At 41.1% G+C, this 136,519-nt stretch overlaps 2 protein-coding genes across 4 annotated transcripts; both read right to left on the bottom strand.

The window, feature by feature from the left end:
• Window positions 1-5,047: 5,047 nt before the first annotated feature.
• On the bottom strand, window positions 5,048-113,030 carry ncapd3 (non-SMC condensin II complex, subunit D3). 2 transcript variants are annotated; one of them, XM_053410809.1, is made up of 36 exons: window positions 112,802-113,030; window positions 106,744-106,913; window positions 106,052-106,214; window positions 104,582-104,748; window positions 104,112-104,264; window positions 103,901-103,962; window positions 103,725-103,812; window positions 102,610-102,743; window positions 101,718-101,790; window positions 101,390-101,515; window positions 91,595-91,847; window positions 91,310-91,348; window positions 88,930-89,022; window positions 88,771-88,844; window positions 88,479-88,613; window positions 88,065-88,285; window positions 87,734-87,925; window positions 87,531-87,628; window positions 87,339-87,448; window positions 78,624-78,731; window positions 78,295-78,409; window positions 74,697-74,792; window positions 74,331-74,569; window positions 53,201-53,280; window positions 52,092-52,229; window positions 51,775-51,908; window positions 51,411-51,619; window positions 36,112-36,222; window positions 28,382-28,549; window positions 18,663-18,775; window positions 18,235-18,293; window positions 11,092-11,139; window positions 10,404-10,466; window positions 7,005-7,137; window positions 6,871-6,919; window positions 5,048-5,514 (listed from the first exon to the last, which is right to left on the bottom strand). In XM_053410809.1, the coding sequence occupies exons 1-35, from the start codon at window positions 112,851-112,853 to the stop codon at window positions 6,877-6,879; spliced, it is 4,260 nt and encodes a 1,419-aa protein (XP_053266784.1). In that variant the 5' UTR covers window positions 112,854-113,030; the 3' UTR covers window positions 5,048-5,514; window positions 6,871-6,876. The 2 variants fall into 2 exon arrangements, with proteins under 2 accessions (XP_053266784.1, XP_053266785.1); XM_053410810.1 differs by lacking the exon at window positions 7,005-7,137 and having other exon boundaries at window positions 112,802-113,028.
• A 6,747-nt stretch (window positions 113,031-119,777) lies between these two features.
• On the bottom strand, window positions 119,778-124,114 carry calhm3 (calcium homeostasis modulator 3). 2 transcript variants are annotated; one of them, XM_053411575.1, is made up of 5 exons: window positions 124,025-124,114; window positions 123,551-123,839; window positions 121,943-122,070; window positions 121,716-121,843; window positions 119,778-120,811 (listed from the first exon to the last, which is right to left on the bottom strand). In XM_053411575.1, the coding sequence occupies exons 2-5, from the start codon at window positions 123,835-123,837 to the stop codon at window positions 120,341-120,343; spliced, it is 1,014 nt and encodes a 337-aa protein (XP_053267550.1). In that variant the 5' UTR covers window positions 123,838-123,839; window positions 124,025-124,114; the 3' UTR covers window positions 119,778-120,340. The 2 variants fall into 2 exon arrangements, with proteins under 2 accessions (XP_053267550.1, XP_053267549.1); XM_053411574.1 differs by having other exon boundaries at window positions 123,551-123,897.
• Window positions 124,115-136,519: the final 12,405 nt, after the last annotated feature.

Below are 136,519 nucleotides of genomic sequence, written 5' to 3' on the forward strand. Positions count from 1 at the left end.
TAGAGATGGAAGTATGCGATGGAGCACCATCCTGCTGCAAAATCTGACCCCTTTTATGGTTGGGAATGTAAGAGGTAACTAATACTTTTTGATATTTTAGGCTATTGACATTGCCTTCCAACCTGCAAATCTCTCGCACACCCCCATACTGAATGTAACCCCAGACCACGATTTTTCCGCCACCAAAACAAACTGTTTTCTGGGTGAATCTCGGAACCATGCGGGCTCCAGTAGGTCTCCTGCAATATTTGCGGCGGCTGTGATGTAATTCAACCGAAGATTCATCTGAGAAATCCACCTTCTACCACTTTTCCAGCGTCCATCCTTTTAGCAGGCTGTGGGCCTTGGAAAATGCCACACGTTTTTTTAATTGCCTTTTGTTTAGAGCTGGTTTCTGGCCACTGATTCAACCATGGAGGCCATTTCGAGACAGAATTCTACAAACTGTCCTGGTTGACACAGGGACTTGAGGTGACCAGGCCTGGTGGAGCTCTGCTGCAGTGGAAAAGGGGCTGGCCTTGGATTTTCGAGCCAACAAACGGTCCTCCCGTGCAGTTGTCTTGTGGGGTCTGCCGGACCTGGGCTTGTCAAAAACATCTCCGGTCTCTTTGGTCTCAGGGTGAATCTTAGGCATGTTGTCAGGGTCAAGTTGCAGTTGATGTGAAGGTCTGGTGTGCTGGGGTTCTTTTTATACACACCCACTAATTGATTGATCAATTATTGATCACAGGTGAGGCTGTAATCTAGGTTTGGTTGCATCATATGACAGGGCGACAAGAGTTTTGTCTTTGCAAAAACTGACTCAGTGGGCTTTACCAAGCTGTGAACGTTAGAATGCTTTTCAGCAGTTTAGTTTGGCACCAAAACATTATTTCAAAAGCTGATGGGATTGAAATTAGCCATTTCTTGTAAAAAAATATTGATTACAAATATATTTGAGGGGCACTTAAGGTCAACTTGTACCCAAGCGACAAGACTTTTGTCAGGGACTGTATGTGCATCATGCCCAGACGCACAAAACTGCTTCTTGACATTGTTACCAAAATTCAACAGGCCATTTTGGATTGAATATGCATATTGGGCTTGATTTTGGGAGTTTTCACACGTAATACAAAACTTTATGATTTAAAAATTATATTGACTGAGTTTTATTGAGGAAGGCGTGGCCATGGCATGGTGGCAAATTTCGACAATATGCCTGAACACAATAAATGCTCATAACTGTATATTCATCAACACCGATCTAGCTGATAAAGCCCATTCAGTCAGACTAGAGACAGACACCTTGTACTGTACATGCATCCAGACGGTTTACACTGCACTGCACACCTAAACGAGAGAGAAGATAACGCTAGGTTGCATGTTTTGTAATGAACACAGATGTGCTGTTCCTGTAATTCTACCCAAAACAGAAAAAAGTCATCCTCTCAGTTCCTCCACAGATGTTCAGAGGGTGCTTCCTTTTTTTTTTTGAAGGTCCTGGTTCACATCCACATATCTTGCTGTCAGAGCACAGAAATTATAAATGGTAAGATTTGTGAAGAAAATGTGTCAATGCGGACATTTGGGAAACAACATCAGATCCTATTGTTCCTGTTGGGCCGACATTTTTGGCCAAAGCCTGCAACCACATGTTTTCTTAGTTCTGGAGACAAAGGAGGGCCTCCGGAACTCAGTCCCCTGGGTGCTTTAACATCACACCTTGGTGTTAAAACTGCTCCACAATTTCAACCACTATTGGTCACTGTGTGCCCCATGACCCATAAGATCAGCAGGACTATAAAGCCCAGTTCCCCCTCTTTTCTGTCTCTTTCTACTCACTTTCTCCTGGACGAGAGGTAGGTATCTCTTTTCTACTGGATTTTTCGGGGGGATAAGTACATCTGCTGCTCACCCAGCCAGGGAGACATCTCCCTACCAAAGCTCATCCAACTTCCAAGCAGGCTTTTCCTGAAGCAGACTGCTAAAATCTACCAAAAGGCAGCAACGCGAAAGCCAGATCAAGGGACAGTGACTTTTAGGGACTTGTCCGCAGAGAAAAGTTCCTCTCCTCACTGCATGTGACAAAGAGTGAATGCCGATTTTGGACCCACTTACCTCTGTGAAATGACGTTTTCAAAAATGAAAAATGTGGACGTAGCTGGGAGAGCACTTTCCTACACCGGAGGATCAGTCAGTGCAGGTGAGAGCCGTTAGCTGATGGATCCTGAGGTTTAAAAAGGCAGCAGCGGAGCTGCCTCGGCAGACACACTCTGAGAACACTCAGAGACATGCAGGGACAGAGACACTGAGCTGCAAAGCTAGACGTCTATCAGAAACTGCTTGACCACTTTGTGTTAAGTTAAATTTATGTTTGGTCACGTGGGTGATCTTTAAATAAAGAATGCTAAAACCTGAATGGTCAGCGTCTCTGGCTGCGTGGAGCCACCCGTTGGGCACCAGTGTGGCAGTAGGCCATTCCACGGGGCTCTCCCATACACAGCTAGAGAAGGTTTTGTTGCTTTTAAGCATACTTCATTTACACCCCACACAAACGTGAGGTTTGTCCGAGAGTGTCCTTCAGTCCTGTGTGTCTGAGTTCCTGAGTGTCTTGAGAGTGCAGCTCTGCTGCTGGCTTTTAAACCTGACAATCAATCAGTTGATTTGTTTTCCTTTGTTGTCAGCTATGAACAAAAAAAGTTCCTTATACAAAATAGGCCACAGGCCTTTTTTTGGTGTCGGAATGAAATAAAATAATGAAACTTAGAATTCAAAGTGTGTTTTAAAGTTCCTAAAGTAAGACAGGCCAGCTTTATATGCTAGTTACTTTGTTTCATTAATTTGAAAGTTGGATCAAGGCATTTCATGTAATTCAAATACAACTACCTAAATAAAAGTCTGCCAGTTGGAAGTTCAGGCTGGCCATTTTTTTCTTCAAGAGGTAGATCTTGCTTTTCACTAAGGCCAAGGTCAGGGATCTTGAGCTTAAAAAGGATGGTTACCACTGGCTTATTGTATTTATCTGTATAATTGAATGCTGCAAGACAGGTCTCATTGCAAACCTCAATGCCACTGAAGCTGGCAATGTTTGTATTAAGGTGATGGATATAATACCAAACCAAGACTTTAAAGGCCAAAACAATGTCAAATTTGTGATTTTCATTTTAAATAGTGTTATAATTATAATAGGTTATGTCAGATAAATGTTTTCATTTAAAATTTTTGTACAATAATTCATCAGCATTTATCAGAAACATTTTGATATTTATGGATCTTGGAACATAAGGCCTTATCTGCTCTAGCTTCTTCAAGTGAACAGGAGATTTTGGTGGCACGGAGGGAAATTGGGGAAACTAACTTAGTATGACGTAATTAATTTGTAGATACCTGTAGAGAGTATGTGTTGGTAAAGTAAACACGTTCTTGATTCGGTCAAATAACATAAAAATACCTTTATACAGAAGTCTAATGCCAAAAATATCCTCTGGCGCCGTGCATGGCTGCCCACTGCTCTGTGTGTCCTCCTGTCTTCACCAGATGGGTCAAAAGCAGAGGACAAATTTCCCCCCATTTGCATGTCGTGTGTCTGTGCATGATGTGTGTGGGACCAATAACTGTATCTTGTATCTTGTATCTCTGGCAATCCGTGCTTTACAGACGGAGACATTATATGAGATAATCTGACCCTTCAGCTTTTAAGGTCTCATAAAGTAAAGAAGGCAATGTTTCTCTATTTGAGTACTAGTTTCCAAAAATATGTCTAATTGAGTACTAATGAAGGTAATAAAAGAGGCGTAAGTTAAATCTCCAGTGGTATCAATTGGGCCTATAGTTAGGGCAAGCCAATTCCAATATAAAAGAAAATTAGTCATACTAAAATATGACTATACAAGGAAGGAATGTTCTCTCTTAGTCAAGTACAAAAATCACCACGGGTCAGATATCGCAGATAACATTTTGGCACTCTGACGTTTAAGATATGGTAGTCGTTCTATTAGAAGACCTATCCAATAGAGCAGAAATGTCTAACTCAAGGCCCGCGGGCCACTTCCTGCCCGTTGTAAAATTATATCCAGCCCACAATAAAATATCATGTCTATCTTACGGCCTGCACCGTGAACTGAACGAATCAGTTTTCATATGACAATGATATTAACTCCAGCAAGAGCGGTGCGACACTCTGACATGATCCAACACCACTGATTAATAACTAAACACGTGACCGTGAGTTTATCACCTAAATCATGAAAAAATAAAAATGGAACAAATGAAAGTGAAGTAGTTAAATTTACATATGTTTTCATTTCGCACTTTATCCAATATCCGGTCTATCAGGTTTAATAAATGTTGACCCTGTTTGGCCCTCAACAGAGTCCCAGTTTAAAATGTTGTCCCTCTCTGTGATTGAGTTTGACACCACTGCAATAGAGGATAGGATAGATCAGCTGATGAGTTTCTAGTGAGGTATAGATGACAGAAATGTATTCATTAATTGAAAGTCATCCCGGTTTGAGGCGAAAAACCCAGGCAACAATCACAGGTGTGTAAAGGAGTGACAACTGCTTCCCGTTTGTTGGAGAAAATTTCGTCTGGACCTGGTCAACCTACGGAGGGTTATGTCACAATGTAAAACATTTAATTTCTTGTCAACAGTAGCTATGACTATGAAGGTAGTTTAAACTTTGTAGGGCGGGCTATCAAGCCAAATTTGCAAAAGATTCATAACTGAACACCGACCACATCTAATGGTTCCTTTGGACGACCAATAGATATTAGAAATGCTGTATGAATGTGTATATGATTCCATAATCTGTAATATCTAGTCTCTTGGTCAAAAGTTATTTAATTGAATTGAGCAAAGACTTTCAACATTATTTCAAATAGGTTTTCTGTTTAGTTATTTCCTTGCGGTTTCTTAGCTAGAAAGCTAAGGTTGGACATGACGAGAAAGTTTTAATGCCCTTGTTTTTTATCTTGGTCAAAAGTTATTTAATTGAATTGAGCAAAGACTTCAAAGACAAAACATTATTTCAAATAGTTCAAATTTTTCTATAGAATTCAATAGAAATACAATTTGTTGTCACAGTTTAATTGTGTTGTATACAAAATTCGAGAATTAAACAAAATGTAGGTTTAATTGAACTAATAATTTCACAATAAGACTTAAAATGCAGAACAAAAAAAAGGACCTTACAGTAGAAATTCTAATTTTCCCGCTACAGTTCTCGGAAGTATATTATTCATCCATACTGGCAGATTGTGTATCAACAACATTTAGTATTGAATCTGTCCAAAAATGATGTCAAGCAAACATTTATTGCAAAAAACATTAAAAGCTAACAGTAACACAAACACATTCACAAGATAAACATGACAAATGTCAATCAACATCATGCTAATGAAAATAAAGATATAACATCTTCCAAGAGTAGAACATGAAGTTGCATATCAGCTTACTTGGCTAAACTTTAAATCTTTTTTATTTTCTTCTTGCAGAGAGGTGATTGCACGTTCCACTGCCTGAGTCGAGAAGCTCTGAAACAAACAACAGATAGGAAAGAATTGGAATGAACCAATCACAGCCGCCTCACAATGTAATAAACTCAGTATGATATGTCCAATAACTAGTGGTGTGACGGTACATGTATCAAAATCGTTACGGGCCTTTTGGTTAGGGAGGCACATGTAATGAACGAATGTGGCGAGTCAAAGCGGAAATTATTTGTGTCCTTCTGGGATGTGCTGTAGACTCGTGGTCATAGTGATCCCAGACAAACAGGAGTGTGAAGACCTTCTCTCATCATTTAAGTCCACTGTGTGGAAACACTTCAGCTTCCCAGTCACTATGATGACGACGGACAAAGACAAGTGGATCTTACAAAAGTACACACTGAAAGTAATTGATCCCTGTTACGAGGCTCCCTCCCGCCGCAATTCAGCCAGCATGTCATATCAGGGTTGAATAAAAAGAGATGACAAATCGTTGTTTTCTGTTCCTTGTTTCTACTGTACCGAAAAATGTACGAAACCATGACGTCAAAACCGAGGTACGTACTGAATCAGGATCTTTGTGTACCGTTACCCGCTTACCTATAACTAATAGATTCAAAGTAATCTGCATAGATAAATACGACCAATACTGTGTGTGTGTGTGTGTGTGTGTACCACCAATACATATAGTATTGGTGGAAGCTATATCAGTGTTACATTTTTATTCACAAATGCAGAAAAAGCATAAAGCTTGACTGATTTTGACTATTTATTTTAATTGCATTGTTGTAACTGTGCATCCTTTGAAACTTCATGTAAAAAAATGTATCTCAGGGGCAGCATCCTTAGGAGGACTTGGTCTGCCTGGCCCAGGAACACTGCCTCCTTCATGGGCTACGAAGACCAGGAAGGGCAAACCGAAATCAAACGATCCGGTCTAAGGGGTTTTCTGTTTAGTTATTTCCTTGCGGTTTCTTAGCCAGAAAGCTAAGGTTGGACATGACGAGAAAGTTTTAATGCCCTTGTTTTTTATTTTTTTTAATGAATGTACTGTCAGTGGTTGAGCTGAAGTGTGATACAGAAGAATTGGATCAACTTCTCATTGCTTGCTGGCACCATTACCTCTGAAGCGCGGTTAAATTGTATTTTTAAAGCGCCAAATCATAATATACATTATCTCAAGGCACATAGAAGGTCAGAGACCTTAAAACGCCACATTTGAGACTTCATTTGTAAGCCACATATAATAGGAGCCTTCGAAATGGGACAGCCATGTTATATCACTGTGACGCAATTGGTCTTCGAATGCAGCTTCCAAAGGATGAATTCTCTGAATCGAGACTGTGAATGAAAAATAGAAAAAGATTGCGAGGAGCCAAAGAGAGAAAATAGCTCACTTACTGTTGCTCATTTGGTTGCACATGAAGGACATCGGCCTCCCTGACCAGACCTGTCAGGACACAATGGAAACACAGATATTTTGACTGATTGTTTTTGGTTCTGGAGGAGATAATTTGTAGAAAATGCTCATGTACCGAACAGGCCATAAGAAAGGTGGTGAGGGTTCCTGACTGCTGGTAGATCTCATCAGAATGGATAGACGGGCACCATTGATCCTGCTAGCTGTCTTCACAATCCTATTGGTGTTGTTTGTAAACCTTGCCACTACTGGACAAGGAGGTCAGTTTGTAGGTCAGTACGCTTTAAATGGTGCCCCTGACCAGAAATAAATTCAGAGAGTGGTGAAAAGCTTCTTCCCCTCAGCTATCCGACTGCTGACAAAGAAAGCTGTGCTGTCACACACTGACTAGCCCATACTGTCAGTAACTCACTCATGTTATAATGAAAACTGTTATTACTGGTCTTGTATGCCTATATGAACATAGTGTATATACCTCTTAGTGTATTTTTGTATTACTTACAATGTACAAATATAACCTCCCCATATTTAACTGTTCCCCTATCTAACCCATTCTTTCTTACCTGCTCCCATATCTAACCTTCCCATTACTAATCTTCCGATTGCACTTCTGTTTTTTTCTGTTATATGTATCATATACACTCCTGATCAAACTCTTAAGACCAGTTAAAAAATTGCATGAATTTGCATTTTGCACTGTTGGATCTTAGGAAGGTTCTAAGTAGAGCTTCAAAATGCAAAAAGAAGAAATGGGAACAAGAGACCAAAAGTTGTGAGCAGGCAATTTATTGAAAACAACAATTTAACTCAAATAGGCTGTTCATCAGCTGATCAAAAGTTTGAGACCACAGCCTTTAAAAGCCAAAATCTGTGCAAAAATTTGGATTCCATGTCATTTCCTGTCAAGTAATCACACTGTGAAGATCTCTTGATGGCAAAGGCAAAATAGCTCACCGTCTTTGAACGTGGTAGGATTGTTGAACTGCATAAACAAGGCCTCTCACAACGTGCCATCGCTGCTGAGGTTGGACGCAGTAAGACAGTCATTTTGCATTTCTTAAAAGATCCTCAGGGTTATGGAACAAAAAAAAAATCAAGTGGTAGACCCAGAAAAATCTCACCGGCGCTGAGCCGGAGGTTCCGAATGGCTGTCCGTCAAGACACGGGACGACCCTCGTCCCAAATTAAGGCCATTACTGGGGCTGACTGCAGCCCAATAACCATCAGACGGCATCTGCGAAGGAAGGGCTTCAAAAACAAGAAACGTCTTCAAAGGCCACGTCTCCTTCAACGCCACAAAATTGCCTGTTTAGACTTTGCAAGGGAGCACCAAACATGGTAAATTCAAAGGTGGAAGAAAGTTTTATTCTCTGACGAGAAAAAATTTAACCTTGATGGTCCTGATGGCTTCCAACGTTACTGGCATGACAAGGAGATGCCACCTGAGATGTTTTCTACGCGGCACAGTGGAGTGGGCGCCATCATGATCTGGGGTGCTTTTTCCTTCAATGGAACAATGGAGCTCCAGGTTGTGCAGGGGCGTCAAACAGCAGCTGGCTATGTGGAGATGTTGCAGCGGGCATCCCTCATGACTGAGGGCCCTCGTCTGTGTGGTAACGACTGGGTTTTTCAGCAGGACAACGCTCCAATTCACAATGCCCGTCTGACCAAGACTTTTTTCCAGGAGAATAACATCACTCTTTTGGACCATCCTGCGTGTTCCCCTGATCTTAATCCAATTGAGAACATTTGGGGATGGATGGCAAGGGAAGTTTACAAAAATGGACTTCAGTTCCAGACAGTGGATGCCCTTCGTGAAGCCATCTTCACCACTTCGCGCAACATTCGCACTAGCCTTTTGGAAACACTTGCATCAAGCATGCCAAAACGAAGTTTTGAAGTGATCAACAATAATGGTGGAGCTACTCATTACTGAGTCAGCTTTTGACACTTTAATTTCTGTTTTAGGAGTTTTTTTTTTTTTTTTTTGAGCTGTGGTCTTAAACTTTTAATCAGCTGATGAACAGCCTACTTCAGTTAAATTGTTGTTTTCAATAAATTGCCTGCTCACAACTTTTGGGCTCTTGTTCCCATTTCTTCTTTTTGCATTTTGAAACTCTACTTAGAACCTTCCTACGATTCAACAATGCAAAATGCAAATTCATGCAATTTTTTAACTGGTCTTAAGATTTTGATCAGGAGTGTATGTATATAATTGCTGGTTAGTACCATAATTTCGTTGCGTTTGGCCCCTATTGTGTCATGACACTAAAGAAGAAATACCCGACTTTCGTTTGTAGCCGTTTTTGTAGACCATGAAGTGAGTATTTTATTTACAAATAGTTTTCATGTGCATTATTTGACCGGGTTAGATATTTGTTTTGCCTGTATGCTTTTTGTCCACTGCTAAATTATAAATCTTTTGAATTTTCATTTAACAGTATGGACACAAACTATACAAGTTTTTTGTTCTCACTGCCTGTTTATGATTTTATGAGAATAGAATTTATGATCCAAAAATGTATCTTCATAGTTCATTCAGTTATAGATTATTTGCCATTAACGTTATCACACTTTAACATATTATTTACCACCCTCACCTAAATTGTCAGCTTTCAATTCTATTCCTATGAATCAATCATTCATTTTCCTGTCTTATCCTTGAAAATATTCCCTTCCTAGTAGTAAATAAATCTCATATTTTAGTTTTTGTTGCATTGTGTGTCGTTTTAAAGTAGAGCTGGGATCCATTCAATAGAGAATTAATGACTATGACTTAAGACTAATCATTAATTTAATTATATATATCTGCTCTGATAGCTGGTGCAACTTTTCCATAACGAGAGCACATTCATACATTCATAATGCTGAACTTTTCTGTGACTCAATTCCCTCTATATTATTCTCCTTTCTCCTCTCCCTGCTGTGAGTATCTCATTCACAGACACACTGAAATAATACTCACGATATTCATAGATTTGATTGGGCTGAGTGGCATCACATTGATCACGTTGATTTACAAAACATGCAATTGGACTGTTATTTTCCTATACTGCTAAACGTGCTATAATGGCTAGAAAAGCAGACCTGGTTAGCGGTTATAGGTCTGGACTCAGATAAGAGTGCATCTGGGTCCAGATTTGGACCACAGTAAGTGTAGCCTGGCCTAGAGGAAGATACCCAGGATGCCATTTCTACCATTTATGGTTTTCAAGCTGTTTGGTGAAAAGCAAAAGATAAAAAAAACGGTAAACCTGGTGAAGGGATTTCTCTATAAAACAAATGGTTTTCTGTAGGGCTTTGTCTAATACAATTCTGCTAATCTGGCTAGCTTTAATGAGCAATCCTACTGGAATTTGCAAAACAATTTGAAATACTGATTTCCCTTTGTCACAAAATGTTTCAACTAAAAATGTGAAAAGGTTTTTTCACAAATTACACTTTTCATTTGTTTTACCTTTGTCCACACTGTGATTTGTTACATTTCTGTCTTACTGTCATCGGAGTAACTTACTTGTTCCTTGGTCACTGAAGATTGCGCTGACTCCTTCATCAAAAGTTAAATTGACACTGCCACCTGAATGACAAAGGAAGATGGAAAAGTGGGGTTGAGTTGGTAAATCTGCAGCGTGGCAATGAGATAAAGATTTCCGTTTGTATGTGTATGAAAATATATTTTAACATTTTTCAGTATTTTTGGTAAGGATGTCCACACAAAGATTTACTACTTGTGGTTTTCAGTAAAAAAAAACATAAATAGAGCTTTTCATATCTAGCAGGACTATGGTCTTTATTTATATAGCGCTTTTCAAGTGTTGATGACCACTCAAAGTGCTTTACAGTAGTCTTTTTGCCACTTACCCATTCACCCATACATTAAAGGACTCATCGTATGCCCATTTTACCACAAGTTGATATGGTTCCTTGGGGTCTTAATGAAATGTCTGTAACATACTCTTGTCAAAATACCACGAGGATCATTTAAAACAACACCTTTTTACCCTGTCTAAAACAGCCCTCCTCATATCTTTTCTTGTAGATTGCCATCTCAACTAAGGAATGACTACTTGGTGTTGTGTAATCAGTAAAGTACATTAATGGTTGCCCATGTCTGGGTGTTCAAGTGTCACTGGAAGCATCTATAAAAGTAAAGCCCATTTGTGGTGCTGGAGGATTATGTGGATATCAAGTTGAACCTTTACCTTTGGGTGTGCTGATGGCTCTGTCATTTACACCTCCTTGAGGAATCACTGGACACAAAGACATACAAAACAAGTCAACTAGGATAGATTGCTGTCACTGCTCAAGACACAAATGTTGAATGTTGGTCAAACTTTGTTCATCTGATTAAATTTTAGACTATGCAAACTGTGTTTTCCGAGCAGAGAGTAACATATTAGTTATTCCCTATGATGTGAATGAAGTGCACAGTTGCAATGTATATGAAATGTATGTGCATTTAAAACCACTTAACAGTAAAGACCCAGGACAAGATATTTACGGGTAATGCCAGCGACATTCAAAGAATAACTTTTCTTTTAGTGACATAGTAATAAAATATATAAGCTGTTTTGTTTGCTAAAGTACAAAGGTTCTATTTTGAAAAGTAAAACAGAATTAACATAAATTCAGACTTATTTTATGAAACACATCGACTATTAAATCGATGCAAAAAATGAAAAAAGATCGTGTAATTTCTTCATTTGAAAACCAGATAAATACCTTGAATTTGCAGAGAGAAAAAGTAAACCCCTGGCATTAATGTTAAATCAATTTGAACATGTGGCTTCCATAGATTCTATCAAAAATGTTAGTGTATTATGTACAGTTCCATCTGAAATAAACAAAACCTTCACTTCTTTTTATTCTGATTTATACAGTTCTGAAGCCCAGAAGACTGTTAATTCAAAAAATACCTACCTACATACCTACCTACTCTCAGATATGCAGCCCTCCAAACTAGATGTTCCTATTACCTTAAAATAACTTAAAAACATTTTCATAAAGACCAAAAACCTAAACTATTTAACTTCTTAAAAAGGGTAAGAACCCTCAATAATTCTCCAGTTACCCACCATTATCTATCTTGAACTATGATATTAAACTGTATGCAAAAGCCCTTTCTAGAAAACCCGATTCCTGCATAACGTCTTTTATTCACCCAGATCCGACTGGTTTTGTTAAGGGACGTTCTGCCTCTGACAACATACGCCCTTCTTTCATATAATTGAGACTTCCTCAAATGTGCATCCATGTGCAGTCTTGTCGTTAGATGCAGAAAAGGCAATTGATCGTGTGGAATGGAGTTCATGCAGTTCTGTGATGCTTTGGTTTTTTCTTTATAAAAATGGTCTCCACCGTGAACCAAAAATTATGGTCCGCCTTCTACGCTCGGCTGACAGAGAGCTCATTCTACACACTGCACAGAACAATGCAGAACTGATTCAGGATGAAAACCGCATCATGATCTTCCTAGATTTCTCCAAGGCCTCTCAGGTGAAACACCATCAATTTAAGGAATGCAAGAAGGCAAATTCCCCATTGGGGGACTAATAAAGGATTATCTTAAGGTTTTATGGGCTTGTAACGTTAAGCCCTGAGGATCAATGAGAGTGCTTCGACAGTCCAAAAAATGCAATGGAATACATTCTGAAGATTCTGACATGAGGATATCTTTAAAACAAAAGGGCAAAATGGGAGGCATAGCTGCTTTCCATACAGCCCTTATAGGCTTGAGGTGTATAGGTAAAAACCTTTATACATATCCTACAAAATAAATGTATTTTGGTCACCATCAAACATCCTAACACTGGGGGGCGCTAGTGCGCATGCAAAGGATGTAGACGTGTTTAGTTTGCGCTCCTCTCCGCGACTTACAAAATCATCTTTATACCGCGTCTTTTTTACCCATAGACCACAAGTTAGTGTGTGTATATCTCCCTAAGAACTCTATCAAACTGAAAATCCAAAATGCCGAAGCCAAACGTCTCCAGCAAAGCCAAATCCACCTACAATCAAGCTGCCGGAGCTGGAGCTAGGGCCGCCGATAGCTGCAGCCTTGCTGGCGATTCTCCCACCAGGTCGGACATGCCTCCAGATAAAACTTATGAAATGTGTAAGGAGCTGTGCAAAGAGGTATCAGAGTCAGTCCTGCGCTGCATTAATGAACGTTTCGATGCCTTTGAGGCTAAGTTTCAGTCACTCGCAGCCTCGCAGGCCGAACTGCAAGCACGTGTAGCTAGCCAGGAGCAGGCTACTAGCGACCTTGACATTCGCATGCTAGCACTTGAGGCTAAATGCACTGAGCTGACGGGACGCAACACTCAGCTTCACACCAAGGTGCTTGACCTGGAGGCCCGCTCTCGGAGGCACAACATCAAAATTGTGGGGATCCAAGAGGGTGAGGAGGACGGTAGACCCACGGAATTTGTCTCCAGATTAATCCCTAAACTACTCGGCGCCGAACACTTTCCGCATCCAGTAAAAGTTGACCGGGCGCACCGCTCCCTCCAACCGAAGCCGGCTGCCGGCGCCAGACCGCGTACCATCCTAGCGCGCATCCACCACTTTCAGGAGAAGGAGTTGATTCTTCGCCTCGGCAGACAACAGTCCATGGAGTACAAGGGAGACAAGATCCTTGTCTTCCCGGATTACACCAGCGAGGTCATGGCTCAGCGCCGCGCCTTCAGAGAAGTGCAACAGGCTCTCAGCAACGATGGAATAAAACACACTCTGCGATACCCGGCCAAGCTTTATGTTTACCCCCGGGATGGCGGAGCGCCCAAGATCTTTGCGGACCCGAAGGAGGCGGCGAAGTCCTGGAAAAGGAATAATGTACGAGAAGGGGAGTAGATCCATACACTGACATTCTTCATTTAATTCACGGTTGCGCCGAGGTGAGGCGACTATTTGTTCAAAGCAGCTGACCAGATGCTCACAGCATTGGGACTTTTTTGCATATTGTCTTATATACACTATACTGCAACGGTCCACTTTGAACTGCTGCCATGTTTGCACAACTTGAGGTGCTGATACTGTTTATACGTTCACTGCTTTAATTGCTTTATATCGCGGTATCATATAATTAATGTTACTATATTGTCGCGGGGAGGGGGCTAGTGGTAACACATTCTAGTTACTTGCCCAGTAGCTCCCTTTGAGATGAACACGGGATGCTATGTGCCAGGTTCGGGGAGGCACAAGGCGGGGCGGGAGGGGAGGGATGTTACCGTTTGATGTTACTGTTTTTTGTCTTTTACTGTTTTTCATATGGTCAGTGCTTTACTTTACACTATTTGGTCGTAGGGGACACATTTGTCTTATGTAAGGGGCAATATCCCTGTAGAACCATTTGCTATTGATGAACAGGGTGGTGAAATTTGTGAGCTTCAATGTGAATGGGTTAAACGGACCTATTAAACGGAAGAGGGTACTAACACATTTGAAAAAATTGAAAATAGACATTGCCTTTATACAGGAAGCCCATCTGACGCCCCTGGAACATAGAAAATTGAAAAGGGATTGGATAGGGCATGTAATATCATCATCCTTTAACTCTAAAGCCAGGGGAGTGGCTATCTTGATAAATAAGAACACACCTGTAACAATAGGAGAAACCATTGTTGATACATTGGGGAGATATGTTTTAGTGAATTGTCAGATCTACTCAGAACCCTGGACCCTCTTAAATTTTTATGCACCCAATTATGACGATGAGTCATTTGTACAGGATATATTCCTGAAGGTGTCGGCAGGACGGCAAAACATTCTAATAGAGGGTGACTTTAATTTCTGCCTGGATCCTGTTCTAGATAAGTCAGCTCTATCGGTATCCAAATCTAAAGCAGCCAAAATCACAGTAGAATTCATGAAGGAACTAAACTTAACTGATGTGTGGAGACAAATGCACCCTCAAACCCGAGATTATTCTTTTTACTCTGGTCGCCACAACTCTTTTACTCGGATTGATCTTTTCCTGTTGTCGACACAGCTGATCCACAGAGCAGTAGAATCTGAGTACTTGTGTAGAACATTATCAGATCACTCACCTCTGACCCTGTCCATTTATATGCCTGAGAAAACTACTAATATGTATAGGTGGCGTCTGAACCCTACTCTCCTTCAAAAGCCAGATTTCTGCAAATTTATAAGAGATCAGATTGGGCTATTCTGTGAGACAAATTGTGCTTCTTCTCCCAATAGTTTTATATTATGGGACACACTAAAAGCCTTTTTAAGGGGACAAATAATCTCTTACACCAAAGGTATCAAAAAGAAATACATGGCAGAAATAGAAGAATTGGAAGCAGACATTTTGAAACTGGAAAAAGAGTTTCAACAATCAAGATCTAAAGATGTACACCAGTCTTTGGTAAATAAAAAGCTTCGATACAATACTTTGGATACTTACAAAATTGAAAAAAACATTCTAAGAAGCAAGCAGAGATACTATGAATTGGGAGAGAAGGCACACAAAATTCTGTCTTGGCAACTGAAAAAAGAAGAAACCTCTAGGACGATTAATTCAATCCAAACTGAAACAGGTTCTGTATCACATAACCCAACAGAAATTAATGATGCATTCAAACAATTTTACACACATTTATACACATCAGAACCACCAGAGAATCTGAGTAACATTGATACATTTTTGTCCATGATTGAGCTGCCCAAGCTTGGCCAAGAAGATCAAAATAGTCTTGACCTGCCCTTTACACAAAAAGAAATTGAAAAAGCTCTGGGCTCATTACAAGCAAACAAATCGCCAGGGGAAGATGGGTTCCCTCCAGAATTTTACAGGGAATTTAAGGACTTACTCCTCCCACTTCTCATGGATGTCATCAACTTGGCCTCTAAGACTCGAACACTCCCTGAGTCATTCTCTACAGCCATAATTACTGTTATTCACAAAAAAAGTAGAGATCCTTTGAAATGCTCTTCATATCGGCCGATTTCATTGTTAAATACAGATTAGAAATGAATTTCCAAGGCCCTGGCTAACAGACTCGGCCAATACCTGCCACAACTAATAAATCCAGACCAGTGTGGCTTTATTTCAAAGCGTTCCTCAGCTAATAACCTGTGTAGGCTTTTTAATATTATTCACTTAACAAAATCTGAAAAGGAACCCAGTATAGCTGTGGCTTTAGATGCTGAGAAGGCCTTTGATAGGCTAGAGTGGCCATACTTATTTAAAGTGTTGGCCAAGTTTGGGTTCGGTCAATTATTTATTAGCTGGGTTCAAACTCTATATCATAAACCCCAGGCAAAAATCAGCACCAATGGACAGATTTCATCTACATTCCCTTTAAGCAGATCAAGTCGACAGGGATGCCCTTTGTCTCCAGCACTTTTTGTCTTAGCAATTGAGCCTTTGGCTGAAGCAATTAGAGAAGATCCTGATATAAAAGGCTTTCAGGTGGGTCAGGCAGTTCATAAAATTAATTTGTTTGCAGATGATGTTATTCTGTACTTAAAAGACCCTGATAACTCTCTTTCCAAATTACAAACTGTATTAAATACTTATAGTAGTGTTTCAGGCTATAAGGTGAAATTATTCCATTGACAAATTTTGATCACTCCGAACTCCAGCGAACAAGTCAATTTAGATGGCCTATGGATGGTATAAAATACCTTGGTATATTTGTAGACAACAACCTCAAAAACCTGTACAAACTGAACTACCTCCCACTGCTCAGTAGGATTGAAGATGATTTACGTAGATGGATGGGCTTGCCTCTCACTTTGATTGGAAGAGTGAATTGTATTAAAATGAATATACAACCGAGATTGCAATAACTGTTTCAATCCCTACACATTCCATTGCCAAAATTATTCTTCAAAGCTCTCAATAGATACGTCAGGCAATTTTTATGGAATTGTAAAACACCCCGGATATCTATGGAGAAGCTAACATGGGACTATGACTGCCAAGTTTTAAAAACTACTACCTGGCAGCTCAACTGAGGTTCATTTCAGCCTTTTTTGAGGGCAGCGACGCCCCTTCTTGGACACAAATCGGATTGCACCCCCTGAATGAAAAGGTCCGCAGTGACTTCTTTTATAAGCACAATTCTAGAACTGTAAACAACAGGACTGATAACCCTATATTGAGGCATCTGATAAAAATGTGGTATGAGGTTCACAAAGGTCTTGGATTGAGGGTGGGGCTGTCACCTAAAACACCTTTAAAGCAAAATGAACTTATACCCATGACTCTTGATAATACGATTCAGGACAGATGGCACCATAAGGGAATCCAACACTTGGAAGATTGCTTCGACAAAAGACTTTTCATGCCATTTGAACACCTGAAGAGGAAATATAGTTTGCCCAATCAGACCTTTTTCTGTTATCTCCAATTAAGATCCTTTTTGAGGGCTAATTTGGGTCCTGAAATTACTCTGCCTGTTATGAATGATGTTGAAAGATTTCTTTGTGATGGGAACACACATAAATTTATTTCTAAAATGTATCGCCTATTGTTGAATGAAGGCCCAAAACCAGGTGTGCATAAGTCTAGAATGAAGTGGGAGTCAGATCTCAATGTTACAATTGACGAACAACTTTGGACAGAACTATGTCAAAACAGCTTGTCAACTATTATCAATGCCCACTACAGATTGATTAACTATAATATTCTACATCAATTATATTTTACCCCAGAAAAATTACACTCATTCAAATCTAACCTGTCAGAAATGTGCTTTAGATGTGATACTGAAGTTGGTTCCTTTTTGCATTGTACCTGGCTGTGTATGAAAGTTAGGCCTTTGTGGCATGATATCTGCTCCACTTTAACCAGGATCACGGGAGTAAATATTCCAGTGGACCCTGAATTTTGTTTATTGGGGAACTTAACAAGTATTCGCCGTTCTCTAACCAATGCACAACTCAAATTCATTGAAGTTGCTCTATGTGTGGCTAAGAAGTGCATTGCAGTGTCATGGACATCTGACTCCCCTCTTCTTATTGACAGGTGGTCTGTTGAGATGAATAGTTGCATCCCCCTGGAAAAAATCATTTATTGTCTCAGAAAACGATAGAACACCTTTTTGAAAATTTGGCAGCCATATTTAGACCATATTGGTACATCTCTTACACCAAATACTTAATGTAGTTGTTTGTATTGACCTTGAACACTGACCTTTTTTTTTTTTTTTTTTTTTTAAAGGGGGGCGGGGGGCACTTTGTCCTTTGTTGTCCTTTGTTATGTCTCTATACTGTTTGTATACTGATATGTTTGTTTGTACACATTACATATAAAACTGAAAATAAAATATTTCAAAAAAAAAAAACATCCTAACACTTGTAAAATTATAGTTTCAACATCCAGTGTGTCATACCTGTTCCTTCCAGAGTGATCAACTTGACATGCTCCTCCTTCCTGGATCTGTTGGTACATCTGACGCACAGACAAACAGACACACAGACACACGTTTTCTGACTGATAAACTATGCAAAAATAAAGGCAAACCAGAAAAAAACAATTTCACCCTTAATTGACCGCAACAATAGGTAAATTTGACAATTCAACAGATAAAACAGTCCTTGGACATCAGTACCATATAAGTTCAATCAGAAAATACCTTCTCTGGTTTAACAAGTAAAAGACACCAGAAAACGCCCATGGCCTGTGGAAATGTTGCTGGGTGATTTGCCTGACTGCTAATGGAGGCCACAAAATGACCTGAAAATTAGTATTTTAATTTACTTTCCTTCAATTTCCGAGCTAAACATTACAGCAGATAATTTTATTGTGATTGAAACTTACCTGACAGTTTGTGACAGTCTCAGAGACAGATAATTGGGAGGTGGTGGTTGTGGGGTGGCAAAGCTAACTGGGAGAAGGGGCCTGCACCTGATTGGATAGTCCTGAACAGAAACCTGAGAACAAAAAAAACAGAACCATTATGACACCTTGACTGCTAATGGGTAACTCAGAGACACTGTCTGTGTTCATGTTATTAATGTGAAATGCAGAGTGTCACACCTATTTTCCTTTTCTTTTCTCAAATTTTAAGTCACTGACCGGCTGCTTCAAGTTAACGAGCTCTGATCTCACTGTGTGTGACTCTCTGAGCGAGTGTTTATATCTTAGAGACTAATTGTATCCACAATTTAATTACTGCAAGCTAGACTATTATACAGTTGTAGACACAACACAGGGGTCCCTGGGCCTGACAAGGGAAGGAAAGGAGTTAAATGTGGCTATAAGATAGACTATTAAATTAGACTTAAACTAGACTCAAATTAATGAGTTTTCTTCGACTAAAACTAGACTAAAATGTTCTGAGTTTCCGTCGACGAAAACTAGACTAAAACTAAGAAGGATAAAATTGACTAAATGTGACTAAAACTAATATGCATTTTCGTCTAAAGACTAAAACTAAATCTAAAAAAGCTGCCAAAATTAATAACGTTAGTATTGGGTTAGCGAGCTAGACAGTTTAATCAGACCTGATTCAACGAATCAACAGCTATCTTGGAAATAAAAAAAGTATGTCAGTCCGTCCAAATACACCAAAATGCTTAATAACTAAATAAGCTGGCCCAGGAGTACGAATGTTACCTTACTGGCCATCAAGGAGAATGACAACTCTTTCATACATGCAAAGCAGCTCACAGAAATATATCCCAACTTCTGTATTGCTCTGCGGATTAGTGCAACGCTGTCAGTAAGAGTAGCTTCAGCCAAGAGGAGTTTTTCTAAATTAAAACTGTTGAAAACGAGGTGAACCGTGGCTCAAGAACGGCAGAGTGGTTAACCATGAGGTTGGTGGTCAGATTTCATACGATGATGTGATTGATAACTTTGCAGCGAGGAAGGCCAGAAGGATTGCACTGTAACCCTTGAGGTGTGGTGCTAGGGTGTGGAATGTAAATGGTTCTTGAGAAAAATTTGTTTATTTTGCATTTTCTATTTTGATTATTTAATAGGTGTAACATATTTTACAATATATCATTTCAATTGAAACCAAACGTGCATATATTATTTAATTTTTTGCTATTATAATTATTATTGTTTGCTAGCTAAGTTGTCATTAGGGCCCGAGCACCTCCGGAGGGAGGCCCTATTGAAATTGAAATGATTATTATTATTAATAGGGCCTGAGCACCTCTGGTGGGAGGCCCTATTGAAATTGAAATGATTATTATTAGGGCCCGAGCACCAAATGGTGAGAGGCCCTATTGAAATTGAAATGATTATTAGGGCCCGGGCACCGAATGGTGAGAGGCCCTATTGAAATTGAAATGATTAGTATTAATATTAGGGCCCGAGCACCGAAATCGGTGGGAGGCCCTATTGAAATGATTATTAGGGCCCAAGCACCGAAATCGGTGGGAGGCCCTATTGAAATTGAAATGATTATTAGGGCCCGAGCACCGAATGGTGAGAGGCCCTATTGAAATTGAAATGATTCTTATTAGGGCCCGAGCACCTCTGGTGAGAGGCCCTATTGAAATTGAAAGGATTATTATTAGGGCCCGAGCACCGAAATCGGTGAGAGGACCTATTGAAATTGAAATGATTATTATTAGGGCCCGAGCACCGAATGGTGAGATGCCCTATTGAAATTGAAAGGATTATTCTGAGAATTTTTAAACATGCTCAAAAAGTTGTAAAAGTTAGTAGTAAATTAGAAAGTGGTTTAAATTTATGTATTCTGGAGTATTTGGAAATGGGCGTGGCAAAATGGCTCAACAGCGCCACCTACGGAAAAGCCCCTCATTTAGCATTCATCGATCCTCACGAAAATCAAGACAGTTGTGTATCATGACCAGATGCACAAAAAAGCCTCAAGGACCATTATGAAAAAATTAACAGGAAGCCCGCCATTTTGGATTAAGTGGCCATTTTGGTAATATTCCATATTTTTACTTATATGTACTTCTCGTAGAGTTTTCACCATACCAACTTAAAATTTAGACGAGTGTCATCACAACAAAATGGAGATCAAAAGTTATTGAAAGATCAACTTTTCGTCATACCGTCTGACCGTGGCGTAGCGTCAAAGTTAGATGAAACGCCATCAAAACACGAGCTTCTCTATCTCAGACATATTTGGTCCAATCAACTCCAAACTATACATGTAAGACAAGAGTCGCGACCTGAAGACATCAATACAGAAATCGTGACTTAAAATCACAGCGCCTCCTGGTGGCAGCAGGAAATGTCTTGTTTTTGGTACATTTTACACTTGGATGTATTTCTCCTCATCCACTTTGTGAAACCATGTCAAACTGTGTCAAATGGGTCTCAAGACATTGATAATGTAGGCTTACGATTACTGTGACTTTTCATCATGCGGATTATTAAAAGCGTGTCATCAAAGTTCAACTCGCCATGACACACGGAATTGCTGTAACTTCCATGTTCATGGGTCCAGCTCCCTCAAACTACATGTGTGTATCAACAGCCCACCCCTGAAGATATACAGATAGTTTTAAAGAATGGGCGTGTCAAAATAACTGACTAGCGCCTCCTAAAGGGCAGCCCCGGCACTACGATTGGTCTACATCTACAAAAATCGATAGGAACAAGTGTCTTTTCATGACAAAGAAATAAGTCTCTTGGACAGATATGCTAAACCACACAGGAAGCCCGCCATTTTGGATTTGGTAGCCATTTTGGCCATATTCCACACTTTTACTTTGATGTACTTGTTGTAGAGCTTTCATCAGATCAACGTGAAATTTAGTTGAGTGTCATCACAACAAAATGGTGATGAAAAGTTATTAAAAGATATATTTCTTGTCTCGCGGTGTGACCTTGGCATGATGTCAAAGTTTGATTACACGCCATTAAAACATGAGCTTCTGTATCTTAGACATATTTGGTCCAATCCAGTCCAAACCAGACATGTAAGACAAGAGTCGCGAACTGATGACATCTACAAAGACACAATGATTTAAAACAATAGCATCACCTGCTGGCTACAGAAAGTGAGGCGTTTATCCTTGCTGCAGTGCCGAAACGCTTGTAACACAGAGACGAGCGCTTGGTCATCGAACGCTCTTTCTTCAACAACCGCAACAGACTTGAAATCGCCTGTGCTCGGGCCCATTAGTGCTACAACGTAGCCCTAGTTATTAGGGCCCGAGCACCGAAATCGGTGGGAGGCCCTATTGAAATTGAAATTATTATTATTAGGGCCCGAGCACCGAAATCGGTGGGAGGCCCTATTGAAATTGAAATGATTATTATTAGGGCCCGAGCACCGAAATCGGTGAGAGGACCTATTGAAATTGAAATGATTATTAGGGCCCGAGCACCGAAATCGGTGAGAGGACCTATTGAAATTGAAATGATTATTATTAGGGCCCGAGCACAGAAATCGGTGAGAGGACCTATTGAAATTGAAATGATTATTATTATTCTTATTATTATTAGGGCCCGAGCACCGAAATCGGTGAGAGGACCTATTGAAATTGAAATGATTATTATTATTCTTATTCTTATTATTTTGCTGTGTCGTTAATGAATTGGCTTTTTGAGGGCTTTACCATGCTCAAAAAGTTGTAAAAGTTTGCAGTAAGTTAGAAAGTCGTGAAAATTTACGTATTCTGGGGTATTTGGAAATGGGCGTGGCAAAATGGCTCAACAGCGCCACCAACGGAGAGCCCCTCATTTACGGAGATGCACCTCATTTAGCATTCACTGATCCTCACGAAATTGAAGACAGTTGTGTATCATCACCAGATGTACAAAAAAGCCTCTTGGAGCATTATGAAAAATGCAACAGGAAGCCCGCCATTTTTGATTTAGTGACTATTTTGGTCATATTCCATAATTTTTTACTTTAATGCACTTCTCGTAGAGCTTTCATCAGATCAACTTAAAATTTAGACGACTGTCAGCACAACAAAATGAAGATCTAAAGTTATCAAAAAAAAAAAATCTACTTTTCGTCACACCGTCTGACTGTGGCGGGGCGTCAAATCAGCTCGCCATGACACACGAAAACGCTTTAGCTTCTGTGTTAATGGGTCCATCTCCCTCAAACTACATGTGTGTATCAACAGCCCCCCAACATGAAGATATTTAGATGGATTTAAGGAATGGGCGTGGCAAAATACCTGACTAGCGCCCCCTAAAGGGCAGCCCCGGCACTACGATTAGTCTACATCTACAAAAATACATAGGGCCATGTGTCTTTTCATGACAAAGAAATAAGTCTCTTGAACAGATATGCTACACCACACAGGAAGCCCGCCATTTTGAATTTGGAGGCCATTTTGCCCATATTCCACACTTTTACTTTGATGTACTTGTGGTAGGGCTTTCATCAGATCAACTTAAATTTGAGATGAGTGTCATCACAACAAGATGGAGATAAAAAGTTATTAAAAGATACATTTCTACTCAGACGGTGTGACTGTGGCGTGGCGTCAAAGTTTGATCACACGCCATCAAAACACGAGCTTCTGTATCTTGGACATATTTGGTTCAATCGAGTCCAAACTAGACATGTAAGACAAGAGTCGCGACAAGATGACATCTACAAAGACATCATGACTTAAAATCATAGCGCCACCTGCTGGTTACAGGAAGTGAAGCGTTTATCCTTGCTGCAGAGCTTAAAACGCACGCAAGGCAGAGACGTGCGCTTGGTCATCGATCACGCTCTCTTCCCCGACCGCAACAGACTTGAAATCGCCTGTGCTCGGGCCCGTTAGTGCTACAACGTAGCCCTAGTTTGTTTTGATTCTTTAGTGTGCACTTTGCATTTCTTCATGATCATTTTGATGTTGTTATCAGTGTTTTACTTTGAACATTTATATTGCAGCGAGGACTTGCTAATCTTAGAAGTTGAAGTTTCAGGACGTAGTAATTCTCCGATCTTTGTGGAAGTCTACCAGTTTTTCTGGTTGAAGTAATAAAAGTCTATGTTTTAGAGTTTTGAGATTTAAGTCAGTTAGCTTTCTCATTTAACTTACCTGACAAAGCTGAACCCCAACTAAAATGTTGAAAAATTACTTAATTCTTGTGTATATCACTCAACACTACTGATATCATGGGGGTATAATCCGGCCTGAGGGGTATGAATTGGCCTAGGCCATAATATACCTGTTGGGAGATGCTCTGCCGTTATGACTGTGTTGTCCATGCCGTCTCTTGTTAGTTTAAGTTTTATATGTGTTTTAGTGACGCTGTTTTTTGCCCCTTACCTTGTATTAAGTTTGGCATTTTTATATGTTTTGGAGCTGATGTGCGGGCCATAAAATACCAGCAGGACTTTAATGCTTTTCTTATAGTCATTTGCAGGTATGTTTTGCATTTGTGAAATGTTTTAGTTTTCTGTCACTCTAGTCCATGCACTTTTTAATTTGACCACCAGATGTCCCTGTTAATCCTCCTCGTCAGTCGTCATCCACACATCGGTTACACAAGTGAGAACTTAGATAATAGACGTCACTCTAAATATGTTGTGTGTGAGAATGACCTTTGTGAATGTGCATCTCATTACGTATTCTGAAATACACTCTATACATTGTTAATGTGGTAAATGACTATTCTAGGTGGGAACGTCTGGTTTTTAATGAAATATCTACAAAGGTGTATGGAGGCCCATTTCCAGCAATTATCGCTCCAATGTTCTAATGGTACATTGTGTTTGCTAATCGCCTTAGAAGACTAATGGATGATTAGAAAACCATTGAAAACCCTTGTGCAATTATGTTAGCACAGCTTAAAACTGTTTAGCTGGTGAGAGAAGCTATAAAACTGGCCCTCCTTTGAGCTAGTTGAGTATCTGGAGCATCAGATTTGTGGGTTCGATTATACTCTCAAAATGGCCAGAAAAAGAGAACTGTCATGTGAAACTCGCCAGTCTAAACTTGTTCTTTGAAATGAAGGCTATTCCATGCGAAGAAACTGAACATTTCCGACAGCGGTGTGTACTACTCCCTTCAACGCCAGTGTCAACGTCTGACGCCATCTGTCAAGCATGTTGGAGGTAATGGGATGGTCTGGGCTGCTTTTGTGCTGTTTAAGTGGGAGATGTGTACCAGGTAAAAGGGATTTCAATTAAGGGCTAGTGATTAAGGCTATCACTCCATTTTGCACCGCCAAGCCTTACCGTGTGGACAGCGCTTGATTGGAGCCAATATTCTCCTACAACAGGACAATGACCCAAAGCATACCTCCAAATTATGCAAGAACTATTTAGGGAAGAAGCAGGCAGCTGGTATGCTGTCTGTAATGGAGTGGCCAGCACACTCACCCGATCTCAACCCCATTTAGCTGTTGTGGGAGCAGCTTGACCGTATGGTACGCAAGAAGTGCCCATCAAGCCAATCCAACTTGTGGGAGGTGCTTCAGGAAGCGTGGGGGATGAAATTTCTACACATTACCTCAACAAATTAACAGCAAGATGGCCAAAGGTCTGCAATGCTGTACTTGCTGCAAATGGAGCATTCTTTGACGAAAGCAAAGTTTGAAGAACAAAATTAATATTTTATATTTTCTATTCATATATATATATATTTTCTATTCATTTTGCAACACATTTGATAAATAAAAGTGTGAGTTTTCATGGAAAACACAAAATTTTCTGGGTGACCCCAAACTTTTGATGGGTAGTGTATATGTATATATATCTGTCATTATCATCAGGTTATGTACCACAGTCTTTTAAAATAGCAGTAATCAAACCCATTCTCAAAAAACCCACCCTAGACCCAGAGGTTTTAGCCAATTACAGACCAATATTTAATCTCCCCTTCATCAGCTGTGTGAGTTTCTCCAGGAAAATAATATATATGAAGACTTTCAGTCGGGGTTTAGAGCCAATCATAGTACAGAGACAGCCTTGGCAAAAGTCACTAATGACCTTTTAATAGCCTCAGATCAGGGACTTGTCTGTCCTCGTTCTATTAGATCTCAGTGCAGCATTCGACACAATTGACCATCAAATTGTATTACAAAGACTCAATCAGTTAATTAACATTAATGGAACCGCCCTTAACTGGTTTAAATCATATTTTTCTGATCGCTCCCAATACGTGTATATTAATGATGAGTCATCTGTGCGCACCAAAGTTAACCATGGTGTTCCACAGGGCTCTGTGCTCGGTCCAATTTTATTCTCATTATATACAGTGCCTTGCATAAGTATTCACCCCCTTTGGACTTTTCTACATTTTGTCATGGTATAACCACAGATTAAAATTTATTTCATCGTGAGTTTATGTAATGGACCAACACAAAATAGTGCATCATTTGGAAGTGGGGGGAAATATTACATGGATTTCACAATTATTTACAAATAAAAATCTGAAAAGTGTTGAGTGCATATGTTTTCACCCCCTTTACTGTGAAACCCCTAACAAAGATCTGGTGCGACCAATTGCATTCACAAGTCACATTTGCAAGTCACATAATTAGTAAATAGGGTCCACCTGTCTGCAATTTAATCTCAGTATAAATACACCTGTTCTGTGACGGACTCAGAGTTTGTTGGAGATCATTACTGAACAAACAGCATCATGAAGACCAAGGAGCTCACCAAACAGGTCAGGGATAAAGTTGTGGAGAAATATGAAGCAGGGTTAGGTTATAAAAAAATATCCAGAGCTTTGAACATCTCTCTGAGCACCATAAAATCCATCATAAGAAAATGGAAAGAATATGGCACAACCGCAAACCTACCAAGAGGAGGCCGTCCACCCAAACGGAAGAGTCGGACAAGGAGAAAATTAATCAGAGAAGCAACCAGGAGGCCCATGGTTACTCTGGAGGAGTTGCAGAGATCCACAGCTGAGGTGGGAGAATCTGTCCACAGGACAACTATTAGTCGTCTACTCCACAAATCTGGCCTTTATGGAAGAGTGGCAAGAAGAAAGCCATTGTTGAAAGGGATCCATAAAAAATTCCGTTTGGAGTTTGCCAGAAGCCATGTGGGAGACACAGCAAACATGTGGAAGAAGGTGCTCTGGTCAGATGAGACCAAAATTGAACTTTTTGGCCTCAATGCAAAACGCTATGTGTGGCGAAAACCCAACACTGCCCATCACCCTGAGCACACCATCCCAACAGTGGAACATGGTGGTGGTAGCATCATGCTGTGGGGATGCTTCTCTTCAGCAGGTACAGGGAAACTGGTCAGAATAGAGGGAAAGATGGATGGAGCCAAATACAGGGAAATCCTTGAAGAAAATCTGATGCAGTCTGCAAAAGACTTGAGACTGGGGCGGAGGTTCATCTTCCAGCAGGACAATGACCCTAAACATACAGCCAGAGCTACAAAGGAATGGTTTGGATTAAAGAATTTTAATGTCCCAGTATAAAGTTAAAATGGCCCAGTCAAAGCCCAGACCTCAATCCAATAGAGAATCTATGGCAAGACTTGAAGATTGCGGTTCACAGACGGTCTCTTTCAATCTGACTGAGCTTCATCTTTTTTGCCAAGAAGAATGGACAAACCTTTCCATCTCTAGATGTGCAAAGCTGGTAGAGACATACCCCAAAAGACTTGCAGCTGTAATTGCAGCGAAAGGGGGTTCTACCAAGTATTGACACAGGGGGGTGAATACTTATGCACCCAACAGATGTCAACTTTTTTGTTCTCATTATTGTTTGTGTCACAATAAAATTTATTTTGCACCTCCAAAGTACTATGCATGTTTTGTTGATCAAACGGGAAAAAGTTTATTTAAGTCTATTTGAATTCCAGTTAGTAACAGTACATAATGGGAAAAAGTCCAAGGGGGGTGAATACTTATGCAAGGCACCGTATGCTTCCACTAGGAAACATTATCAGGACACACTCGGTAAATTTCCACTGCTACGCGGATGACACCCAGTTATACTTGTCAATAAAACCTGAACAAAGTAATCAATTAACTAAACTTCGAGCATGACTCAAGGACATAAAAACCTGGATGACCCGCAATTTTCTCTTATTAAACTCAGACAAAACAGAGGTTATAATACTTGGCCCCAAACACCTTAGAAATACATTATCTCTAAGCGGCCGCTCGTGGTGGGTGGCGGTGGACGGTGACTGGAGTGGCGTTCTGGTCTGGATGGTGGATCGTGGTCCTGCTGGTTGCTGACCATGGACTGTGATTGCACCGGGACTGCTCAACATGTCATGTTGGGGTTATCCTTTGGGATGTTTACCCTCATCAATGCTGCTTAAAACTTTAATCTGGATGATGTTTTCCTACACGTGGCATCTATTGCACTTCTGCCCGTCCTGGGAGAGGGATCCCTCACATGTGGCTCTCTCTGAGGTTTCTATGTATTGTATTTTTACCCTGTTAAAACGGTTTTTAGTAGTTTTTTCTTACTCTTGCTGAGGGTTAAGGACAGAGGATGTCACACCCTGTTAAAGCCCTATGAGACGAATTGTAATTTGTGAATATGGGCTATACAAATAAAATTTGATTGATTGATTTGATTGATGATATTAGTGTGTGTGTGTATATACACACTAATTATGCATTGACGATAAATCAGCTTAAATGATTTCTGAGTATCCTGACCTGTGCAGTGGGAGTTTTACCATCTCCTGTCAGGGTGCAGGTGTCCATCTGTTGCTCCATTTCTCTCTCCTTCTCAGCTGTCCTCAGAGCAAACTCCACCTCAGCCATCAGCTGTTCGTCACCAGAGAAAAACTCTCTCACCTCATTACGGTAGTCCTGCATAGTCACCTGATGAGAAAACATCATTATTAAATACATAGAGCAGTGTCACACACACTGTCTTTACCTCCAAGTCATCTATAACTCTCTCTTTTCGACTCCACTCTCAACCTGATCAATCCAATATATGTATGACGTAAAATACAAAATCAAATCCTGCAGAAGTAAATTTAGATCTAAGGCTGTAGAAGCACAGTTAAGGCACATTGTGTGTTAAAATTGCCTAGTCTGTTTTCAGCTAATAGGCATTACAGAGCTAGAACCCTCCAATAATTTATGAATTATTAAAATCTTATTTTGTAATATTTAAACAGTTGTTAACCCTCAACTTCTACTATGTGCCCAATGTGAGGCAGAAGGGTTGAGATCAGGGTTTTAACATCTACTCTACTGTAGTGTCTCCAGTGAGGGAGTATTTTACTGGAGGCAAGAGCCCTTACAGGTGATAAGGGATGAAACAGCTACCGGTTTCACAGTGTAAGGGAAAATTCAACTGACCAGGTGTCTCACTGCTGTGGCCTTGGCAAACAGGGAGTTTGTATTAGTTCTGGCATGTCTTTTTTTTTTTTTTTCATATTGTCTTGTGAAACGCCTCTTGGTATAAGTCCTGGCTTTTTTTATTATTTTAAATTTCTTTATTGAGCAACAGAGATACAAAGTAAGAACATGAAATAGATATTTTACAATTTTTTACATTTTACGTTAGCCCTCCTCCCGCATATCCACCCACACCTCCTTTTCCTGTAGGAGGTCCCACCCCTATCTGCCTCTAGGTAAAGGGAAAAGAGAAAAAGAAACAAAAATAAAGATTAGGGACAAAACAAAAAACAAAGAGAGTAAATTAAAGAAAAGCTAACATTCTGGGAATGTAAAGTTTAGTGGTACGTCAGCAGAACTCAGATATCCGACTCCTCAGGTGTAATATCTAATGAGTCTATAATGGACAGCAAGGGGTTCCAAATTTGGCCAAATTTCCCCAGAGAGCCCTTGAGGGAGAATCTTAACTTCTCCAGTTTTAAGTTGTGTAGAATTTCCTTAACCCATCGAGTGTAGGATGGGGGGAAGCTGTGCTTCCAGTTCAACAAAATTAAGCGCCTAGCGATCAGAGTGCAAAAGGCCATAGAATGTCGAGCCTCAGCGGTTAAAATGCTGTTGTGCGGGATACCAAAAAGGGCAGGGAGGGGATGGGGGTCGGCCACAAAATGGTAAGCAATTTGAAGGGTGTCGAATATTTTGGACCAGAGGTCTTTAAGCTTTGGACATGACCAGAACATGTGTATGAGATTGGCAGGGGACTGGTTGCATCTATTACAAGTGTCAGCTACATTGGGGTAGAATTTAGACAGTCTATGATTGGTGTAGTAAGTCCTGTGTATTAATTTACATTGAATCAGCCCGTGTCGGGCACAGATAGAAGAGCTGTGGACCAACCTAAGGATATTGTCCCACTGATCTTCTTCAAAATGGAGCCCCAGATCCTGCTCCCACAGATGTTTTGTTTGTTGTGGGAAGACTGAAGTAATGGCGTCCATCGCGTTAAAAATACAGGAAATATTCCCTTTCTGATTGGGGTTAAGCATGAGAAGGGTATCCAACAGAGTCTTAGGGGGAGTGTTTGGGAACTCAGGGTAGTTTTTTTGGACAAAATGTCTAATTTGAAAAAAACGGAAAAGGTGAGATGAGGGGAGATCGAATTTAGACGATAGGTCACCGAAGGACATGAAAATACCACTATCGTAGAGGTCATTGATAGATGCCACGCCTCTCTCCGACCACAAATGAAATGTAGAGTCCATAATGGATGGTTTAAAACTGTGATTATGGGATACTGGGGCATGAATAGAGGGACCCTGCAGGCCAAAATGTTTCCTAAATTGTAACCATATCTTAAATGACTGCTTGACTACTGGATTATCGTTGGCTTCAGTGGCCGACACAGGAAGTGGGGAACACAGCCACGACCGCAGCGAGACCCGAGATGACAACTTTTCAATGTGGACCCAGGCAGGCTGGTCGGTGTTAGGTTTATCAATCCAGTACAAGAGCTTGTGAATATTGGCTGCCCAGTAGTAATATAAGAAATTGGGAAGAGCAAGGCCCCCTGTGCTCTTAGGAAGTTGCAATAACCTTTTCTGCATACGCACAGGTCTATCTGCCCAGAGAAATATAGATATTGCCTTATCCAGTTTAGCAAAAAACTTTTTTGAGATAAGAACAGGGATATGCTGGAAAAGGTAAAGGAATTTTGGCAGAACTGTCATCTTGATAAGGTTCACCCTACTGGCCAACGATAAATGCAAGGTAGACCATCTATGAAAGTCCTCCTCAACTCTGCCAAGCAGTGGGACAACATTTTTTTGGAAAGTGTCTGATAGAGACCTTGCTATAAGTACACCTAAATATTTCAAACAGTTATTCACTCTTTTAAAGGGAGCTGTGCTGTCTGGCAAAACGCCAACTAAGTTATTGATCGCAAATAACTCACTTTTTCCGAAATTGAGTTTGTAGCCAGAGAGCTGGCCAAATTGCTTTAGGATGTCGAGAACTATCGGGAGAGATGTGGATGGATTTGATACATAAAGCAGCAAATCATCTGCATACAGTGACAGTTTGTGCACTGAACCTTGGCGGGAGACGCCCTCAAATCTATTCTCGGATCTCAGCCAGATGGCCAGGGGCTCAATAGCTATGGCAAATAATAAAGGGGATAGTGGACACCCCTGCCTTGTGCCGCGGTGGAGCTGGAAGGGGCTTGATACTATATTGTTAGTTTGCACTGAGGCTACTGGTGTGGAGTACAACAGTTTCACCCATGAAATAAAGCCTGAACCTAGACCAAACCTCTCCATCACCTCAAATAGAAAGTCCCACTCCACCCTATCAAAAGCCTTTTCAGCATCCAGCGACACCACTACCTCGGGGGTGCTGGAGCTGGGCATGTTCAAAATATTAAACAGTCTTCTGGTGTTGTGGAATGAGTGCCTCCCCAGCATGAAGCCAGTCTGGTCTGGTGAGATGACTTGTGGGAGAACCCCCTGAAGACGCAGGGCTAAAATCTTAGCGAGGATTTTATAATCCACATTTAACAGAGATATAGGTCTAAAACTACTGCACAGTAAAGGATCTTTATCTTTTTTTAAGAGAAGAGTAATTGTGGCATTAGTCAGGGTTGGAGGAAGATGGCCGAGAGACAAGGCCTCGTTATATACATCGCACAAGACTGTGGAGACAAGTGGGGCGAATCTCTTATAAAACTCTACAGTAAATCCATCCGGACCCGGCGACCTGCCACTCTGTAAAGTACCAATAGCACTAATGATCTCAGCCGCTGAAACTGGGCCAGCCAGACCCCGCACCAGCTCTCCGTCCACTCTGGGAAACTCAATGGTGTTTAGAGCACTGGCTCTAGGGATGGTCAGAGGCATATAAATCAGAATAAAATTTGGTAAATGTTTCATTTATGGATTTTGGGTCAGTGAGAATAACGCCTGTTGTGGACCTAATACTGTGAATAAGCCTGGAGGCGGATGCGGCTCTGGCTTGCTGGGCAAGGAGTTTTCCAGCCTTGTCCCCTGATTCAAAAAATCGCTGTCTAGATTTAAGCAGTTGCAATTCTGCTTCATTTGTAGATAAAAGGTCAAACTCAGTTTGGAGTTGTAAACGCTTTTTATAAAGTAGCGGGTCTGGGTTATTAGAGTAGCTATCATCAATCTCCAAGAGGTTCTGTGACAGTTCCTCTTGTCTGGACTTAGCCTTTTTTCTGAGATGCGCTGTGTAGGAGATTATGTGTCCTCTCAAGTAAGCCTTAAAAGCTTCCCACAAGGTTCCTTTTGATACGTCCGGTGTATCATTAATTTCAAAAAATAGTTGTATATTAGATCTTAGGAAGTCTACAAAGGGGTTATCGGATAATAGATGTGAATTAAATCGCCATGGTCTTAAAATGCGGCTGTAGTTGGGAAATTGTATGTCTAGCGATGTGGGAGCATGGTCTGAGATTAAAATGCTGTGGTACTCGCATGAGTGTACATTAGAAATAAGTCTGTTGTCTAAGAGAAAAAAGTCTATTCGAGAATAAGAATGGTGGACATGCGAAAAAAAAGAGAAGGATTTTTTATTTGGGAACTTAGATCTCCATGGGTCTGAAAAGCCCAACTCACTTGCAGTGGAGGCCAGTAGTTTGGGTATGGTTTGAGTATGGTCTAGAGGAGGATCTTTCTAGAACAGCATCTTGTACAAAATTAAAATCCCCCCCAACAATGATGTGGTACGTTTCAATGTTGGGAATGGAGTTGAAAAACTTGGATATGAATTGTTTATCATCCCAGTTTGGTGCATAGACACTAGCTAAGATAACCTGAGAGCTGCACAGTTTTCCCGTCACAACAACAAATCTACCAGCCGGATCAGCTACAACTCTCTCTGGTTCAAATGGAATGCTGCTTCGAATCAAAATGGCAGCGCCCCTGGCCCTCGCATTAAACTTTGAATGATATAAATGGCTAAACCTACCCCTTTTAATGCGCAGGACCTCGTTATTGCGTAAGTGTGTCTCCTGCAAGAAAACTACATCACCTCTCAAATCCTGAAGATGAGACATGATCTTATTTATTTTGGTGGCCTGGTTTGCCCCCTTGACGTTCCACGATATAAAACGAATGTTATTCATAGTTTTTTACTTTCCATGTAGGCCTGAGTGATGGATTATCTTGTATAGCATAGTGAAATATCTGATTATATCTGAGACGAAGGAAAAAGGAGAGAAGAAAAGGAGAAAGAGAGAAAAAAAGAAAAGAAGAGAAAAAAAAAAAGAAAAAAGAAAAATACATAAGAGACAGTGTGAGACCCCAAGCCCCTCCCCAGCCCATAAACACATAAACAGTGCCCCCCAGTTCCCCACCCCGCACCCACCCACAACCCTTGCACAAAAGTGCCATGTTCCCTTAGCAAAATTCTCCCGGGGTTCCTCTCCTCCAATCTCCCACCCTGCCACACAGTAGTCTGAATGGTAGAAAATTTAAGTCAATTTGTAAAAAGGCACAGTGTGACTGTCTCGACAAAATTGTAACCGGCACTCAAAAGGCTCGACATGAGTGACAACAACATAGGATAAAACAGTGTAATGTAACAGTTCCACTCAGAAGTGCTGAAATAAAAACAGTGAGCCCAACTTATTGCAACTACAAATAACTTTGTCATCATCTAAAACCAGCACACAAACCGCCATATTTGTTCTGCTAAACAAAACGCAATCACATACCTGTTCCATCCAATGACATGTGATTAGGATAGGCTATTGATAGTTCAACCGACTTTAACTTGCATCAGTCTTTTAGTGCTTCTGGTGTGCGGCCAAAAGTTGCTGCGCCTCCTTCACTGACGCGAGACGCCGTCTGCTCCCGTCCTCAGCCCTGATGAACAGCCGCGCTGGGTACAACAGTGAAGGCTTGAGATTGAGAGCGTAGAGCTGTCGCATCACCTCTTTATACTCCGACCGCTGGTCCAGGACCTCGGGGCAGTAATCCTCATAGATGTAGACCGGTTTGCCGTCATATTTAAGTTCGCCTCTTTTTTTACGGGCAGCGCGAATAACAGAGTCTTTGGTCTGGAAGTTGTGAAAACAGACGATCACGGCTCTCGGTTTCTCCCCCGCCGCTGGTTTGGGTCTGAGAGCGCGATGAGCTCTGTCGAGCTCTGGTGAGGAAGACAGCACATCTTTCCCCAGCACGTCCACCAGAAAGCCAGAGAAAAACGCGGTCGGCCATGAACCCTCGACTGCTTCAGGCACACCTATGAGACGCACGTTGCACCGTCTGCTCCTCCCCTCCAGGTCAGTTAGCTTGGCTCTCAGCTTTGCATTATTTTCACTCATGGAGGTTACCTTTTCCTCCAGGAACTGCAGCTGGTTCAGCCCAGATTCCAAATCAGAGATTCGCTGTTCATGGTCCGTTACCGTGGATTGTATCCCATCTAACTTTGCGTCGATGCCCGCCAGCTTGTTCTCAAATCGTACAGAGAGTGAGTCCGGTCTGGTCAGCAGGTCCGCTCTCAGCTCCGCTAGCATGTTGGCTAACGTAGCATTGTCGATAGCAGTGTCCGGTGGGGCAGCTTGTTCTGATTTTTTCGACGGCTTGCTTGGTCTGGACGACATGAAGTCCTGGCTTTTTTTAACTTGCAGCCAGTTGTTCCATTCTGATCACCCGTGCTTGTTGTGTAACTCTGCAGAGCTTACTATTATAAAGACTCAATGGCAACTCCAGTCTGAGAATTTCATTATTTCAAATCTCAAGATAAATTTCCATCACAACAGTTAACCATGGGGAAATTCAGAATGGTTAGCGTTACCATGTCAAATTTTAAATGTAATTTAAACTGATGATTGCCACCAAAGATCATGGAAAATACTCCTGCATCAACCAAACAGGCATGCTTTTTCTCACAACACAAAACAAATGATGCGCTTGCTGCGCCTCCATCTTGGAGAATTTCTGACTTTGTCAACCAAACCATCATGAATAAGTGTTCTCACTTGGATTTTTATAACAGTGTCACCTGGCACCACCCATCGCCTGAAGGTTCTGGACATTTTCCTGTTGGTGTTAAAGCATCTGACCCAGATTAACTCCTGCTGCACTTTTCATATTTAAAAAGCCAATGTCAGGGATATTTCAGGAACACATTTTCAGGATACTTTCTAGAGTTCATGTGTAAAAATAGCTCTAAACGTAGGCAAACTGTCATTAGCATCTCTGTTTTGGCCAATCTACTGCCTGAGCAGTTATTTTTTTAAACTAACTCTTGCAAAGAGTCTGCTTAAGACTCAAACCTTGAAATACTAATACTAATAAACTTCATCTATATAGCATCAGATTATCATTAAAACAGACAAGGTTTGGAAATGCAAAATAAACTTACTGAGGCAAGTCTGTACTACACTGCATAGCAGAGTAACACCATTGTATTTATACATTGCAGAAGAAAATAATTATTTTAGGGTAGTGAGAAATCTCTCATCCTGTTAAATACTGTCTGAAACTACAGTTGTGTTACATCCAGATTGTTGTTGGAGACTGCACGCCTGTTTTCATGTTCCTGTGTGAATAACTATGCCACTTTCTGCCTTCTTGATAACAAACTTATAACTAACAGTGTTCCTTACCCTGGAAGCCCCGTCCCAGCCTTCTGCCTTTAAAGCTATGTGAATGTGAATTACAATTTCTGTACCCTTTGATCACAGCTACAATTTGCAAACAAGCTGATCATCCCCTTCTCCCACGGATAACTGTCTCCCTGCCCTTCACTCTAGGTCAGTCAGCTGTCTCAGATCTGTTCTAGATAGCAGGCTCATCATATTCTGGAAAACTAATTTAAGAAAGGAAACTTTGAGATTGGATCCGGAATGATATTTCTTCAACAACACAAAAACAGCAACAGCCTCAAAATGCACAGAAGACGTAATATACAAAAGTAAGAATAAAATTGATTATAGTATGTCACTGACAAAAACTAGATTAAAATGCCTTCACTGAGAACAGGCATACATCCTCCACGTGTCAATGGTGTAGTCTCACCTGCAAGTAGGTCATGAGGTCTCTGAGGGCAGGAGAGCGTTTCTGCTCCAGGAGAATCTTCAGGCTAATGATGAGAGGAACTGTGTTCTCTATGAAGGCCTTCTTCTGTACCTGTGAAACAAATGTCAAAAGCTTAAATGAGCTCACCTAAAAGATGGGGACAATTTCATGATGGTATTTAACAGTTGGGGCTTTCTCACAGGAAACCTGTGACCAAATGATTCCAACCACCCGAATGTTAGGTTAAAGTAATGTGAGCACAGAATCTTTTTTTAATACAAAATTATAACTGTAAGATATGCTTAATATTTATAACAAAATGTACAATACATTTTTTGGATCAACGACTCCTTTAAACTGTCTAGTGTGCTGTCTCATCTTCACTGATGTCCTTGGCAGATCCGATGCAAGTTGAAGGCATGTCTATGCTTTTAACAGATTACTATGGAGGAGGAGGAACTACACCCTCCACCAAACTGCTACGAATGAAATGGTCAACTTTTCAAGAGAGACAGGCATTTTGAAAATACTTATACATGAGTATTTGTTAGTCGTGGGCAGCCTTGAAATTGTTAAATCAATTAATCAAATTGTATAGCCCATATTCCCCAATCACATTAAGTCCTGGAACACGTTGCGGTGCTATGTTCTAACAAAGCTCCACAAAAACAGCTTTTTTCTATTTATACCTGCTGCTTCAACCGGGGCCACACACACACACACACACACACACACACACACACACACACACACACACACACACACACACACACACACACACACACACACACACACACACACACACACACACACACACACACACACACACACACACACACACACACACACACACACACACGTCCCTGGAACAAACACCGTCACGTCCACCAGAAGCCAGCCGCTGACATGGAGCCAGCAGCCCGAGGACATCACCCAGCGAGCCCAAGCTGAGGAGGGGGCTGTGGCTCGTAACATACCCTGACCTCCGGCTCTGCCATGTAGGCTGACTGTGACGTAATTTCTGGTCGTAATCCCATTCGACGCACTCTAGCGTATAGTTTCTGACATAGAAGAACCACAACAAATCGCGGGAGTTGTTTTTTCCCCCAGAGTTTTTGGGACAGTAGACATGCCAGATACCCAAATTAACATGTAGAAGCACTACAAAAGTGGAATTTTCATAATATGTCCCCTTTAACAAGGGACAAAGAATGTAGAAACCTCAGAGAGAGAGACACATTTGAGGGATCCCTCTCAGGATGGACAGAGTGCAATAGATGCCACGTGCAACAAAGAACATCAGAAAGTGAAATGTACAGTATTTACAGCATTGATTAGAATTAACACTTTGTTGCATAATGGATGGTAAATAAATTGAGGAATTATTGTCAGTAATGGTAGAGTATCTGAGAAAACACTGTATATCAAGCAGTCCTGTTGTAATCATAGTCCACGATCAGGAGCCACCAAGATCAGGATCCACCACCACAATCAGATGCCACTTTAGTCAACAAACCATTGCCATGATCCGCTGCCGCTATCAGGATCTACGATCCGATGCCAGCACGGTACCGGATGTGAATTTCTTTAATGTGATAAGGAGGGAGAAGAGGAACGAGAAGCTCCATGTGTCATGTGTCCCCCGACATTCTAGACCAGGGGTCACTAGCAGGCAGACTGCGGTCCGGGTCCGGACCCAGAAGCCGTCCCATACGGACCCGGAACTACAGCCAAAACAGAAGGTTATGATTTAAAACCTGACGGGGCGCTTCTATTTTTAACCGGCACATCTTCTGTAGTCATTACGGTAGTGGTTTAGCAGATGAGGAAACGCATTGACCAATTGCATGCGAGTTAAGCCATCCCACGTGATACTACTCAGCCAATCAAGTCTGTGCATTCCAGGCGGTAAACATTGAGACTCTAAAGTGCAGACAGATGAGAGCGTTAAACACGAAAAGACGGTAGAAAGAAAAAGAAATATAGCGATACAGGTAGAGAAAACACTGAGAGATACAGGGGAGTGAGATGGAGAAAGGGAGAGATACGGAGGAGTGAGACGGAGGACTGAGCCGGAGAAAAGGAGAGACAGGAGTGAGCCGGCGAAAAGGAGAGAAACAGGAGTGAGACGGAGAAAGGGAGAGAAACGGACGAGTGAGTCGGAAAAAAGGAGAGAAACAGGAGTGAGCTGGAGAAAAGGAGAGAAACGTAAGGAATAAATGGCGCTCTCCAAAAAAAGAAAAGTGGACAGCGAAAATAGAGCATTTAATCCGGAATGGACAGACTCATTTCTGTTCATACTTCAGAAACTGTGGCACTTATTAAAAGTGCCAATGTGAAACGCCATTATGAGACAAAGCATAAAGGTTTTGAGTAGGGATGCACCGATATGGAAATTCTTGGCCGATACCGATACCGATATTTAAAATAACAATCTGGCCGATAGCCGATACCGATATTTGTTTATTTTCTTTTTGTTGTTATTCATTCACCCTTTTGTGCCAGAAAAATAATTAAATCATTATTTAAAAAGCACTTTTCATCACTCTTATCTTTTAATGAGCACAAATTGAATCAGATTTATGAAACAATCTCTGATTTAACTAAACTTTATTTAACAGAGACATATTAGGCCCATTTTACCGCAAGTTGAAATTTTTCCTTGGGATCTTAATGAAATGTCTGTAACATATTTTGGTCAAAATACCACAAGGATCATTTAAAACAGCACCTTTTTACCCTGTCTAAAACAGCCCTGTTAAAGTATCATTATAGAGAACGCTCTTCTCATTGATTTACGGTAGCAGTATTGTCCGTTTATTAGATGTGTTACGGCTTCTGTGTGTATAACGTATGTTGTCAATTCCCTTGTTACCTGTGCATGAGACGGATGAATAGAGCCGGTGCACATGAGAATAAAGTATTTAAATAAGTACAGACGCTACGCTCATACTTTTTACGCCAAGTTACACTGCGTGAGTCAAGATAACTTAACAAGCCCTCCTCAGTTTTACCTGTTTTGAGTGTCGGGCAGAAATCACATCGTCAACACCCACCGTGGCCCTTCGCGATGCTTGTTTTAATTAAACAGTCGGATTCCCCTGGTCCGCACCAGTTCTCAGTCAGCTGCTAGGTGCCAGCCGGAGGGTTCCCCCAGCGGTCGCCGTAGTTGAGGTGATCCGCGAGAAGGGCCCGACACGCGTCCATAGTGGCCGCCGCTGACCGCGTACCTGGTCCCCTCCCCGCCTTCCGCGCCGGCGCCCTGAGGTGCCACCGGATGAGGACCTCCCGGTGCCGCACACTGAGCCTCCGGCGGCGCGGAGAGGAGGGCGACGGAGCGACTGCTCCCCCAGCCGCGGCACGTGTTTACCACAAATATGAACATCGGCCAATGATATCGGTGAAAGTCAAGTTTATTACCGATAAGCCGATATCAGTAAACGAGGCGAATATCGGCCGCTAACGATGTTCGGCCGATATATCGGTGCATCCCTAGTTTTGAGCAAACATACCCACTTAAATCTGAAGTGAGAAATCACAGAAAATAAGTAGTCTCAGAGCCCAATATGATCAGTCCACCAGGATCCTGAGCCACTCATTCACTGCCCAACAACGTGCTCATGATTGTTCCCTCAGAGTTGCTTGGATTTTGGGTCAACACAAAAAGCCATTTACTGATGGAGGGGTTGTCAAAGAATGCATGAGTGCAGTTGCTGAAACACTTCTTGAGGGAAAACAAAAACAAGAGCTTTGTGATAAAATAAAGCAAATACCCATGTCAGCATCATCTGCCACAAAGAAAAGTGAACTATTAACGGAGGACAACACCCACCATGTATTAAATGTATTAAAAAGCACAGATCTCATCACAGATGTCAGGGGGTTGTCAAAGGAAGTCACAGAGCACTTTAAATGGGTAAACGCTGGGCCTCTCCAGATGCAATTGGATGATCTCCAAGCAGATGTGGCCCTGAAAGAGCAGTTTGCAAGAACTGACCCTTCCACTTTCTGGCTCCAAATGGTCTCTGAGACAGCTTTCTCAGGTCTGAGGAAAATAGCCCTGTACATCTTGACCATGTTTGGCTCAACATACAACTGCGAGGCAGCTTTCTCCACAATGAACATTATCAAAACTAAATATCATTCAAGGCTCACTAATGAGCACCTCCACAAGTGTATGAGAATGGCCCTGACTCCATTCCAGCCCAGATTTAAAATCCTGGCAGGACAAGCTAGAGCTCAATTCTCTCACTGAGCAAAAAAGTGGGGGAGTGGGATATAAGAGGGGAAGAAAGTCATTCTAAAACTGTTTTTATAAAATCTTATCTAAAAATTGTTATTATCTGTAAAATTGGTTGAGACTGTTAAGTCAAGTTCTGAAACAGAAAAAGCGAAATTCAAGCTTTTGCTTCCTTTATTACATTTTTATTAAGTTAAGAACTTCATTTTCAAATTTTATTTATTTTGTCTTATTTTGAAATGCAGTCCTACTTTTATTTAGTTAACTAGAGAACATTATACATATCTGCAATCATACATATATGTTCAGTTATATGTTAAGTGACAAAATGTTTTGGAATTGAACTGAATTCATTTAATTTGACAGTCAGGTATTGAGTACATGCAGTTGCTGATACAACGACTAGGCTACTTAAATATATATCACACTAAATAGTTAGAAATTATGATCTTCCGGACCTCTGCCTGAAGACATTTTCTCAAACTGGACCATTTTAAATTTTAGTTGAATACCCCTGTTCTAGACCTATAGCATCATAACTAAGAGTAGGACTAAGACAAGCCTGGACCAGCTCTAACTATAAACTTGATCAAAAAGGAAAGTTTTAAGCCTACTCTTAAACGTAGTGAGTAAATTCCTGACTGTTTTATTGGAGGCAAGGGCAATGTCATCTAATGCAGCTATATCATTGGATAATGCCTTCCTAAGGTGTTTAAGGCCAAGTATTAGAACCTCTGTTTTATCTCTGTTTAATTAGAGAAAATTGCTGGTCATCCCAGTTTTTAATATTCTTGAATCGAGCTTGATATTTAGTTAATTGATTACACTGTTCTGGTTTTAATAATATGTATAATCGGGTATCGTCCGCATAGCAGTGGAAATTTACAGAGTGTGTCCTTATGTTTCCTAGAGGAAGCATATAGAAAAAAGCAAGTTTGTCCAGCAAAAGCATTGTATTTTTGCCAGTTTGTATGGACACCCAGCATCAGTTTGCTAGAAAAAATTCCCTCACAACCCCTAAAATACTTCCAAAGCCACTTTTATACATATGTGAATGCAAATTTCCAACTAACAGCCCCCTGGACTCCGAAGATGAGCGTGCTAGAAAGTAAAGCCGCGGGCCAAGGGTGGAAGAGTCGAATCGGAGAAGACGGGCGCACAAGCCATTGCTAACTGCTAAGTAACTCTTAGATATGAATAGTGTGTTAACAACTGTGGGATTAGCGAGAAAGTTGCTAAAAGAAAAAGAGCATTGAGTGATTGAGCAGAACCGGTGCATGTTTAAATGTGTATGAACTATATAAATTTAAGAGTTTGTTCTCATAAAGTTTTTTCATAAACCTGAATTTAGTCCGGCTGCCCGTCTCTTCACATCTCTGAGGCAAATGACCGGCGACATGAACCGGGGCAAGGGTAAGATTAAGGAAAAGATGCGCTGTATAAAATACATTCTCCAGGTTTACTTATCTGATCTATTTCATCAATGTGATTTCACAGCCTGAACTGTGGTTTCATCCAATGGTGAAGTGAGATAAGTTCTCCCAAGCGATTTCGCTGCGATCATAAGCTAATTAGATCAAACCTTCGCCCACCTGGAAACACCCCCCCCTCCTCAGCCCCCACCACTGCGGAACTGGGGGTATGTTTCTGCCCGTTTGTGTCACGGGTGAATGCTCGCATTCTGTAAACGGCACTAACTTCCAGGAATTAGGCAAGTTTGCATAGGCGAAAATTCGGCTTTTCGTGCAGTGTGAGGTCTCTAAACTCTGTTGTCCTCGGCCTGATGTATCTTCCCCAGCACTTAACAATCCGGAACTCATTCTCTTTGTAGACAGTTCAGCCTCATGTGATCCTGATACTGGCTCTTCATGTGTTGGTTATGCGGATGTCTCACCACATGACATCCTGAAACCTGAACCTCTTCCCTCACACTTATCAGCCCAAGCTGTTGAATTAACAGCTCTGATTGCAGCTTGTCGCTGCAGGCAAAACTTTCAACATCTGAACCTACAGCAGATTTGCATTTGGAGTTGTACATGACTTTGGTGCCATCTGGAAGAAAAGACACTTCTTAACTAAATAAAATTGACATTAACTTCCTCCGGCAAACCTGTTGCACAACACACTTTGGTTGCTGAATTTTTAGGCATCCTCTGGAAACACTTCCGTTGTTTTCTATATTTGCAGCACATTTCTGTATTTGAAGCGCGTTTCTGTATTTGTAGCGGGTTTCTGTAATGTGTTGTGAAATTGATGTTTTTTCACTTTGCTTGTGAAATATTTACATTTGTGAAAAACACCTGGCTGCTACTATTATTACATTACATTATTACATTTTATTTAGCTGACGCTTTTATCCGAAGCGACTTACAATAAGTGCATTCAACCATTGGGTACAAACAAAGAACAAGAATCAAAAAAGCCTAACTAACAAGAGCTATAAGTAAGTGCTATTGAAGTGCTACTGAATTTTAAACCTTTTTTTTTATGTTTAGCAGGAGGAGATTTGTTTTTAGTTTGCTGCAGAAGATGTATAGACTTTCTGCTGTCCTGATGTCATGCTGGAGCTCAATCCACCATTTAGGAGAAAAGCCGTGATTTTGTTGAGTTTTTAGCTTGCAACAAACCAATTGGCAGATGCAGAACGGAGTGAACGGGCTGGGGTGTAAGGTTTGACCATGTCCTGGATGTAGACTGGACCCCATCCAATCTGAGCACGATATGCAAGTATTAATGTTTTGAAACGGACATAGACATTGAAGGGAGCGGAGAACTGTGAGTGAATTTAGGTAGATTAAAGACCAGTCGATCTGCTGCATTCTGGATGAGCTGCAGAGGTCGGATGGCACTAGCTGGTAGACCTGCCAGGAGGGAGTTACAATAGTCTAGGCCTGAGATGACCAGGCGCTCATTTATAAAACAGTGCGTAGGATTTATACTAAAAATGTACGTACGCACAAAGCCCAGAAATGGCGTACGCATAAGAAAATCCTGACTTATAATAACGTGCGCACGCACACCTGAACACAATGTTCGCTTTAGAAATCACAGTCCACCTGGAAACTTTCATACTTGGATCTGCCTACAAATTCGCCCTCCACACGCCCACTTTCAACCATAAATGGTCAATGCAAAGCACAGCACGAATATTAAATGATGCTGCTGACCAACGGGTTTCCACCGCGAGTCCTGACGGAGTCACGGCATCAAGCGATGAGAAGAGGAAGCAAAACTTTGACATTGAGGTGTTTGTTAGTGAGGTGGAGGTGAAGAGCGACTTTATGGGACAACAGTGATGTCACTAATAAAGAATATACACTGATACTCTGCCGCTGCTGTGGATAACACAATGTGTGAGAGTGAAGACGAGAGAAAGAACGGAGCCTGAAGTAAAAAAAAAAAGATCACAGATCAGTAGAATCTATATCAGCTAATCAGACATTGCTGAACCCTCTACATTTCCTCATCCTTCCATTCACGTGCACACATCACGCAGAACCTTGCACCACTGTCACGGCAGTATTTATTTATTTAGAGCAGGGGTCTTCAACGTTTTTCAGGCCAAGGACCCCCAAACTGGTTGAGAGATGGAGCAGGGACCCCATACAATATATATTGTATAAAATTGTTTTTTATATTAAACTGGGCCTAATGCTATATATAAACATAGCTACCCTGTTATTGTGCATTCAATACTAAGCTATTAAAATATAACAGGGGTTCATGTATTCATGTTTTTCATTTAAACATGTGCTAGGTACAGGGTGGCCATGCCACTGCCATTTATAAACATACATCTTGCATACAACACTGAGCTATTAAAGTAATTCACAGATTCAAGTTTTTATTTTAAACAAGCATGTAGAAGAGACAGTGACTCCTCAAGCCATCTGTGGATGGCACACATACTACCACATTAGTGAAATGTCGGACCCTGATGGGTAGCACACAACTTATCTAACCTTGGACGGATGGAAGTTGTCAGGCAGAGGGTCAAATCAGCCTCTCAATATGTCGGATGCATGTTAATGTGTATTTAAAGACATTTAAATTTGTGGGGGGAAAAAATTGGTTAGAAAGTAAATCAAAAATTATAAAAAAAAATCATAGTGTGATAGTAATTAACTATTCAGGCATTATGATTGATGTAAGGAACTACTTTGATGTTCCTTACACAAATTCACCTAACAAAGACCTTACAGCACGGGGGATTTGTGGTGGTTGTAGACACTAAGAAGGGATCTTGGAAACAGATGTTACACTGCAGGGGTCTGAGTGCAGGGGACAGGATATCGGTCACCTATTTCCTTTATATCAAAGAGGCTGATAACCACTGTCTTCTGTCTGTGTGCATATGACAAACTCAACTCTGTCGTATGCATCATGCTCGAGTATTAAAGTGTGACAATACTGTAAGAGAATTGTGTCTCGTTTCCTCCTTGCTAAAGTGGGATTATTATTAATTGCCACGACAATACACTCAGTGTTAAAAGATATTATTAAAACCTATTAATGACTCGGATCTGTTACACCGTTGTTAAATGGAATCTAAACGTAATTAGCCGTAAGTTGTTTTTATATATTTTTAAATCAAAACGTTCTTGCGGAACAGATATGTCGCGCGAGCAAAACTAAGCTGTTGGTTTTAATGTAAATGATAAATTGGATCAATAATCTGGCTTCAATTTACCACCTGACGTCTGCGTCACCACTTTCCCGTCTCCAAATCTTTCGTACGCTTGGGTCAGAGTTTGCGTGGAAATACGCAAATTTCCCGTCAAGTTTGTTGTTATAAATCCCAACGTTTGCATGAGAAGTGGCGTGCGTACGCACGTTTCGGGCCCGTTTTGTGCGTACGCAACGGTTATAAATGAGACCCCAGGGCCTGAACCCGAACCTGCGCCGTCTTCTGAGTGAGAAGGGGACAGATTCTCCTGATGTTGTACAGCATGTATCTACAGCATTGATTTTCAACCTTTTTTGAGCCGCGGCACATTTTTTACATTTACAAAATCCTGGGGCACACCACCAACCAAAATGACACTCTATGGCCTAACACAGTACATATAATACATATAATTAGTAATATAGTTTCTAAATGTATTAAAAAGAACTATTTTAAATTATTTCAGCCCTTTATTACTCTTACCTTTTAATGAGGTATTGAATCAGATTTATTAAACATCTTTGATTTAACTAAACTTTATTTAACGGAGACATATTATACCCATTTTATCACAGTTGATATGGTTCCTTGGGGTCTTAATGAAATGTCTGTAACATATTTTGGTCAAAATACCACAAGGATAATTTAAAACAGGACCTTTTAACCCTGTTTAAAACAGATTGACCTGTTTTGAGTGCCAATAGTTACTCCCGCCGTTCACCCGCGCTTCATTGAATTTCTTCACTTTGACATTCAGAGCACTGGGCAGAAATCACATTGCGTTAACACCCACCGTGGGCCTTCGCGATGCTTTGTTTTAATTAAACAGTCGGATTCCCCTGGTCTGCACCAGTTCTAAGTCAGCTGCTAGGCGCTAGCCGAGGGGCACTGCCGGAGGGGGCCCCCGCGCGAACGGCGGTTTCCCCCAGCGGGCGGCGTAGCTGAGGTGATCCGCGAGAAGGTCCCGACATGCGTCCAGAGTCGCCGACGCCGTACCCGGTCCCCTCCAACGGCCCGCCTTCCGCACCGGCGGGGGACACCACACTGCGGTCCAAGAGAAAGAATGCCCCCGCACCACTGACGCCGTGAGGCACCGCAGAAGAGGACCTCCCCCCAAAAAAAAACGTTGAGGCGTGCCGCACGCCGGGTCTCCAGCGGCGTGGAGAGGAGGGCGACGGGGCGACTGCTCCCCCAGCCGCGGCATGTGCCCAGCGGTTTAACCACAAATACCAATGATATCTGTGAAAGTCAAGTTTATTACCGATGTGCAGATGTCGGTAAACGAGGCGAATATCGGCCGCTACCGATGTTCGGCCGATACTTCGGTGCAACACTAGAGATTAGATAATTTCCCACGGCACACCTGACGATCTCTCACGGCACACTAGTGTGCCGCGGCACACTGGTTGAAAATCACTGATCTACAGGAACATGTTGTTTTAGTAATGTTGGCAGTAAGGGAGAGTGGACCGTCGAGTGTCACACCCAGGTTCCTAGCAGTCTGGGTGGGGGCTAACACAGAGTTGTCAAAGGTATTCATCAGGTCGTGGGTGGGAGAACCATTCCCTGGCAGGAAAGTAGTTCAGTTTTATCACGACGGAGTGTGGGTGGGCCCCTGTGGCATTTCTTCAAAAGCCAGGCCTGTGTGGCCTTAAGAGAACTGTTCTTTTCCTCCTATCAATATTTGTTTGATTATAGATACAATTTCCACCATGCTCTTCTTTCTCCTCAATGTCAACCTAAGCGGTTGAAGCAGATGGCCACCCATCGTAAGTATTGTTGTTATTGTTCTAAACCCACAACTTGTATCTTAGATCCCATTCCTACAAAATTACTTAAAGAAATTCTGCCCCTAATTGATAGTACGTTACTGAACACAATCAATCTCTCATTATCATCAGGATATATACCACAGTACTTTAAGCTAGCTGTTATCAAACCCCTTCTCCAAAACTCCACCCTGAACCCAGAGGTTTTAGCGAACTACGGACAGATATCCAACCTCCCCTTCCTGTCTAAAATCCTTGAAAACGTTTTAGCCAATCAGCTTTGTGAGTTTCTCCTGGAGTGTAATGTATATGAAGACTTTCAGTCAGGATTTAGAGCTAATCATAGCACGGGGACAGCCTTGACAAAAGTCACTAATGACCTTCAGATCAGGGATTTATGTCTGTCCCCGTTCTGTGAGATCTTAGTGCAGCATTAAACACTATTGACCAATTCGAATTCCAATTCGTGCAAATTAATGATGAGTCATCTGTGCGCACCAAAGTTAACCACGTTGTTCCACAGGGCTCTGTGCACGGCATAATTTTATTCTCAATATATATCCTTCCACTAGGAAATATCAGGACACGCTCTGTAATTTCCACTGCTATACGGATGACACCCAGTTATACTTGTCAATAAAACCTGAACAATGTAAGCAATTAACTAAACTCCAAGCTTGTCTCCAGGACATTAAAACCTGGATGACCTGCGATTTTCTCTTATTAAAATCAGATAAAACAGAGGTTCTTATACTTGGCCCTAAACACCTTAGAGTTAACATTATCGAATGATATACCTGCGCAAGACGACATTGCCCTTGCTTCCAATGAAACAGTCAAGAACTTGGGAGTGATCTTTGATGCCGATTTGTCCTTTAATTCTCACAAAACTTATTTCTAGGACTGCCTTCTTTCACTTGCGTAACATCTCAAAAAACACAGCTATCCTTTATCAAAAAGATGCAGAAAAACGACTCCACACCTTTGTTACATCCAGACTTGATTATTGTAATTCATTATGATCAGGCTCCAGCAGTAAGTCGTTAAAGACAGCACTGGCTTCGTAGAATATGATTCAAAATTCTCCTCTTCACCTTCAAGGCCCTTAATAATATGGCACGCATGGCTGAACGATTTGGGGAAATAATCTAATTGCGATTTGTTCCCAAAATATTGGGATTGACATTTAATATGCGATTTCTTATTTTATCATCCCCCCCCCCCCCCCCCCCCCCAAAAAAACCCATAATTTAAATATGACTAACACAATATTAGATACATTTACTATACAATATTTTTTCCCAAATTTGTTTTAACTGCTCATTACAGAAACAAGAACCAAAAATCTCTGTGCATTTATGTAATATGATCAAAGTCATTGTAAGTATAAACACAAGCGTTGCACTTTTTAAAACCTGTGTGCAAAATTTACCATCTTGAGAATTTTTTTTTTTTTAATTATAGGTGTCTTACTGCTCCCAAGTCAGTAACATTTCCAGTGTTGGGAAGGATACTTTCAAAACGTATACCGTTACAGAATACATGCCCAACATGTAATCTGTAGCGTATTCCGTTACATTATCTAATCTGAGTAACGTATTCTGAATACTTGGATTACTTACACATTGAATTGCATTTTATAAGTGTAGGAATGCGGCGTTGTTATTGTCAGTGAGACAGCAGCAGTTTAAGCTCTGTGTCCATGGATGCGGCGGGCCAGCTGGATGCGATGGAAGGGCAGCTTGCGGATCAGCAGCTCCGTAGATTCCCGTTCATGTCCGGGTGGTCGTGCAGCGGTATGGAGGCGCCGGGCCTCAGCAGGAACACCCCCATGCTGAACACCTCCGTCTCGCAGATGTGCAAGTAGGTGACCGGGGGGGCTCTGGAGCCCCGCCGCCCCGGCGCTCGGCTTGCTTTTCCGGGGAGCGATTTTCAGGTCCGCCGCCCAAACCGCGCACAGAGCTAGCTCTGTGTGTCCGCCACGTCGGCCAAAGACTTTAGGACCTAGGTGATGCAGGCTTGCTTCGCTATCTTCTGGATCAGAGGATTTTTGTGGTCCCGCAGCATTCTTAGTGAGGAGAGCAGCCCTGAGCCCTATTCTCTTTAGCACGTTTTAATTGCGCACGTTGCGATTAGAAAATCGCGTTTTATCATATCGCGATTTTATGGCAAATGCAATTAATCTTTCAGCCCTAAAGAGCTGACAGTACCATATCAACCCCAAAAGTAGAGTAGGAGCCAGACCATTCAGCTATCAAGCTCCTCTCCTGTGGAATCATCTCCCACTTTCAGTTCGGGATGCAGACACCATATGTAAGTTTAAGAGTCGGCTTAAAACCTTCATTTACGACAAAGCTTATAGTGAGAAGTGTTTGATCCTGGTGGCTGCTGACCATTGACTATGATTACAACAAGACTGCTTGATATACAATATGTCTACTCAGATAGTCTACCATTACTGACAATAATACATCAATTCAGTGACCTTTCATAATACCACAAAGTGCTTTTTCTAATCAATGTGCAAATACCCTTAACTTTCTGATGTTCTCCTTTACACGTGGCATCTATTGCACTTCGGTCCGTCCTGGGAGAGGGATCCCACATGTGGTTCTTAGGTTTTCTACGTTCTTGTTACCCCGTTAAAATATATATATATATTTTTTCTTACTCTTGTTGAGGGTTAAGGGCAGAGGATGTCAGACCTTGTTAAAGCCTTATGAGACGAATTGCGATTGTGAATATGTGCTATACATATAAAATATGATTACTTTTTTGTATTAAAATATTTGTTTAACTCAACTGTCTTATTTGGCACTATACAGATCAAATTGGACTGAATAAAAAAAAAAAAAACATACAATCTATCCCACATTAAATTGCCAAACATCATATTTTTTGTAACACATTGAAGCATGTTAGATTTCATAGTGGTGATTTGTGTTTTATCACATTGTACGCAATAGGGGATGATTACTTCAAATTACTTTAATGGTGGCCTCATATGTATATTGTAAAGCATTAAGATATGTATGATATAGTCCTCGATAATGGAGATCCACATCCCTAGTGTGTAGTCACCAGGGCTAAGCCAACTGCTGGATAGTCTGTGAAAATGTTACATTTTGGCTGTCTGCATTTAAAAAATTTAATGTGTTATCTGTATAAACACAGAAAAGATGTGTGTATAATTTCCGTTTAAAAAATCTTACAGAGACTTAGGAAGTTGAGCGGAAAATAAAAGGTAAACTAACAAGTTATGCGACATATTACTTTTATGTATTGCTTCAACGTGCTCAAAAATCTTTTAGAGTTTGCAGTAAATTGGACAGTAGTGTAAATTGACGTATTCTGGAGTATTTGGAAATGGGCGTGGCAAAATGGCTCAACAGCGCCACCTGGAACGCAGCCCCTAGGTTTCCACGTAACCGATCTTCACCAAAATCGGAACAAAGGTGTATCATGACTATTCATACAAAAAAGCCTCAAGGAGCATTATGAAAAACGCAACAGGAAGCCCTTTATTTTGGATTTAGTGGCCATATTCCGCATTTTCACTTTAACATACTTGTCGGAGGGCTTTCATCAGATCAACTTAAAATTTAGATGAGTGTCATCACAACAAGAAGGAGATCTAAACTTACTAGAATTTTAACTTTTCGTCACACCTTGTGACTGTGACGTGCGACAAAGTTTGATTAAACGCCATCAAAACACGGGCTTCTGTATCTCAGGCATATTTGCTCCGATTGAGTCCAAACTAGACATGTAAGACAAGAGTCGCGACCTGATCACATTTACACAGAAATAGTGACTGAAAAATTCCTCCTCATCTACTTTGCGAACCATGTCCAACTGTGTCAAATGGGTCTCAAGACATTGATAATTTGGGCATTAGACTACTGTGACTTTTCATCAAGCGCATTATTAATGACGTGGCATCAAAGTTCATCAACTCGCCATGAAACACAAAATTGCTATAACTTCGGTTTTCAAGGTTCAACCTCCCTCAAACCACATGTGTGTATTAACAACCCCCCCCCACCAAAGACATTCCGATGGTTTTAAGGAATTGGCGTGGCAAGATAACTGACTAGCCTCCCCTAAAGGGCAGCCTCGGCACTACGATTGGCCTACATCTATTAAAATCGATCCGAACATGTGTCTTTTCATGAGAAAGAAATAAATCTCTTGGATAGATATGCTAGACCAAACAGGAAGCCCACAATTTTTAGATTTACGCTGATAAACTTGTCGTAGGGCTTTCATCAGATCAACTTCAACCTCTGGGAATGTCAACTAAACAAGATGGAAATATAAACTGACTGGGTTTATTTGATTTCATCTTACGGTGTGACCGTGGCCTGGCGTCAAAGTTTGATTACACGCCATCAAAACACAAGCCTCTGTATCTCAGACATATTTGGTTCAATCAAGTCCACACTAGAAATGTAAGACAAGACTCGCTACCTGATGACACCTACAAAGAAATCATGACTTAAAATCACAGCGCCACCTGCTAGCTACAGGAAGTGAAGTGTTTATCCTTGCCGCAGAGCGCAAAATGAATGCAACACAGAGACGTGCACTTGGTCATTCAGGTCACTTTGCCAGAATTACTTGCCTGGGACACCACCTTCTTCTGAGCGGCCTGTAGAGCTGCCTTAGCCATCGTGGCCATGTTCTCTTCCTCTGTTTCCCCCCCTGCCATGATACCTGGTGGAGCAGATATAGCCTGCAGCTTCATCTCCTTCAGGCTCAAAATGTTGAATGTCTCGGATAACATTACAGCACCATCTGCATCCAGAGGTAGCTCTTCGTCCACAAAGCATGCTGGACAGGAAAGGATAAAGGAAATTCACAAGATGAATCAGAGTCCATTTTGTTATACACAACAGCAGGAACAATTTTGACATAACAAATCTGTGATTTTATGTACAAATAGTTTGTAGCTTAGATTGATATTCCAAATCCAAACTAATGCTCACCTAAGACAGTCTGGCTGATCTTGTTGGTGATTTGAAAGCGCTGGGCATCTGTGAAGTGCTCCAACAGGAAGCGGTAGATCTGAAAACGCTTCTCACGATACTGAACCCCTTTCAAGGAGAACTGGAGCTTTTCACTGCATAGACATAAGGCAATGAATGAACAAAAAAATAACTGAATTCCTTTTCAAACCCTTGCATGAAACGTAAGACAATGGATATAAATTTGTCTTAATTGGACAATCTTTTTAAAAAATATCACAGAAATAAAGACAAACATGAACTTGGTGACATAGAAGAAAATTCCTACAGCTTGATACCTTTCACTTTGAGGGAACAAGTTGTAAGACTTGTGTTTGGTGTAGGAGTTGAAGAAGAAAATACACTCAATGAAGTGCTGGCTGAACATTTCCGGGTTCTTCTTCAACAGCAGGTGGAGCAGGCAGTATTCACAGAGACTGACAGGAAACAGAATGCATTTCAGTTTGAGGGATTTCTTTATTTTATACAGGCTCTATGAGTCTGTTTATTTGTTCACATGCAATTTGCAGTGACCAGGGCATTCACTCATAACATTTAATAAAATATTTGCAGCACAGTGTAGATCTTCTTCTGGTACATTTAGATATATAATGTCCCTTTGCAGTTGGGAATATTACCTACAATCCAAAATAAATACTGATTTGATTTTGCCATTATGTAATAGATACTCAAATTTAAATAAGTGCCATTGTCATGTAGTATTACAGTTTTTTTGATATGTTCTTTAAAGGATGCATTTTACTTTACTTCTTGCAGTTTTTGGGAAACTCACTGATTAAAGTGACACGTTTCCCTGTTTGTTGAACTCTGATGAGTTTCTATTGCTGGCCATTACCACCAGGTGCCTGATTGGATCATGAGCAGGGGGAGTGGTCAGCACAGCTGTAGCCAACCATCGTCAAGTGTTTTGAGCATCAACTTCAGCTTTTCAAACCTGCTTGACCCCATCAACATCAGAAAGTTTACACATCTTCCGCCGCAAACTAAAAACATATATATATATGTAAAAATATATATATATACTAACACTAAAAAAATTTGAAACTAACAATTTAGTAGGACTTAAATGGCAGTTACTTATAGCACTTTGTAGTTTTGCTTTATTTTGAAGAAATTGTACTTTCTTGATTCCTGTTATCCTCGTTTTTTTCCCTCGGAATGCACTTATTGTAAGTCGCTTTGGATAAAAGCGTCAGCTAAATGAAATGTAATGTATACAATACATCACATAAGCATGGCTGCATTGAATGCTGAAGCTAAACTGGACCTTGCTTTTAACTTTTCATCACAGCTGGGTGTGTTGTGCTCAACATAGTTTTATCTGATGTTAATAGATTGTAAAATTATGTATTCAGTGATCTTTTGGGCTATACAGTGTGTGATTTACCTGGCAATGACAGGGACTGGGTCGACCAGCACCACCATGAAACGAAAGAAGAGGGAGCCCTTCCATTTCACAAAGTCCTCCTATAAAAAGAACACAGAGAGTTACAAATAGGGCTGCTTGACTATGGCAAAAATCTAAATCACAATTAATAAACAAACGATTATTAATTGACTTTGGAAACATCACACATTTATTTACCTTAAGGAAAAAAACTGTTTCGTGGCCATGATAACAGATTAGAGGCTAAACTGCCAGGGTAAGCAGGGATTGACTTCTCTCCTGTCATGAATCCTGATGGCTTCAGTTACTTTAACCCTGATATCCTGGCCATGCATGCCACGTTATTATTGGACAATAAAATGGATCATATACGACTGCTGTGGTCAGCGAATCGGACAGTGAGTAACTGCTGTGTGCTTGTTTTCACTGAAACATGGCTTAATGACTCCCCGACTCCGCTGTACATCTGGAGCAGCTAACATGCTATCGAGCGGACAGAGCCCTCGTCAACGGAGGTAAACAACGTGGTGGAGGAGTTTGTGTTTACACACGTGATGCGTGGTGCCAGGACGCTGTGGTAGTATGCAGACACTGTTCACCACTGGCGGAGTTTATGATCATAAAGTGCCGTCCTTTCTATCTGCCGAGGGAATTCACTGCGGTTTTAATAATCGCGGTATATATCCCTCCAACCTCCAGCTGCAGTGACAGGGATGTGGCACTTTGTGAACTTTATCAGGCTATCAGCGAACAACAGACCGCACACCCAGATGGATTTACAATCATCGCTGGAGATTTTAATCAATTTTCCAACAAGGGAGAAAAACACCTTGGACCTGGTTTATACCGCACACAAAGGAGCATACAAGGCCTCCCCCTCCTCCACATTGGACTTTCCGACCACATCACTGTCATGCTAATGCCAGCATATATGCCCAGAGTGAAAGTGGAAAGACCGGTCCGGAAAGAGATTACAGTGTGGCCGGATGGATCAATGTGTGCTCTCCAGGACTGTCTTGCGACAACAGACTGGGATATGTTCAAGCAAGCAGCTACATACAACAACCACATAGACAATGAGGAGCTTACAGACACTGTTCTCTCCTACATCCGCAAATGCACAGATGATGTGACCCACACAAAGACCATCATCACTCGGGCTAACAAGAAGCAATGGCTGACGGGAGCTGTTCATCGGCTGCTGAGGGCCAGAGACAAAGCCTTCAGAGCCGGGGATCGAATTGGCCTGAGAACAGCGAGAGCCAGCCTGTCCCGTGGCATCGGAAGAGCAAAACAGGACTACTCCAAAAAGATAATCAGCCACTTCAAGGACAGCAGTCACACGCAGCCTGTGGCAGGGCATCCAGTCCATCACGGATTACAAACCTGCATCACAGACCTGCGACGACAACATCTCTCTGCTTAACGACCTCAACAGCTTCTTTGCACGGTTCGAAGCAACAAACAACAAAAGCCCACAGAAAACTCCACCCCCCCCACCACGACCAGGTTCTGTGCCTGTCTGCCGAAAGTGTGAAGAGGGCACTCTCCACTATCAACCCCAGGAAAGCAACAGGCCCAGACAACATTCCAGGCCGTGTACTGAGGGACTGCGCAGAGGAGCTTAAAGACATCTTCACGGATATCTTCAACACTTCTCTGAGTCAGGCTGCTGTTCCATCACATCTCAAGACCTCCATCATCATACCTATGCCAAAGAAACCGGCTCCATCCTGCTTCAATGACTATCGCCCTGTGGCACTGACCCCCATCGTTATGAATCGCTTTGAACAGCTAGTCATGTCTCACATCAAGTCCATCCCCCCCCCCACCCTGGACCCCTTTCAATTCGCATATCGGGCTAAACGTTCCACAGAGGACGCAATCTGCTCTGCTCTCCACTCAGCCCTCACCCACCTGGAAAATGCAGACTCACATGTGAGAATGCTTTTCATAGACTTTAGTTCAGTGTTTAACACCATAATCCCACAACAACTCATCTGTAAACTGGACCAGCTGGGGCTCAACACCTCCCTTTGCAATTGGATTCTGGACTTCCTCAGTGAGAGGCCACAAGCAGTACGGGTCGGCAACAACACCTCGAGCAGCATCACACTCAGCACAGGGGCCCCACAAGGCTGTGTGCTCAGTCCCCTGCTCTTCACCCTGCTGACTCATGACTGCACATCAACCTACAGCACAAATCACATGGTGAAGTTTGCGGACGACACAACTCTGGTGGGTCTCATTACCAAGAACGATGAGACCCGCTACAGGAAGGAGGTCAACCTCTTGACCACCTGGTACAGAGACCACAACCTCCTGCTGAATGTCAGCAAGACAAAGGAGATGGTAGTCGACTTCAGGAAAAGCCTCACTGAGCAGCCCCCACTGACCATCGATAGTGCTGCTGTTAGGGAGTGAGCAGCACCAAATTCCTGGGGGTGCACATCAGCGAGGACCTCTCCTGGGCCACCAACTCTGCATCACTGGTGAAGAAAGCCCAGCAGCGCCTCTACTTCCTCCGCAAACTCAAGAAAGTGAGAGCTCCCATACCCATCCTGAAAACATTCTACCGGGGCACCATTGAAAGCATCCTGTCCAGCTGCATCACTGTGTGGGGCAGTAGCTGCACTGCACACAGCAGGAAAAAACTGCAACGCATAGTCAACACAGCTGGTAAGATTATTGACCCTGCCGTGAAGTCTGTCCCTATTTGGCAAAATAGTAACACTGTAACTAAATTAAATGCAAATGCCCACCACTAACTTGGCAACGAGGATTGGTTTAAACACGTGATCCGGACTCTGTCCGAGGTCACGGGTGAGAAGCCGTCGTCCAGCGGAGCCCGGATTTCTGAGCCAATCCAGATGGACTGCATTGCTAAAGCACACGCAGTGTTAATTTCGTTGACGAAAACGACAAAAAATATTCGTTAACGAACTTTTTTCCATGATGAAGACCAGACGAAGACGTAACGAAAACGGATCTTTGAAAATAAAAACTATGACTAAATCTATTTCAACTTTCGTTGACGAGACGAGACGAAAATGTTGGTGGTTGACTAAGTCTCAATAAATTTTTTAAACATCATCGTATCAGGCCGTGATGAAGTATCAGGAGCGGGCGAGTGGGTGTGTGTGTGTGCCCCACATAGCTCACCAGTCCCGAGACTCCGCCCCTCGCCCCGCTCACTCGCTCAGAGACACAGTGAGATCAGAGCTCGTTCACGTGAAGCAGCTGCTCAGTGACTGGCTGCTTGTTAACTATGGATACAGTGAAAACACAGAGTTTCTCTGGTCTCAGCTGCTCAGAGATCAGCGCAGCAGCTTCTTGATCAGAGCAGAAGCTGCAGTTGGTTTGTACCGAGCTTCAGTATCTGTGTCCGCCTCCAGCCTGACCTGCTCTCACTTTTTGTTTTCACATTTAAAACTTAATATATATTCTAAGCTATTAGGCTGCAGCTATATGTTTTTATTTATTTCAAAATAGGGTACTTCTTATTTCATACATTTCCTACAAATATTCGGAGGACTCAAATAGCCCTACAAAGTTCTGTGTTTAATTTATTTCAAAGTAGGCCTACACTTGCCTGTGTATTTTCTTCTCTTCATAAGTGTTCGGTGTTTTCCTTTGTTGTAACAGGTACAAATAGCAATAAACTAGGGATGCACCGATATGGAAATTCTTGGCCGATACCGATATTTAAAATAACAATCTGGCCGATAGCCGATACCGATATTTGTTTATTTTCTTTTTGTTGTTATTCATTCACCCTTTTGTGCCAGAAAAATAATTAAATCATTATTTAAAAAGCACTATTTAAAAAATGTTCAGCCTTTCATCACTCTCATCTTTTAATGAGCACAGATTGAATCAGATTTATGAAACAATCTTTGATTTAACTAAACTTTAATTAACAGAGACATATAATGACCATTTTACCGCAAGTTGAAATGGTTCCTTGGGATCTTAATGAAATGTCTGTAACATATTTTGGTCACAATACCACAAGGATTATTTAAAACAGCACCTTTTTACCCTGTCTAAAACAGCCCTGTTAAAGTATCATTATAGAGAACGCTCTTCTCATTCTTTTACGTTTATGAGAGGTGTTACGGCTTCTGTGTGTATGACGTATGTTGTCAGTTCCCTTGTTACCTGTGCATGAGACGGATGAATAGAGCCGGTGCACATGAGAATAAAGTACTTAAATAAGTACAGACGCTACGCTCATACTTTTTACGCCAAGTTACACTGCGTGAGTCAAGATAACTTAACAAGCCCTCCTCAGTTTTACCTGTTTTTAGTGTCGGGCAGAAATCACATCGCGTCAACACCCACCGTGGCCCTTCGCGATGCTTGTTTTAATTAAACAGTCGGATTCCCCTGGTCCGCACCAGTTCTGAGTCAGCTGCTAGGCGCCAGCCGGAGGGTTCCCCCAGCGGTCGCCGTAGCTGAGGTGATCCGCGAGAAGGGCCCGACACGCGTCCAGAGTGGCCGCCGCTGACCGCGAACCCGGTCCCCTCCAACGGCCCGCCTTCCGCGCCGGCGATGGACACCGCCCCGCGGTCCAAGAGAAAGAAAGCCCCCGGACCAGTGACGCCGTTAGGCGCCACCGGATGAGGACCTCCCGGTGCCGCACACCGAGCCTCCGGCGGCGCGGAGAGGAGGGCGACGGAGCGACTGCTCCCCCAGCCGCGGCACGTGCCCAGCGGTTTTACCACAAATATGAACATCGGCCAATGATATCGGTGAAAGTCAAGTTTCATACCGATAAGCCGATATCAGTAAACGAGGCGAATATCGGCCGCTACCGATGTTCGGCCGATAAATCGGTGCAGCCCTACAATAAACTGTAAGGAGTTTTCTTTATTTTCGTTCTATAATCTCGTAAATGCAACAAATAATAGTTTAGTATAACTTTATATTAAACTTTATTAGCTTTGTTATCAAACATGTTTTGCGGCTCCAGACAAATTTTATTTGGGGGAAGAGGGGGCAAAATTACTCTTTTGAAAGTAAAGGTTTCCGACCCCTGCTATAGACTTGCGCTGGTAGGGATATCTAATGGATATCTTAAGTACTGCAAGCTAGACTATTATGCAGTTTTAGTCACAAACATAGGGTCCCTGGGCCTGAGAAGGGAAGAAAAGGAGATTAATGTGGCTACTAAATGTGACTAAAACTAGACTAGTTTTAGTCGACGAAAACGAATTACATTTTAGACTAAAATGTAATTTGTTTTTGTCAAAAGACTAAGACTAAATCAAAAATAGCTGCCAAAATTAACACTGAACACACGGTTAAGAAACGTAAGATAATTTGGACACAAACAAAGTCAGAGAAAAGATTAATGGTAGAGGAAAATACCTCCCAACCAGGACGTTTTTGTTGCGTTATCCACATCGGGTGTTGTGTCGCACGAGGAAAGAAAACTCAGTAGGACATAACTGGGTTGATGACAGACATGTTATAGTAGTCTTTGTCGTGATGTCTAGAACTGTTGTATGCAGCATTATTGTGTGTGGCGTCACACGAGCAAACCTTTCTCTCTGAAAGTCATCGTCAAGGAATAGGAAGGATCTGTAGATGTTCCTTGAATGCTGCAACAATGTTATGTTGGGACATTTTATGAAACCACAGGCCTATTCTTCGGCCTAAGTGTGTAGTCAAAAGCCTGAAAACAGCATGGTCTTGGTTCTTGAGAAAGCCTCCAGAGCTCAAGGCCAATGTATGCTCCGTTTTGACAAACACGGACAGATAGGACCGCCCTCTCCAACGTGGAACGCCCTCTCCGTGCCTCTCCGCGCCTCTCCGCGGCTCCTCGCAGAGCTTTTCGTGCAGCTCTCATTTTTCTAACTACACGTCGAAATGGCGGACAGCCCACGGATAGTACTTGGCTGTGATTGGTCCACTAAAAACATCATTTCCGCCCGGCGTCATTTCCGGACCTCTAACTTCCTGTTTCCTTCCCTAAATCACAATAAACCTAAATCACAACTAAGACTCTATGATTAATGTGACAAGTGTGTTTAGCCAGCGGCGTTGTCCGGCTGACTGTGGCTGGTTAGAGCAGTGATTTTCAACCTTTTTTGAGCCGCGGCACATTTTTTACATTTACAAAATCCTGGGGCACACCACCAACCAAAATGACACAAAATGACACTCTATGGCCTAACACAGTACATATAATACATATAATTAGTAATATAGTTTCTAAATGTATTAAAAAGCACTATTTTAAATTATTTCAGCCCTTTATTACTCTTACCTTTTAATGAGGTATTGAATCAGATTTATGAAACAATCTTTGATTTAACTAAACTTTATTTAACGGAGACATATTATACCCATTTTAATCACAGTTGATATGGTTCCTTGGGGTCTTAATGAAATGTCTAACATATTTTGGTCAAAATACCACAAGGATCATTTAAAACAGGACATTTTAACCCTGTCTAAAACAGATTGACCTGTTTTGAGTGCCAATAGTTACTCCCGCCGTTCACCCGCGCTTCATTGAATTTCTTCACTTTGACATTTAGAGCACTGGGCAGAAACCACATCGCGTCAACACCCACCGTGGGCCTTCGCGATGCTTTGTTTTAATTAAACAGTCGGATTCCCCTGGTCCGCACCAGAGTCAGCTGCTAGGCGCCAGCCGAGGCGCACCGCCGGAAGGGGCCCCCCGCGCGAACGGAGGGTTCCCCCAGCGGGCGCTGTAGCTGAGGTGATCCGCGAGAAGGTCCCGACACGCGTCCAGAGTCGCCGCCGCCGACCGCCGTATCCGGTCCCCTCCAACGGCCTGCCTTCCGCACCGGCGGGGGACACCGCCCCGCGGTCCAAGAGAAAGAAAGCCCCCGCACCACTGAAGCCGTGAGGCACCGCAGAAGAGGACCTCCCCCCGCCAAAAAACGTCGAGACGTGCCGCACGCTGGGTCTCCGGAGGCGTGGAGAGGAGGGCGACGGGGCGACTGCTCCCCCAGCCGCGGCACGTGCCCAGCGGTTTAACCACAAATACCAATGATATCAGTGAAAGTCAAGTTTATTACCGATGTGCAGATGTCGGAAAACATCTTCGGTGCAACACTAGATATTAGATCATTTCCCACAGCACACCTGACGATCTCTCACGGCACACTGGTTGAAAATCACTGGGTTAGAGCACTTACAGCATGTGTGTACGGTCACATACGGTTATAACGAACTTTGATAACGGGGATAGCGGGCTAGCCACCATGCTAACTGCGGTGGGAACAGCGCAAAAACCCGCTGACTTAATCCCACGGCTCTCATGACACTGTTTCTCAAACACCGTCAGGTTAGAAGCAAACACTTGGTAGTAGTTAGTATCGGGTGTCCGTGCTGACTGTGTGTGGAAGCTGGGGGGAAGCTAGCTGCCTCCGTGTAGCTTCAAGCTGTTACAGCTGTTGAATTAGCAACGCAGTTTGGAAACAAGACCGGGGAACCGCTGCGTTAAGACACGATAACATAAGCATTTTGACCCGCTGGGTTTCACTTTATTTCGGCAAAACTGTCGCGTCATCAACAGCCCTTTTCTGTTGTCATCGTTCACTGTGTGTGAGGAGCCGGGGGGACGTAAATAAACCAGCGTGGACTTCTTCTATATACCTCATGAGGTAGGCTTCTCTAAGCTCGACTTCCGTGGCGCCAACTACTGTTCTGGCGGTGAATTGTTTTCGGAACAAAAAGGCTCGTAGAACTATAAATCAAAAAGTGTCCGTCCGCTCCGTCCGTCCGTCCTTCCGCAACGGACTCGGAGAAGCATACAGAGGCCTTTAGTCTCCCAAGTTGCTGCATGTCCCTTTGTTCCGGACAAATTCACACAAAGGTGTGAAAAGCCCAGAGGGTCACCTCCTTTTGGTCACTCTGGCCCCATGACCTGTGAGGTCACAGGGCCAATATAAGGCCAGGTCTCCCCCGATTATTTCTCTTTCCACCAACCTTCCAAGGCGGAAGGCTGCCAGCCTCTCTTTCTGTATCGGCGAGGGGAGAAACCTGATTTCTCCAGCTCGCATCTCCTCTTCGCATCAAACGAGAGGAGCGCAGAGTTACAGCTTCCAAATCCTCTCACTAAGGAAGCCTCCTCGCATCTGAAGCTCTACCAAACTCCTAGTAGCGACTCGATTTCCAGCAGGAAAACTCCAACCAGCTTCTGCGCTCCACAACTCAACAGAACCGCTAAGGCAGAAACCACACAAAGCCAGAAAACTTCACACAACCGGCAGGATGAACTGCTAACTGCACAGCAACCTCTTTTCCCTTTCCAAGGATGGGTAACATAACTGGGCTTAATAATTACACAAGGCTTAGCAAGACTGTTTATTCGATTCTGAATGATGTTCATGAGTTTGATATGTGTTGTGATATGTTGCACAACATATGAATTTGCCAAACTCTACACTGTCAAGAACTCCGTAACCTTCCCTGTTCATTATTTCATTATTAATTAAAACTGTCGGGAAACACTCAAATTCTTGGGGATCAAGATACAATTCCATTTAGAGAAGTGTGGCTTTAATTTTTCACCCGGCGAGAAGACTGCGACGGCTTTTCCATGCAGTTGCCACTTACTTGCTTCCGCCCGCAGCTGAATTGATTTTGGTCGGAGCAGTTGCTGAACCACTGGCATCTAATCTTTGAACCTTACCTTTTGTGTCAGAATTTCCGTTCGGTTTTTGTTTAATGGACACCATCTTAAGCCACCAATCCATATCATCAGTTTGACAGTTCTGCACTAGGCAGTGTCACAAAAAGGTCACAAGACAGTTAAAGTCCAAAAACACAGCAAAAGAGCAAGTTCAAATACTACAGTTTAAGTTTATATATTGATTTAATATTGGAAAAACACACATTTATGCTACTCAGTAGGCTTTGGAGTCACACAGATAAAAGACAGATTGAGAAACACTTTTAATTTAAACTATGATATTTTACCTAACTTACTCGCGGACCACTCAGGGGTACTCATCTGAGGACCACTCTTAGAGAAATGCTGCTTAAGTGAATCAGGGAAATATAACTTTCCCACTCTGCCCAAATTTCCTCAAACTTAGTTTCCTGTAGCCTTATGGAAAAGGTGATTTGTTACATTAAATAAATGTCATAGATGATATATCAATCCTTCAATGACTTGGAATGTGGCTTTAACCATTTCCTTGTGATTGCTTTTCTTGCAGCTATACCTAGAAATCTAAATAGGTATTTTGTTTTATATTTTTCGGTGTTGACTGCATAGATTCAAAGAGAAAGGAGTTCTTCCCAATTGAAAGTAATCTTTGGTCTGAAAATATTATCCAATTTTGAGTGAATATTATGCCATAAGGAATTTACATTTGGACAGGCCCAGAACAAATGGTAGTGATTTTTCGGAACCACAGTTTCTACAAGTGCTGGAGGAGCAGACTTCTGGGTGGCTATAAGAGTTTTCTACTCTTAGGCTCTCACCGGGGTTGAGAAGTTGTTTGTAGTAATTTGCAGTCCCTTCCCCCGGAATGCAGTTGTTGGCTTCCCTTTAACATATTTGTTTAATGTAGCCTTTTTGCTCCCTGTAATATAATTATTAATATATTGACAGACTTGAAGAGAATTAAATAATAAAATCAATTAATTTCTCAATGTCATCTGATTGTAAAAAGTGCAGTATGCAGAGGGTCCCTGGTTAGCCCATGCTTTATAGGTTATATCCAACTTGGCATAAAGTCAAGATAACATATCTTTCCTTGGTTATCAATTTCAGCCACATTTTTGTCTTGTTGTCTTTATCCATTAAGTTTTAGCTTAATCTTTTATTGCCTAACCTAGCCTGAACTGGTACTGCCCAAGTTGCGTTTTCCTCAATTTAATTCCATTGTGCTTTATAATTAGGGTCAGGATTAAAAAAAAAAACTACCAGAAAACCCTTTTAACATGGGAAAAAAACGTAACAGTATTTACAACACTGATTAGAATAAACAGTTGGTAACATACTGGAAAGTAAATGAATTCAGGAGTTATTGTCAATAATGGTAGAGAATGTGAGTAGGCCTATTGTATATCAAGCAGTCTTGTTGAAAATAATAGTCCACGATCAGGATCCACCACCACCAAATGGTCACAATATTAAAATGTTTCACCCTATGCAATCTCTTCTAATACTAACTAAGGTTGCTACTCCTCTCGTAGAGCCCTAACCTCAAAAAGATGAATATTGATTAATTCTCCATCTCTTAAGTCTTTTTTAAGGTTCCAGTTCATTATGAGTCTTGGAAGAAAGCTACCTCTATTCCTTCCCTCTTCAATTTATCTATAACTTTACTTCACTAGACCATCTACATTATAGATGACTACCTAAGATGATTTGCTGTATTCCCTTGTGTTTTTTTTAAAACGCTTTAAACCCTTTGCATAACACATGTACACCCCTAAAACTAGAGAAAACAGTAACACAAGTGTAGTATTTAACCAATTAAACCGTAACACAATAGAAATCACTAGCATTAATAGTAAGTTTGACTTACAATAGTCAGGCCTCCTGACTCTGTTGGAGTTGAGTACAGAAGGAGAGTCCCTACCCTTCCCACCAGAGAGCCTGGAGCCGTTCCTTGTTACCTCTATTAGAGCCTGTATCTCTGTCACGTCACTTTTCACTGGGTTACCAAGTCAGCTGTTAAATCTGCTCCAAAAGAGATGATTGATTTTTCAGGACTGTCACCAGTATACCCCTCTCTACCATATCCACCTAGGCCACCTCTGATGAACTATAAGTCACCATACCATCATGGTAGAAAAGCCTCAATCTGGAGGGGAACGGATCAGGAATCTGTGCTGTTTTGGCTTCTGCATACGGTCTCCACTTCTTCATCAACTCTTCAGCATAGTCATGGTCTAAATGTACTCATTTTCCTTAGTAATCGAAACCCCTTTTCTGCCTAGCACGTCTCAACACATCCTTCTTCATCATATAGCTTGAGAACATGACTACAATTCTTGGGGGGCTTCTGTCTGAGGTTTATGGGCCAGCGCGTGCTTACGCTCTCTCGATATTTAGCACTGTGGAGGGAGGGAGCCCCAGCCCTTTTGTGATCAAATTCTCAGCTACTTCTTTTATTCGGTGTAGTCTGACAGTCGCATCGTAAGTGCCCCACCAGGTGAGTTCATTTAGCCCCCATTTGTATTACTTCAGTACTTCTTCTGAAGCTTGGATTCGGACCTCGACTTTGTTTGTCTGATCATCCGTTTTCTCTACGCTTGTTGATTTTGCTGATATCCTCTCTTGTGCTTTTAGGTTGCTGACTGGAATCATTTCTGTATTCCCGTAGCTCTTTAAAGATTTGCCCAAGGTTGGCATCGTGGTTCTGTTCCAGGTCAGAGACTGGCTGTCACATTTTGCCGTCAACATTGTTTGTAACAGATGCAAGTCCTTTTTTCCGCATTTTCGTTGACTGCTATATCTACTCTTGCCTTAATGCATATCCAATAAGAAACTTATTAAATTATTTCTGACGGGAGCCTATCTTTCTATGCTGCCATCATGTAGCTAGTAAGGCCGAATGTCACTTTATAAAACTTTTAATAAAAAATGGCCTTATGTAGTGGTGAAGTGGAACTATAGCCAGAATTCTTATCTATCTACCAAATACATAGTAGAGGTTGAATCAGATCAATAACTACTATATCTTGACTTGCCCATGGTCCACAAATGTGAGGGACTATTTGTTGAGGGTTGAGGAGTAAGAATGGGTAAATTGCAATTATTTGCATATCAGGTTCAAAGATATTGGGTAAAATGAAAGAAAGACTCATTTAAGAAAATGTTGAATGGAATGTGCTGGATTTTATGCCTTCTCCTTGTGATATCTTTAATTTGGTGTCCCCCATCTCGTAAGTGAGAGGTTTAGAATGCAGTTTTTTTATTGCCAATGACAGAATTTCCAGGTAAGAGAAAATGCTCCTCTGTGGATGAAACTGGTGTGTAAGTGTTTTGCCTATGTAAGTGCATAATACAATTTTGATAATAACCCTGAAATAACGGATCGAAATACTGCACCACTGACTTTTGATCGACCATACACCATTTGAAGTTCAACACACCCATGGGTGCTCAGAGAGGCACCAGAAAATGACAGCCATCAGTCTAGAACTTAGACACATCACACATTGCGCAACTTTTCATTGGATAAAAGATGGGTCCTCAAGTAATTCAACTATTTTTGTAGTCTTATCTTTCAACGTCTTCAGTTTGCATACAGACTGAACAGTACCACAGACAATGCTATATCCTTCACAACTCACAGCGCTCACACACCTGGACAAAAGGAATACATATGTGAGAATGCTATTCGTTGTTCATAGCTCAGTGTTTAACACCATTATTCCAACAAAATATATCTCAAAGCTCACCAATCTTGGCCTGGAAACCTCCATCTGCAGCTCAATATATGACGTCCTCACAGGCAAGCCTGAAGTGGCGAGAAAAGGCGGCCACACCTCCCCCCAGCTGATCCTCAACACAGGCGCACCTCAGGGAAGTGTGCTCAACCCCTCCTCTACTCTCTATTAACCCATGACATTTTTGCCAAGTACATCAGTTTTGATAAAGACACCTCCATAAAAGGGCCTCATCATGGACAAAGAGGAGATGGCCGAAATAGAGGAGGTGACGTCACTGAGCAGCTGGTGCAAGGCAAACAACCTCACTCTCAATGTCAGCAAAAAGATGGAGATGACTGTGGACTTCAAAAGATAGCAGGGGGTGGGGACAAAGATTATGTTAAGATTGAGATGGTAAGAACAGGGTTCCTACAGGTTTTAACAAGTTAAATTTAAGACCTTTTTAAGACCACTTTTAATTGAATTTAAGACCTATTTCACGGCCATACTGGCAAAATGTATGAAGGAAATTTACTATGAAAGAAGAAATAAGTCCCAGAAAATTACTTGCAAAGTAAATGTATTCCCGTTCAACATAACAATGACTGAACAGAACAGTACACAACTGTGTGTGTGCGTGTGTCTGTAGACCTGGTTGAGAAGGAATGAGGCGACAGCTAGCTGGCCCTGCAGTGAGGCAAAGACTATCTCTGAACGTACAGCAGTTGTAAATCCTAACAGGTCCAAAATAGTAACAAATACAGTCAGAAAAAACTGAGCCTTCTAATCAAAAAGGATGCTTTTGTTTGTCAAACAGTTACCAAGTATGAGTTCAATAAACGATTCTTTCAGCATAGAGAAAAAAAGTATGTTCCAAAAAAAATTGCCAGAGAAGAAAATTAAACATCCCACCCCAACACTACATAAACCTCTATCTTCTCAGCCCTGCTGCCTAGGCCACAATCTCCTTTTCAATTGTCTCAAGCGCAGCCAACTTCTCCTTGCAGCTCCTACTCAGAATATTTAACTTTGAGATGACCTCTGCAATCTTCCTGCCAACCTTGCCTCTCGAACACTGGCAGGAGATTGTTGTTGGCTTTTCACTTCTCTTGTGTTTCTCTGACTGGGCATTTGATTTGAATGCCTTTACCCCCGATGTGCCTAGTTTTACTGTTTTCTTACTAAAGGTGCAGTGGCCTTCCAGATCATTCCCCTCCACTGGTTGTAACCATGCACTAAACATGCTGTTATTAAACCAATATTAGTTGAACCTGCACTTCCCCGTTAAGTTACAAAAGACATACTAGTAGAATTTCCGTCTCATTTAGCTTGATTGCTGGTTGCTCCGCGCGTTTTCAATTGCTAGACACTGTGGATAAAGGCTGCCTATCAGCAGCGCGGAGGTGCGCGCAGAGCACAGAAAGAGGAGCGCGCGCTGTAATCCTGCGGCGGGAACGCGCATTCAGCGGGGGTGCGCTCAGAGTAGCGCAAGCGGAGTGTGGCGCAGTAGTAATCAAGCGTTTAGCGTGAGACAGAGAGGAAGAAGTCAGCAGTCCGTCAGACAGAGACTGCTGTCTGGTTGTGCATGTACAGTGGATATAAAAAGTCTACACACCCCTGTTCAATTTCAATGTTTTTGTGATGTAAACAAATGAGACAAAGATAAATCCTGTCCAAACTTTTTCCACCTTTAATGCGACCTATAACGTGAACAATTTAGTTGAAAAACAGAAAAATAAAAAACTTACAATAATCTGGTTGCATAAGTGTGCACACCCTTAACCTAATACTTTGTTGAAGCACCTTTTGATTTTATTATAGCACTCAGTCTTTTGGGGTAGGAGCCTAATAGCATGGCACATCTTGACTTGGCAATATTTGCCCACTCTTATTTGCAAAAGGGCTCCAAATCTGTCAGATTGCGAGGGGATCTCCTGTGCACAGCCCTCTTCAGATCATCCCACAGGTGTTCAATGTGAATCAGGTCTGGGGTTTGGCTGGGTCATTCCAAAACATGAATCTTCTTCTGGTGAAGCCATGCTTTTGTTGATTTGGATGTATGCTTTGGGTCGTTGCCATGCTGATAGGTGAAATTCCTCTTCATCTTCAGCTTCAGCTTTCTAACGGAAGCCTGAAGGTTTTGTGCCAAAACTAACTTATTTTTTAACTGTTCATAATTCCCTCCACCTTGACTAAGGCCCCTGTTCCAGCTGAAGTAAAACAGCCCCAACGCCTGATGCTGCCACCACCATGCTTCACTGTGGGTATGGTGTTCTTTGGGTGAATGTGCGGTGTTGTTTTTGCGCCAAACATACCTTTTGGAATTATGTCCAAAAAGTTCAACCTTGGTTTCACCAGACCATAACACATTTTCCCAGATGCTTTTGGAGACTTAATGCATGTTTTTGCTAAATTTAGCCGGGCTTGGATGTTTTTCTTGGTAAGAAAAGCCTCTGTCTTGCCACCCTACCCCATAGCCCAAACATACGAAGGATACGGAAGATTGTTGTCACATGTAGTACACAGACAGTCCTGGCCAGAAATTCCTGCAGCTCCTTTAATGTTGCTGTCGGCCTCTTTGAAGTCTCCCTGACCAGTTTTCTTCTTGTCTTATCATCAATTTTGGAGCGATGTCCAGTTCTTTGTAATGTCACAGTTGTGCCATATTTTCTCTACTTGATGATGATAGTCTTCACTGTGTTATGTGGTATACAGTGCCTTGCATAAGTATTCACCCCCCTTGGACTTTTTCCCATTATGTACTGTTACTAACTGGAATTCAAATAGACTTAAATAAACTTTTTCCCGTTTGATCAACAAAACATGCATAGTACTTTGGAGGTGCAAAATAAATTTTAGTGTGACACAAACAATAATGAGAACAAAAAAGTTGACATCTGTTGGGTGCATAAGTATTCACCCCCCTGTGTCAATACTTGGTAGAACCCCCTTTCGCTGCAATTACAGCTGCAAGTCTTTTGGGGTATGTCTCTACCAGCTTTGCACATCTAGAGATGGAAAGGTTTGTCCATTCTTCTTGGCAAAAAAGATGAAGCTCAGTCAGATTGGATGGAGACCGTCTGTGAACCGCAATCTTCAAGTCTTGCCATAGATTCTCTATTGGATTGAGGTCTGGGCTTTGACTGGGCCATTTTAAGACATTAACATTCTTTAATCCAAACCATTCCTTTGTAGCTCTGGCTGTGTGTTTAGGGTCATTGTCCTGCTGGAAGATGAACCTCCGCCCCAGTCTCAAGTCTTTTGCAGACTGCATCAGATTTTCTTCAAGGATTTCCCTGTATTTGGCTCCATCCATCTTTCCCTCTATTCTGACCAGTTTCCCTGTACCTCCTGAAGAGAAGCATCCCCACAGCATGATGCTACCACCACCATGTTTCACTGATGGGATGGTGTGCTCAGGGTGATGGGCAGTGTTGGTCTTCGCCACATATAGCGTTTTGCATTGAGGCCAAAAAGTTCAATTTCGGTCTCATCTGACCACAGCACCTTCTTCCACATGTTTGCTGTGTCTCCCACATGGCTTCTGGCAAACTCCAAACGGGATTTTTTATGGATCCCTTTCAACAATGGCTTTCTTCTTGCCACTCTTCCATAAAGGCCAGATTTGTGGAGTAGACGACTAATAGTTGTCCTGTGGACAGATTCTCCCACCTCAGCTGTGGATCTCTGCAACTCCTCCAGAGTAACCATGGGCCTCCTGGTTGCTTCTCTGATTAATTTTCTCCTTGTCCGACTCTTCAGTTTGGGTGGACGGCCTCCTCTAGGTAGGTTTGCGGTTGTGCCATATTCTTTCCATTTTCTTATGATGGATTTTATGGTGCTCAGAGAGATGTTCAAAGCTCTGGATATTTTTTTATAACCTAACCCTGCTTCATATTTCTCCACAACTTTATCCCTGACCTGTTTGGTGAGCTCCTTGGTCTTCATGATGCTGTTTGTTCAGTAATGATCTCCAACAAACTCTGAGTCCGTCACAGAACAGGTGTATTTATACTGAGATTAAATTGCAGTCAGGTGGACCCTATTTACTAATTATGTGACTTGCAAATGTGACTTGTGAATGCAATTGGTCGCACCAGATCTTTGTTAGGGGTTTCACAGTAAAGGGGGTGAATACATATGCACTCAACACTTTTCAGATTTTTATTTGTAAATAATTGTGAAATCCATGTAATATTTCCCCCCACTTCCAAATGATGCACTATTTTGTGTTGGTCCATTACATAAACTCACGATGAAATAAATTTTAATCTGTGGTTATACCATGACAAAATGTAGAAAAGTCCAAAGGGGGTGAATACTTATGCAAGGCACTGTATCTAATACCTTAGAAATTATTTTGTACCCTTCTCCTGACTGATACCTTTCAACAATGAGCTCCATCTGATGCTTTGTAAGCTCTCTGCGAACCATGGCTCTTGCTCTAAGTTGCAACTAAGAGTGTCAGGAAAATCCTACTAAAACAGCTAAACTTTATTTAGGGTTAATCTGAATCACTGTGTATGATGGTAGGTGTGTAGTGACTACTATTTAACATGCGTTTGAATGTGATTGGTTCACTTTGAATACAGCCACATCCACAGTTATAAGAGGGTGTGCACACTTATGCAACCACATTATTTTAGTTTTTTATTTTTATTTTTCCCTCTCAACGATTTCAGTTTGTTTTTTCAATTGAATTGTTCAGGTTAAAGGTCACATTAAAGGTGGAAAAAGTTCAGACAGGATTTATCTTTGTCTCATTTGTTTACATCACAAAAACCTTGCATTTCAACAGGGGTGTGTAGACTTTTTATATCCACTGTACATCCGCGAGCAACGTGAGTGGGCACTGCATGTTAGTATTAGATTCAGAGTTCTTTATTAGTTAACTTGCACAGCTGGGGCTGCACAGTCAGCGCGAGTTCAGCATTATCGGTGGGTTCCTCGCTAACATGTACATACGGGTAGATAAGTATGTATATTGTTAATATGGAGGTGTGTAGTCTGCACGCACGTATCTTTCCTTTAATAGAACCACACGTATTCCCACCCATATCCTGCCCTGCCTTTCATAGGCATATGTTGTACTGTGCTGTTGACAAATTAAAGAACATTAACGGAGAGAAGTCGTCTGAGCCGTGTTTTATTAGACACACCTGGAGCAGAGCTGGAAATCAGTACCGGCTAAAAGAATAAGTTCCTCATATACAGTCCTTACATCAATCCTCACCAACACACTGGCTGTTCTCCGATAAGTTCTCACCGGGGGCTGCAAAGTTAGTGATGGTTCCATGCTGAGTTATCGCGAAGTCGCTTCCTAATCCAATTCATTTGTAAGACCTAGCTAAGTCAAATTTAAGACAGTTTAAGACTTTTTAAGGCCTAAAATTCCAATTATTAAATTTAAGACTTAATAAGACCCCGCGGGAACCATGTAAGAAGCTTCAGGTTCCTTATTTTGCAGTCTGTGCACATTACTGAGAATCTCTTCTTGTCACTCCACAAAGACACTATGGTCAATAGAGCTCCTCAGTGGCATGAATGCCAGCATCCTCTTAATGTTTCTTACCAGTACACCATCTAGAGCTTGCTGACAGGGTGCATCACAGTCTGGTATGGGAACTGTTCTGCTCACACTCGTAAATCCCTATAGAAACTGGTAGAGGCGGTACAGCACATCAAAGTAAACTGACTCATGGCCAATCAGGATATCTAATCTCCAGCAGTGTATTTATAAGGTACACAGCAGCATCATCATCATCATTGTAAATGGTTTGTATTTATATAGCATTTTTCTAGTCTTGATGACCACTCAAATAGTCCAGGCAAAGTAACTCATTTTGGAGCCAAAGTGTCGAGAACAACATACTAAAACTCCTAAGAAATCCTAGTTGAGGAAATATTGTTAATTCTCATCAGTATGTGCCAATGAGGCCAGGCAACAATACACCCCAATGGGGCAATTTTTTTCCTTTACTCCTATCAAAATGAAACTTTACACAATGAAAGTACCCATGAAAAGTAACAGTTTCTTTGAAAAGGAATTTGAATATGCAAATCAGCTATACACTAATCGTTTATGCCCAAATACACTCAAATAGGCTTAATATTTTCCTTTACTCCTGCCACAATAAAACTTAACATGGTAAAAGTATACACTTTTATACTTTTTTTGTATTACAAGTTTTTTTTTAAATGAATTTGAATATGCACATGAGCTCAACACTTATTGAATATGTCCTAATTTGTATTGGCAGAAACACCATTCATATGTATGACAAATACATGGGCCCAATCTTCATCCAATCATCCTACTGCCAATGGGTGATGGCAAAGCTACTTTTAGACTGGCCTCTAACCTGAAAACCGCCTGGCTTGGTAGTACCTGCCAGGGGTATAACCCCCGCCGTTATAGTCTTCAGGGTCACGGAGGCACACAAGCCTCCCCATCACGAAAGAATAAATTGACACTAGTTTTCTCGAACAAGCTAAGGTGTTCAGCCAGTCACAGGAAAATGTGGGAAAAGGCATCAACACTGCAGCAGGTGAAAAAGCTCTAGTATCACTGTATGGGGGCGAAAAAGATGAATCACTGGATATGCTGAGATACAGGCGATTCTGTGATGAAGTAACTCGGAACTCATCTCCAGTGGAACCCTAAATTCTCCCTCCAACGTCAACAGCTGCAAAGTTCCATAGTCTTCTGGTCTTTTACCAAATGATGGTGTGGAAAGGGGGAAGTGAATGTATGGACCCAAAAGACTGCCTCCGTGACCCTGAAGACTATACCGCCGGGGTTTATACCCCTGGCAGGTACTACCAAGCCAGGTTATAGGCCAGTCTAAAAGACATATTCAATAAGTGTGGAGCTCATGTGCATATTCAAATTCATTTCAAAAGAAACTTGTAATACAAATTAAGTTATTTTTCATGTAAAGTTTATTGTGGTAGGAGTATAGGAAAAAATGTTGCTTATTTGAGTGTATTTTGGGCATATTCGATTAGTGTATAGCTCATTTGCATATTAGAATTCCTTTTCAAAGAAACTTGTAACACAACATTTTTTACTTTTCATGGGTAATTTCATTGTGTAAAGTTTAAATTTGATAAGAGTAAAGGAAAAAAATAGCCCCATTGGGGTGTATTGTTGCCTGGACTTATTGGCACAAATCTCAGATTGATGAAAATGTAACATATTTCATCAACTAGGATTTCTTAGGACTTTTAGTATGTCATTCTGGACACCTCATAGAAATGATCTATGCTGAAATTTATTTTTTTTACAATTAGTCGGTCGTAAAACGCTACTTTGCCTGGACTAAAAGTACAGTACAATTTTAGTTATTCACCCATTCTTTTTCACTGATATGCTTACTCACCGCTGGAAAATGTGCAATAACTTTATACATTATAGACTTTGGTTTTACAGTTGATTTCTGATTATAGTATTATAGACAGCTTGTTTGTCATTTGCAGTCCCCTAAGTCAAGGTGCAACTTGATGTTGATACCTATAAGTGAGAAATATTGAGTGATTCCGAGCATGCTACACATGTCACTATCAAAAATCACCACAGGATGAGGGGTGGGACCTTGTTCCCTTGGATATTACAAAAAGAACATGACTGGTTAATTTTTAGCTGTATGAACTGAACTTTGAACTAGTTCTTTCTAAGTGTGACATAAAGTAAGGAGACAGCATTTTATCAGCTAAAAAAAAGTGTACCCATGGCTACCTGAGTACAATGAATGTGCCCTGATTGTAGTCAGGTATGATGAATGTGAATCAGTGCCTCCCACCGACAAGTAAAGTGCCAAGCTACAAACACACTGCCTGCATCAGACTCAGTCTCGGACTAGTCAGCCACCAAAGCGCTATGAGTGGAGTCTGGTGACAAAGGTGGGGTGTAACCACAAAGAGCACTAGTCTCGATCCCTGTAAACAAAACAACTAACTCTCAGAGATTAGCAGAGGCTGGGTTGAGGTACAAAATGTGAGGTTGCACTACCTGCTTATAAGCCAAGAAAACACGTCATTGTTTATTATATAATCTTTAATATTACATATTGAGATTATTAATTTAACTTATCGCTTGAGACAGATCTTTAAAGATTGACTCGTCGGTCCCTGTAACCAGGGTGGTGCCCCGCGACGATAAGTAATAATTACAGATAGTATTATTCTTAATTTATAATTGTATTGTTTTCATTAATTATTAACTATTCTTAATTGATAACCATATCATTTGTAATTAATTATTTTACTATTCTTAATTAATAGCTTTATATTTTTTACAAATAATGTTTATTTTAATAATCATATTTCATAATTATTAATAATTAGCCAACGTCAAATCTACTACTACTATTGCACAACAGGGATGTGTCGAAGGAAGTGGAGATCAGGCGTTGGACCCCGATACATGAACATCACTGTTGTCACAAACGAAGACTCAAGAGAAGGGTTAACTGCGGTACGCCTGACCTCACTTTAGAACACACGTATTGGTTCAGCTGAACACAGCATAGGGAGATGTGTGAAATAAATAAATAAATAATGATTGCCTAATTAGTCCAAAAGATTGTGTATAGAAAACAAAAAAACAGCCTTCTGATTACAGTGCAAGATTAAAGTATGAATGTTCATGATTGAACTGGCATGCCACAGTACAAGTAAAGGCTTTTGTAAGTCTACTTGACCTATCATCAAGAGTTTGAAACTATGTGTATAGAATTTATAGAACAATTCCTACCTGGAGCAGGTTGGTCAGCATTATAAGAGTCTGCTCCCTGATGACAGCTTCATTGTCTCTCAGACAGGCAGATATGTTGGGGATGTAATGATCCACGATGGTAGTGTATCGAACACACAGATCACACATTATCACCACCAGGTTGTTGCGCACAGCAACCTCTGTGCCAACCTCCAGCTCCCTGGCAAACACTGGCAGGTACTTTTGGACTAGTTCCTCGTGCTGGAGACACAGCTTACCTAAAACAGAGAATGGCCACAAGTGCAGAAACATTACAAGTATGATGAGACAGCAAGAATACATATTATAGATTTTACTTAAAGAGAAACAGAAACAAAGAGCAAAGGGCAAAGAGCAACATATTACCTAAAGTGATGACTGCATGGGCTTTGACTCTACAAGGTAGAGAGTTTTCTTTGAATTGGGACAGAGACAGCAAGGCTGGCAGTTCCTCCGGGCACTCTGTCAATAACCAGCATAAAGAAAAAGTTTGCCATGTAATCAATGTTACCATACAATAGTTGATGCAGAGCTTGACTTAATTTATGCATTATGCAAGAGGTTTGCAAAAAAAGTTGAGAAATAAAATTGAATTGTAATTTATGTATGATTCATAATGTTGGATTTTAGTACCTAAATAATTTGTAAAAAAAAAATTCCTTAAAAAACGAGAAGAGAGCTCTTGGACATTCAGAATATAATCTGCATTGGAGCTAAATTACAGTTTTTCTCCATTGCTTTGGCTCATTTCTCGAAACAGAAATGACATTCTCAGAGCTCTAAGTGCAATTGGCAAAATAACCCATATGGTTCAGCACAACTACATAGATCACCTTCAAAAAGGTCATATCTCACCCAAAACAGTTAACTCAAGTTTCAAAACCAAATCATTTTCTCATAAATAGTCAGTGCCCCCAAAATGAAAAGTTCCTTCTCGATTGCTGTGGCTCATCTCTCAGAAAAAACCAGGACATTCTCAAAGCTTTAAATACATTTGCCAAAATAACCTCCATAGCACACCTGCAAAAGGTCATATCTCTCCCAAAACAGCCAACTCATCAGTCAAAACTAAATCCTTTTCTCATACAAATAGTCAGTGCCCCCAAAATGAAAAGTCCCTTTGGCATTGTTTAAACACTACAGGTCAAAATGTTTAGATGTTTTGTCAGTATGGCAGTGGACCATAGAAATATCCCTCATGTGCACATTTCAATCTTGGCTCAGTCCATGAATGGTCACTGAATGGTTACAGTAGATGTTTTCTTTCCAGAATATTATGTGTATCAAACAGAAAAAAAGATTAATTCAAGGTTTCACATAGAATACTTTATTGAACTCATACTGCCATGGAAATTGTTACAGTAATTGCCATACATCGTGCTTACAGTAACAGAAAATGTGTACAGCACAATATACTGTCAAACAATAAGCACATCAAAACTAAAATCTGGCATAGTGAGATATGACCTTTTGAAGGTGATCTATGTAGTTGTGCTGAACCATATGGGCTATTTTGCCAATTGCACTTAGAGCTCTGAGAATGTCATTTCTGTTTCGTGAAATGAGCCAAATCAATGGAGAAAAACTGTAAACTTACTGTGTGATTGGTGATCAGATGTGTGAAACTCAACCTTGATTACTAAATTTCTAGTTGCACCTGAAAATTAAGCCGATGATCAAAGATATCCTTATTACAGTATATACCATGATGTTTTTCATGGTATTATGTGCCTGTACAATTTTGACAGTGGAGTGAACTATTGTGCAGGTGATGATGTACAAAATGAAATTATGCCAACCTGTTCTGCAGAGAACAACCACTTGACTGAGAAGCGATATATATTCAATTGGTAATTGGGCTAACTGAAGGCAAATGTACCTAACCGTTTGCAAAGGTGTGCTAAATCATTTGAAATTTGTGCAAGCTGTTGGAAATTGTACTTGTCATTGCAAGGATGTGCTAATACAATTGCAATTTGATGAAAGGAATGAGATATTCCAATCTGTTGTGAACAAGTGCCCAGTGGTTTGGAGGTTTGCACGTGTTGTTTTGAGAATGTCATTTCTGTTTCGTGAAATGAGCCAAAGCAATGGAGAAAAACTGTAATACGGTCCAGGTCCATATATCAGCTTAGAGTAGTAAACAAATACTTGAGTTGCTACCACTCAACCTGTTGTTTAAATTCTTGCTTAAAACATATTTTATAGCAAAGCCTTTTGACCCCTGATTTTTTACTGGTTTTAATGTCTTTTATCTGTGTTAATATTTCATTTTATATTATCTTTCTATCTTTAAAACAATGTTTAACCTTATTTAGATTGTTGATATAGAAACAAATCATTACTTACATAGCACATACTTATAATTATACTGTTATTGGTCTATAGGGAAGCTGATCAGTCACTTAAAATGGACAGAATCGTTAAACTAGCTCGAAGGACATTTCAAAAATAATATCTAGTCCACCATACAAAACTGTTGATTAAACAGAGAATCTCAGGAGTTTGTTTCAAGAATGTTGACCAAGTCAATATTAGTGTTGGCCCCCCCGAAAAAGCTGACGGGCCTGTCATGACAGAATCAAGACCAGCGGTGAAAGTAAATTAAGGTTCTTGACATTACTACTACCATAACAAATAATAAAAAAGTTCTATGGTATTTATTCTCTGTATGTTTTTGATTTTCAAAGAGTTTACCCCGAGCCAGGCCATACAACATTGAAAGATATGATCACTTTCATACAGGGTTAGTAGCGTACAGCTCCTAGAATAAGTTATACTCTTCCTAAACTGAGTGAGCAATCAAGAGAGTTTATTTATTTGGGCCTGGAGCTCAGACATAAACAGTCGTTGTATTAGTTTTATTAGTATTTTATCCCACTTAAAAATTTTACTTCTTGCATTTAGAGTCCTTCATTGGCATGCTCCTTCTTATATCATCGTTTATGTCTCTATACTTGCATCATTTTTTCTGTTATTTCTTTTATGAGACTGTGTCACAAGGTAAGAGTTGGGGTCAGGTATTCAGCTTGGGAAAGCATTACATCAATAAAAGTCCTCACAATTAGATAAAGAGCCTTTGCCAATTCACCTCTTTTGTACCAATTCCTCTCCCTTAGCCCTACCCCTAGATATGAAATGCCCTTTGCAGGTAGAGTCCCACTCCAAAAGAAGCCACAAAGGGGCAGAAAATCTTCCCCTAGTAATTAGGACGCAAACAAAGTATGTACTGCAAGTCATTATTCCACAACAAAAAAAATCTCTCCCTTCTGGACTGCTAATCAGCCTTTTACAGTCCCAGACAAGATCTCAAGTTACTCAGGTTACTTTCTGGAGGAATATCAAAACAGTCTAAATTCAAGTTGTTTTAAATAAATGTTCTTTTCTCGTTTCAAGTAAAATAAGCTTTGTATTAAAAAAAATTAATTGTATAAAGAGCTTTTGAAAAACGCATCTTAAAATAGTGTTTAAATTTGCCGTTATAATATTTTTTCTTAATATATAACTACAATACACAAACAATCTCTACAAATATTAACAACTAAGTCACTTTAACTTTTCTTTTTGTTTCCACACTCTCTTGCCCTAATCGATCAACTTTCATTATTATATTAACAACCTTTATCAACCAACATTATAATAGTGACACATCTGACAATTGAGATTGGAGAGATTGATCAATCGGTCAATATAAAGTCAACATGTTTACATGGGTTATTAAAAGTACCATTAGTCCTGTCCATACAAACTTCTGCATCAAACTGAAAACCATATAAGAAATTTCCTCTGAGGGACACCCTACCACTTGGCCCAACCCCTTCATTTTGCACATGGCCGGGAAGGGGTAGACTTGTGCCATTTCGATGTGTTATAGGGGCACTTCATATCTAGGTGTAGAGCTAAGGGAGAGGAATTGGGCCAGGCCCAAAGACAAATCTGTCATATTAATGCCCATTAATAATACCTGCCAGTTTGTCAGAATGTACTGTGAGGAGAGACTCGACCAGCAGCACTGTCCTTTTGCCAACTTCAGCAGGGCAGTGGAGTGACACCACACCAAGCGTGTGGAGATGTTTAACCTTGAAGAGAAAAACATTTTTATTATATAAGAAGTGCCACTAAAAAGGTGGCAACCTGGGATGATGTTGGATATTGGGTCTGAAAAAAAAATCTAAATCAAAACTGTAAAATATCCTAAACCTAAGTCTTTCACTATAACAGCAATCACTTCAAACTGAATCCTAACCTTGACCTGCAAGGAAAAGCAGCATAGAGTATAGAGTTAGTTCCCACCATCAGCTCCTCGTTGAGGTTCTGAGCTCCCTTTTCATTCATGATGACGGATGTTAAATAACCCTCACAGAGTGACACCAGCTCACTGCCATGCCGATTCAGAAATGCCTGAAGAAAGAAAGCAAATCACACTAAAGAAACTGCAAGCTTAGGGGTTGGAAATAAGTCATGATTATGTTCAATCATTTGATAACAGTCTGACATGAGCTTTTGTCCTCTATAGGTGACAACAGAGTGGTAGGTACTTTGGCAGTTGGTATTAGTTATCTAGCTATTATATATCTTCCACACCTTAGTTATTTGTAAAGATAATGTCATTACAGTCAGTTAATTCCACACACACACACACGCACGAGAAGCAGAGCTGAGAGAGGAGAATTCAGTACCATAAACAAAATGGTTTGTCAACTGAATACAGGGTTACAATGATGCTATCGCTAAATGATTAGCCCTGCTGCTTGAGGATCAGAGCAGAAGCACGGGTAAAGTGTTTACCATCTGGGTGTTCTCCTAAATGAAGAAGTTAAACACAGTAGTACAACTTATAAGTTATAAAAAGTTAGTCTGGAGCCCAGGTGCAGTTTGTACCATGTATCTGTCAGAGTGTCCTCCAATCCATGCTCCTGCTTTCACATTACACTTTAACAATAAATACCAACACTCATCACAAGCTACAGTATTAGAACCTGAGCAGTACTTGATTTAACTTAGTGTTGATTCGCTCAACAGTTCACAAGACACGTAAACACCAACATAGGGCTGCTCGATTAATCGAAATTTAATTGTGATTTTGATTATGGGGTCAAACGATCTCCAAACTACTATAATCAAGTTGAAACGATTATTTGGCATTTTTTTCGAAAGAGACGCGAATGCTCCATTCAGTTCCTCCCTGTAAGCATTCAGCGGCTCAGCTGACTGGCACTCACTCTCAAGCAGCCGTAAAGTGAAGGAGGCGGGTTGTGTGTGTGGTGACCGGCGGTGAAAAAAACAGCGCGGGTGGAAAAGCAGGGAGGGCAGCCCTGTTTGATCTACAAAAAGTGTTGAAAAAGTTAGAGCAGCAGCAAACCATGTAGCGGCCGTGCCATGCCCCGATATTCTCAAGCGCGCTCCCGCCCTGCTGTTCAGACCGGTCAGACCGGACCCGCATTTCTCCACGCCGGTCAGCCAGTCAGAGAGTGTTAGTGTTGCCATCATTAAGGATTTGAATAACCGGACACCGATATCATGGTTTCACGGAAGAATAAGACACTCGGCCGTCATCGGTGTTTACCTGAACCGGAAGTGATACACTTTATTGCGCACACTCCAGTCATTTAAAGAATAAAGCATAGACTTCAGAATAAGGGCACATAATCGTTTGAATAATCGTGATTTTGATATTGTCCAACATAATCGTGATAATGATTTTTCCATAATCGAGCAGCTTGTCAACACACACATATATACACAAAACACACACAATCCTAGATGAAACACTGTAATACTAACCTAATACAGTACAAACCTAAAAGCTCATGTAAATCATCCCATACTATATACTGCACTGGTAACATTTATCCGGTGCCAACTTGTCAATCGGAAATGTATCGATTCGGGAAATCAGTGGCGATACCCAGCTCTAATTAGAAAATTACCAATATACATGGGAAGTGACAAGAAAGGGTTTAATAGGTGTATTATTGCATTCCAAACAGGCTCAGTGAAGAATTTTGGCTGCCACCAAGTTATGTGCTGATGCACCTAAATCAAGAAGACCAATGTTAAAAGTTAGTCTTGAGCCCTGGTGTGATTTATGTGGTCATGATCTTAATGTTCTGTTGCAGAGAGTGGAACAACTTGTAGGGATTAAAGGAACAGCACTAGGCTGGTTTAAGTCATACTTAATATTAACAATGAATCCTCCATGCACTAAAAAGTCATGGAATTCCACAATTCTGTCCTTGGATGCCTTTCATGTTGTATATGCCTTCCCTCAGCAACATTTTCAGAAAGCACCACATACACCTCCATTGTTATATAGATGGCAACCAGCTTAGCTTATATATGAAGCCTGATGAATCTAATCCCTAAGTTAAAAGAATGTCATTAGCTTGGCCCCCTGCTATATTGTGAGGAACTTTCTTTGTAAAAAAAAAAAAAAAAAACCTGCGCAATATCATGAAAATTAAAAACATCCTGTCTAAAAAGTCCAAGCTTTTGTTTGACTGGACTAGTGTTGTCCTATATTATGTGATAAGCCTTCAATTGATCCAAAAAGCTGCAGTGCAAATGCTGACAGGAATTAGAAGAAGATATTACTCCCGTCTTATATTCTCTGCATTGGCTACAGGTAAAATTCAGAATAGAATTTACAATCCTGCTCCTCATATACAAAGCCCTTAACAATCAAGCATCATGTCACGCACAATGGCCACATCAGAGACATCCTGCTTCCAACATCATCAACCTGTGCTTGAGAAGTCTTTCAGATTGATATATTTTATTTGAGATACGTGTCCAAGATTTTTTGAACACCTGGGCATTGTACACATGTATGTAGAAAGCTGCTCCACAATTCCACAGCCAGTGTGGAATCCACATTGCTCCCCATTTATTGAAGATTCGACGATCGACCGGAGCCTCCTATCATGGTCCCTGAAAGAGACCCCAGTGATGTTGAGGAGTGTTATCCCCTAATAATTCAAGCACAACCTCCAGTACACCTTTGTGAAATTGGGAACAACTGTCGGTCTGCCACTCTAAAGATACTGTTTCCAACCAGTTTACTACAATGAGGAGGCATGTCAGACTACACAGCCCAACAACATCCAGAGCCGTCGGCATATCAGGGCAAATCCCATCCACCCCTGGCACCTTCCAACCAGGGAGCTTTTTACTTAACTCAGCTACCCATGCCAGGGATAACGTATGGGCGAGGCTTCCCCTGAGGCTTCAGACTCTGCCTCATCCTTGTAGGGCAGGTTCAGGAGCTTCTTAAAGTGCTCTTTCCACTGCCTAGTACAGTTCAGTAGTTGGGCCATACACTGGGCCAAGCCATGGTTTCCCTTCCTGAGTTGAACTTCTTTGACACCTCCCCCAAAAGTCCTTCTCCATTGCCTCCTTAAGCCTGATGGCTTCCCTCACAACTAGTTCCCACAAACAGGCTCATGAGTTGACACCTCAATAGACAGCCTTTTGACCAGATATTCCACCCATGTAATGGAGGCCATTAACAGGTCTCACTTAGATTCCATATCCCCTATCACAGGCAGACATTATAAGAGCTAGTCTTTCTGTACAGTGCCTTGCATAAGTATTCACCCCCCTTGGACTTTTTCCCATTATGTACTGTTACTAACTGGAATTTAAATAAACGTTTTCCCGTTTGATCAACAAAACATGCATAGTACTTTGGAGGTGCAAAATAAATGTTATTGTGACACAAACAATAATGAGAACAAAAAAGTTGACATCTGTTGGGTGCATAAGTATTCACCCCCCTGTGTCAATACTTGGTAGAACCCCCTTTCGCTGCAATTACAGCTGCAAGTCTTTTGGGGTATGTCTCTACCAGCTTTGCACATCTAGAGATGGAAAGGTTTGTCCATTCTTCTTGGCAAAAAAGATGAAGCTCAGTCAGATTGGATGGAGACCGTCTGTGAACCGCAATCTTCAAGTCTTGCCATAGATTCTCTATTGGATTGAGGTCTGGGCTTTGACTGGGCCATTTTAAGACATTAAAATTCTTTAATCCAAACCATTCCTTTGTAGCTCTGGCTGTATGTTTAGGGTCATTGTCCTGCTGGAAGATGAACCTCCGCCCCAGTCTCAAGTCTTTTGCAGCCTGCATCAGATTTTCTTCAAGGATTTTCCTGTATTTGGCTCCATCCATCTTTCCCTCTTTTCTGACCAGTTTCCCTGTACCTGCTGAAGAGAAGCATCCCCACAGCATGATGCTACCACCACCATGTTTCACTGTTGGGATGGTGTGCTCAGGGTGATGGGCAGTGTTGGGTTTTTGCCACACATAGCGTTTTGCATTGAGGCCAAAAAGTTCAATTTTGGTCTCATCTGACCAGAGCACCTTCTTCCACATGTTTGCTGTGTCTCCCACATGGCTTCTGGCAAACTCCAAACGGGATTTTTTATGGATCCCTTTCAACAATGGCTTTCTTCTTGCCACTCTTCCATAAAGGCCAGATTTGTGGAGTAGACGACTAATAGTTGTCCTGTGGACTGATTCTCCCACCTCAGCTGTGGATCTCTGCAACTCCTCCAGAGTAACCATGGGCCTCCTGGTTGCTTCTCTGATTCATTTTCTCCTTGTCCGACTCTTCAGTTTGGGTGGACGGCCTCCTCTTGGTAGGTTTGCGGTTGTGCCATATTCTTTCCATTTTCTTATGATGGATTTTATGGTGCTCAGAGAGATTTTCAAAGCTCTGGATATTTTTTTAAAACCTAACCCTGCTTCATATTTCTCCACAACTTTATCCCTGACCTGTTTGGTGAGCTCCTTGTTCAGTAATGATCTCCAACAAACTCTGAGTCCGTCACAGAACAGGTGTATTTATACTGAGATTAAATTGCAGTCAGGTGGACCCTATTTACTAATTATGTGACTTGCAAATGTGACTTGTGAATGCAATTGGTCGCACCAGATCTTTGTTAGGGGTTTCACAGTAAAGGGGGTGAATACATATGCACTCAACACTTTTCAGATTTTTATTTGTAAATAATTGTGAAATCCATGTAATATTTCCCCCCACTTCCAAATGATGCACTATTTTGTGTTGGTCCATTACATAAACTCACGATGAAATAAATTTTAATCTGTGGTTATACCATAACAAAATGTAGAAAAGTCCAAAGGGGGTGAATACTTATGCAAGGCACTGTATGTGGGAACGCATATCTCACATCTGTTAATAAAATCAACTTCACATTAGGTCTGTGCATTCTTTGTGGTCCAGGGAAGTGAAATGAAAAATTTGGACACATGATACACTCAATATTAATAAAATTGCAGTGTGCCTACAGTCTGTAGACCAAGTTGAACATGTATTTTTCTACGTCCTCGAAAACTACAGCAGCTAATTATTTGGCCCTTAAGATCATTTGGATAATTTGACTATTTTGTTTTACCCTATTCGACTTACAGATATTCGCAGGTATCTTGAATGCCGAACTCCGTCATGGTAAAAATGTTCATAAAACCACCTCCTATTTAGCAAGTTGTCTACAAAGTAAAAGCACAACAGTCATAATAAAAAGAATTACAGCGAATTCAGTTTAATTTTATCGACTATAAAATTCTATAAAATCTTCATAAAATATGTATACCTGGCACCGACGCGAGTGGCAGCCTTTCCACGTAGCTCCGTTGTCTCGTGTCTTTTTTAAGTTTGTTTGTCATTGTTAACACTTGCTTTTAAGGAGGCACTGTGTAGATATATTTATATCCTATGGATACACGTACTGATCAACCGCAACAAGGCAGTCAGGACTTTGTTTACACGAGGGATCAGCTGCTCGCGCTGCGGTGAGGAAATCATGTCGGCACAGTTCACCCCATACCGGAGGAGCTGGTGAGGGGGGCTTGCACTTTATGTTAACATTAGGTGGTGCAACCCAGGGCATGTTACTGTAAAAGAGACCATCTGTTGCCCGGACATCGAAGTGTTTGCTGTGATCCTCCGTCCCTATTACATGCCCAGGGAATTCTCGCACGCCATTGTTTGCGTTTACATCCCTCCACGAGCTACGGCCGAAATCTCGTGTGACATTATCTACTCTGTTATCGCTGGGCTCCAAACTAAACATCCTGAGGCCTTCATTGCAATTTCGGGGGGACTTCAATCATGTTACTCTGGACTCAACTCTGTCTGCTTTTCACTAGATTGTGTCTTGCCCAACAAGGAAGAACAGGACAATTGACCTGATGTATGCTAACGTGAGGGACGCATACAAAGCCACACCACTTCCTCCCCTGGGGAAATCAGATCACAATCTGGTTTTCTTACAACCCAAATATACACCAAAAGTGCGCAGACAACCAACCACCACGCGCTCCTTCAGGAATTGGTCTCCTGAGGCAGAGGATGCCCTCAGGGACTGCTTTGAGTCAACTGACTGGACTGTGCTGCAAGACTGTTTTGGGGAGGACATTGAAGGGGTCACACACTGCACTACTGACTACCTGAACTTCTGCATGGACATTGTCGCTCCCACTAAAACGGTGCGCTGCTTCCCTAACAACAAGCCCTGGACCACCAACAATGTCAAACATCTCCTCAACATGAAAAAGAGGGCATTCAAAGAGGGGGACCAGGCAGAGAGGAAGCGCGTACAGGGAGAGCTGAAGACCATGCTGAAAGAGGCAAAGGATTCATATAGAAGGAACGGGGAGCAGAAGCTGCAGGAGAACAACATGAGAGGTGTGGGATGGCATGAAAACCATCACAGGCTGCAAGAAGAGCAGCGGCACTGTTGAGGGGAATGTGGTGAGGGCAAACCAGTTTAACCACTTCTACAATAGGTTTGACAACCCCGCTCCAGGGGGTAATGACTGTTTAACACCTAGTCCTGCATCCCCCCAGTCAGCCCCATCTGCTGCTGCTACCTGCTCACTGCATGCCACAACCCCCTCACATCCTAGAGATCATCCCCTCCCTTCTGCTCGGACCACAGCCAGTGTGGCCCCACTCCCTCCAGCTCTCTGCCATTCTCCACAGCTGCACCCCTCCCTCAGGCAATCAAACAGAGCCCCCCCCCCTCCCCCCTACCACCACGGCGGAGCAGGTCACAATAGAGCTGAGGAGACTGCGCCCTAGGAAAGCAGCCGGCCCTGATGGGGTCTGTCTAAGACTTCTCAAGGCATGTGCTGTGGAGCTGGGTGAGCCTCTGCAGCATATATTCAACCTGAAGGCCGATTTATATATATATATATAGTCGGGTTGTACGCACGCACGCAAGACACGCAACCTCGCGTGCCCTCTTGCGGCTTGCGTGCGTCCGCCAATTTTTCTAACTATACGACAAAGCGACGCGAGGTTCACGCAGCCTGCAAGGCTTGTGATTGGTCTGCTTACTACATCCCTTCCGGAGTCTAGTTTTCGGTTTCATGCCCCATAATACCGGCAGAAATCACGGAAGATTTAGAAGAACAAATATGGACCAAATAGATGAGCACTTGGCAGAAGAGATCCGAAAGTATGACCACTTGTATAACCCGTCACTGTCCGCCAGAAATAGGCTATGAGGAGCCGCAATGGCGATGTAAATAAACAGTCGACGAAGAAAACGACGTCTCTTCTTTGTGTGTTTTGTCTTCGACAAACAACGTTACTCCGCCTAGTGTTCTGGCGGTGAATTGCGTTGCAACACGCGCAACACGTTAGAGAAGCATAAACTAAAACGAGTCCGTCGATGCAACTGCGTGGCCTTCCGCGGTTGCAGTTGCAGGACTATAATTCAGCCTTGAGCCTCCAACTGGGGGAGGTCCCTGCACTGTGGAAAACATCCTGCCTCATCCCTGTTCCAAGAAGCCACACCCCAGGGTGCTGAATGACTTCAGGCCAGTGGCCTTAACATCACACAAGACCAATCTCAAAGACCATGGAACGATTGCTTCTTCACATCCTCAGACCCCAGGTACGCCATGCACTCGACTCGCTGCAGTTTGCCTACCAGGAGAAGGTGGGCTTGGATGATGCCATCATCTACCTTATGCACAGGGCACACTCGTATTTGGACAAGGGGAAATGTGCTGTGAGAATCATGTTTTTTTTATTTCTCCAGTGCCTTTAACACCATCCAGCCCCTTCGACTGAGTGACAAGCTCTTGCAGATGGGTGTAAACGTCCACCTGGTATCCTGGATCACTGACTACCTGACGGAGAGACCACAGTTCGTCAGGCTTAAAAGCCTGCGTCTCTGAGGCTGTGTTGTGCAGCCGGGGGGGGGGGGGGACTCAGAAAATAAAAAATTAGCTTACAGTTCAGATAAATAAATTTGGCCCTCACACCTGACCATGTTGTCCCAGACTTTACCACTACAAATTCTTATATATTTATAAAAAAAATTCTGTTGTTTGTATATAGATATATATTATTGTACTATCTACTCCAGCAGCACAAGAACACTTTCCTACTGGACAATGACACAATCACGTCATTGCATTCCATTCCTGTATCTGTAAATATGTTCTCCGTATGCGATTTATGTATGTATGTATGTCAGTGATGTGTTTAAGTGTATAAGCTACTTGATGATCTAAATTTCCCACGGGATAAATAAAGTATCCATCTATCTATCCATCTATCATTGCAGAAAAAACAGATAGAACGAACGAACACAAACTTAACTCTACACCATAGACTATATGAAAAGCTCTGCAAACAATGTCCAGCATGCATGTCATAACAAACTATATTGTAGGCCTGTTGGAGAAGGACTCACTATTGACAAGAAAAATGTCTATATTACCACGGGTTGAGTGAACAGCCCATTCCAAACAGGCATGCATGTAGCGGTGCAAAAGTTCTCTAAATAGTAAGGAAAGGAGGTTCAATGCATCGTGTCTTATCTTTGTACTCATTCACCTTAACAAAAGAAAAGGAGATATCAGCAATTCCTAAAGACATTTTAATAGATAAAGGTATCTTTTATTTTCCATTTTTCATTCTAATTAAGAACAGATACTAATCATATCAGTAAGAAGGCAAGATCTCCAACCTGAGTCTGTTTGATGTCATCACTACGGCTGAGGTGATAAAGAGTCTCCACAGCAGCACTGATTACCTCTAAAGCCAAGTTGAAAGTCTTCAACCAAGACATCAAATCCTCTGGAGAGAGAGAATTTTTAAATAAATTATAACCTTTGCTGACTCCAGTTAATTTCTCATTATATCATACCACTTCACTTACCAACTATCCTGTCCTTGGTATCATCATTCAAATATGCAGCAATATTTCCTATCACAGAAAGGATGTGACAGCAGGTTGTCACATTTGCATCCTTTGAACTAAGAACAAAAACAAAAGTACAATAAATGTATGTACTGTAATAATGATTTTCAGAAAATAAAAAATTAGCTTACAGTTCAGATAAATAAATTTGGCCCTCACACCTGACCATGTTGTCCCAGGCTTCCAGGATCTTTCCACAAGGCAGTCTGGGAGACGAAACAACAGCCTTGGAGAGAAATAGCCAGGCCCCTTCGGCATGATCTGCCTTAGTGTGTGAGATGAGGTTGGTGATGAATGTAGACGTGAACTTGTCCTGTTTGGACCAGATGGTGAAAGCCCTGCTAAAATAGGGACTTGAGAGCCGAGAAAAAAATAAAATCAGGAAAGGTGATATGACAATGCTCCAAAACTATTTAAAGTCGGTAAAAAATGTTTTGGAAAGACTGCTCTAACTGAAGAAAGGAAAACTAGACTGAATGAAGTTGGTCCAACCTGAGATTCTGGCACTTGTGACAGAGCAAGCACAGGAGGTCCCAGGTCAGCTTCTTACTGATATCCAGGTGGCAGCTGGTAGAGTATGGCTTGACCTGACTGAGCACGAGCTGATCCAGAGCCTCCAGCGCCTTGTCCTGCACGGAGTTCTCAGAGTCTGCCAAAGCTGGCATCACTCCTTGCAGCCATGCTTTTTGCACCATACTGCATTCTGGTTTAGCCTGGTGGTCGGGGTAAAAAGAAAAATATATTACTTTTTTCCTTGTCAACAGATTGTTTGAGAGCATGCAAATTGTTACTTTATGCAGCAAGAGAAACAATATCCTGTTTGACAACTAACAACCCCTGTTAGCATTTTGTTCAGTTTTCTGCCATCTGTTTTAATGCCTCTCAGAGTCATCAGCTGATACTTACCACAAGTAAGTCTCCCATACATTGCAGGGCCTTCTTCCTCACAGACACAGCCGGGTCTCTGCAACGCTCTGACAACATAGCCAAGTTCTCCCAGCTCATGGGGATCACAGCATGTTTCAGGAGACTCACCAGGGCCTAGGAAAGGACCACAGAGCTCCTAAGTTAAAGTAATTTGTGCATCCTTTGTTTTACCCCTGTTTTACTGCACCGAAAGCCACTAATGAGTGTAACTAAACATACTGGTGACTGATTTGAAACATGTTGCTATCTGACAAAGCTCAGCTCCAGGTACCTGCAGTGCTGATTTCCTCACGTTAGTCTTAGAGTCTTTCAAACGCTGCAGGAGAAGAGTCGTGTTCTCTCTTGCTGCATTGAAAATACATATCTTTAAATAAAGCTCAGACTTTGAGTGGGGAATAATTGATGCAGAGGAATTATTTGCTTATCTCACCATCACATCCAAAGCTTTGAGTGCTGCTGATGTCCAAAGTCCTGAATGGCAGACTATGGTAGGTTTTCTGAGTCTGCTGGGAAGTTACAATACCTGAAACATAACCACATCTATTAAAAACACTTCAAAAAAACGTGTACTGTCAGCATTCAAAGAGCAGTGAATGCTTAATTAGATTTCTTTTTCAAAAACACATTTATCCAGCGAGTAATAGTCATGTGTTCAAAGGAGCATCTCTTCAGAGAAACGGTTACAGTTACTTGCAAAAACAAATTCTTATAAAAACTGAATAATGCTGGGAGGTTTTTCAAATTCAAATTTTAAGAATAATTTCTATGGGCAAGAATAATATATTTTAAATGTAATAATCTAAGGTCAAGTGTGTACTGTACGTGTGCAAAATAAAGTGTGGATAGGTTTTTCTACAAACTTGTTTTCAGAATGGGGGGATAGCTGAGAGGGATGGCAGAATTGGGAGGTTATCAAGGGGGATGGATTTTCGATAATTTAAGTTTAAAGTAGAGGGCATACCCCTCTTACCCCTACAAATCACCCACTGCATAGAAGCAGCCCCCATGCCGTTAGAATTATACTTGAGCTCGGCATTTCCTGCATCTCCCTAAACCCCAAAAGAATCAGGATCACGACTTCGCAGAGTGTCATACAACCTTGTCCTAGTTAATCCTTGGCCAACCTCTAAACTTGTTTGTCTTTCCCTGCATCCTTGTTCATCACCCACACCAGCCATCATCTCTAGTGCTCATAATGAACACACTGAAATCAACGTACACACAGCCACACACTTCCTGGAGCCCTTTGTTTGGAGTGGATCTTTACCTCAGGACCACAGAGTCTGAGTTTACTTTGTCTGGACAACCTGTTGTTGTTGTTGGTCCCAGTTTGCGTTATTGCTGTGTCAAGCTTTCTCTTTTTTTGTATTAAAAGAAGAAGATTATGCGTTTTCAGTTTTTCCCTCGAGTGTTTTTTCCCTTGAGTGTTTTGGGGGTTATTTTGTATGAAAAAGATCTCTTCTCAGTAAAGGGAGCTCATATGCCCCACAGAAAACACTGCTCCTGCAGCTCTTGAAACAACTTGTCAGTTGTCCAATACGTCCTCCTTGCATAATGCATGTGTAGCAGCTACTCAGACACAGCCCCTAAAAAAGCCAGCTAACAAGCGAAAGCAGAGGCAAGAGTTTCCTACAAGCACTGGAAGCAGTTCACCAATAGCAACAGAGTGAGTCAGCCCGCAAATCCAAGCAGACTAGGCTTTATCGGGAGGGGGTAGCTCACAGAGAGCTTAAACCAAGCATTTCAGACACAGGTTGAAAGGAGTTTGTCAAAAATCGACAAGACAACATGAATCTAATTGTGAACCGTTAGTTCCTTGTCTAGGTTTTAAGATTATTAGGACTCAAGCGCCATCCTATTGCTTTTTGTTTGATTATTCAGGAAAATTAATCCCATTTTTGGAGGCTTAATCTAACTCACCAAACTTTGTGGGCATGTCAGGCCTGGTGAAAATGTACATTTCTGGAGTAATTGGAATATGGATTGGTAAAATGGCTCAGCAATTTAAAATGTTCACGAAATTCAGTACACTCGTAGATTATGACCAGATGAAAAAAAAAGCCAGAGGCAATAATTTGATTAACCGTAACAGACGCTGTGTATTTTAACAAACTCATGCCATACCTTTAATCAGCTCAACATCAAATTCAGTGAGTGTCCTATTGACTGCTTGGAGATAAAAAAAAAAAGTAGTTTTTGTGACAGTGTTGATTCGCCATCAAAACACGAGGTTGTTGTTTTTCTGACATACATGGTCCAATTGACTCCAAACTGGACATGTATGACAAGCGTCCCGGCCTGCCATCTACATAGAAATCATGGCTTAAAGTCACAGTGCCCCCTGGTGGCAACAGGAAATGTCTTGTTTTTTAAACTTTGATGTACTCCTCATCGTCCATTGACAGAAGCCATTCAAACTTTGTCAGAACGGTCTCAAGACAATAATGATGAAGTCTGTGAGTTTTAACTGAACGCCATGTTAGCATTCAAATTTCAACGAGTCGCGTGACAGACGAAATTGCTGTAACTTTAGTGTACTTGTTCAATCTCCCTCAAACTACATGTGTATAACAACAGTTTATCCTTCCCGCGGTATGCAAAACTAATGCAACGCAGAGCCGTTACACCCGGCCCGGTATGCAGGTGTTGCTTTAACTCGATGAGTACAAAGTAAATAACAATATAGTTGTAACAAACCAGAATAATCCTTTACAAGTAAGTTGACAAGAATCAAATAGTTATATCTATCTTTCCCATGTGGTGTGGAAGGTCTCAACTTTAACTCAATCTGCAATAAAGGAAAAGTGTACCTTCTGTGGTTTCACCATCCAACAATGTCTGGGTTCCAGCTTAACAGAGGAGTAGACAGGTTACTTTAGTGGAAATGTATCTACTGAAACAGTTTATGATTTAAACACAAAACTCTTAAAATATATTCTCTAACAATTAATATATAATCCCCCATGCTATCATGAATATATCAAAAGCATTGTCTGAAAACAGGTACTAGACTAATACCCCAAACTAGATTATTCATATAAGAATGACTTTCATAGGAAAATACAACTGCATATGGTGTTGGGTGTTTTTCTCACTGGCAGAGAAGAGGTTGTGGACGGCCCTGGTGACATTGAGTGAAGGCAGCTCCAGACACTGGGCCAGACAGGAAAGGGCATGACCTTGGACAGTGGGCGATTCGTCCATCTGCTGTGCGAACAGCATGCTCTGGATCAGAAATTTGTGTGGCAGAAAACAGGCAAGGTCCGGGTCCTTACACTCTCCTGGCCTCCTCTCGGGCTGCTCCAGCAGTACCATTACCACATCCATAGAGAAGAGTCGGCACACCATCTACACAGAAGGTTTCTCATAAAAAGTTTTGTAGATATCTCTCAAATACTGAAAAGAAAATGCTACCATCGACGCATATGCAGGCTGGTACACTTTCCACATCAAGTGGGCCAAACAATGTTGAACTAGGAATATAATATTTTATAATTAGTGTTTACATTTTTATTTTATTATCCTTATGAACTTGAAGGCACGAGTAGAGGTGACTAAAACATGCTCAATCAGAATCCATTACAGTGCATCTAACTGATATACACTGTGTGCACAATTATTAGGCAAGTAATATTTTTGAGGATTCATTTTATAATTTAACAACTACAGTGATCTCGGTCAATCGAAAACGTCAATAAACCTCTAACCTGAATATTTAAGAAAGTATATGTGAGATGGCTTCTGTCAGTTTCTTGATCTGTTGACTATCAACTTTTTGTGCAGCAGCAGCCACAGCCTCCCAGACAATGTTCAGACAGGTATACTGTTTTCCTTCACTGTAAACCGTTTAAGAAGGGCCCAAAAGTTCTCAATAGGATTTAGGTCAGGGGAGGAAGGGGGCCATGTCATTATTCTTTCATCTTTATGGCCTTTACTGGCTAGCCACGCAGTAGAGTACTTTGATGCATGCAATATAGCATTGTCCTGCATAAAAATCATGGTCATCTTGAAAGATGCAGACTTTTTCCTGTACCACTGCCTGAAGAAAGTATCTTCTAAATACTGTCAGTAGGTTTGGGAATTGATTTTGAGTCCATTTAGGTCAACCCGAAAAGGTCAAACTAGCTCATCCTTTTTTTTTTTTTTAAATATTTTTATTAGGAGGTAAAGCACAGTAGAACAGGAATCAATGTCGAATTTACAGTCAGTATCACAATCTCTGTACGACAATTAACAATATATAGAGATATTGACACCATAAAAATACTGTGCATCCCGATGGGTTAAGAGTAACATATACAGTCTACCTCCTAGGATGTTTTTCTTAATTTATGGATCACATGAACGTGTTAATAATAATAATAAATAATACATTTTATTTGTAAGGCACTCTTCATCCGAGAATCTCAGAGTGCCACATAGTTAAAATCAAAGTCATAAAAAAAACTCAACTCAAAGTAAAAACGCGTTCTTGAATAAAAAGGTTTTTAGGCCAGTCTTAAAAGAGTCCAGGGTCTGTGTTGCCCTCAGGTGGTCAGGGAGACCGTTCCATAGGCGGGGCGCTGCTGAGCAAAAGGCCCGGTCGCCCATGGTGCGGAGCTTGGTGTTGGGAACCCGAAGGAGCGAGCTACTTGTAGATCTGAGGGTGCGGGTGGAGGTGGAGGTTTGGGGAGTGATGAGTTCTTGTAGGTAAGGAGGTGCATGTCCATTTATGCATTTATGGGTGAGGAGTAGGACTTTGTAATCAATCCGGGTTGAAACAGGGAGCCAGTGGAGTGACTGGAGAATTGGAGTTATGTGCTCATATTTATGGACTCTCATCAGGATCCTGGCAGCGCTGTTTTGAATGAATTGCAGTTTTTGGATGTTCTTGCCAGTGATCCCAGTGAAAAGTGAATTGCAGTAGTCCAGTCTAGAGGAGATGAATGCGTGGACGAGCTTCTCTGCATCTGACAGGGTTAAAGTGGGGCGCCGTTTGGATATGTTTTTGAGATGATAAAAGGAGGTTTTGCACAGGTGTTTTATATGGTCATTAAAGGTCAGGTGAGGATCAAACCTAACTCCCAGATTAGTGACTGTGGAGGAGAGGGGTATGACCTGACCGTCGAAGGTGAGCTGAGTTATGGAGGATGACTGAACCTGGTGTGGAGTGCCAACAAGGAGGGCTTCAGTTTTGCTACTGTTTAACTGGAGAAAGTTGCTGCTCATCCATGTCCAAGACAGGCGGTGAGACATGAAATGGCTGCAGAGGGGTTTGGGGCAGTTTTGATGTAAAACTGTGTGTCGTCAGCATAACAGTGGAAGGACATCCTATGTTTGCTGATGACATGACCGAGGGGGAGCGAACAATACATTACACAATTCAATGAAAGTAATAATAACAAAGATAAATAAATAACTGAAAATTCTATTAAGTAATAATTAAGTATTAAAGCTGCACAGTATAAATAAATAAAATTATAAAAGAAAATTTAAATTAAAAATAAGAATAAGTAAATTAATAAATAAAAAGGAAGAAGAAAGAGAGGAAAGAGAGAGAGAGGGGGGGGCGTCAATCAGGGGGTAGGGACTGGAGAGAGTGGAAGAATGTAAGAAAGGGAAGCCACTTATTATGAAATTTGTTAGAGCTACCTTTCACTGAATATCTGATCTTTTCCAACTATAGAAAAGACATGGTGTCTTTGAGCCACTGAGTACTGGAGGGAGCTTTAGTCGACTTCCAGTGGAGAAGAAGGTGGCGTCTTGCCAGTAAGGAAGTAAAAGCTAAAATGTCTAATTGAGTAGAGGTAAACCGGTTATGGTCCTCTTGGAGCCCGAATATGGCAACATGGGGGGAGACTTTTATAATCACTGAAAGTATTTTTGACATGGTGTCAAAATAATTCAACCAAAAGCGAGAGAGTAGCGGACAAGAGTAGAACATATGGGTTAAATTGCAGGATGAGGCATGACATTTGTCGCATTTGTCAGTGATACTGGGATAGATTTGCGACAGTCAAGCTTTAGAAAAGTGGACTTTAACAGTACTTTAAACTGTTTAAAAGTTTAAAAGTGTGAGACGAGCGCAGGATGAACTTGTGTAAATTTTCTTAAGAGCAGTGTCCCACCAGTCATCCTCCAAGTTCAGATCCAGTTCATCTTCCCAGGCAGCCCTAACTTTAGTAACTGGAGAGGAATCAAAAGACAGAAGTTCATTATAAACTTTAGAGATGAGTGATTTTTGAAGTGGATCGTGGTTTAAAAGCACCTCCCACTGTGGGGTCGGCGGCGAGGAGGGAAAAACTGGAAACAAAGCTTTAGCGCAGTGTCTAATTTGAAAGTATCGAAAGAGATGAGAAGGTGGGAGATGAAATTCTCCTGAGACATCTGTAAAGCTGCGAAAAATACCGTCCTTGTAAAGATCTTCAAAACATTTCAGGCCTTTATTATGCCAAGCGAGAAAGGTTGAATCTGTAAGCGGAGGTCGAAATAAATGATGTTCAGTAAGGGAGTTAAAGTAGATGTTGATTTAAATTTGAAGTGTTTCCTAAACTGATACCAAATTTGAAGTGTGGATTGAACCACTTGATTATTTGTAATGCCAGAGAGGTTGGATGGAATAGAAGAGGTAAGTAGAGCAGGTAAGGAGGATGAAACACATGACTGTGCCTCCAAGTGACACCATGGCTGATTCACTGACTTGAACAAATATGACATCTTTTGAATATGTGTCGCCCAATAATACAGTTGGAAATTCGAAAGTGCCAATCCGCCATTGAATTTACATCCCTGAAGTGTGGATTTGCGGATCCTAGGAGCCTTTCCACACCATAAGAAGTCAGAAATAGTTTGATCAATTGTTTTAAAAAACTGCTTTGGCAGGAAAAGTGGGAGACAATGGAACAAAAATAGAAATTTGGGCAAAATGTTCATTTTAACCGCGTTAATTCTTCCAATTAATGAGAGAGGTAAGCTCTTCCATCTTTGGAGGTCAGATTTAATTATAGACATTAAAGGTGAGAAATTAGCAGAAAAAAGAGAGTTTAACGTTCTGGTTACGCTGATCCCGAGATACCTAAAGCCAGAAAGGCTCATTTTAAAAGGGACATCTGACTGTGTGAGCTTTGATGCTGAAGCATTGACAGGATAGCATTCACTTTTAGAAGTATTCACTTTATAGCCTGAGAATGATCCAAATCTCTGGAAAGCATATTAAAATTGTTGGAATGGAAAGGACAGGATCTGAGACATACAACAATAAGTCATCAGCATAAAGTGACAACTTAAATTCTGTGCCCAATCGTGAGATCCCAGTAAAAGTGGAGGAGGACCTCAGAAAGATTGACAGGGGTTCTATAGCTAGCGCGAACAGTAGAGGAGATAGGGGACACCCTTGTCTGGTGCCACGGGTTAGAGTAAAAAAATTTGACTGAATGCTGTCGTAAATTCAGCTATTGGAACTTTCTAACATGGTCATATACCATGATGGCATGCTACCCTCTTAAATTACTTGATTCTGACGTTTCAGGCTTCGTAAGTGTTATTTCATGTGTTTGGGTTATTTATCACCCTCTTTGGAATGATCTTTGAACTATGGGATAGTATCTGACCTGCTAAGGGAGGGCCAAAGATCTAGCAGGTGACTTCAACTTACAGTAACTAAAAACATGTGCAAATTTAGGCATAGACCCTATGTGCTACGTCATTTGATCTATAGCTTTGTTTGCAACACCTCTTTAAAAAGGCAGAGGCAAGCCAGATTTTCACTATCTGGCCTTTGTGAATTATCCGGGCATACCATGGAGCCCGTCTGACCTGTGAAACTTCTGTGTAATAAATTCTGTTATGCTGCAAGTTCTGGGTCCGCAAGTTCTGGGTCCGCGTCTCCTCTCTTCAAACACCAACTTCGACAAGACACTGCTGCTTCAAAAATACGACAATGCCATTAGTGGAAATGTTTGCTTGTGGAGATGCGTAAAGGAGAAGTATCCACGAAATGAACCCATTCCCTAGACCAAACTTCTTTAGTACAGTAAATAAATAGTCCCATTCAACCCTATCGAATGCTTTTTCAGCATCGACCGAGATCACTACTTCAGGTGTTGTTGTGGCAGTTTTAGAGTAAATAATATTTAGGAGTGTTCGGACATTAAAGAATAACTGCCGCCCCTTAACAAACCCAGTTTGCTCATGTGAGACAATAGTTGGTACAATGTTCTCCAGGCGATAGGCCAAAGCTTTAGCAAGGATCTTAGCATCTACATTTATTAATGAAAGGTCTGTATGAGCTGCAGAGATTTCGGATCTTTATCTTTTTTTAAGAGGAGACTTATGGAGGCTTGCCTTAAAGTGGGAGGGAGAGGGCCATGTTCCAGTGATTCCTTATAAACAGCATGTAGTAAAGGGGACAATTTATCCTGAAATTTCTTATAAAATTCCACTGGAAATCCATCAGGGCCAGGAGCTTTGTTATTCTGCATAATTCTCACAGCGAGAGTGATCTGAGCTTAACACAGGAAAGTTGAGGCTATCTAGGAATGAATTCAATTCAGTGGTGTCAGGTGGAGATTCATATTTATATAAAGAGGAATAGAATGAGTGAAAGACAGAATTGATTGTGGCCGGATCCTTATGCAATGAGCCAGATGAATCTTTTATCTGAGGGATCATACGTGAGGCTGCCTGGCGACATAGTTGATGGGCCAGGAGCCGACATGCCTTGTCACCATGTTCATAATATGTGGAGCGTGATCGTAAAAGAAGTCGCTCTGCATCACTAGTGGTGATGAGATCGAATTCAGTCTGTAGGTCAACACGCTGTTTAAGTAAACTGGGAGAGGGGCAAGTAGCGAGTTGTTGGTCCAATTTGGTGATATTGATAGAGAGTTCTTGCAATTTGGCTTTACGGGACTTATTCAAGTGGGCAGAGTAGGAAATAATTTGTCCCCGCAAGTATACTTTTAATGATTCCCACAGCAGTGAACATGAAACTGGTTCCATATCATTTTGATTTAGAGAGATATAATCATCAATTTTAGTTGTAATAAATTTGGTGAACTTATCATCTGAGAGAAGTAATTTATTGAACCTCCAAGGTGTTGAGTACCGGGGTTGTGAAGAGAACTGAATATATAAAGAGAGAGGGGCGTGGTCAGAAATAACAATAGGATGATAACTAACAGACAGTACTTTGGGAATTAGTTTAGCATCAATAAAATAATAATCAATCCGAGAGAAAGATTGATGCATCTGAGAAAAGAAGGAATATTCCTTGGTACGAGGGTTATAAAATCTCCAAGGATCAGTGCAACCGTTCTTGGACACAAAATCTGAAAGTGACCTCGACATTGAAGAAGGGGTCAGAGTTCGTGGGTTGGAGCGGTCTAGGTTGGGATCAATTACACAGTTCATGTCCCCGCCAATTATAAGGAGGCTGTTGTTCAATGAGGGAAGACGTTCAAATAGCTTATTCATAAAGTGTGGATAATCGAAATTGGGGGCATACATGTTAACTAATAAAATGGGAATATGGAATAGCCTACCTGTAACAATTAAGTATCTGCCGTTTTTGTCTGATATAACCTTAGAAGCTGAAAACTGAATGGACTTACCAATTAAAATAGCAACCCCCCTGGCCTTAGAATTGAAATTAGAGTGAAACACCTCAGAAACCCAGGGACATTTAAGCCTGACCTGATCTTTAGTGCACATGTGGGTTTCCTGCAGAAACACTAAGTCCGCTTTAAGACGTTTCAAATGAGCAAATTTCCTTGATCTCTTAATTGGACTCCCCATGCCTTTAATATTCCAGCTCAAGAATCTCACAGAGGACCCAGTAAGTGGGACATCAGAAGCATTAGTATTGGTGGCCATATGTTAAATTCCTAGAGATAGAAATAAACTGAATGCGGATCCCCAAGGAAGGAAGAAGAAGAGAAAAGAAAAAAACAAAACAAACAACAACAAACACACTGAACCACCCCCCCACCGCACTTACAACGACCCCATCCCCAAACGATGGAGAACCCAGTGCTAACTCCACAAGGAGTCAGATCCCTAAATTGAACACTTACGGCTTTTTGCATAACTATCAAGCTTCGGGTTGAGCTCCTGCAAGCCTAGCAACATTTGACAGAAAGGTACAACCAATCAAGACCACGTTAAACTGAAAAACCACATACTGTGTGTTTATGAAAATAAGAGGAAACAGATTAACTGAAAAAAGTAATAAATGTCAATATCAACTGTCACTGCTTCCTCAACGGTGTGTATCACATCTCGGTTCTCTTACATGTTGAGCGACCTGAATGAATGCGATGGCCTCTTCTGCTGAATTAAACTCCCTCTCCGCACCGTTGTGAGTGATCCGGAGGCGCGCCGGGTAGAGCAGACAATAGCGGATCCCCGGTACTTCGCGGAGCCGGCGTCGGACATCATTAAAGGCGGCTCGGGCACGAGCCGTCTTCGGGGTATGGTCGGGAAAGACGGAGAAACTCAACTGTCCAATCTTAATCCGTTGTTGGGCCCTGGCTCGGCGCAATATGTCCACACCGTCTGTTTGATAGTGTAGACGAGCGATTATGGGGCGAGGGCGCTCTCCGGGCTTCGGCTTTGGCTGGGGAGTACGATGAGCGAGGTCCACGAGAGGCTCCTTCTCCAGCTTAAAAGCCTCCTTGAGTAGAGAGGAAATATCCGTAGCAGCAGAAGAGGTTGAAAAATCTTCGGGAATTCCCACTAACCGTATGTTATTGCGCCGCGATCTCGCCTCCAAATCCTCGCATTTATTGTCCAGTCTTATCAGTTTAGTTGACAGATGCTCCACTTTAGCCTGTAACGTAGTAATGTCATCGGCGCAGGAGGAAAGCGATGTTTCCATTTCACCTACAGTGTTCTTCAGAGTACGCACATCAGACTGGATGTTTGTAATGCTGTTAGATAACTCCGACTTCACTGCCTGTAGCTCAATCTTGAGCGTCAAGGCAGCCTGAAGCTCAGTCTTGAAAATAGCCGCCATCTCAACACGGAGTGACGAGAGCAGCTCGGCCTTAAAGTCGTGTGAAGGAGTGCCACCGGCGGCTTCGACCAGGCAGGAGGGGGGGTCACTACGAGGCGGGGATGCGGTGTGCGAAGCAGGCCGCGGTGATGGTACAGGTGGTTTGGCTTTTGGTCGGCAAAAAGACGGCGTTAAATTCAGATTATGAAGGTGGGGAAAACACACACCGAAGAAAGATGCAAAAGGTGTACCTAAAATAAATTTTGAAGTTGTTGCAGGAGCTCAGAGAAACGCGTCCTACTCCATTAGTCGCTACACCGGAAGTCCCTCATCTTTAATAATACCAGCCCATACCAGTACCCAACCTACACCTGGCCGGAGTCTGAGTCGAAGTGGAGTTGGCCCAGTCATGACATTTCAACTTATGTGTCTTGTTCAGTGGTGGTCGGGTTTCAGCCTTCCTTACCTTGGCCATGTCTCTGAGCACTGAACACCTTGTACATCTGGGCACTCCAGGTAGGTTGCAATTCTGGAATATGTCAGCACTGGAGGATATTGGGTTCATGGTAGCTTGACGTTTGATTCTTCTCGAATCTTTGGCAGTTAATTTGAGTCTTATTTTCTCAACACCCTGTTGACTATTTGCAACAAACCGTTTGATGGTTCTGTGATCAAGCCCCAATATCTTAGCAATTTGAAGAGTGCTGCATTCCTCTGAAAGACTTTTTATAATCTTTTACATTTCAGTCTGATAAATCTCTTTTTTGACCCATTTTGCCTGAGGAAAAGAAGCTGCCTAATAATTATGCACACCTTGATATAGGGTGTTGATCTCCCTCATTACACAAATACACATCACCTGATATGCTTAAATCCAATAGGCATTCGAGTTTATACAGCTTGGAGTTGGAAAATATGCATAAAAAGGATGATACGGTCAAAATACTCACTTGCCTAATAATTGTGCACACGTGCACTGCACACTGCCTATTTGAGAGGTAAGTTCTGAATATGATCTCATGTCCTGAGGTGTCCTATTTGTATGTAAATTAACTACTTTTGATTTAACTTATTTAGTTTTCTTCTAAAAAATTTAATCTAGGTGTAGCATGTCACAGTATAAAACATGGTACTTCCTGTCAAAGGTATGGGGCGCAGAAACTATTTAGTATATTGGCATAGAAATGTTTTCAGGGCGTGACTTTTGTCACACGTATGAAGTCTGACAGTGATCGGAGCGAAAACATGGAAGTTACAGATACTTGAAGTTGTATGGCAAGACATCGACATTTGCAGCAACACCATGGACACGCCCTGATGAAAACTAACAAGCTTCATTGTACGGTATGGCCAACTCCTTTAGGCTCTCCTAAACAAAATTCACATGCATCGGGTAAACGGGCTAGCTGCAGGACACCAAATGTAAACATGATGTTTCCTGTTTCAGCTAGGGGGCACTATGAATATTATTGACACAAACGACATGGATCATATGGATCCATCTAGAACAAATCCATGTCATCTGTTGTACATGACAAGTTTGAGGCAAATTAGACATACACATATGCAAATCATGGAAATTTGTTTCCACACCACCTGCACCAAACACGCTGAAAATACAACTTTATACAGAAAAGTCCCGAACCTGATATATACCAAATTTGAACTCTATCAGATTAAGTCTGTATTAGGATCTTGTAGAAAGTGTGAAAATAACATACATCACGCCAAAATATCATGTTCAATCCATACATTACATAAGTAAGGACTAACTTAAATGACAGAATACATCTTTGGGAAAAATGCTTTTTACTTTTTAGTTTGGTTCAATGCCCATTCCACTAAGGCGGGATTAAGTACCTTTACTACGCATCATGTTGTCCATCTTTGTATACAGTCTATGACTGGGATGCATTACCTTTGAGTGTCTGGAAAGGTTGAATAGCCACTTGATGAAACCGGCATAGTCTGTGCTGGTCATCTCAGATGTAAGCATACCCACAGCCTGGGCTCCATGGATTCGAAACTCACTCTTTTCCACCATCTAAACATCCACAGCAGAGAAAGGCTTCGGAATGCATCAGCTAATAACAATCTAACAGCAAACTATTCTAGCAATACATTCATCACATTTGATGTGAAAATCCTCATAACTTCAAAACAGAAATAGCTGAGATTGGCATCTGACTTTAGTCATTTTTTTTATGGCGAGTGTGTAATTGTAGAGTGTGTCCTGGATGATTCACCTGGAAGCAGATATGCTGCAATAGGATATGCAGGAAAGGCAATGCCAGCTGCTTTAGCTCATCCACAAGATGACTGTAAAGACATAAAATCATGTGGAAAGTAATACATACATTTGTGACATGTCTGCAGTTTAAAAGTTGGACATACAATAAATAGTTTACAATAAAAACCAAGTGAAGCATTAACTTTTCATATACCAATCATACAGATTCCCACATATCCATATGGACGTGGGATTGGTTCATATCACCATTTTCAAATGCTCGGGACAATTGTAATGTGTGATGCAACTAATAAGATACAGAAAGGCACAGTAACCATGAAGAAAGCATGTACAGGTTTCTTTGTAAAAACCAGTGATACATTATTTTATAATTTAACATTCACATTTTTTTAAGCATGCCTCCGATTTTGATGCGGAAGACTGATGCTTATAAAACATACATTTTATAAAGCTAAAGAATCACAAAACGTAATTTCTTCCATTTAGCAATGTTTTGTATGGACCCCATATTAGCCACTGTGAAGAAGAAAAAAAAATCATGTATCTCATAATAATGAGATACTTACTCATAATTATAAGAGAATATCATAATAATGAGATACTAAGTCATAATTATAAGATGCAGATTTTTATTTTCTTCATCACAATGGAAGAAATGGGCTTCCATAGTTTTGACAGATCCTCATTGTGACCCGTGAAAAGGGTTTCAGTCAAGCCTGCCATTTTAAAGTTAAATGTTGACCTTCACTGAATCTTTCATGTGGATACAAGAGACAAAAAGATAATTACTTTATGCCACTATGAATCACTTGGTTCAAATATCATCAAAATTACTGTATCAAATTTTAGTGTTTTGTCTAACATTTGATCAAATCACAGCTGTTTACCAAACAAAATGTATGGCCTGGTCGCGGGTGGAGAGGATGGCCTGGCTGAGTATGAGGAGGGAGGGTTTGCCCCTGTTGCCTTTATTCATCATCAGAATGACGTAGAGAAGGCAGTGGAAAACCCTTTGCAAGGACTGGACAACAGACATATGTTTAGATTAGAAACATCAGAAACACATTTGTTAAGAACACAATTGTTTATATTTGTCATGACTTAACAACAACAAACCATGGATTCATTCGGACATAAATGTCCCTGCTTAAGGACAAAAAGAGGACTTTTAGGTCCCGAGACAAGGAGGAGCTAAAAGCTCTTCAGAAGGAGCTGAGGCGGAGGATCAGGGAGGGAACTAATAGCTAGAGGAGGAAGATGGAGGACCAGTTGCAGCCTAACAACATCAGTGGGGGTTTGAGAGGCCTTAAAGCCATCTCTTGCCACAAGAAAGCTGAGTCCCAGGCTGCAGGGGACCAGAAGTGGGCCCCACTGCTTCAAAACTGTCCGTCACAGCAGGCTTCTCAAATCCTGCGCGGCCCAGCTATGAAATAGTCTTCATATTGAGCCTGGTGCTGGGATTTGTGAATGTGTTCTATACAAATTAGATTGATTTATTGATTCTATTTTGAACTCCCTTCGTAGTACAGGCACCAGCATTTAAAAAAAAAAAAAAGAGATCATTTTTAATTTACTTTCTTTACATCATGCTGGTTTGTCTGTGGTCATGGCTTGTTTTTAGCCCAGTTACAATACTTACTCTGGTCTCTGTTCTTTAACATCAACATCCCCTTTGTTTACAATGAAAAAAGGTAAGAATTGTTGTCATATCAAATACAAGCAGACTACTTTCTAAAAGCCATTGGAATCACAAAACTTGGCTTAGCCTGAACTGGCCCTGTATATCTTGCTTTTCATTCATGTCTTTGTGAATGGCATGTGATTTCTATGAGTCAGTACAAAAAGAGAGAAAGGGCTATTAGATTCCAGTCACACCAGAGCAGGTGGAACAAAAGTTTCCCAACTTGGCAGCTTGAATTTCGCATTCAGTGAGATATGTTGGAATTAAAATCAAACAAGTTGGCAAGTTGTGGTCCCACTATGATTTTGCATTTGATTTTACTTCTCTCTGGTTTCCATGTTTTGGTGAGCAGAGCAGCTGCAGGCCATAGAAAGCCATCTCAGGAACACTCCTCAGCTTGGTGATATCTCTGTGCAGAAATAACACAATTATTGTCTCCTCTTTCATGTCCTTGATATATTTTTTTACATGACAGAACAAGATGTCAGAAAACTCACTGTACGGCAGCAAAGTTTAAGTGTCCAAGGACTGGCTCAAAGTAAAGCAGCTTACTGAAGATCTGCAAGGAAATGTTTTTTCTATCTTTATTCAAGTTGTGTTCTTTCAGTTTAAGAGACAGACTTAGTTTTCACATTCAAATTGTCCAAAATGTTTTGGTAATCTTCCCAGTGTAGTATGAAGTGAGGGTAATGGTGGACCTGTCGTTACCTGGGTGCAGTTGATGGCACTCTGTGGTCTGTCTTTGAGTGGAAATGTCTGCAGAAGTCTGATGATGGTTTGAACGAGGAGAAATACAGCATCTCTGATCTTCAACAAGTCGACACCAGAGAAATAAAGCTCCTCTTCCTCATCCACCTCAATCTGAGGATAACAATAAGCACCATCATTTCCAAACATTTAATTTCCTAAAATACATATCATACATTTGGTACATCTGTGCAAGATACAGCAATGATGCAAATGTATTTAAACCACAATCTGAATAATTTTCATTTGTATGTCAAACTTTTGTAAATCTTAGTGATGCATACATGGTATTCTAACAAAAATCTGAGCAAAAAGTTTAATGTGCAAGAAGAAACTCTATGTAAAGTTAGTGTATAAAAGTCTCTAATGTTGCATCATCACATCATATAATGGTTCCATGGGTTTGATTGATTTCTGTCAGAGGATCATACATCTGGAGTGCCTTTTTGCTGCGGTTTGGACCGTTTGCCCTCTGTCTGAGAAGTCTTAAGGCCATCCCTCTTGCGCTTTTTTCCAGAGTCGTGAGGCCAGCAGTGAGAGCTCAAGTCAGAACATGTGTCCAATAAAACCTCATGGAAAACTTTGTTGGCGATGCTCCCTGGAAGCAATAAACACAGATGGGTCAAATAAAAAAATAGCCAACAAACAAATGCAGAGCACTATGAAAATGTAAACAAATGTTTTGTGTATTCAAGAAATCGATATCCATTATATTCAATTGCAAACCTCCTTCAGTTTACATACCTGCCTACACCTGTTTTGCTGCCAAACTTTCAGATTATCTGACTGCACATCTCAACCAGAGGCCTGTACTACTGAGTAATATTTGCTGTTATCGAAGTAACTTCAAGTTGAACTTTTCTGTCCAGGAAGCTGGTTCCCTTTTTTACCAGAAGAGATCGCTGTGACAACCACTAATCTGCTCAAAAGCATTTCAATCAAATTTTATTTGTATAGCTTATATTCACAAATCACATTTTGTCTCATAGGGCTTTAACATGGTGAGACATCCTCTGTCCTTAATCCTCAACAAGAGTAAGGAAAAACTACTAAAAACCCTTTTAACAGGGTAAAAATACATAGAAACCTCAGAGAGAGACACATGTTAGGGATCCCTCTTACAGGACAGACAGACTTGCAATAGATGTCAAGTGTAGGAAAACATCATCAAGATTAAAGTTTTTAGCAGCATTGATGAGGGTAAACATATTGAAGGATAACTTCAATATTATATATCAAGCAGTCCTGCTTCAATCATAGTCTATGGTCAGCAGCCAGCAAGATCCATCATCAAGATCGGATCCACTATAGTCCACAGTCATTGTCAATTGCCGCCAGTTAGGATCCATCATCAGCTGCCACCTTGGTCGTGGTCCACCACCATTTCAATGCGATAACAAATCAAAACCCGCCATAAATATACGATACTATGGGTGATTCACACAAGGCCATCTGCAATTATTTTTTTTTAGTCATGTGTACTTACTCCATAGAAAAATTTAAACTATTCAAAAAAATTACCTTGTTACCATATGTTTTTGTTGTATCTTAATGGTACAAAAAATAACGAATTAAATAAATCACACAATATCGTGCTAAGCGGGTTGATGTATATGCAAATGCCATTGCAGATCTGTTTTTACAATCTTTTGCCAGCAGTAACCGTTTGCAAGACTTACTTACCCCAGCACATAGGAGCACAGCACGCACGCACACACCGGCAGGTATATATCATCGATTGGCTGTACTGACATTATAGCACATCACCCAACCCAAGTCTTAAGCAATGATTTAGGGGCATTAATGAGATTCAGGGGTATTAGGGAAATTTAGGAGCAGCCACTGCAAAGGCTGACAAGCAGACTTATTCAGGTATTTCTAGATTTCTCATATTTTTTCACCTGGGATTCCCAGCAGCAGCAGGTAGAGTGAAGCAGCATGCAGGCTGCTGACTCTCTGCTGGGTATCGGCCACTTTGTCTTTTCCTGTCAGGACAAAGAAGGAAAGCACAGCCACCAGAGATTTGACTGACACCCTGTTCTCCACCAGAATCACCCAGATATTCTGCAATGCAACATGAGATTAATTCAGGACTTTATTTTGGCATTACATTGAAAACAAAAACAATACATCTTCTAAAAATTCAAGCTCATGGAAAGATTTTATTACGCTTAACAAAATGACTTATCATCCTATCTGTCCTTTGCTTCTCTTGGTATGTGAGGGCATGAAATGTGACACGCAAAGTAAAACAATTAAGACTCACCCTGAGCTGAAGTTAAACAAGGTCAGAAACATAAATAAAAGACGTTTTTTGTAAATCACCCTTGTGTGTGTGTTCTGATAATTGCAGATATGAATGCTTAAAAAGGTGACCAAAACTGAAAACCTTTACGCTAAAGAAATCTGGAATTTCTCTGGTTTTTAACATTGTTGAAAACATTTTGGATGAGTGTACAGCACAGGTAGACATATTTATGAAACTTACAGAATGATTTGGAAAATGAGCAACAGAAACATGCATATTTTCTCATGGCCTGTATATGAGCCAAGCATTTTAGTTCTGTGGAACAGAAGACGGATCAGATTTTACCTGTGAAGCAACAACTCTGCTGACAGACTGCCGGTCGCCGGTATAGGTCAGTAAACATTCATAGAGGTCTCGGAAGGCCTCATCTCCACTGGCTGCAAGTTGTTCTTCTATGGTGTTATCGAGTGGTTTCCTTTCTGTGAATTCTGAATTCCAAACTTCATCAACCCAGGCTGAAATCATAAACAGTTACTAATTATTTCCAGTTACCGTTGATCAAGCCATCAATCAATCGAATATCTGCAGTAATTCAAAACCATAACAGACAAATTTAGATATAAATATTGGACGACATCTGTAGTTAATATAAAATTGACTGCAAAAGCTAAAAAACTGACTCCATTTATAAAAAGCATATTGTGGCAGTGGTCCGCGTCTGACAGCGGCTAACGGTTCGGCTATAGAGACGTTTGGTACAAAGTCTGTGACTGTGTGTTTCAATGGACGCAAATTTCTGTGTGACTTTGTTGTAGCTTCCATTACGGTTCCTATTATCGGAGCAGATTTTCTGTGCACTAATGGGTTGTTAGTGGATGTAGCTAATCGCAGGCTCATTGATGCTGTGTCTTTTTCGTCTTTTCCGTGTCAGACAGGGGGACCCGGGCCGTTAACACACGCTAATTTCGCGGCGTCAAAGGATGTCTTCCAGCGCTTACTGGCGGAATTTCCTTCGCTGACAACGCCCGCATTTTCTGCCACGGTTACTAAACACGGCGTGGAACATTTCATTCCCACTGCGGGTATGCCCGTTTTCGCACGTTCGCGTCGCCTCGACACCGTGAAGTTAGCCACCGCGAAGGAGGAGTTCTTCCTTGTTACTGAATAAACCACAGTAAACAGTACCTGCGTCTCTGCCTTTCCTTGTCTTGCCACAATATGTAGTTTTTACGGCCAGCATAGCACTTTACAGAACAAGTTACTTTCAACCATTAACACAGAGAAGATCGTTTTTTTTTACATTTTCACATATTCCCCAGGGAATTATGCATCGATCAAGAAGAAAACTAGAACTAGGGCTACGTTATAGCACTGGCGGGCCCGAGCAACCGCACGTTGAAGCCTGTTGCGGTCGGTGGAGAAAATTATCGATGACCAAGCGCACGTCTCTGCGTTGTATGCGTTTTGTGCACTGCGTCCGTCACGTGATGTCGATCCTTGCCTGCTAATTGCTCATTACGGTCCACACTATCAGATTGCATATTACACTGTGAAAATGTTAAGTAAATGGAATGATAGTTGTAAAACAAAGCTTACCTCCTGTTGCCAGTAGGTGGCTCCATCACTATTATTACACACACGCATATAAATCTGTTCAAGAAGGCGCTCTGATGTAGCGTGAGAAATTTTGTGTCAATTGGACAATGTTACCACAACTTACTTTTCACAATGATCAGAAGGTGGCACTTTGACCCTGAACTAATGTATTTATGGAGCTGTTCAGATCACGATTGTGATCATAGGTCAGTAGTTTGGAGCCGGTTGGATAATGCAGAGTGGATTAACAAAGTACTTCCTGTTTCATGGCGAATCAGTAGGTGGCACTATGACACTGAGGAAATATTGACACAGAGCTGTTCAGGCTTTGACTCTTATCATGTGACAGAAGTTTTGTAGTGATAGGACTATGAACACTGGAGTTATGACAACATTGTGTCCTTTAGCGAAGGATGATCCTTTGCCGCACATCAATGTTTACACGGTTTGAGGAAATGTCACAATTCGGACCATGATCCAATGACTTGCCTGAGCTCTTTTGAGCTGTATATTGTAAAGCAGCCAGGAGCAGTTCATCAAGGTAAAAAACGTGTCACTTCCTGTAGCCACTACGGGGCGCTGTGATTTCAAGTCATCATTTCTGTGTTGATGTCATCAGGCCGGGACCCCTGTCTTACATGTCTAGTTTTGGACTCGCTTGATCACCGAAGTTATAGTGATTTTGTGTGTCATGGCCAGAGGTGTAAAGTAACGAATTACATTTACTCACGTTACTGTAATTGAGTCGTTTTTGTGTACTTTGTAATTTTTTGAGTAGTTTTTGAAATGGGTAATTTTACTTTTACTTAAGCAGATTTTGACTGAAGTATTGTACTTCGCTACATTGGAAATTACATCTGTTACTGAGTTAAAAAAAAAAAACATAGTTCAGGGCGCAAGGCAATTCTCACTGCAGTGGTAGATGCTGCATAGAGTGGATGCGATTCCCTAACATGCACGTTCAACATATGAAAACTTATCGTAAAGTTCACTGTTCGCGAAAAATATGCGTGACATGCAGAACACTGCACAGGGAGCCACTGCAGAGCGGCTGAAGAGCTGCGGGTTCCGAATCCTGGCTCCGGCGAAAGAGCGATTTGTTTACTGCTCCGCCATTAAAGAGATGCGGACGTCAACACATTAGTTCGGCTATAATATTAATTCCGCCTCGCATTTCCCTTCCCGGTCGCGCGCACCACCTGTTATGCCTCCGCAACACACAGTTTGAGAATCACTGCGCTACACAGGGCCTGCCCTAGAACATTTGGCGCTCTATGCAAGCTTCACTCCTGGGGCCCCCTTATTTTTTTTCAAATGATTTCCCACAGAATTGTAACTTTCAGACGGTATTTTGCCCTGTAAGACTGCTTTATTTTCAAATAAACACAACAACGATCGCAACGACATGGTGCAAGCGTTCGATTTAGACAGCGTCTCTCCTCAGGAGAAGGAAAACATTCCGTAACGTTTTAGCTAGATAATACCTCAGATAATATGAACGTGTTCACCGTTCAAATTCATTATTTGTCATTAAGTTGCGTTCAGTTCAACGTTCTCATAAAAATGTGTTTACGAACGCGTTCTTTTGAACAACACTGCCTGAAACGCAATAGCCTACTGGCCTACCTGCCTCGGCCGCCTGCGAGCGACTCTTCGGCTGTGCTGGATGCTGTTCACTGCTGTTCAACCTCAACAAGAGTTTGTAGACTAGTGCTCTAAAGGTGGACCAAAGTTTAAATATACAGTGGGACAGTGTCATTTTAACTGTCATGTGGTTCATGTCTTGACATGTCCTCCCAGAACTTCTTAAATGTTGTGTTGACATGTTAAATGTTTGACATTTTTAATGTCATTGCACTTGTATATGTAAAGATTCTCCTTTAATTAAAAATAACAGTTTTTGGATTGGATTTATGACCCCTTGTCCTTTTTGCACTGTATAGGAGCAGCCCCCATCAAGTTGTTGGAAGTAACTTTTACTTAAAGTACATTTTAAATGAACTACTTTTTACTTGAGTAGATTTTTGGATGGGTACTTTTACTTAAGTAAAATTTCATCAAAGTAAAGGTACTTTTACTTGAGTACAATATTTCAGTACTTTTTACACCTCTGGTCATGGGGAGCTGATGAACTTTGATGCCACGCCATTAATAATCCGCACATGATGAAAAGTCACAGTAATCTTATGCCTACATTATCAATGTCTTGAGACCCATTTGATACAGTTTGACATGGTTTTGCAAAGTGGATGAGGAGAAATACATCCAAATGTAAGACATACCAAAAACAAGACATTTCCTGCTGCCACCAGGGAGCGCTGTCATTTTAAGTCACGATTTCTGTATTGATGTCTTCAGGTCGCGAATCTTGTCTTACATGTCTAGTTTCAACTCAATTGGACCAAATATGTCCAAGATACAGAAGCCTGTGTTTTGATGGCGTGTAATCAAACTTTGAAGCCCCGCCACGGTCACACGCTGTGACGAAAAATCATGATACACAACTATCCTCATTTTCGTGAGGATCAGTGAATGCTAAATGAGGGGCTTTTCCGTAGGTGGCGCTGTTGAGCCATTTTGCCACGCCCATTTCCAAATACTCCAGAATACGTACATTTTCACCACTTTCTAATTTACTGCAAAGTTTAGAAACTTTGAGCACGTTGAAGCCCTCAAAAAGCCCATTCTTTTGTCGGGAGAAAAATAATAATCTTTACAATAACAATAGGGCCTCTCACCGATTTCGGTGCTCGGGCCCTAATAATCATCTCAATAGGGCCTCCCACCGAATTCGGTGCTTGGGCCCTAATAACTATGCTGCAGTTGTGTGCTTCTGCAAACCAGTGCAGTTTCCATGTACACATTTGTACTTGTTTTCAGATTCATATAAAGTGTCCCTTTTGACTACTGAAATCGAATCACTTCATCTTTAAGTCCAAGTGACAACTTATCAATAGTTAATGGGCAAATATTCACACCTTTCTGGGATTTAATTTGAGGTATTGGTACCCCTAAGATGACACATCAGTGGTTAAAAGTCGAAAAATCTGCTGCAATATGCATTTTCATGTCCTCTCTTCTGCCTCTCTCTGAAGCTGCAGGCAGAACAGGCCATTTTCACCTGCCTCTTGAGCCCCTCTGATTGGCTGACTGCACTTTGAGCGACCAGGCCTATCACCAAGCTCATTCTGGCGCATTTACGATCTCTGGCTATAAACACAGCTGAAAGTCACATCGATATGTCTGCAGGTATAGAAAACCAGCCAAATATTTATAGTTGGTTACAACAGGATGTTTCGGAACGATAAGTTACACTCTCCCCATGTCCTACCATTAAAAACGTCTTTAAAAACCAAGTCTTTGTTTACAGCGCACGTTTTCTCCACATTCCGACTTCAAAACACATACGCAACGAAGTCGAAAGGAGGACTTCACACCTCAGGGAAAAAGGCAATTCCGAAGAGCAGGGGAATGAAAAGCTATAACCTTATGCTTAGTTTATGTAAGCGTTCTTGCACCATTTTAAAAGTCAAGTTTCATGCTTTTTAAGACCTTTTAAAGACCTCAATTAATGTAATTTAAGACCCCAAAAATGTTGAAACATTTTCTTTGAGAGAAGAGGTCAAAAGGACATTCGAAAAATGTTTTACAAATATATTTACAACACACAAACACACACTTTTGGTTGTTAATACCCTGTTCATTCACAATTATCATTTTTTTCTTGATGTTGTTACCATTATATTATTATTATTAGTCTGTTTGTCTATACGTTTGTTTGTTGTACAACATTATGGTCATGTCTGCCGATAAAGCTTCTTTGACTTAAACATAAAACAATTTCTGATCTCGACTACACGCAAAATTTCAGTGCTCACTTATCTATAAAAACCTTGTGGTTGGAGGACAACTCTATCCTCTCAGCCACAGCTGACCACATTGAGAATAAAACAACCAAAATGCTCATTAGGAAACAGTTTGGATTTGGCTATAATTTGTTTTCAGTTGTTTCTCTAAAGCTATCATCTGTTTGTTTTCAAAAGATGATTCGTCTGAACTGTGTCGAGTGTGTTGTCAACATGACATGTGCAATGAAGCAAATCTAGAAGACTTACTAAACTTCTCTTCTGTCAGATGTGTGCTTGCTTTGTTGTAGCTGTGTCAGTCGAAGGAGTAAATAAAGTCCACTGTCTACTTGTATTCAGTGATTGTGTATTTCATGTGAAACGTGGTAAAGAGGCATAGTTTTGATTATCTAAACATAGATTTTGCCTTGCTGTCTGTCACATCCTTGCTTCCATTAAGACAAAGCTTTATCATGACGTGCAACTTTTTCCATTTTAAAATCCTTTATTTAACTTGCAAAAACCTCTTAGCGTCGAAATACGATATTAATGTAACAATCACAGCTCGACAAAATACACTGACGCCCACAGCAAAAATAGTCGTACATACCAGACTAGAACTAAGCAAAGCCACGGGAAAAAGTCACACTGCCATGTTGACACGGAGGAAACAAACAGCGGTGGCAGGGGTCTTGGTTTAGCTAGACTCAATGACAACTTTAGTGTGTCCGCCTCCACGTTGCGTATGCTTATCGATGCTGAATGTAAAGCGGGTGAACTACGATCACCGGGCGTAATAGCTTCCAAAGCAAACGGTCTTGAGTAACTTGATGTGCCGGTGCAATTCTTCCTGTAAACCAGGACCATGGAAACGGTGACTTTAGCACCCAAAGCGGAAAAAAATGTACCCCCATTGAATAAAAAGAAACGGGAGTGACAAGTTAGATACAGTTTAGACTTACCTTCTGGTACTTGATGTAGTTTAAGAAACTTCAGAGCAGAGATTAACTCCATTTTGCGTATACCTTGAATCAGCCCGCCACAAGTGGGCTTCTTCTATTTCTTTTGGATTTTATTGGCGTTTGCAAGCAACCATTTTGTGCATTACTGCCACCAGCTGGTATGAAGTGTTGATCAGAGAAATAGATTTTCATACATTCGCAGTGAAATAGTGAGGGGTGCGATCAAATAGGCAATTTCTCCAAACCCAACACGATCCACTTAGAACTCGCCATTATTCTGAATTAAACAGAGACAATAGATAATTGTAAATGAGCGGACCAGAAACCGGAGGCACTCAACACAAGCTCAGGAACTCTACCGCCAATTGCGTTTCAGCAGTGTAATTGCAGCGCGACTCATACACACCTAGAGAAACATCCTCCTGCACAGTCAGAGAGCCCTGGCATGTGATGGGTCAGCTCTTCGCTGCGGTCGGTGCAGTGTGAAGTAAATCCAACAGCACTGCATTTTGCTTCCAAGCCAACCATTTAGAACTGAAGATACATACACTGATAAACTCGGCTCTACACCTACAATTTTATACAGAGCCCAGATTAAACCTTCAGTTACTTATGGAAAGTAAATGTTAATTATTTATACATCCAGCTTTTATAGAGCAACACATTTGCTCCCCTATGGCCACTGTTTATCATAATAAAGATATCCTTTCAGAAAAAAATTCCAACAGCACCTGTTCGCTTGCGCAAATCCCAGAACCACCAGAGAAAAGAACTCTTCTAAGGCTGCCAACATTATATATATATATATTAGAGCTGTGAAAAATAACGCGTAAACGTGTTATGATTAAATTACAGGATTAATTTGTGTGTTTTTTTAACGCATTTAACGTAGGCGCAGAAGGACCTTCCAATATACCCACAATTCCGCCCACTCTGCCCTAGTCGCCGCTCTAATGCAGTCAGACATCAGCTGCTATTCAAACAAACAAACATGGATAATTCTGTTTAAAACCTGGGGACCTTCTGGATGGGAAGATCGTGTTCCAAAAAAACTAAGATCGAACATTCGATAAAACCAAGGTGATATACACACTCTGCAGGAAGACGTTATCGTTTCACCGTAGCAATACCAGCCTATAGTACCACCTCAACGTGAAGCATGCGTTGGTCGGCGAGGGGCGTTCAAGTGGAATGCGCCAAACCAGAATCACTCACAGGACACATTGTGCAAAAGCAGCGGTCTGCTTTAAGGCCGAATTATAGTCGGGTTGCACGCACGCACGCATGCACGCAAGACACGCAACACGCCCCTTTCGTGCCCTCTGCGGGCTTGCGTGCGTCCGCCAATTTTTCTAACTACACGACAAAACGACGCGAGCCTCACGCAGCCCGCAAGGCTTGTGATTGGTCTGCTTACTACATCCCGTCCGGAGTCTAGTTTCCGGTTTCATGCCCCACAATACGCAGAAATCACGGAAGATTTAGAAGAACGAATATGGACCAAATAGAAGAGCACTTGGCAGAAGAGATCCGAAAGTATGACCACTTGTATAACCCGTCACTGACTGGCCGATTTTTCCGCCAGAAATAGGCTATGAGGAGCCGGAGTGGCGATGTAAATAAAGATTCGACGAAGAAGAAGACGTCTCTTCTTTGTGTGTTTTGTTTTCGAAACAAAACGTTACTCCGCCTAGGGTTCTGGCGGTGAATTGCGTTGCAACACGCGCAGCACGTTAGGGAAGTATAAACCAAAACGAGTCCGTCGATGCAGCTGCGTGGCCTTCCGCGGTTGCAGTCGCAGGACTATAATTCGGCCTTTACTGTCATAGAATGTGAACAAGTTAGTTTGCCTCACCAACTGGCTAAAGAAAGACTAGCTAAGAGGGCCTTTAGAGGCACTAGATTGTGCCATGGTGTGGTTAATGGTTGTTGACAAAAAATATAAAAAATTTCAACCTTACTATAAAAAGAATGGCTAAAGGCCGAATTATAGTCGGGTTGCACGCACGCACGCATGCACGCAAGACACGCAACACGCCCCTTTCGTGCCCTCTGCAGGCTTGCGTGCGTCCGCCAATTTTTCTAACTACACGACAAAGCGACGCGAGCCTCACGCAGCCCGCAAGGCTTGTGATTGGTCTGCTTACTACATCCCGTCCGGACTCTAGTTTCCGGTTTCATGCCCCACAATACGCGGAAATCACGGAAGATTTAGAAGAACGAATATGGACCAAATAGAAGAGCACTTGGCAGAAGAGATCCGAAAGTATGACCACTTGTATAACCCGTCACTGACTGGCCGATTTGTCCGCCAGAAATAGGCTATGAGGAGCCGGAGTGGCGATGTAAATAAACAGTCGACGAAGAAGAAGACGTTTCTTCTTTGTGTGTTTTGTCTTTGAAAAAAAACGTTACTCCGCCTAGGGTTCTGGCGGTGAATTGCTTTGCAACACGCGCAGCATGTTAGAGAAGTATAAACCAAAACGAGTCCGTCGATGCAGCTGCGTGGCCTTCCGCGGTTGCAGTCGCAGGACTATAATTCAGCCGCCCACATAATTTCGGTTGATTAAAAAAAAAAAGAAAAAAGTTTTATTCAACCATACAATGGCTAATCCATAGACACCTGTGATTAATTTGATTAAAAATGTTAATCATTTCACAGCCCTAATATATATATATGTTTATATATGTATATTTATTTTTTATTTTTTAATTTTTTTCTATAAAAAGTTCATTGATAAGTTTTCCACAATGTTGCAAAGTTTCACTATGGAAAAAATTTACATAAAAACAATGACTAGGATAATACACACAATTTCAACCTTAACCCCTACATTGAGGATACAACAAACAGTATGTTAGAGAAAATTACAATGTCATACAAAAGTTTGGGAGGCCGTGATAATTTTTTTTTTACTGTGAATAGTAACTTGAGTGGGATATAACTAGCATATAATTGACAATGCTTTTCATCATCATCATTCATCATTTCCTGCCCACCACTGAGAGGGCCCAACCATTGCTGCTTGCAGCTTTAATGATAACAATACTAATACTTTGAATGATACTACTAATAATTATTATTATTATTTTGAAAAGGGGCAAATAGGAGCAGATCACTGAAAAAAGTTGCATGGATCAGCCTCCACACCAATACTTAATGAGTTATTTCCTGACCCCCACCACGTCCGTCGACCAACTTGTGTTCACTGTTTTTTTTTGTAATCCTGCTAACAGACAGACATACAAAATTAAAACATAACCTCGTTGGTGGAGGTATTAATAATCAACATTGATATTAAGGGAAGACAATTAGCCTTGATTTTATTTAATGTGGGCGGAAAGGGACTGGTTGGATTTATTAGATTAGAACCATTACTCTAAATGTTGATGAAAAGTTGATCATCATTATAAATATCAGGCTCATCTGTATATCCTGCTACTGTATTCTTGAACACAAATGCTTCACCACATCGCTCACTTAGCCCTTAAGGAAATAAATGGATACAGTTATCTTCAGAAGTTAGTGAAAAGGAAAACATCAAACTAGCTGGCCTATATTTTTAAAATGTATTTGTCATGACTCTGGACTCATTACATGGACTTTGCCTCTTTTACTGAGAGTGTTTTGGATTTGTTGTTTTCGTTTGATTATCAACTCTGTTTGTTTTTGCCTGTAGCTTTGTTTTCATTTGTTTGGATTTGCTTTCCCCCTGAGTTTTCAGGTTTCCTGTTTTATTTTGTAGTTTTTGCTCCCCTTGTGTTTTTTACTTAACATCCTGTCTTTGTCCTCTTGCGCCCTTGTGATTGTCTGCACCTGTTCCTCATTTGTTTAACATTTGTCCAATTACCCCTGCCTCCCCTGTGTATATACGTCTCTTTGCTTTCCCTCCCCTCACTTGTGCGTTCTTTGTGTTTTCCTAGTGTCTCTGTGTTTTTTCATTTTAGCCTTTTTGAGTCCTTGTAGGAGCCATTTAGCATGTTTATTTTATATTCTAAATGGCTCCTACACATCGGCCCCACAATTGTGTGGGTGTGCACATCAATTACCCTATTAAGACAATCAAAAAGGAGCCAAAAGGTTTATGTGCATGTGTGAATCTTCAATCTTCTTTGATTAGAGGTTACTAGCACATAGTCAAGTTGGAATTTGGTCTTTACCACCAGGACTTATGCCTCCAATATCATACAGACTTTAGTGACAGGCCTGTCCAGCTAGCCTGTCTTGGTTCTCAATTGAACACAGAGGACCAGACTTCTCTTCTCAGGAAAGGTCTTGGTATGTTTTCCCATAAGCCAGCCTACAGCGAAGCTCCTTTTTTGTTTTGTCCTAATAGGGTTATTGAGGTGCACACCCACACAATTATGGGGCTGGTGTGTATGAGCCATTTAGCATGTTTATTCTATATTCTAAATTTATATAAAAGGTTGTGTGTGTATATGTTTGTAGTCTAACATATTGACCACTTGTGAGGTAACACTGGTCAGGTGATGTTGATAAGGTGTTTAAAGGTCATAGTTGAATAGGAAAAAATCAGAACATAGGTGGCGGACAACATATGGTTCTTACCGTAAACGTAAGCGTAATAGTAACCAGCAAATACCATGGAAAATAAATCTAGTAACTCTGTTAAAACAACAAATCTTCTGGATCATTTCACGTTCATCACAGTAATTCATTTTTGTCTGTAACCTTCAGTCTGCAATAAGCAGGAACATCACCCAAAGTTATGGAATTGTTCACATTCACTTACTGGCTACGTGTAAAGGACATTATTTTTCACCTATGCAAGTGACTATGTTGGAACATTTGAATTGAATCGATAGTCACTACAGTCCTTTTTTTCTAGTTTTGCAGTGCTTTTTCAGATTTTTTTGTAGTCTTGATTAAAGGACACTTTTGGTTACACTTTTCTTTCTCAGCATGTTTTGGGTCCACCTGCTTCAACAAAACCCGACATTGCTAACCATACTAGCTTACAAAAAGATTTAGCTGAGGCCCCGAAACCCTGGATTTAAGAGAGAATGTGTCTTTTTGCAAATTAATTCAAAAAGGGAAACGGCTTTTTTCTTTCTTTCAGAAATTAAATAGTCTCTTAGAAACATATCATCTCACTAATAGAATGACACTCATGGAGCGCATACCTCAGCTGTTAGTGATGGCAGAATTAGCTGCCATCATTAGCGCAACAATGCCGGTTTTCTTCATCAAGGTCCATGAATTGAAATCAACTAAAATTTAAAAAAAATAACACCCAATGATTATAAAAGGATGCTCTTAGAGTGCATACCCCAGCAAGAGTAATGCTCTATTTTGACAAAGCAGTACCTCACATTAATTATGCAGATTTGAGTGGGCCACCGTATTGTAATTTGGCCGACCTATTTCAGAATGTACCAAAATATTTTTCTTACACTTCTCATAATCTCTTACTTGTTGTTTGCACTTTTGCTGCATCACATGGCTATGTGCAGTGGTATTTGCAGCATACTTTGCTGAATGCTTGCTCATGTATGGTATCGTCCATGTTGTTAGCGTCCATGCAGACTTTAAGACACCTATGGTCAGACCTCATAGTTTATGCTGCAGTTGTGCGTCCAATAGTGGCATGCAATGCAGTCCTCTCTCTCAAGTGAGAACTGTACCGGTCGGAAAGTCAAAATAATCTCTTTTCCTAACCGCTATTCCTTGACCCTAATAGAAAACTTCATGTGGTCAAGGATAGACGTGAAGGAGAAGGAGTGAGGAGTGTAGGAAAGGATAACCGCAGTGTGAAAAAAAGCTGACTTTTTCCAAGTCAGCTATTTAGAACTGAAAATGCATACACTGACAAACTCTGCTGTACACCTACAATGTATAGCAGGGGAACTGAATGTTTATGATACTTCCTGTGAGTTTGTAACCAAGAGCAATGCCCTACACTTAAAATTGGTACCTTGTTAATATGACATTATTTATTATTGAATGTTTAAAGCCAAGTAAACAAACGTATAAAATACGATTTTGTGTGTATGTAAAGTTTGGTCTTCCATTTGCATGTTTCCATCAGTCTGTGTTGCTCGGTTCCATGGCAACAACCTGTATGAAAAACAGCCATGCAGCCCAGATCCAAACATATTCAAATTATCCCACACCATCGTTTGGTCCTATGGGGAAATTTAGTAATCCCTGTCACAAAAGACTTCGATCAATACTAGCATGATTTACACAAACACATTTTTGTCCTACGGGGGCAAGAGTGGATGAAGCTATTTTGAGGTCTGGTGGAACCAACTCGGAGGCTTCTGAATCGTTTCTCTAGTGTAGTGGAGATTGAAGAGGGGGTGCAACAGCTTTGCATTTATACAAAAAAAACGTATGCAGGTATGCAAATGTATCCAAATTTAAGTTCAGCATGGGATATATGGAGAAGGATACCAGATGCGACCTATCAGTAATGCTTTTTTATCAAACACTTTATCCTATTTTCAATTGACAGGTCAATAAAAGCAAATGAACAACAACAAAAAAAAAGATTTAAAATTAAGCCTATTGTCCTAAAGGTGTATCAGTACCAAATGTACCAATACTTATACGTAGGTACTTGGGCAAAATATGTAAAGTTATGAAATAAGGGGCTAACAATTTGGGATTTTCCAAAGAATTTAAAATGAATCACTGTAGTTATTATTTACTACTACTTGGTACCTATTTTATTATGATGGTGCCTTAGATTATAGCCTTAGTTTTGATAAGTCAAAAGACTAAATTCAAAAAGGTAAACTTGCAAACCAAAGAGTTGCAATTGGTCAAACACAATTTCCAGGGAGAAAACTTTCATTGTCTTCTTTAATTTACTCCAAAACAAGTGAATCACCTGAGGGTGGGTGAATTCGTCCAGCCATGGTCAAAAAGCAATAAGTGAACATCCATAATTGAATTTGATGATGAGGTACATAACCACTCAGACAGACTTCAGAGGCTGACACTAGCGATGACAATATACTGACCTGTGGACCTTCGTTCTGAAGTAAATGCATAGGTGTTTCCCATTGTTATTTTAAGAAGACTGCCATAAGATGATAAAGAAACAATATAGCAAAGCAGTTTGTTGGTAATAAAGTTGTTTTGAAATAAATCTGATTTATTTAAATCATAACTTCATCTTGCCTGAGTTTTGTTCAGTTTTATGCCATTTAGTACCCTTTAATAGGAATAAGTTACAAATTAACTACATCATCAATTCGGTCTTTGTTGAGAAAAACAGAATTTTGAGACCTGGGAGGGTGAGGGCGAGAAGTTTAGCACTACCTAACCCCCTTTGCATTTGCTTATCGTACCAGAATGTTCTGTGCACAGGGTGAGGGAAAGCTGCTGTTCATTGAGTACAAAGTTTCACACAGTTCAAACTTCCATTAAATATAAACACATTTGTTATTAGTTCATAACAGTGGACTAACAATCAGCTATTCTTGGGTGGGACCTCTCAGCTTGGTCAAACAAAATGATCAATAGAAACTAAAACAAGAGTTTTGGATCATAAAAGGCCTCTCCTGCAACTACACAGCACTCTGTGTCCTAGATATCAGAGTCCCTTCATGGTCCTCCCAGGCAACACAGGTCCTAAGTTTGTGGGCAATCCTTGTCACGTTAAGTTCAGGTTTACTGAAGTACCACTTGTTTAAAAGCTGGTCCACCTGCTCCTGTTTTGTGATCCCATGAAGTCTCTCCTCTTCTCCATTCTCCCATTCCTCTTTGGAGCTTGTGATGAAGGGGGGCTGGGGAAGAAGGATTATGGTGTCCTCCCTGATGTCCTCCCTGATGTCCTCAAAGAACTGTACCACACATTTCCGGGCAAAGTCACGCGCATGCAGTACACAGGTTTCGTCAAAGAGCTTCTGCTCCATGTCGAGGTAGTTGCTCCAGTAACGTGTCTGCAGGAAGCTGGCATTGTCATCAAAACAAGGCTTGATGAAGCGTCCCAGCGATCCCAGTACAATCAGGAAGAGAAGGATAGACCAGCCAACTGCCTAAACAGGGTGAGGATATTTAGCTACACAAAGGCTACAAAAGCTGTCAGTGGTGCAATGACCATGACAAGCCCACAAATGGCTGTCAGTCAGGGCAATTTGTTTTTTTTGTGTGTTCGTGCAAACACCTTATCTAAGCTCAATCCGCTATGACAATGGTTATTTTACAAAGGACTTGTAATCTGATATGAAAGATAGTGTTGAAAAATCGTTTTGGGTTGATAATGCATGTACTGTTCTTTAGAGCACAATGTTTAGGACCTTCATTAGAAGGTACTTGATCTGATCACTACCTCAGTTCTCTCCATCACTCTCTCTCACACGACACACACACAAACACAAACATATTCTCATCCAGACACATTTGTATAGTTGGACAGGCTTAAATACAAAATTGTATCTTTGTGTAATCACAAATGGTCTCAGGAGATGCATTTGTGATGCAAACTAATGCTAGGTTTGAACTGACACATAAAGCTGTCCACTGGTGATATGATCCCTCAGGGTGGATCTTGATCACAGGTCTAAAAGGGTAGAAGACAATTAACCCCAAATTACCCCTGGTAGCTGTGCCATCAGTGTGTGAATGGGAAGATAAAGAAGCTTGTGTGCATATTGAAATGATGTATGAATATGTGGGAATGGGTGAATGTGACAAATATTTCATTTTCATTTTCTTATAATACTCCAACAGAGCATTTTTTACACCAACTGCCCTATCACAGACCTTATACTTGCTTTTCAAGTCTCAAAGTCGAAATATTAATTATCTATTCTGTAATTCTGACCATGATCTGGTTCAGGGTTTATTTTTTCCATGGGAAATTCTTTATGAGGATAAAAATACATAGATATGTATGTAGCCTATTGTAAGTGAATGCATGCTGAGGGTATGGCACCTTACTTGTGAATAGCAGCGAACATAACGAGACACCGCTTTGCGGAAAGAGCTGTTCCTGAAGATAACATCCTCCTTACAGGGGACTTTTGCCATGATTTTGATCACATCGTGTTCTGTATTGTTGGGCAAACCTGAGAACCCATTATAAAATTTACAAACCAGAGATGTATCTTTGTACAGTATAGATTGTTGTTATGACATTTATTTAACATGTGGGAATATACAGATACCTGAGAAGAGTGCAGGGTCTACACTCACACTGAAGGCACAGATGAAGATCTTTCCATCAAGCAAAGTGACCAGGATCCACACCATTGGGGCGAGCAGGGCCCTCTGGATTATGGCTGAGAACAGGTACCTGCAGTAAAACATTATAGAACTTATATGAGGGAAATCTATGAGGGAAACACTGTAATATTATCAGAGATATATGCCAGAAAATAAATTCAAGATGAAATCATTTTATTCAATGTGACTGCTGCTGTGGTCCGTGTTTTCAAGGTTTGTGTAGTGTACCCAGCAACTGCTGAATCAACACAATACACAGAAAGCTAGCTTCAGAAGTTCACATTATCTTTAGAAGATGTGTGATTGGCCCAGAACTCAAGGTTTTAGCTGTTACAAGAACAAGTATTTTTTATGTAGTCATGGTACATTTGTTAGAATAAATCAATCAATCACATTATATTTGTATAGCGTCTATTCACAAATTACAATTTGTCTCATAGGGTCAACAAGGTGTGGCATCCTCTACCCTTAAAGGCATGATGGAGGTGTGCAAGGACACATTGGCCTGGATTGGGACACTTTTTCCTCATTCTATATCTAAATTTCTATATTCAGCTAGGATTATATCTCACCACATTCAGCCTTCAGGAAATGTTAGTCATTAGAGCAAATGGTTTTATTCCATCTCCACTTATGAAATAAGGACTACCACTCAGGTGAGACAGAACAACCAGAGTTTTGCCTTGAGTAACTCAGCATGGAGACAGGGCAGTCGGACATGACACAGAAAATAAAAGTGAGGCAAGTAAGCCTGCATCCATGCTAGGCTAAAGAGCTTACGGAACAGGCTACCGCTACCTAGCTTGTTTGTTGCAAACACCCAGTCTTATAGTCAACAAGCTTGATGAGCTGATATCAGATGATCAGCTGTACCACCTTTTACACAGAAACCTGGCTGAATTCTAACACCCATAAAGCTTGTAGGCCGGACTGTTTACCGTTTGGACCAGACAGCTAAATCCTGGAAAAAGGATTTACAGTTGTGTTTCTAACTGACAGTTGTGTTTTTAACTGACAGAGCCCCGTACGCTTGCAAGACCAGGCTGAAGAACATTTTTGATCACACAGCTGCCACACTCCTGAACACAGAGCACCCCCCGTCACAATAAATCAAATATCAATTTTTAAAGGGCATCTCCATGTGGAGGAAAGGTAAGGAGAGTAGGAATCTGATCTTTCAGAAATAAATGTTTATTGTAATTTGAAAAACAAATCCTCTGACTGCGGTGCACAGTGTAATATTCTAATATTTGTAGCTGTGTAGGAATGGTGTTTCACAGTTTTTCAGTTTAGCCTAGGCTGTGCTATTAAGTCATTATAGTGTCTTGTTTTTGCTTCACAGGACTAGATTTACTGTATATATTATTCATATGGTAAAAGGTGAAATATGGCCCAGTGCGTTTTTAACTGCATCTTCATTATGACTCAGAATAGACTGAGGGAGAAAATCTACTAATGGCTTTCGACTCAGTGATATTGCTGCAATTAACTGAACTTACATTAATTGGTATTTATTTTATTCATTCAATTATAGTAAAGTTTTGACTCACTTCACCACAGCAGAATTTTTTGATCTGTTCCCGATGGGTCGCATCCACTCGTCAGTCATGATGCCTGCATGTTTGTTGACCAGGACCCCCAGAAAAAACAGAATGATGGGTGGGATGATCATCACTCCCAGAGAGTAGAGTTTGTTGTACTGAGGAAGGCATGGGCAGTTGAAGTCAAAGCTGGTGTAAATCTTGACGCCGACCAAGGCCAGGATGATACAGATACCATTGGAGATCGACTCGGAGTTGGACTGGAAGTACTGCAAGACTAACTTCAGACGCTCCATAGCTTAAATGTACGTTGAAAAAGAATGCAGAGGAAGATGTTTGGGTTTCTAATTTAGTTTCTAAAACAATAAAAAAAAAAATATTAGCAATACTTATAATTACTTCAGCTAAAATAGTTTTAGTTCCTGTAAAATATTACAGTAATTTTGAAATTACGTACTTGAAATGGTAAACAGTCAAACCTACCTCAGAATATGAGCCAAGATATTCTTGAATCCACAAGTTTACAAATTAAGGAGACAGCCTTTATGTGAAGATACCAGCTATGAAGTGAATCCTCCAGTGATCTAGTGAGTAGCAGAAAGCATGGATACACCTTTGTGGCCACACCTTGAGGAGGAGCCACAACAGTAATTACCAGGAAGACTTCATCTTATTCTATTGAGTAACTGAACGGGCCCCAAAATCAACTTCAAAGTATTTGGACGGCATACCACCACCCTTGTAATGTAATGACAATATAAATGTGTGGAGCTGGCTCATCAGAGCACCTCCAGCTGAGCCAGGGAAAGTGGATTGCCACAACTGAGTTTAGTTTGCCAATGTTGTTTATGCCTGTCAATAATAATAAAACTGCCAATATATTATGGTCAAAAAAAGATTTTTTCTAAAATTGACCTTTGACCTTTTTATTTACTATTCGATATGGGTAATAATTAAGTTAGGGCAGTTAAGGGGACTCTGCATTTGGCTCTGTGGATGATAAATCCTGCCGTTTTAATGTTTACTTTATATGGAAACATCTTGCAACCAACTTTCTGTCTGACTAAAATAATGTGGTCTTAGTTTGAATCAACTCCACCATTTTCAGAACACAACTGGACAGGAGAGAAAGAGACAGAGAAGGAAAAGGAAAATAAGAGATTCATTGCAAATTGGAAGGGATTTCATGTGTAGTTGAAAGAGATATCGACCTTGACTCCACTCCGAAGAGAAGACAACAACCCCAGCAGCTTCAAGGAGCGGCAGTGGCTGCAGCAGCTCCACCTGCACCACAACCAGCTCCACCAGTCAATCCACAAAAGATTCCATCTGTTCCAACTGCAGAATCCAGGTCCACCTCATTGTCCAATAACCCCAGTCTTGCATCTTCCAATTTGAAAGAAAAGGAGAAAGACAGAACAGGCCAGAGAAGCAAGGAACTGCACCAAGCCACACTGACTATGTTCCAGTCGGCTACTGCAATGCGAGGGCGCGGCAGAGGAGGAGGAGGATTCAGACGAGGACGAGGGGGCCGTATAACTTCATATGAGGATGTATGTTTTATCTGCGACAAAAAGGGACATAGGGCCAAGGATTGCCACAAAAGAATGACAACAACCTCAGATTGACTGTCTGGTAGAGTGGAGGGGGGGAAAAAACGATCTGCAGCTGCCTGGGACCTGAGGAAGACACTGAAGGCCGAATTATAGTCCTGCGACTGCAACCGCGGAAGGCCACGCAGTTGCATCGATGGACTCGTTTTGGTTTATGCTTCTCTAACGTGTTGCACGTGTTGCAACGCAATTCACCGCCAGAACACTAGGCGGAGTAGCGTTGTTTGTCGAAGACCAAACACACGAAGAAGAGACGTCTTCTTCTTCGTCGACTGTTTATTTAGATCGCCACTCCGGCTCCTCATAGCCTATTTCTGCCGGACAAATCGGCCAGTCAGTGACGGGTTATACAAGTGGTCATACTTTCGGATCTCTTCTGCCAAGTGCTCATCTATATGGTCCATATTCGTTCTTCTAAATCTTCGCTGATTTCCGCGTATTGTGGGGCATGAAACCGGAAACTAGACTCCGGACGGGATGTAGTAAGCAGACCAATCACAAGCCTTGCGGGCTGCGTGAGGCTCGCGTCGCTTTGTCGTATAGTTAGAAAAATTGGCGGACGCACGCAAGCGGAAATCACGGAAGATTTAGAAGAACGAATATGGACCAAATAGATGAGCACTTGGCAGAAGAGATCCGAAAGTATGACCACTTGTATAACCCGACACTGACTGGCCGATTTGTCCGCCAGAAATAGGCTATGAGGAGCCGGAGTGGCGATCTAAATAAACAGTCGACGAAAAAGAAGACATCTCTTCTTTGTGTGTTTTGTCTTTGACAAACACGTTACTCCGCCTAGTGTTCTGGCGGTGAATTGCGTTGCAACACGCGCAACTTGTTAGAGAAGCCTAAACCAAAACGAGCCGCAGTTGCAGTCGCATCATTATAATTCGGCCTTCAACCTACACATCGTGTGGGTGAACACACCACACATGACACAGACACCTATCAGATCTGAATTCACAGACATAGCACACACTGTGACAGCTTAAGGTTACTAGTTTTTTCTTTTCTTTCTGGGGGCCAGCCAGGGAGAACCCTGACAATAATTTATTTAAATTAATTAACTAAGCCACACAAAGGTTATTCCCACACATAACCAAAAGATAACTTATCAAAATAGAAATAATCCAAAACCAATGATATGACTTTTAACTATGCATATGGTAAACACACAGGACATGTACAAGTATTGAATCAGGAGTCTCTTTGTTTCTTCCGGGTGAAAGAGATGAAAACAAAAATTAGATCCATTCGAAAAACAATAAACAAACGCCAGCAAAAAGAGTCCACTTCAGGATATGTCCCAGAAAAAATTGAAATATGTCAAAACTCAAATAGTCCACATCCAAAAAGGGATGAAAATAATGTTCGCACCAGTCAGTCCGTCAGTCAGTCAGTCCACCAGTCAGTCAGTCCGCCAGCTCAACCGGCAGCGCCACCGGTTTTCTTTGGTACCAGCATGACCGGAGCAGCATACGGTGATGAGGAAGCTGTGATAATTCCATCTGATAGCATCTCCACAATGTGTGTTTTCATTTCTTGGAGTTTACCTGCTTAACAGCAGAACGGTTTCTGTCTGATTGGTAAGTCATCAGACAGACAGTAAGATTTTATGCCTCAATATATTTGTCATTCCAACTTTTCTGATGCAGACAGCAGGATTCCCTTCAAGTTGCTGATACAAGTGTTCTTTCCCTGCCTCCCCCAGATGAGCAGACTGGACAACGGCATTAAGCCAATTTTCTAGCGAAAAGTTTTCTAACACCATGGCAGGGGATACAGCAGAGTAGAAATACACCTTTCACCTTGCACGTCATCGCTCAACCTTACAGCACCCTCTGGCTACCACAACAGGACACAACATTTCCCCTTTTCTTGAAGGAATTACATCTTATGTAATTTAGTAAAAATGTAACACTTTAGTTGACATAACATCCTGTCATAGTAGAGACAAAGGAATCAACTTATTCAACCATCCTGTACCATTTTAAATGTAAAACTGAATGCAAACTAAATCATTTATAATACAGTACAAAGTAACTATCACATTATGAACGGAAACATGAATATACACATTCACTTTTGGTAGTCCAGTTCATAAGGTTCTGTAAAAATGATCCATAACTCAATCCTCAGAACCGTATGAATTCACGTAACAGTATTTTACTTTCAGTTTGGGCAGCATTGTCTGTTACTGGCCCTGTTTTCTTTTGGTTTACCTTAGAAAACCTATTAACCACTGAGGTGGGTTTCTTTCTCTCCAGATTTGTCCTTGGTCGGTTACGGTGGATTAGTATGGAGCCCCCCAGGGGACATAGGGGGGGGGGGGGGAAATTATGGGTAAAAAAAAAGAAAAAAGGACGGACTTTTGCTAGATCTCGCAAAATTTTTGCGAGATCCCGAGAAACTTTTGCGAGATCTCGAGAAACTTTTGCGAGATCCCGAGAAAGTTTTGCGAGATCTCGCAAAAGATCTCGCAAAAAGATCTTTTGAGAGACACCTCAAAAGATTCCTGAGCGAGAGAGGACTGTCTCGACGGAAAGACTATTCGGATCTTGCGGTCTTGGTCCAATGTGATGTATGCATTACCTCAACTCTATGGGACCAGAGACTTCCTTTCCTCCGTTGAAGATGAACATGTTCAACTGTGCAAAGATGAATGTGTATTTCGCGTGCCAATACCATGTGATCCAGATGTATATGAACTGTGCCATATTTTTATGGCACAGTCTCATCTGACTCTACCAACAGATCCATATCAGGCTGTGAGCTTGTATTTGCACCTAAGAGAAGCCATCACTGCATCTCTGTAAGTCAGTTATATTTCATAGTGTCCTGTAGGGGCCAGTGAGTTTAGCTGTGAAGTAGAACAATTTGATATCTGATCAGCTGATGAGTTTCCCTCCTCACCTTCAGGTTATCGTTATGCAGTGAATTGATGTTTGAGTCTGATTGACTTATGTGGGTTTGTATCAAGCCCTGACCAGACTGGTTTTATGTTTATATTAAGTTTAAATATTAATGTCTTTTTAAAATATTTAAAAAAACATTGAAAACATGAGAAAATAGATCAATAAAGACAAGTGGACATCCATTACCAGCCTGTGGAAAAGTCATGATGACTCTCAGGTTGTCAAGGAGTTGTCTGACTGAACTCCTGTTGACCCCATGACCTCTTGAAGACCCCCACGTCCACCACTGTGTGTGTGTGTGTGTCTGTGTGTGTGTGTGTGTGTGTGTGTTCTTAAGCAGACAACTGCTGGAGAAAACTAATGAATCTTCTTCTGTCTGTGATGAATATTTGATAAATGTGTTTGCTTGTTTTGTAATCTATATTTCATCACACAAAAATCACAAGATGTCTATTACTTCTACAACCAAGTAGTACAAACATTAAGTGACATGTAACTGACAAACTGACATTGAACAAGCTTTGTAGCCAAGCACTGTAATGTCAGAGTTGAGTAGAAAAAAGCACAAACGCTTGATATTTTTGTGAAAATATTTTATTTATTGTTCTGTATTCTTTTTTGAAATCCTGGCCTGCAACCCTGAATACATTTTAATTATGCCTAATCTGTGCAGTTTGTTAATTCAGACCAATTGAGAACTTTAAAGTATCACTATAGGTCACTGGTGGTAAAATGCACACACATTCTATAGAAATACCTGAGATGGCATGAAGTTATTATGTGGTGACAGTAAATTAAAGTGATATAATTGAAATATTACATAATCATACTGAAGGCCCATTAAGCATAGTACGAGTTAGAAGCTGGTCTTTTCAGGCCACATTTCACACACGCAAAATCAACTTGCAGATTAGGTAAACATTAACACTCAGCATTATAATGAATATAATAATACTGTTTTGGCAGTGTATCATTAAACACTTAAACAATTATTCCAGTGATGGACAACCCTGATACATTCTTTAAAACAAGTTTAGCCTTTAAACTGGGTTAGGCTAAAAATTGTGGAAATGAACGCTACGGTCATTTCCAAAGTAACAAAAAATCCAGTGAAACTATTGTGGTGTACTATTGCACCAACAGAAAATAGAATTGCACACTGCTCACCACACAGTTCAGTGCATCAGATATTTCAATGACAAAACAAACCTCAAAAACAGACAAACGAAAAGTAAATAAATAAAATATTATCAACCATACAATAATGAGGGCTGTTACCATTAGGCCTGATCAAGACTGCTCTCAAGTTTAAAGGATGTCCATTTCTAAGTAGTTGCTGGAGAGGATGTTGTCAAACTCTGTGCAAAATTCAGGGTAAGAGCTGTACGGACCCAGTGCAAAAGCGTAGGATTTTATCAGCCTTGGTTTGGTCAGCATTTTTCACATAACGCTGGAGATGGTTAAAGGTTGTCTGCTCTCTCTGAGACAGCACCATCTTTGTTGTTTCAAACAGTTGTGACACTCTTTTGCCTGTGACCTTTTTTGACTCATAAAGAAACAACAGACTTTCCTTGTCCAACAGTTTCGGTTTTACCTGTGACATGGGTGTGGAGAAGCAATCAACTATAAATTTTGGCTCTTGCAGAATGGCTTTGTGAGCCATTGTTTCTATGGCAGCCTTCATGCCTTCCTTTGGAGGTAGGAAATGGGAACCCATCCTTGTAAAAAGATCGAGCAAGTCCTCCTCATCATCTTCCTCCATTGTTCCCTGGAGAGCCTTGTCCATAGCTGATCTCTCAAGGGGAGGTAAGTAGTTGAGAAATGATGCCATCAAGATGTCTACATCAACACTGTCAAGTCCATTAATGCAGGCAAAATGTAAAGCCATTGATAGCCTCACTGGCATGACACCATGATCTACCAATCCCTTCACCCAGATACACCCAACTGCTTGCCATTTGGCCTCACAGAAATCTGGCCTCAGTCGCGGAACTCGCTCTGTTTCCCCCTCACATTTTTTGAGAAATTGCTCCCAGAATGCTGTGTAAACTTCCCTTGACACTCCTGCATCATCTACAGCTTTTTCATTTAAAAATTCCATCTTTAAAGTCAAATTCATTATACTGCTGTCCATGAATAAAGCCAAAAGATCTTGAACAACCTTTATCCTGCAAATTAAAGCACACCGTGTGCTATGTGGATTTCCTGGGTTGCTGGCTGAGGTTGATGGGGAAAGCTGGCTGCTTGAATTGGAGGGCAAATTGAAATTCAGTTCACCGTCCTGCCAAAACAACAAAACATACACATGAAAAAAGCATAGGGGTCAATGAATGAAGCAGAGGCCAAAGCCTCTATCCTATCCCCTTTTGGTATGTTTGTGTAAAGGTCAAAAATAATACTCGATCCAATGTTTCCCTCTTTTCATCTTTTCATAAGACCCTCTCACAAACTGCACACCTCCAGTTTTTAACACAGGCTTTCTATTTGCAATTTGTTTTATATCCCAGGACAAGTTAGCCCCAACAACAGTTGTTATATCTTTAGTTCATTACTATTCATCCAATCAATCATCATTTCATGATATATATTAAAACAGTGTAAAATACAGTTAAAAGTAATTACGACAACACATGATTTAATTTGTGATGTTGCACTTTTAGACCACAAGGAGGCATTTGGTTATGCGTGCAATGAGATGAGAGAGAAAAGGGTCAGCGTTTAGTACCATAGAAGAAGAAGAACGTGTTAGCTAGAAGAAGAAGTCCATGTTTTTGTGTACTTCTGATAGTCGTTTTTCATCAGTAAAAGATCCATAAAAGACACCAGGATGTCCGGCTTCGTTTTTAATACTAGCTGCAGTTATGTTCCAACATCAGTCTGACATTAACAGTTAAGTTAAGTTGTGTTTAAAGGATGTGTTTAGAGTTGCTTGCAGTGATGCATCTTACCTGTGCAGTTTGCACTGCCTCATTGTTTATGGCCTGCTCATCTAGTATAGCATGTGTCTTCACTCATTTCAGCATTACTTTGCCACCAATGGGTAAGACAATATGTAGCATCTGAAGATTGGCAACCAACTTCTGATCCTGCAGTCCAACCCAAGTTTGAAAGTGCACAAAACTTCTTGTATTTCTATTGTTCACACAATTAGATCAGTCCATTTTTAAGACAAAACCTATACATTCACTCGCCTCTGTCAAGGCTACTGTAAATCGATGCTGACAGTGCTTTTTTCTGACCTGAAACTAGACCTGCGGACATGTCCAACACTTGGGCTTCCAAACCCTGATCTACCATTTATTTAGACTGTTGACGTTATATAAAATTGCATGACTTCTGTCCTCCGACGAGATCATGGAGGCAAACTTAGGCCCGTCGCCTATATTTGTGTGTGTGTGTCTGTGTGTGTGTTCGCGTGGGGGGATAAGACCAACATCTGGGTAAATGGAAACAACCCATCCTGCCTTAAGCAGTCAGGTTCATCTGGTCTTTAAAATACTGTATAAGGCCAAATAAAGTTGTTTATTTACCGCCTTTAGGGAGTGGTCTTGTTGATGTACTCCTACAGTGGATATAAAAAGTCTACACACCGCTGTTAAAATGCAAGGTTTTTGTGATGTACACAAATGAGACATAGATAAATCCTGTCTGAACTTTTTACACCTTTAATGTGACCTATAACGTGAACAATTCGATTGAAAAAAAAAAACTGAAATCTTTTAGGGGGGAAACTAAGAATAAAAAAATTAAATAATATGGTTGCATAAGTGTGCACACCCTCTTATAACTGGGGATGTGTCTGTATTCAAAATTAACCAATCACATTCAAACTCATGTTAAATAGTAGTGAGTACACACCTGCCATCATTTACAGTGACTCTGATAAATCCCAAATAAAGTTCAACTGTTTTAGTAAGATTTTCCTGACATTCTATTAGTGGCATCTTACAGCAAGAGCTCTTGTCCGCAGAGAGCTTCCAAATCATCAGAGGGATCTCATTGTTGAAAGGTATCGGTCAGGAGAAGGGTACAAAATAATTTCCAAGGCATTAGATATACCATGGAACACAGGGAAGACAGCCATCATCAAGTGGAGAAAATATGGCACAACGGTGACATTACCAAGAACTGGACATCCCTCCAAAATTGATGAAAAGACAACAAGAAAACTGGTCAGGGAGGCTTCCAAGAGGACTACAGCAACATTAAAGGAGCTGCAGGAATTTCTGGCAAGGACTGGCTTTGTACTACATGTGACAACAATCTTCTGTATTCTTCATGAGTTTGTGCTATGGGGTAGGGTGGCAAGACAGAAGCCTTTTCTTACCGAGAAAACATCCAAGCCCTGCTAAACTTTTTAAAATCATAGATGAAGTCTCCATAAGCATGTGGGAAAATGTGTTATGGTCTGATGAAACCATGGTTGAACTTTTTGGCCATAATTCCAAAAGGTATGTTTGGCGCAAAAACAACACTGCACATCACCCAAAGAACACCATACCCACAGTGATGCACGGTGGTGGCAGCATCATGCTTTGGGGCCGTTTTACTTCAGTTGGAACCGGGGACTTAGTCAAGGTGGAGGAAATTATGAACAGTTAAAAAATACAAGCCAGTTTTGGCACAAAACCTTCAGGCTTACGTTCGAAAGATGAAGATGAAGAGTAATTTCACCCATCACCAAGACAACGACCCAAAGCACACATCCAAATGAACAAAAGCATGGCTTCCCCAGAAGAAGATTAATGTTTTGGAATGGCCCAGCCAGACCCCAGACCTGATTCCAATTGAACATCTGTGGGGTGATCTTCAGAGGGCTGTGCACAGGAGATGCCCTCGCAATATTAAAGATTTGGAGCCTTTTTGCAAAGTAAAGTGGGCAAATATTGACGAGTAAAGATGTGCCATGCTAATATATTCCTACCCCAAAAGAGTGCTGTAATAAATTCAAAAGGTGCTTCAGCAAAGTATTAGGTTAAGGGTGTGCACACTTCTGCAACCAGGTTATTGTAAGTTTTCTATTTTTTATTTTTCCCCCTTAAAGATTTCAATTTGTTTTTCAACTGAATTGTTCACGTTATAGGTCACATTAAAAGGTGGAAAAAGATCGGACAGGATTTATCTTTGTCTCATTTGTTTACCACACAAAAACGCTGCATTATAAGAGGGGTGTGTAGAATTTTTATATCCACTGTATATAGTGCAGAAGTGTGTCTGTCTTGTACCAAACAACGTCAAGAGGACCAATACATCCCTTATATCCTGCCTTAGATAATTTTTCTTAGTAACCTTCCTATTCACGCTTTACAATCATGGAAGATACAGGTATTGACTATGTTCTTTTTACCCCAAAAGACCCATACAATTATCTGATGCTCCATTGCTCTTGGAGACTGCAGGTTCCGCCAATTGCCAGGCGGCTGCCCCAGTACGGGTTAGTGGATGAGGCTGGAGGGTTGAGGTTTCTTCTTAATCTGGCCCGCACCGCCACCAGTTGTGGGAGGAAGTGGCTCACCCCAGGTCGGTCCCTGAGCCAGTCCTCAAGAGCCGAGATCTCTAGCAGAGTCTTTGCTTGATATGGGCTGCCCGCTGAATATAGCTGGTCCACCAAGAAATCATAAAACAAAACTTCTTCGAAAAGAAAATCCATCTCTGCTGGGTCCATATTCTGGTCGGTTCGTTCTGTAACGGTATGTGGAAGTAGATGGACCAGGAGCAGAGGTATTTAACAAAAAGAGTATTTAATATAAAAAGAATCTTAACTAGACATAAACACTAAAAGAGTGGAAAAACTGGAAAGACAAGAACAAGAGGACAAAAACACAAGGAAGCTTACAAGAGGCTCAGGAGATCAGGACAGGACAGGAAAGGACAGCACCATGGAACAACGACAAGAGGAACAAGAACAGCAAGACATGACAAACCTTAGATGACAACGAGTGGCAACAACGAGTAGGAGACTCGGGGAAGGCATGGGTAATTATCCCCAGGTGCAACACATGAGGACTGGGGAAAACCAATCACCGACAGGAAGTGAAGACAGAAACAACACACAAGGAACAGAGACTACAAAATATAACAGGAAACAGAAACAGATCGCAAACATGAAAACAACTCAAAACTAAACAACAGAGATCTAACAGATAAACAGAAAACACAGAATTCAAAGTGACAGAACGTCGCACACTCAAGAGATTGCAGGAGCTGTTTTGCAGAAGTGGCTGACTACACCATTTCTATCAGTGTAAGACTTAAACAGCTAACTAGTGGAAATAAAAGACTGAACACTGTAGTTCAACAATCTGGAATCTGAAAATTTGGAGTGTGAATCTGAAAATTAAGGATAATGGAAATTACATTCCGTCAAAACATGGCATGTTGTGTACAGGATGAGAACCCTGCTGTGTGATGCTGTTGCTATTGCTGCACATGACACAGACAGTATACGATGTCATAGATTTAAGAAGCAGATGGACTGCATTAGACAAGTGTCCACCAATTGGCATGCTATGGTATACACGGTTGCAGACAGAGATGTAGATATAAGAACTGCTCTTGTCGATATTATAAATTGTTTCCCTTAAGAAATGATGAATTTCACAAGGTCAATTTTTTTGTGCTTTTAGTATTGATGGGTGTGTTTCTACAGTTATGGCGGTGGCCCCTGTACATTTGAAGACAAATAGGGTTTTCGTAATTAAGATAGGTGGGCAGTTTCAGGCAGATCTAGTGGACATGGAGGCCTATTCTTCAGAAAATAAGGGGGTACGCTATTTACTGACGTGTACAGACGTGTTTTCAAAATACGCCTGGGCTCGATGCTTGTGGTGAATTCGTTCATGCAGCATTTAAAGACATTTTAGATGAAGGCAGAGTACAAAATAAGTTGAAAACAGACAAAGGGAAGGAATTCTTAAGCAGGACATTTTAAGCATTTGTTAGAAAAACAAACATTTCTCACTTCACCACCTTTATTGAGACAAAAGCCAGTGTGGTTGAGTGTTTCAACAGGACTCTTAAAACTGAAATTCGGGAATATTTATCGTCTAATAATTCTTAACGTTATGTGGATGTTTTGATAGATTCAGTCAGCACATAATCAGATTTAGCATCGCAGCATTAAAATGAAACCATCGGAAGTAAGAAAAGATAACGAGGTCACTGTTTTTAACAATCTGCGTAAAACCAAAGACAAAGGAGTGACTACTTTTAAATATAAAGTTGGTGATTTCTAAAATAAGAGGTTCTTTAAAAATAGGATATTAGCAGAATTATACAGATGAATATTTTACCATATTAGAATGTGTCCATCAAAAAACCCCTGTATACAGGTTGAAAGATTACTTAGGGGAAATATTACAAGGAACATTTTACGAGCCTGAATTACAAAAAGATATCGTGGATAAAATAAAAATTCAAAGTAGAAAATGTTTTATCCAGACAAAGAAGACACGGGCAAAACATGGAATTCGTCAAGTAGGTTGGATGGCTGGATTTTGGGAAAAACCATGAGGGCTTTCTGACATACTGCATTCAAAGACGTGTTATCTTTTTCGACATGGATGGAAAAGGATATTTTGTTATATTACCCAGCAAACTCTTGAACCCTTATAACACGATAGGACATTTTAGAAAAAACTAGTCAATCTTGAATGGAGACGAAACATCTTCTAAAATATATCAGGCTCCATATCCGGCAGATGTAAATGCAGGAAACAATACCTTTGTCTATACCGACATTATAGATAATCAAACTGTGGGTGACAGCTATATTCCCCTGCTAAGATAAGTACATATATCAGGTCCAAAAAATCAGATGATCACAAAAACTTACAACCGCCCACACTACCTTTACATTGTGTAAAACCATATTTAGACCATATTGGTACATCTCTTACACCAAATACTCAATGACTTAATGTAGTTGTTTGTATTGACCTTGAACACTGACCTTTTTTCTTTTTTAAGGGGGGCAGGGGGCACTTTGTCCTTTGTTGTCCTTTGTTATGTCTCTATACTGTTGGTATACTGATATGTTTGTTTGTACACATTACATATGAAACTGAATATAAAATATTTCAAAAAAAATTATATATCAATATCACATTGACCAATAAAACGCCCTCCAGGAAAAAGGGGGAGTAACCAACCAACTAATTACAAACGTGGAACAAACAAAAAGAGAGTCGCTAGGACGAGTAAATATACAAGGAGAGAAAGAAGTCGGTCAAACATCGCAAGACAAGAGCTAATGACATCTTCTAGCAAGAATGTCTTTGGTACAGAATTTGTCAAAAGAATGTATAAAATCTGAGATCTGTTTAAGGTATCTCTAAGGCAAACAAGTGTAGAGAATAGCATCTAGGTGGAAATACCACCTCTTACTGCAATTTCTGATTCTGCCCCGCTGCAATTCTTTGTTTCAGCAAGCAGCGAAGACTATCTGGATG

The sequence above is a fragment of the Pleuronectes platessa genome, chromosome 19 (assembly GCF_947347685.1).
Source record: "Pleuronectes platessa chromosome 19, fPlePla1.1, whole genome shotgun sequence".
In the NCBI taxonomy this organism is placed as follows: Eukaryota; Metazoa; Chordata; class Actinopteri; order Pleuronectiformes; family Pleuronectidae; genus Pleuronectes; species Pleuronectes platessa.

Bases quoted from the DNA above. Each gene is read 5' to 3' on its own strand.
- ncapd3 (XM_053410809.1), bottom strand. From the start codon at position 112,853: ATGGAGTTAATCTCTGCTCTGAAGTTTCTTAAACTACATCAAGTACCA. The intron at 106,215-106,743 runs GTAAAATCTGAT...GTTGCATTGCAG, and splicing joins GCAGAGTTGTTGCTTCACAG to AATATCTGGGTGATTCTGGT. The intron at 87,449-87,530 runs GTAAGTGAAGTG...CTCTCTCTCCAG, and splicing joins TACCAAGGACAGGATAGTTG to AGGATTTGATGTCTTGGTTG.
- calhm3 (XM_053411575.1), bottom strand. From the start codon at position 123,837: ATGGAGCGTCTGAAGTTAGTCTTGCAGTACTTCCAGTCCAACTCCGAG. The intron at 121,844-121,942 runs GTATCTGTATAT...ATGGGTTCTCAG, and splicing joins AGACCCTGCACTCTTCTCAG to GTTTGCCCAACAATACAGAA. The intron at 120,812-121,715 runs GTAAGGTGCCAT...CACCCTGTTTAG, and splicing joins ATGTTCGCTGCTATTCACAA to GCAGTTGGCTGGTCTATCCT.